This window comes from Aegilops tauschii, chromosome 4 (genome assembly GCF_002575655.3).
Source record: "Aegilops tauschii subsp. strangulata cultivar AL8/78 chromosome 4, Aet v6.0, whole genome shotgun sequence".
In the NCBI taxonomy this organism is placed as follows: Eukaryota; Viridiplantae; Streptophyta; class Magnoliopsida; order Poales; family Poaceae; genus Aegilops; species Aegilops tauschii.
In genome coordinates this window covers 209132970-209277148 of record NC_053038.3, presented here as the reverse complement: position 1 = coordinate 209277148, position 144179 = coordinate 209132970, and the positions used below count along the sequence as shown (strand labels likewise).

Here is a 144179-nt window from a genome sequence, read left to right as displayed (position 1 = left end):
TAGCCAGAGCCACGGACCAGTATGTAAAGGATATACGGGTAAGAAAATCTGATAATTATGTATATCAGTAGCCCCTGAGACTTGAAACAGTTGACACAACTGATTTAAGGATCATCATTTGTGTAGGTTCTTACGGAGAAGAATACCCAGTTGTCTCGAGAGCTGGAAGAGTGCAAAGCCCAGCTACGGGCCGCAGTTGCCGCAATGAAGGAGTCCGAGAAGGCCCCCTCTGGTAACACTTGTCTCTATCAAAAATAATGAAATGTACCGGTTAGTATGCGGCATGCATGCAAATCTGACAATAGATTCTGCAGATGATCCCGGAATGAATCCGGAGGTCGTGGGAGGGGATGAGCAACATGCTCAACGACAGTTCAAGGCTGGCGAGCGTGTGCTTAAGCAGGTTAGGTGGGAGAAGAATGATCTCCAAGATGCCAATATCTGGCTGGGCGTTGAACTGAAAGATGTTCGGGCCCAGCTTGCTGACTCCGTAAAGGAGAATAGGAGGCTTCGACGCGGCATTTTTAGTAAGTGCTTGAACGAACCTTTATAGAGTTCGGCGAAGAAACCAGCTAACAGAGTTATATCTGTAGGTATGCTGATGGGTCGTCCCGCAGAGGAAATGCCCGGGTCTGCAGGTGATCTTCTGCCAGAGCTCTCACAACTGCACGAACAAGTTCGGCAGGTGATGCAGGGCATTACCCAAGCCTTGTGGCCATCCGCCTCCCTGCCAGGAGGCATGGGGGAGCTTCTAGAGAAGCTCAAGGGAGCGCGGTGGCGCTTCCAATTATGGAAGATATCAGCCTGCCGACAAGGTGCAAGGGAAGCCTGGGCCATGGTGAAGATGCGATATACCAAGGCTGACCCGAACCACATGGCCGAGGTCGGACCTGTGGGGTCTGATGGGAAAGAGATCCCCGCCAGTTTGGTGTATGACCAGGTAGAATTAGCCGCAAAGTATTCCCAACAGGATTGTAGGCTAGACAGCCTATTGGATGGTATAGAAGAAGAATTTAGTCAGTCTAAGTGACTGTGTACTTCAAGTGACATGTATTGTCCCTAGCCGGATTGTAAATCATTTGTCATGGCGGACCTTTTCGCTTCGACCTCTGGACCCGACAGTCCGGAGTGTATTCGAATACCTGCTCAGTTATGTAAAAACCAGGGTACGCGTGGAAACCAGGCGTAGGGGTCATAAGTGCTTGAACAGACAAGTACCCAACTAGCTATGTTATATTACATGGATAGTAAGAAACATCTTCCAGGGAGAATAGTTCCGTTAAGGGTTCCTTTCCCTGGGTACGCATGCATTAATGTGCATGTCCAAACTGCGAAAAGAGACGCAGGATATAAACATCTGGGGGCATGTATTACAATAAATAAAAGTCATATTTTGTTCACCGACCGAATATTCCCTTAAGAATGCTAGCTTTCGGCTTCACCCAGTCTGAGGTACACATCCGACTGACCCGGCAGTAACAATCGCAGAGGTGCTCCCCTTATGCCCTAGCCGAATTAACGGGAACGTAGGGCATAAACACAAGAGCCAGGCAACCCAGCTTGGCCAAAACATAAGTCATATCGATGCATATAATGGCGAAAAAAGGCACATGTGGAAAAGTAACACATGTGTGGGGCATAGAGCCCGGAAAATAGTTATATTAAGCTTCTGTATAAGAAGCCCCCGGGTATAATTAGCACGGCTAGCGCATCAAGATTGTGTAGTCAAGACACATTTTAGCCTTTTAAGGCCTTGAAGAAAAAGGGAAGAAAGAAAGAAAAGAAAAGACAGATAACGGATATATATAAAATTGACGGAGGTAAGGAGACGAACATAGAGTCCGGCACTAGGCGTAGAACCTTCGGAGTCTGGCTGCGTTCCATGGGTTTGGCTCGAGTCGATTGTCCGACGCATCTCGCAGACGGTACGCTCCCCCGGTCAGAACTTTGTCAATAATGAAGGGACCTTCCCATTTGGGCTTGAGCTTGTTCTTTTTCTTCTCCGGTAGGCGTAGAACGAGTTCGCAACATTATAAGTTTTGGCCCGTACTTCTCTGCTTTGATACCGTCGAGCCTGTTGCTGATAGAATGCGGAACAGGCTTTTGCCACGTCGCGCTCCTCCTCCAGGGCATCCAAACTGTCCTGCCGATCAAGCTCGGCTTCTTTCTCTTCGTACATGCGCACTCGAGGTGAGTCATGAATTATGTCGCAGGGCAGTACCACCTCTGCGCCGTACACCATAAAGAACGGTGTGTATCCGGTAGTGCGATTTGGCGTGGTCCGCAGCCCCCATAGTACGGAGTCGAGCTCCTCTACCCAGTGCGTATCGGATTCCTTCAAGGATCGCACTAATCTGGGTTTAATGCCGCTCATTATAAGACCATTTGCTCACTCGACTTGACCATTAGTTTGCGGGTGATAGACAGAAGCATAATCGAGCTTAATGCCCATGTTGCTGCACCAAATTTTTACCTCGTCGGCTGTAAAGTTCGAGCCGTTATCGGTGATGATGCTGTCGGGGACGCCATAACGGTGTACCACCCCGGATATGAAGTCTATCACTGGTCCGGACTTGGCCGTTTTAACTGGTTTGGCTTCTATCCATTTGGTGAATTTATCCACCATGACCAATAGGTGTTTTTTTTCTTATGGCTTCCCCCTTTAAGGGGTCCGACCATATCAAGCCCCCAGACCGCAAAGGGCCAAGTAATGGGGATTGTTTGGAGAGCGGTAGGTGGCATATGGCTTTGGTTTGCAAAAAGCTGGCAACCGACGCAACGTTGAACGAGGTCCTGTGCGTCTGCTCGGGCCGTCGGCCAGTAGAAACCTGTACAGAAGGCCTTGCTTACAAGGGCCCGAGCTGCAGCATGGTGGCCGCCAAGTCCAGCATGAATTTCTTCCAAAAGTTGCCGTCCTTCCTCTTCAGAGATGCACCTTTGAAGGACTCCGGTAGCGCTTTTCTTATAAAGCTCTCCCTCGTGGACCTTGTAGGCTTTAGACCGCCGCACAATGCAACGTGCCTCGTTTGGGTCCTCAGGTAGTTCCTGCCTAGTTAGGTAGGCCAAGAAGGGTTCTGTCCACGGGGCGATGACAGCCATAATCACGTGGGCCGAAGGTGTTATTTCGGTGGCAGAGCCTCCGATTATGTCAGAGTGTTCGGTATCTGGTGTTGTGGCCAAGTCCGGATTGTTGTTGCCGGTCTCTCCCTCCCATACCACGGATGGCTTAAACAGCCTTTCCAAGAAGATATTGGGTAGGACAGGGTCGCGCTTAGCATCGATGCGGGCGAGGATATCCGCCGCTTGATTGTTTTCTCGGACCACATGGTGGAATTCAAGCCCCTCGAACCGAGCTGACATTTTGAGGACGGCGTTGTGGTAAGCCGCCATTTTTGGGTCCTTGGCGTCAAAGTCTCCATTTATTTGAGATATTGCAAGGTTCGAATCCCCACGCACCTCTAGGCGTTGAATGCCCATGGAGACTGCCATCCGGAGACCATGCAACAGGGCCTCATATTCTGCTGCATTGTTGGAGTCTGTGTATAATATTTGGAGTACGTATTGGACTGTATCTCCGGTGGGGGATGTCAGGACGACGCCTGCCCCCAGACCAGCCAGCATCTTTGAACCGTCAAAGTGCATGATCCAATTGGAGTACGCGTCGTACTCTTTAGGGAGTTCGGCTTCCGTCCATTCAGCGACGAAATCGGCCAGTACTTGCGACTTAATGGCTCATCATGTTTTATATGGTATGTCGAACGGGAGGAGCTCGATAGCCCATTTAGCAATCCGGCCCGTGGCATCGCGGTTATTTATTATGTCGTTGAGCGGTACTTCCGAGGCCACCGTAATTGAATACTCTTGAAAGTAGTGTCGTAATTTCCGGGATGCCATGAAGACCGCGTATGCTATCTTTTGATAATGTGGGTACCGTGATTTGCATGGAGTGAGGACAGTGGATACATAGTATACCGGCTTTTGAAGCGGGAACTTATGTCCGTCGGTCTCTCGTTCGACGACGAGCACCGCGCTTACAACTTGGTGTGTTGCCGCTATATATAACAGCATTGGTTCGCCGACATTTGGCGCGGCCAAGATTGGGTTGGTGGCCAAAACGGCTTTCATTTCTTCCAACCCGGCCATGGCCGCATCCGTCCACTCGAAGTGTTTGGTGCATCGAAGAAGGCGATAAAGGGGTAGTGCCTTTTCTCCTAATCGGGAGATAAAGCGGCTTAAGGCAGCCACGCATCCAGTTAATTTCTGGATTTGCTTGAGGTCTGTTGGGATAGCCAACTGGGACAGAGCTCGTATTTTAGCCGGATTTGCTTCAATTCCTCTACTGGAGACGATGAAGCCCAGGAGCTTTCCGGCGGGCACGCCGAAAACGCATTTTTATGGATTGAGCTTGATGTCGTATGTTCGGAGATTGTCGAACGTGAGCCTCAAGTCGTCTATTAAGGATTTGACGTGTCTGGTTACCACATCGTCTACATATGCCCCCGCTGTTTTGCCGATCTGTGTTTCCAGGCATGTCTGAATCATGCGTTGATAGGTTGCACCGGTGTTTTTGAGCCCGAAAGGCATGGTGTTAAAACAGAAGGGGCCGTATGGAGTGATAAATGCCGTTGCGGCTTGATCGGACTCCGCCATCTTGATTTGATGGTATCCGGAGTATGCGTCGAGGAAACACAATGAGCTGTGTCCTGCGGTAGCGTCGATAATTTGATCGATGCGGGGGAGGGGGAAGGGATCCTTAGGGCAAGCCTTGTTGAGGTCCTTGAAATCGACACATAGGCGCCAGGATTTATCCTTCTTTGGTACCATCACCAGGTTTGCTAGCCAGTCCGGATGTTTTATTTCTCTAGTGAATCCGGCCTCAAGTAACTTGGCTAGCTCCTCTCCCATGGCTTATCACTTAGGTTCAGAGAAACGCCAAAGAGTCTACTTGACCGGCTTGAACCCCTTTAGAATGTTAAGGCTATGCTCGGCCAGCCTGCGTGGGATTCCTGGCATGTCTGAAGGATGCCAGGCGAAGATGTCCCAATTCTCGCGCAAGAACTCCCGTAGTGCGACGTCTACTATGGGGTTTAACTGTGCCCTGATGGATGCTGTTTTTGTAGGGTCCGTTGGGTGGACTTGGAATTTGACTATTTCGTCCGCTGGTTTAAAAGAGGTGGACTTGGGTCTTTTGTACAGTATCACGTTGTCCCTGTCCACTGTGGAGCGCAGCGCGGTTAGTTCTTGGCCGCAAGGGCTTCGGATAACGCCTCGAGGGCTAGTGCGGCGGTTTTATTTTCGGCGCGGAGTGCTATGTCCGGATCACTAGCTAGAGTGATGATTCCATTGGGCCCGGGCATTTTGAGCTTCATGTACCCGTAATAGGGTATAGCTTGGAAGATCGTGAATGCCTCCCGCCCTAGAAGGGCGTGGTATCCGCTACTGAACGGGGCCACTTGGAATGTGATTTCTTCAGACCTATAATTCTCCGGCGTGCCCAATGCCACATCTAGTGTGATTTTTCCTGCACATCGTGCCTCCCGACTAGGGATGATCCCTCTGAAGGTCGTGCTACTTTGCTCAATGCGGCTCCTGTCTATTTCCATTTTTCGAAGAGTCTCCTCATAGATGAGGTTTAATCCACTGCCACCGTCCATGAGCACTTTAGTAAGCCGGAAGCCGTCCACAATTGGACGAAGGACCAAGGCGGCTGGTGCTCGGGCTGTTCGGAATTTAGGTTCGTCACTGGCATTGAAGGTTATAGCCATATTGCTCCATTGATTTATTGCTGCCACATGGCAGACTTCGGCAAGGCTGCGGAGTGCTCGCTTACGCCTATTATTTGAGGCCAAGGTCTCGAAGACTGTCAATATTGTATTGTTATTTTCCACGGGATGGTGCTCTGTTGCATTGTTGATGAGGATATCCTCGCCGCTCTTGGCCACCTGCCGGAGTACCCAACATGCTCTAAGACTATGTGTTGCCATGGTATCCGTTGTACTGTGAATTTTGCATGGCCCATTGATCCATCCCTCCAATACGGTTCCACGCCCTGTGGTGGGCTTTTATTTCTTTGTCATTGGATTGGGTGACTTACGAGAGTACACCCTTTTAGTTTGGACGGGGGGTTTAGTGAGAGCCGGAGGATCCCAGAATTTTGTTTGGGTTTTCCAGGCGCTTTCCATCGCACAGTACTTCTGTACTATGGCTGCCAAGTCAGCGAAGTGTGCTATGTCACGGCGACTTATGGCGTTGAGGATTCCCTTGTCCGTGCAATTTTTCCAAAAGAATGAAATTGCATCTTCCTCGCGATAGTCCTTGACCTTGCTCATTACAAGGAGGAATCTGGCCCAATAGTGATGTACTGTCTCTTGGGGCTCTTGTCTAATGTGGGAAAGATCACTTATATCTGGGTGGGTGGGTAGATTTAAGTCCGAACCCTGACCCGATCTGAGACCCAGGGGCAGAGGAGTTTCTGATCTTAGAAGTTCGGGCTCCGGGATATTGCCCAATAGGTCTGGCCCGCAGTCTGATTCTAGGTTCAAAGCTTGGGCCATGTCCTCCCGTAGACGGGTATCCGGCTCGGAGAGCTCGGGAATCCGGACATAGTTCGTCCTCAAGATAGAGGAAGAATCGCTGCGTTGTTCCTTCACCACCGCTATCTGATGGGTGACCGGCGGAGAGTTAATCTCCCTTTGGTCGGGTTTAAGCCCGATCCGATCATAGTCCGTAGCGACTCCCAAGGCGGCGATGCGATCCAAGAGCTCGTTCAAGGAGGAGAGCTCCATTGGATCCATCTGCTCGGCGAATCCCGAGCCGACGTGGAGGCTGTTTTTGATGACCCGAGAAGTCATCGTCGGCGCAGCGGCCGAACGGGCGGTCATGATGAAGCCGCCTAGTCGGAGAGTTTGGCCTACAGCCAGGGCTCCCCCAGAGGTGATGTTGTCCTTGACAACGAGACGAGCCATCAAGCCTTATGATGACGGCACAGTGGAACTCTCAATGAAAGCACCAATGTCGGTGTCAAAACCGGCGGATCTCGGGTAGGGGGTCCCGAACTGTGTGTCTAAGGCGGATGGTAACAGGAGGCGGGGGACACAATGTTTACCCAGGTTCGGGCCATCTCGGTGGAGGTAATACCCTACTTCCTGCTTGATTGATCTTGATGATATGAGTATTACAAGAGTTGATCTACCACGAGATCATAGAGGCTAAACCCTAGAAGCTAGCCTATGATTATGATTGTTGTTGTCCTACGAACTAAACCCTCTAGTTTATATAGACATCGGACGGGGATAGGGTTACACAGAGTCAGTTACAAGGGAGGAGATCTACATATCCGAATTGCCAAGCTTGCCTTCCACGCAAAGGAGAGTCCCACCCGGACACAAGACGAAGTCTTGAATCTTGTATCTTCATAGCCCAACAGTCCGGCCAAATGATATAGTCCGGCTGTCCGAGGACCGCTAATCCAGGACTCCCTCACGCGCCTTGCGGAGGGTTGGCGGCATCTCAGTGTGGCCGTCAAGCCAGGGCACCGGCACGAGGGAGCTTCGCGGGAGAAATGTGAAGAGGCAGCCCAGAAGTCCAAGGGGCTCCTTGGCGAGGCGATCTAAGACGCGGAGGACGCGGAGAAGGCCTTCATGGAACGTGTTGCGGCTCGCGAGGCCCGTCTCGCCCCTCGTGAGGAGGCACTCTCCAGGCGCGAGAGCATGGTGTCTGTCCTGGAGCTGGACATGCGAACTCGGGAGCGCGAGCTCTCGCTGACGGCCTCCGAGCTGGAGAAAGAGCGCAAACGCCTGGAGAACCTAGAGCGCACCATGGAGGCCGACGAGGCCTCTTGTGCCGCCCGCATAGAGAAGGCCAATGCCAAGCTTGAGAAACGGGAGATGAGATACAAGGTGGAGGCCAACCGGAAGGCCTAAGAGGAGGTCAAGCGAAAGATCCAAGCGCTCAGCGCGACCCACTCCGCGAGCCTAAAGAAGCAGGAGGACCGTTTTGCGAAGAGGCATGGCGAGCTCGAGGCCGAAATCGATAGCCTCAAGCTGTAGCTTGGCGCGATGGAGGCTGAGAGGCAGGGCGCGGTGGAGCTTCAGGCGTCGACCCGCCACGAGCTAGAGGATCTTTAGGCCCAGGTTGGCGACGTCAGCAGCATGGTGGAGAAGGCCCGGGACGAGGCCTCCCGGAAGCGAGGGGAGCAACATCAGTGCTCCAAGATGTTCCGGGAGCTCATGACCCGTGCCCACGAAGTCGTGGCTGCCTTTTCAAATGAGGGGGTGGCAGATCCATGCGAGACTAACGATCCCAGCTACATGGTATACTTCACCAAGCTCGTGGATCGGCTGCGGGCTGGCACCGCCCGGTGGAACGAGCTCCTAGACGGGGAGTGTCGTGATCTCCTGCACCAGGCTTCGACCTATGTCTTTAGCAATCTTCTGCGCGTCAACGCCGACTTTGACTTTGGCAGGGTGGTGCGCCCTGTCCTGGAAGAGCTTCGAGACAGCCTCGCGAGGGATGTGGAGCAGCATCTGGCGACTCTGGTGGAGCATTTCTCGCCCGTAGAGGAGGAGCCCGGCGTAGTCGAGGGCGCTATCGACGCCGACACCCCCGACGCCAGCTCGTATGTTTGAGTCTTTACCTTCCATTCCCTGTAATAGAGTATGAGAGGCCCCGTGGCGTGAAGACATTTTCATTTTGCTGGTACCTTGTTTTTTCCTAACACTCTGAATCATGATCAGAAATCCAATCTAAACCACGAAAAGAATGCAATAAATCAAGAGAGAGAGGGGGGTAAGGGCTCATCGCCATTACCGATGTCCTGGTGCGCTAGTGAATCCGGTGCTCGACACATAGGATCGCCCTGCAGTCCGTTGCTCCGCTGCTCGCTGCTTTCGATGTGAGAGTGAAAGTGCAACTATCCCTGGGTGGTTTTGATAATTATTAACAACATATAGCTCATTGAGCTAATGCTATTTCAAGATGAATATTACAGGAAAGTTCAATGATTGGCATGGCATGGATTAGAAATGTGGACCCCTCAAAATGCTAAGGACAAAAGATTGGCTCAAGCTCTAAAGCTCAAGACTCTACATTTTACTTTTAGTGATCCAAGATCACATTGAGTCCATAGGAAAAGCCAATACTATTAAAAGGGGATGAGGTGTTGCTTAATGGGTTTCTTGCTCAAAATGCTTAGTGATATGCTCCAAAACCCTCAACTACTTTCTCACATCCACACATGTCACAAACCAAAAGTCAAACTCGGCCCCACTGAAACTTTCTATCCGGCGCCACCGAGTTCAGTTGACATAGCCACTGCCACAAACCCTAGTCACTTCGGTTTCACCGATAGGGACCTCGGTCTCACTGAGATGGGATTGCAAACTCTCTGTTTCCCTTCGTAACGTTTCGGTCCAACCGAGATGAGAGATTGGTCCCACCGAGTTCGCAATGCAAACTCTATGTTTCCCCTTCGTAACGTTTCAGTCCAACCGAGATGAGCGAATCGGTCCCACCGAGTTTGCCTGACCAACTCTCTGTTAGCCTGCTACCAAAATCAGTCTCACCGAGTTTGTGTAATCGGTCTCACCGAGATTACGTTATGCCCTAACCCTAATGAAATCGGTCCCACCGAGTTGACATGTCAGTCCCACCGAAAACCCTAATGTTCACATTTTGAACTAAATCGGTCTGACCGAGTTTCATTATTCGGTCCCACCGAGTTTGGCGATTTGTGTGTAACGGTTAGATTTTGTGTGGAGGCTATATATACCCCTCCACCCACTCTTCATTCGTGGAGAGAGCCATCAGAACATGCCTACACTTCCAACATATATTTTCTGAGAGAGAACCACCTACACTTGTGTTGAGGTCAAGATATTCCATTCCAACCACATAAATCTTGATCTCTAGCCTTCCCCAAGTTGCTTTCCACTCAAATCATCTTTCCACCAAATCCAATCCTATGAGAGAGAGTTGAGTGTTGGGGAGACTATCATTTTGAAGCACAAGAGCAAGGAGTTCATCATCAACACACCATCTATTACGTTTTGGAGAGTGGTGTCTCCTAGATTGGTTAGGTGTCACTTGGGAGCCTCCGTCAAGATTGTGGAGTTGAACCAAGGAGTTTGTACGGGCAAGGAGATCGCCTACTTCGTGAAGATCTACCCTAGTGAGGCAAGTTCTTCGTGGGCGACGGCCATGGTGGGATAGACAAGGTTGCTTCTTCGTGGACCCTTCGTGGGTGCAGACCTCCGTGGACTCACGCAATCGTTACCCTTTGTGGGTTGAAGTCTCCATCAACGTGAATGTACGATAGCACCACCTATCGGAACCACAGATAAAAAAAATTCCGTGTCTACATTGCGTTTGCTCTTTCAAACTCCCACCTTTATCTTCATGTGCAATTGTTTTACATTCCGCTGCTATACTCTTAGAATTTCATGTGTAGGTTGATTGCTTGACTTGTGCAAAGTTGATAAAATCTGCCAAGACTTAAAATTGGGAAAAGGCTAGATTTTTATTTGGTCAAGTAGTCTAATCACCCCCCTCTAGACATACTTTCGATCCTACAAGTGGTATCAGAGCTAAGGTCTCCATTTGCCTTGATTTCCATAGCTTTTGGTGATCATAGCCTTGGTTTCACAACCTAGGAGAGTATGGCGTCTAGCGAGGGAAATTACCACCGTAGAGATCCTTACTTTGATGGTACTAATTTTGCTAGTTGGAAGCATAAGATGAAAATGCATATTCTTGGACATAACCCCATCGTTTGGGCTATTGTGTGTATTGGCTTGCAAGGTGAATTCTTTGATGGGAGACAACCATACCGTGAAGCTACCGTGGAAGAGTTGAAGATGCTGCAATACAATGCTCAAGCTTGTGATATTCTCTTCAACGGATTGTGCCCCGAAGAATTCAACAAAATCAGCCGTCTTGAGAATGCAAAGGAAATTTGGGACACTTTGATTGATATGCATGAGGGTACCGACTCCGTCAAGGAATCCAAATTGGATGTGCTTCAAAGTCAGCTTGACAAGTTCAAAATGAAGGATGGTGAAGGTGTCGCTGAAATGTACTCTAGGCTTGCTCTCATCACAAATGAGATTGCCGGCTTAGGAAGTGAAGAAATGACCGATATATTCATCATCAAGAAGATCCTAAGAGCCTTGGATGGAAAATATGATATCGTGTGCACATTGATCCAAATGATGCCCAATTACAAAGATATCAAGCCTACGGAAGTCATTGGAAGAATTGTTGCTCATGAGATGTCACTCGAGGATAAGGAAGAGCTTCACAACAAGTCAAGTGGTGCTTACAAAGCCTCATGTGATGCTCCCACATCTTCAAGTGAGAAACAAACCTTCAATGAAGAATTGAGCCTAATGGTGAAGAACTTCAACAAGTTCTACAAGAGTAGAAGCGAGGAGAGAAGTTCCAAGTCAAGGTCCTACAATGACAAAAGATCTTCAAGTCGTCAACGTAATTGCTACAATTGTGGAAGACCCGGACACTACTCCAATGAGTGTATGGCTCCCTACAAAATAAGAGAAGATTCTCCCAAAAGAAGAAGTAGAAGAGAAGAATCACCACCAAGAGAGAGAAGGAGTAGAGATGATCGTTATGAACGAAGAACCTCTCGGAGAAGCAAGGATTCGGAAAGGAAGGAAAAATCATCAAAGAGCTACACAAAACGAAGACATCAAGCTCATGTTGGTGAATGGGTATCCGGCTCCGACTCCGATAATCACTCCGAAAGAAGTTATCACTCCGACTCCGAATATACTCAAGATGAAGGTGTTGCTGGGCTAGCACTTGTGTCAACCAACTCCTATGACATATTTGAATCACCAAATGAAGGAATTGGAAGATTCTTCATGGCTAAAGGCCCAAAGGTATCACACCCCGAGTACGTTAATTTCAATAGTGATGAAGATGATTTGCTAGGTGATGATGATTTACTTGTTGACAACTCTAGTGATGAAAACTATACAAAACGAATGACAATGATAAGAAGGAGATTGAGCATCTAACTAAAGAACTAAACACTCTTAAGTTAGCTCATGAAACTACCTTGGAAGATCATCGAGAACTTTTAAAGACTCATGAGAAGCTACGCTTTGAAAAGCTCAACCTTGAGCAAGAGCCTGAGTTCTTAAAAGCAATCAATGATGATCTTCGCAAGAAAAGTTCTTCTTACATTGCCAAACGTTTACTCTTGTCTACTTACATGCCACAAGTAAAATCTAGCAACAAGAGTAAGAAAGACTCTTCATCTAGTAGTAACAATAATCATGCTAAATCAAATATTGTTGCTTCTAGTAGTTCTCTTGATTCCACTAATGATTCTCTTAGCCAGTTACACTTGAGTAAGAAAATAGCTTATTGAAGGGAATTATAGAGAAAGGTGTTTACAAGAGCCTTGCCGGAAGTAAGCAATTTGAGGAAATTGTACGCAAGCAAGGAAGGCACCGGAGGAATCAAGGTGTTGGTTTTGAACGAAAGTTCAATGCCAATGGAGTTGAGTGGGAAGAAGATCAATACCCCAAGACAAAGTTTGTTCCTCAACAAGAGAAGTATAATCCTACTTCCTTCCAAGAAACACAAGCTCAAGATGATCTTCCACCACAAGACCACAAGCAAAAAGGCAAGGATAAGCTTCAAGAGGAGATTGACATTTGAAGAAGCTCCCAAGGCCTTGGTCAAGTGGGTTCCCAAGACTACATCAAGTTCTACTTCATCAAGTACAACCACAACTCCAAGGATTCCCATCAAGATGGAGTGGATCCCGAAGAATAAGGACTAGAGAGTTCTTGAGGGTGACTCCGCCAACATATTTCACTCATATAATTTTGGCAAGGACAAGTGCAAACAACTTCCAAATCATGCACTAGTTCAAGGAGTCACAAACCCTCTTGTTGGTAAGACAAGGGACAAGGTAACCTAATGCTTTCATGGACATCATCTATGTGTACATCACTCTATGTCTATGGATATCCTTGTTTGTTCATTGTGGGACTAACCCGTGTAGGTATTGAAAGTACAACTCACTCCAATGGATTGCTCCAAATGATCTACATCAACATTGAGCGTCCACATCTTCAACACCTACATGAAGTCATCATCGACAAAACCCAACGTTAGTTCATCCCTCTTAGGGGGGATATCACATCTAGGGGGAGCTTTACTCTAATCAATTGAGCTAAAGTAACTCTAATGATGTGAAGACAACAATGCTTTATGTAAAAGTGGCAACCCCACTTGTGCTTAAACGATGAGTATGACCTATGATCAAATGTTCTCATTTGACTCCTAAGTCAATATACTCATATATAGATGACCTAGTCATCGCCAATTGCTTGATAGATGCTAGAGTGTTTGTGCATGCTCTGTCACATATTTCATTTGCCATTTTATTGTGTGAGCATGTTGATTGCATATTTTACTCATTCGAGGACATCCATTTGTTGCTTTGATTGTTTGGCTTTTTTTGTTTTGCCAAATGGATGGACAAGAATGCCTAAGAACTCCCTCTAGCTATCTATGCTTTTCTCGTCTCAAACTCTATTCATGCTACATCACAAAGTTTGATCAAGTCAGATTCGAACCACTCTGTGTGAGGAGAACTCGGAGTCCTCGATTCATCATAGACTTAAACTTCCAAAACCTCTTTGTGCATTTCAGTATGACCTAGTCATCCACTTCGGTCACACCGAGTTCACTAAGTTGATCTAGGTTTTCTATCTCGGTGCAAACGATTTGAACCTTTCGGTCACACCGAGTTGCAGTAACCGCTTGCGATTCTGCATCTCGGTGCCACCAAGTTGTTCCACTCGGTCACACCGACAGGGTCGGGATATATATACCGACGGGTTGAATTTTGGAAATTCCGCCAAAACCCTTTGCCCGCGCGTGTGTCCTGCTCTCCCTCCTCGGGTCTTCGGATCGTCTCCTCGCCGCTAGCGACCTCCCGCCACTGGTTTCCATCGCCGTCAACGGAAATCTACTCCGTCGTTGTCGCCGTAGCGAACCTCCGCCGAACTAGGGTATGGGTTCGACTCTGTGTGATATTCCTTTAACTCTGATTCATAGCACATTGCTTTGCCATGATCTTTACCACGTATGCAAATGATCTATCCACTGAAAACATCCCTTAGGTTAGATTTGATTTGAAAATTTAGGGTTAGGTCTCCACCGAACTCATCTCGGACCAACCGAGTTGTAGAAATCGGTCTCACTGATTTGGCTTAGGCCATAGCACATGCATTTTCGGTCTGACCGAAAACTGCACATCGGTGTGACCGAGTTCAATTCTCTGTGAAACCCTAGCAGTCTCGGTGCCACCGAACTGTGACTCGGTCTGACCGAGTTCACATGTTTAGGCTCCAAAAATTGCTTCGGTATCACCGAGTTTATCAAATCAGTAGCTCCAAAATGCTTTCTGTGGAGAACTAAAACTAAGCCTTTAAGTCATCTGTTTTACAAAAACTCTACACTTTGTGATGCTCATCCACTCTACCTCATCTACATCTATTCACAGGGTCTGCTGTCAGTGTGTTTTCCAAGATGTTTGATCAGAGTGACAGTCAGAACAGATCTGAGGAACAAGTGCAACTGAGTGAGGGTTCAGATCCCTCAAGCAGCTATGATGAGAGCAGTAGAAGCACACCTAGTAACTTGCCCAAGGCATCCACTAGATCAAGGAAGAAGAGAACCTCAAACTCTGAGGATGAAGATTATGTGGCTGTTGAGGATGAGGCCACCTCAAAGAAGAAAGTGCTGAAGAAAGAATATGGCACAGCTGCTGCAACTAAGCCAGGCTTGAACAAGAAGGCACCTGCCAGAAGAATCCCAATGTCAAAGCCAAGGAAGGTTGCAACAGGAGAGACAATGAAGTTCACCATATAATCAGATGATGGTGAAGCAGCAGGAGATGATAAGAAAAAGAAAAGGGCAAGAACCACTACTGCAAAAGTTCTTGGAAAGTCAACTATGGTTAGAGAGTCAGAAGAAGAAGAGGAAGAGGATGTTGCACCAGCACCCAAAGCTCAGAAGCTTATGGGAGATGCAATTAAGTCAGGGGCTGCTCCATCTAAGCCCAAGTCTGCTCCCAAAGCTCAAGCTCAGAAACCCCCAAAGCCCAAGAGAAACACTAGAAGTATTCCTGCAGGAGAGAAGAACAAGGCCCCGGTGCCTCAAGCTAAAGAAGAGGATGAAGACCCAAGATTCCAGACCACAATTATGCTCATCCAGTGGCTGAGGACATGCATATCAGAAAGGATGCTGGACTGAGATTGTGGAGACAGTCTTATCCCTATGCTGTGAGGAGGAGGACTGAAGTTGACTACAGGTTTCATACAAAGGAACAACAAGACTTTTATGAGACCATTCTGCTTGACAAGAAGCCAATTGTCTGTGACATGAGATGGGTTGGTTGGGAATACATCAAGGAGAATGGAGATCCCTTCCCAAGAGTTTATGACAGCTTCAAAGCATGTGGAGTTGACAAATTTGTTGGGCAGAAGCTCACAAAATGGAATGATGAGTTGATCATGCAGTTTTACTCCACTACTCACTTTTACCCAGATGGGAAGATCATTTGGATGTCTGAAGGTACAAGGTACCAATCCACTTTTGAAGAATGGGCCAAGCTGATCAATGCCCCAGAGGAACATTGATGTGGAGTGGAACTCCGTACGGACGATCTTTCACGAAAGGAGCGGATCCCAACTAAGGACACGAAGAACACGAGGGAAAACGAGGGAAAACACAAGAGGAAACACGAGAGAATCACTCAACCAACACGAATAGATCACACATGCGCTAGATCGATGAACACAAAGGTGAGATACAAGATCCAAATCCAACAAAGGACGATACAAACGGTAACCGGTTCTTCTCCTAGAGGAGGTCTTGAGGGGGCCACCCAAGAGGGGGTCTTGAATCCAAGGGGATCTTCTCCGAAGAGGGGCCGCGGTCACTCTCGAGGAGATGATCCGTATGGATGAGCAAAAGCTATCCTCACATATGAGCTACTACTTTGCTAACCCTAAAAATGGGGAGGAGAAGGTCTATTTATAGCCCAAGGGGCGAAGGGGTAAGTGAGGGGACGAAACGAGTACACGGGCCTCGGCCCAAGTCACGCACGCAGGCGGTGGCCGGATGATCCAGGAGTTGGTCCGAATTATCCGGGCTTCGGGGGTCCGGATGATCCAGCTCGGCGTCCGGATGGTCCGGCTGTGTCGGAGCAGCTGCGGGAGGTCCGGATGTCCGGGTCCTGGTCCGGACGTCCGGGTGTGGCCGGACGATCCGGGCCTGGGTCCGGATGATCCGGCTTCAGGTTGAAGCTTCGGGTGTCCTCGGGCGTTGTAGCCGGATCGTCCGGGCTGGGGCCGGATCGTCCGGACGGCGGTCCAGATCGTCCGGGCTTCTGCAGACTTTGCCCTTCTTCTTCTCCGTCTTCACGTCCATCTTCCTATTTGGATTCTCCTTGCTCCTTGGCATCTCCATGGCTAACTCCTTGGTACCTGAGTATGCACAATGTCTCCATTTGAGGTAGTAGCCATGTCTCATGTTCATCGAAGTGGAATTGTGAGAGGAGAGATGTCACCTCGGTTTCGAGAGCTCTTGCACGTGATCGAGTCATGGGTCCACTAGGCACTTGGTGAGACGAAGGTAGGTCCATGGGGATGACCTTGGGATGCTCCGCATCATCTCCCCTCCCTTGGGAAAGATCCGACCTCGGATCGAAATCCTCATCACCATGGTACGGGGAGAGATCTTTGACGTTGAAGATGTCGCTCACGGAGTACTTGTCACGTGGGATGTCGATTTTGTATGCATTGTTGTTGTAGCGTGCAAGCACCTTGTATGGTCCATCGGCTCGTGGTAGAAGTTTGGACTTGCGTTCATTGGGGAAGCGTTCCTTGCGAAGGTGTATCCACACAAGATCTCCAATGTTGCATATCATGGGTTGCTTGTGGACGTTGAGCTTGGTCGCGAGTCGTTGTACTTGGCGCTCGATGGTGTGCCTTGTATCTTCATGCATCTTCTTGAGGTGGTTGGCTCGGGCACTCGCGTCCATGTTGATGCGCTCTTGGAGTGGTAGAGGTAGAATGTCCAATGGGGACAACGGGTTGAAACCATAGACAACCTCAAAGGGGGACTTGCCGGTAGTCTTGTGTCTTGCTCGGTTGTAGGCGTACTCGGCGATAGGTAGGCACTCCTCCCACTCTTTGATGTTCTTCTTTATCAACACGCGTAGTAGAGTGGAGAGTGTTCGGTTCGTCACCTCCGTTTGTCCGTCGGTTTGTGGATGATATGCCGTGGAGAATAGTAGCTTGATTCCGAGCTTGGCACATAAGGTCTTCCAAAAGTAACTCAAGAACTTGACGTCGCGGTCCGAGACAATCGTCTTGGGCACTCCATGAAGTCGCAAGATTTCCCTACAAAAGAGATTGGCAACATGTGAAGCATCGTCTATCTTGTTGCAAGGAATGAAATGTGCCATTTTGGAGAATCGGTCCACAACAACAAAAACGAAATCCTTGCCATTTCTAGTTCTAGGCAAACCAAGCACAAAATCCATGCTAATATCTTCCCATGGTTGAAATGGAATGGGAAGAGGCATATATAATCCATGAGATTGAGCTTTAGACTTAGCTTTGTGACATGTAGAGCATCGGTTGGTGAAGCGGTTGACGTCACGAAACATCTTAGGCCAAAAGTAGTTCTTGGAGAGCGTAGCAAGGGTCTTGTCACGTCCAAAATGTCCCATTAGTCCTCCTCCATGAGATTCCTGCAAAAGCAACAAACGAAGAGAAGACTCGGGGATGCAAAGTTTGTTAGCTCTCATAAGATATCCATCTGTGATGTAATAACGTTCCCAAGATGTATGCGTCAAGCATTTGGCGTAAGGAATTGCAAAAGTAGGATCATGCTCATACAAGTCTTTTATGTGCTCAAAGCCAATGACATTCAATTCAAGTTGAGTAACAAGCATGCATATACGGGAAAGTGCATCCGCCACAACATTTTCCTTACCTTTAATATACTTGATGACATAAGAAAAAGACTCAATAAACTCACTCCACTTAGCATGACGCTTGTTCAACTTAGTTTGACCCTTAAGATATTTAAGTGTTTCATGATCGGTGTGGATGATGAATTCATGAGGGCGGAGGTAATGTTCCCATTCACGCAAAACTCGCACTAAAGCATATAGTTCTTTGTCACAGATGGGGTAATTGAGTTGCGCTCCGGAAAGTTTCTCACTAAAATATGCTATGGGGCTCTTCTCTTGCGTTAACACACCTCCTATGCCATTACCACTAGCATCGCAATGAATTTCAAAAGGTTTGTCAAAGTTGGGTAATGCAAGCACGGGAGCATGAGTAAGCAAATTTTTAAGCTCATTGAATGCACTATCTTGAGATGGTCCCCAAACAAAGGGTGCATTCTTCTTGCTCAAAGCATGTAAAGGTGAAGCAATGGTGCTAAAATCCTTCACAAATCTACGGTGGAAACCGGCTAAACCAAGAAAACTACGCACTTGTTGCAAATTGGTTGGTTGGGGCCAAGTTTTAATAGCATTGATCTTAGATTCATCAACATGAACACCCTTAGAAGAGACTACAAAACCCAAGAAAACAAGCTTATCAACACCAAAGAGGCATTTTTCCATATTAGCATAAAGTTGCTCTTTTCGAAGAGTTTGTAGCACGGTGCGAAGGTGGGTGACATGCTCGTTGAGAGATTTGCTAAAAACAAGGATATCATCGAAGTAGACAACAACAAATTCACCAATGTAAGGGCGAAACACATAATGCATGAGACGCATGAAAGTACCGGGTGCTTCCGATAAACCCATAGGCATGACTAACCACTCATACAAACCAAACTTTGTTTTGAAAGCGGTTTTCCATTCATCACCCTCTTGTATGCGGATTTGATAGTAACCACTTTTAAGATCAATTTTGGAAAAGATAGTGGCACCGCTAAGTTCATCAAGCATATCATCAAGGCGTGGAATGGGGTACCTATAGCGAACGGTGATAGCATTGATGGGTCTACAATCGGAACACATGCGAAAGCTACCGTCTCTTTTGGGCACAAGAATGACCGGTACGGCACAAGGACTCAAACTTTCACGCACATGTCCATGGTCGATGAGATGTTTTACTTGCCTTTGAATTGCTTTGGTTTCTTCGGGGTTGACGCGGTATGGGGCCTTGTTAGGTAGAGGTGCTCCGGGGATGAGGTCGATTCAGTGCTCAATGCCTCGTAGTGGAGGTAGACCCGGAGGTAGCTCGTCGGGGAAAACATCTTGGAAGTCCTGCAATAAAGAAGATAACACCAAGGATAGATTGTGAGAGGTGTTAGTTTTTGGTGCCTCGTCCTTGCAAAATAGGACATAGTGTAGGACACTCGATGGGTTCTCAGACACTTCTCTCATCTCACGTTTGGTGGCAAATAGAACTAACTTTTTCTTGTCGCTCATCGTGGAGGCACTCAATTTGGGTTGTGGCGCTCACTCTCTTTTTGGTGGTTCGCTCTCTCACTATTTTCTCCACGATGGGTTGCTTGCTTGTCGGCGATCACTTGGCTTGGAGACATAGGTCATAGCACATACTCCTTTCCTTTCATCTTGAAGCTATAGTGGTTTGTACGCCCATTGTGGATGACACCTCGGTCAAATTGCCATGGCCGTCCAAGAAGGAGGTGGCAAACGGTCATCGGAAGGACATCACACTCCAAAGTGTCTTCGTAAGCTCCGATCTTGAAACAGACTTGTACCCTATGCTCGACTTGGATGGTGCCAGTGTCGCTTAGCCATTGAACATTGTAAGGATGCGGGTGCTTCTTCTTGGTCAATTGGAGTTTGGAGCAAAGTTCTTCACTTGCGTGGTTATGGCAACTCCCTCCATTGATGACGACCTTGACGGACCGTCCATTGATGCCGGCCTTTGTGTGGAAGATATGGCATCTTTGCTCTTCTTCTTATTGATGTTGAAGAGTCAAGACCTTGGAGACAACAAGAGCGGGACTTGAATCTTCATCACAAAAGACTTGATCATCGTCGTCTTTGTTGTTCACTTGGCGGTGCATGGCCACTTGCTCAAGGGCTTCCATTTCTCCTTCACTCATTGAGTCATAGGTTCCGTCATCGTTGAGGATCATGGTGCGCTTGTTTGTGCACTCGAAGGACTTGTGGCCTCGGCCGCCGCATGTGAAGCATTTGAAGGAACTTGTCTTGGTGGTCTCATCGGTTGGAGTAGAGGTTGATGAAGCTCGCGGCTTGAAGTTGCTTGTAGTAGGAGGACGACTTGAGCTTGTCGAAGTTTTCTTGTAACTTGACTTGTCGCCGTTGCTTGTAGATGGCTTGGTTGAGGTAGAAGGTGTTGGAGTCATTGAAGCTTGGGTGTTGGAGAAGCCGTAGGACTTGGATGAGAACTTGGCATACTTGGAGTCGTCTTGGACTTGGCGTTCCGCTTTGGTAGCTTGGTGCACTAGCTCGATGAGGTTCGAGTATGGTTGGAAGTCGGCAATCTTCTTGATAGGGTGATTGAGTCCATTCAAGAAACGTGCCATAGTTTGCTCATCATCTTCTTTGACGTTGGATCTTATCATGGCAATCTCCATTTCCTTGTAGTACTCTTCAACGCTCTTGGTTCCTTGCTTGAGTAGTTGGAGTTTCTTGAAGAGGTCGCGGTTGTAGTAGTTTGGCACGAATCGTGCTCTCATGACATCCTTCATTTGCGCCCAAGTTGTGATGGGTGGGTCACCTCTTTCCTCTCGGCGCTCAATCACTTATTCCCACCAAATGAGGACGTAGTCTTGGAATTCAAGGGATGCCATTGCGATCTTCTTCTCTTCTTCGTAGTTGTGCAAGCGGAAGATTTTGTCAACCTTTAATGCCCATGATATGTACTCTTCGGGGTCATTGCTGCCGGTGAACTTGGGCATGGTGAACTTTAGCTTGCCGTATCGTTGCTCTTCATTGTGTTGGGGTCGGGGATGATGACGCCCATGTCGTTGATGATTGACAAACTCATGTTGCTCTTGGCGAGGAGGGTTGTCGACCTCATGTTGCTCTTGGCGAGGAGGGTTGTCGACCTCATGTTGCTCTTGTCTTGGAGGAGGGCCATTGTCTTCATGCTCTCGATGAACTTGATGCTCTCGTTGAACTTGAGGAGGCGCTTGTCGATCTCGACGAGGGACTTGGCGTTGCACACGTGCTTGATATATCCTTTCGTGAACTTCATCGCGAAGCGCTTCTTGATGCTCACGAGCTTGTCGGTTATGCGTGGCTACGGCTTGACTTGAATCACGAAGGGCACGTTGCGCCTCAAGTGCTTGAGCTTCACGAAGTTGTTGTTCTTGTCGTTGTGCTTCGGCATCTTGTGCATCTTGATGTTGGTGCGCTCGCTCCTCTTGTTCTTGTTGGCGTTGACGTTGTCGTTCTCGTGATTGCGCAAATGTAGCTTGGGCTTGACGTTGTCGATGCTCTTGAGAGTCGGTGTCGTGTAGAGGATTGCGGTTGGCTTGATGATCTTGACGCGCGGCACGACGAAGAGTGTTCGATGTTGGTGTACTTGAACCGGAGATAGTGTCGTCGAAGTGTCGACTTGAGCGGCTCTGTCTTGAAGATGACGAAGTTGTAGAAGAGCGGTTGACCATCATAGTTCGGATATCTTCTTTGAGGGAACTCATGGATGTGTTGAAGTAGTCTCTTGTACGTTGCTCGGATTGTCGTAGGTCGGTGGCGAGATTGTCAATGCGGTCGCCCAAAGCAAGTTGTTCTTGATGCAAAGCTCGGTGTGCGCCAAATAGTTGCGTTTTGGTGACGTAGGATGACATGTCGTCGTCTTGCTCCAATAAGAGTGGGTTGGTAGAAGTACTTGGCCTATCCATCATTCCAAACAAAGATATGTGAGTGGGAGAAAGAGAAGAACCAATACCAAATGTACCTTGACCGATGTTGAAGATGAATCAATGATCACTCCAATGTGTAACAAGGAAATAGCATAATTGGTACCAATTCTTGTCGGTTTCTCACACCTACACAAGTAAAAGCTTATGGTGGAGCTTGGTTAGGACGGTGGCACAATTTTTGATGTGATAGTAAGCAAGATTCAATAATGTTGGAAAAGATTCACAAGTAGTAAATGCAACAAGTAGACCAAAACAAGATATGGTACACGGAAACACAACACACGGAAAGATAAATGGGGACGTGCAACCAAGGATGAGCCAAAATGTGGAATCCACGAAAATGCTCTTGTTGCACAACACTAGAGAGACGCTAGCACGATTGCACAATAGGCGGATACGAACTTGTACACAACCTACTAAGCAAAAATGCAACGACTTCTATCCCAAGTATGCTCTATGTATGATATTCCGAGGATATGATCCAAGATGATCGAGTATGACAATCTTAATGTTGTATGATGCTATTGTTCTTGCTTATAAGCTCTTTGCTTATCTTTCCCGTTTTCTTAAAAGCTCGTTTGGCTCTTTGTTGTTTGAGCTCTTTTCTCATGCAATGATTCACGTACCAATATAGCAATTGTGTATGCGATGACAACTTTGTGACACAAGAGAGGATTCCAAGATATGCAACACGATGATAGTACGTATGCTATGGGAAGTATGATCACTAATGTGCACAAGTCACGTTGCCGGCAATACTCAAAGGCTAGTCTCGATGGGTAGTGATGCAAAAGTAAGTCTATGGGGTTATCAATGCAAATGCAAGAGAGTATGATGATATCACGATACCAAGATGATACAAGGGTGGGGTTGATACCACAAGGGTGTAGTTGTTCATAGTAGTCCTTGGCAAAGATGAGCGGTGGTGTCTTTGATGTCGAACCGTCCCTAAGTAGCCGAAACACGATAGGAAACGGTGAGCCACAACTCAAAATCTCAAAACCAAAGGCGGCAAAAATGTGTCGGAGTTGGTAGCGGTCAAGTGGTGGTATGGTTTGGGTGTACGGAAGGATTTGCGGAAGTTATGTGGTGGTGGTCGAAGTGGGTATGCGGAGGAGTAGGCGGTGGTGTCAAAAACTGCAGAAAATGCAGTTTGGTCACGGGTAGCCGGATGATCCGAGCCAGGAGCCGGATGATCCGGGCGGATCCGGATGATCCGGGTGACAAGCTGGATGATCCGGGTGGGTCAATCTCACTCGGGGATGGCTCGGGATGAACACGAAAACGGCCACAAATTCGAGGATTTCACGGATTTGGGAGGGATTGCGAGGTGGAGATGGTGGGGGAAGGTAAGATCCACTTGCAACACAACAAATTCACGGATCAAAACCAACAAAACATCATCAAAACTCACAAATCACAAAAAAAAATTGGGGCTATTTTTGTGGGAATTTTCAGATTAGGACGAAAAACAACAAAATCAAGCTAGAAAAGAAGAGGGGAGGCTCCGAAATCATGATCAACGTGGCTCCTGATACCAAGATGATGTGGAGTGGAACTCCGTACTGCCGATCTTTCACGAAAGGAGCGGATCCCAACTAAAGACACGAAGAACACGAGGAAAAATGAGGGAAAACACAAGAGGAAACACGAGAGAATCACTCAACCAACACGAATAGATCACACATGCGCTAGATCGATGAACACAAGGGTGAGATACAAGATCCAAATCCAACAAAGGACGATACAAACGATAACCGGTTCTTCTCCTAGAGGAGGTCTTGAGGGGGCCACCCAAGAGGGGGTCTTGAATCCAAGGGGATCTTCTCCGAAGAGGGGTCGCGGTCACTCTCGAGGAGATGATCCCTATGGATGAGCAAAAGCTATCATCACATATGAGCTACTACTTTTCTAACCCTAAAAATGGGGAGGAGAAGGTCTATTTATAGCCCAAGGGGCAAAGGGGTAAGTGAGGGGACGAAACGAGTACACGGGCCTCGGTCCAAGTCACGCACGCAGGCGGTGGCCGGATGATCCGGGCTTCGGGCGTCCAGATGATCCAGGTCGGCGTCCGGATGGTCCGGCTGTGTCGGAGCAGCTGCGGGAGGTCCGGATGTCCGGGTCCTGGTCCGGACGTCCGGGTGTGGCCAGATGATCCGGGCCTGGGTCCGGATGATCCGGCTTCAGGTTGAAGCTTCGGGTGTCCTCGGGCGTTGTAGCCGGATCGTTCGGGTCGGGGTCCGGATCGTCCGGGCTAGGGCCGGATCGTCCGGATGGCGGTCCGGATCGTCCGGGCTTCTGCAGACTTTGCCCTTCTTCTTCTCCGTCTTCACGTCCATCTTCCTCTTTGGATTCTCCTTGCTCCTAGGTGTCTCCATGGCTAACTCCTTGGTACCTGAGTATGCACAATGTCTTCGTTTGAGGTAGTAGCCATGTCTCATGTTCATCGAAGTGGAATTGTGAGGGGAGAGATGTCACCTCGGTTTCGAGAGCACTTGCACGTGATCGAGTCATGGGTCCACTAGGCACTTGGTGAGACGAAGGTAGGTCCATGGGGATGACCTTGGGATGCTCCGCATCAAACATGAAGATGACTTAGATGTGTATGCAACGAAGAAGAAAGACCACAACACTATGGCCAACATGTACAAAGAGATCCCTGATAAAGCTTTGGAGACACACAAGCTTGGGTCCGTACATTATTTATTTTCTGGTTTGCCTACCATCAACACCATTCTAAGACACACATTGATACCAAAGTCAGGAGATCACAAGATGATCAGAGGACATTCCATCAACATGTTGCAAATTTTTTATGTCCCTCAAAAGTTTAAAGTCATGAGCCTGATTGTAGAGACAATCAAGAGGACAGTTGCTGATCAAAAGAGGAGTTGTGGGTATGCTCCACATATTCAGGAGCTCATCAATGCTAAGATGGGCACGGGAATATACTTGTTGGACAAAGAGCACTTACCCTTGCTCCCTGAGTTTGAAGATAATGAAGTTGTCATGAATGAGAATGAACCTTCATCAGCTCAAGCACAAGAGAAGAGAGCAAAAGCTAAAGCAGAGAAAGCTGCCAAGATGCCTAGTGTTGAGGAAGCATCTCAAGTTTTCCTGAAGAGCAAACAAGACTAGTTTGGATATCTGATTCAATCTACTTTGAGGATTGAGAAGGGATTGGCCACCCTGACTCAGAATCAGGAGAGTTTGGAGAGGATCTAGAGACAAAATTTTATGATCTTGATCTGAAGGTAACTGAGATCCAAACTGCAGTTGAGCAGCTCCAGGAGGAAGCAAAAGAGAGGAAAGGGAAGGCAACTACTGATGCTTTTCAGCGAGTGCCTAGAGGTCAGAGGTCTGCTGCAGTACCCATGGCTGACACTAGAGCCACCACATCAGCACCAGCACCCACAGCTTCAGTGCCACCTCCAGCAGCCACTCCACCAGCTCCAACAACATCAACTGATGCCTTCGTCCTTGGAGTTCTCTCTACACCACCTCCCGAAGACCAAGCCTGAGAGACGCATAGCTCTATGCATTTTCAAACTTTTTGGTAACTTGTTGCCAAAGGGGGAGAAATATGTATAGATCATAGGCTTCGAGAGAGAGTGTTTTGTCTTTTATCTCTCTCGCTTTTGGTTAAACTTTATTGTGTGCTTGGTTTCTACTTTATGTCCTTGTGTGAGATACTTGTATGATCATGTGTTTGATCATATGCTACTTTAATGCTTGCTTGGATGATATTTTCCTTTATATCCATATATGATCATTCACTTTGCTTGGTGATGAGTGCATGCTTTTAATTTATATCATTTTGAGCGCTCCACCAAGATGTATGTGACATGGAAGAGTAACCCATGATCCTAATCGATTGTGCATTTGCATTCAAAAACAAATCTTAAATAATGCACAAATTTAGGGGGAGCTGTTGCTTATCACATACTTCTCAAAGCGACGAGGTACTTCAATCTTATTATCATTTGTCGAAGCTTTGATCTATATGTTGTCATCAATTACCAAAAAGGGGGAGATTGAAAGTGCAACTATCCCTGGGTGGTTTTGGTAATTATTAACAACATATAGCTTATTGAGCTAATGCTATTTCAAGATGAATATTTCAGGAAAGTTCAATGATTGGCATGGCATGGATTAGAAATGTGGACCCCTCAAAATGCTAAGGACAAAAGATTGGCTCAAACTCTAAAGCTCAAGGCTCTACTTTCTCACATCCACACATGTTCCAAACCAAAAGTCAAACTCGGCCCCACCAAAACTTTCTATCTGGCGCCACCGAGTTCAGTTGACATAGCCACTGCCACAAACCCTAGTCACTTCGGTTTCACCGATAGGGATCTCGGTCTCACCGAGATGGGATTGCAAACTCTCTGTTTCCCTTCATAACGTTTCGGTCCAACCGAGATGAGCGATCAGTCCCACCGAGTTCGCAATGCAAACTCTCTGTTTCCCCTTCGTAACGTTTTGATCCAACCGAGATGAGCGAATCGGTCCCACCGAGTTTGCCTGACCAACTCTCTGTTAGCCTGTTACCAAAATCGGTCTCACCGAGTTTGTGTAATCGGTCTCACCGAGATTACGTTATGCCCTAACCCTAATGAAATCGGTCCCACCGAGTTGACATGTCGGTCCCACCGAAAACCCTAGCGTTCACATTTTGAACTAAATCGGTCTGGCCGAGTTTCATTATTCGGTCCCACCGAGTTTGGCGATTTGTGTGTAACGGTTAGATTTTGTGTGGAGGCTATATATACCCCTCCACCCACTCTTCATTCGTGGAGAGGGCCATCAGAACATGCCTACACTTCCAACATATATTTTCTGAGAGAGAACCACCTACACTTGTGTTGAGGTCAAGATATTCCATTCCAACCACATAAATCTTGATCTCTAGCCTTCCCCAAGTTGCTTTCCACTCAAATCATCTTTCCACCAAATCCAGTCCTATGAGAGAGAGTTGAGTGTTGGGGAGACTATCATTTTGAAGCACAAGAGCAAGGAGTTCATCATCAACACGCCATCTATTACCTTTTCGAGAGTGGTGTCTCCTAGATTGGTTAGGTGTCACTTGGGAGCCTCCGTCAAGATTGTGGAGTTGAACCAAGGAGTTTGTACGGGCAAGAAGATCGCCTACTTCGTGAAGATCTACCCTAGTGAGGCAAGTTCTTCGTGGGCGACGGCCATGGTGGAATAGACAAGGTTGCTTCTTCGTGGACCCTTCGTGGGTGGAGCCCTCCGTGGACTCACGCAACTGTTACCCTTCGTGGGTTGAAGTCTCCATCAACGTGAATGTACGATAGCACCACCTATCGAAACCACGGATAAAAAAATATCCGTGTCTACATTGCGTTTGCTCCCTCAAACTCCTCCCTTTACCTTCATGTGCAATTGTTTTACATTCCGCTGTTATACTCTTAGAATTGCATGTGTAGGTTGATTGCTTGACTTGTGCAAAGTTGCTAAAATCTGCCAGGACTTAAAGTTGGGAAAAGGCTAGATTTTTATTTGGTCAAAGTCTAATCACCCCCCCCCCCCCCCTCGAGACATACTTCAGATCCTACAAAGGGAAGGCGAGCGTAATTTATGTGGCGGCTTCAGGAAACAACACGACGGCACCAGACCATCTCCACACGTCTAACCGCCCACGCCCACATGCCTTCAGATCCTACAAAGGGAAGGCGAGCGTAATTTATGTGGCGGCTTCAGGAAACAACACGACGCCACCAGACCATCTCCACACGTCCAACCGCCCACGCCCACATGCCTCAGGTTGAATAAACAGCCGATTCGGCCGTTACTCCAAAGCCAAGCAAAAGGCACTTTAAGCTTCTTATGGGTCAGCTTTTGGATCCGACCCAACGGGTCAATTTCTTCCCACGCAGGCCTAGCACAGCTTAATTCGAGCAACCAGCTTTTGGATCTGACCCAACCAACCAAACGGGTCAATTTCTTCCCGCACCGGCCTGACAGAGTTTAATGCGAGCAACCAAACAGACTCCCTTTTAACAATAGAGATGTTTACGAACCAAATGCACACAAATGCAGCCAGTGATACCTACGCACTTGCTGGAAATGCTGAAAAATATGTGTAGTAATTATTTTTGGTCACACAACGTCTTAGTGCTACTCCCTCCGTTCCGAAATAGTTGTCGCTGGGGTTTTTTTCCGACCAGGTGAAAACAAGCAAAAGTACAAAAATACCCCTGATCTGAAAACGAGAGTCGTCGTCTTCCTCTGCCAGGCCGGCCACCTCCTCCTCCGCCCTCCACCTCCTCCAGCTGCTAGTCCGGCCACCTCCTCCTCCGCCCTCCACCTCCTCCTCCTTCGCCAGTCTCTTCCACGTCGTTCTTACCCAATTTGGTCGCCACCGCTCCCAATTTGATCGCCGCCGCCCCAGCCTGGCTGCCGCTGCCGCCGCCGCCGCTCCCAATTTGGTCCTCGCTGCACCAACCTGGTCCTCTCAACCACGCTGCCCAGCCCGGTCCTCGCTACTCCCCCGCCTAGTCCTCGCCAGGTACTCCTCGCTGCTCCCAATTCTTATCAGTTTTCGCCTTACAGTAGAATTGGGAGAATTCATCGAAGCTTTTAGGTACAATAGTCTGTAAAATTGATCAGGAGACACTGGATCAGGAAGAATTTGTTAAGATCAATAATTATAGCAGTCAGAAGAAATTACTGGAGTGTAATGATCAATTGGGAAACCTGTAATGCATGAGAAAATGTTGTTGTTGCTGTCCTCCTGCTGATGTTGTCCAATTATCCAATTTAGAGATGATGATCATTGTTATACACCATTTGTCCAATGGCAAACATGCCTAAAATTTCTGTGAGTCAATGGAAACAAATTCAACACACCATTTGAGATCAATACTTGGATATTTAAAGAACTTTCTAAAAAAACGATGTATCCTGATGAATGAGGTCAATACACCATTTGAGATCAATAAATTTATATGCACTATAAATTCAGTAGCACCCAAAATAATCCTGCAGACCTGTAGGAGTAAGTAATCCTGCAGAACGAAGTACTGAAACACTAGCTGGTGAACTAGTGTACTGAAGGCCTGATTTTATATCTAGTGTAATCCAAAATACACTATATACTGGAGTACTCATTACACTTCTACTCCACACTCAAAATATACTGAATTTAGGAAGCACTAACTGCATTTATATGTACATACAGAATATGGAGTTATATAATTCATCGACACTGATGAAGGAATCGAGTGTGGAAAGAAAGAATTACATCTGCCTTCTGATTTTATGGGAAGAACAAAGAGCTCAAATGAGTTCTTAATGTTATCTTCCCAAGAGTTATCCATGAATACCGGCAGAGGTTAATCCTTCCTTTCCAACTTACTCCTATCTCTTTCCAGCAGTTTGGTCAATCTTTCCATGTGTACACATTAACCTCACGGCAGCATCAACAGAACCTTCTGATTTTATGGGAAGAACAAAGAGCTCAAATGAGTTCTTAATGTTATCTTCCCAAGAGTTATCCATGAATACCGGCAGAGGTTAATCCTTCCTTTCCAACTTACTCCTATCTCTTTCCAGCAGTTTGGTCAATCTTTCCATGTGTACACATTAACCTCACGGCAGCATCAACAGAAATTGCTTACCAATTGACTGAAGCCCTGCGCACTCCCTTACCAGATGATTCATCCACTCACTGCTTGCTTGATCACTGTCCTTGTTGCTCAACAATTGATGAAGGCAGAAATCGTTTCTCCTGCAAGGCGGATAGCTTAAAATAAATGACACAGTTGTTTACTGTAACCCTCTTATTATTTTTGAGAACGTGGAACTCTCTTACACTGAAAGAGTAAAACAAAGTTACTCTGTTTTGTCGATAATTACTACTCCCACACATAAGGATTCTGACTGGTAGTCAGATGCAGGATATGAGCAACCTAATCAACTGGCACATCTAAAAAACTCCTAGGAGTAACTATTGTTTTGCAGGGATCAAACTACAGAATTTGATTATATGGTATGTTTAAACGTAAAGCATACAAAAGGATAGTAAATTCCTTGACATATATGGTCAGTTTAAAAATGTTCACAGCATAAAGCATACTCCAGTAAGAAACTTGACATTAACTTGCTTTTTACTCCTGGGACAAAGTTACTCAAGTTTGCATACTCAAGTTTCTCAACTTTGCATACGACCAACAATACGAATCTACGCTAGCACCTGTAACTTCGTTCAGACATTAACTTGCTTTCTACTCCTGGAACAAACTTGACATTTCTGATTGTGTAATCCAAGAAAATGACATTTCGGATACATGGTGCATATAGATTCAGCAAAGTGTTTTTAAACAGAGCTCAGTACACTAGCTGGATTACACTATCAGCACACTAGCTGGATTCCCAATAAACACACATTCAAGCAGATTTGCTTGTCCTACTCCTGCACATTCAGGCAGATTTGATGTACTCCAACTTACTGCAAGCATTAACTGAAATTTGTGTGCGTAACTGAATTAACTGAATTTAGGAGTATGTCTGAATTTAACTGAATTAACATCTGACTAATTACATCTATCTCTGAAATTAATAACCTACTCCAAACAGAGAGCGGGAGGGTGCACCATGACCTTCAGTTACTCCATGGCTGGCTGGGCAACTCCTCCTCTCCCTGCAGGGGCGGAGCTGGGCCCCGGGCACCCAGGGCCCAGGCCCGGGGCTTGCAAAATTTAACAGGCTACAATTATATAGCTTTTTCTGCAGGCCCGGGGTGCAGCCCAGTAAACGAAAGAAAGCCCAAAGCCTTGATGCCCTGTCCTACCAGAAACGGACGCACGAACGAGGCAAGGCTACCCCACGATCTACTCGCACGCACGAGGCAGAGGAACGTTTTTCTAAAAAATGAGGGAGAGGAATGCAGTGCTGTTGCTGAAAAAAAGGAGACGCAGCGCTCGTGCGGCCGCCGCCGAGTCGCACACACACAGGATCAAATCTCCAGACTCCAGCACTCGCGCCGCCGGCGATGCCTCCGCCCCCCAACCCCCTCCCCACTTTCCCCCTGCTCTCTGGCTCCCGGCCGCCGCCCTTCTGTCCTGTGCGTCGTTCGCCCGGGCGCGCCATCCCTGCTGGTTGCTTCACTGCCAGCTGCAACACCTTGTAATTTCCTTTGATGTTTTCTCTGCTCCCCTGATGCTTTTCACTTGTACCATGTTCTACTTATATCAGCGTATAAACTGGTCCGAACTGATCATATATCTAGTGTATTGTTGAACTCAAATTGATGTAGTTGCTAATTTAATTTCATATTGTAGAAAAATAAGATGAAGACATTTTTTTCACCAGTCTAGGGTATATCACTTATAGGTCTCGCAAAAGGCTTTTACCTTGTCGAAGTGGTAAGTTTTTATATTTATATCGGTGATAATTGTTTCACTTGATGTTTATGCCTTCTCTTACGAAATTTTGCTTTTCATATCTTGAAGGTGTTGGCTCTTCTTCCATCGTTGATGAGGTTATGTGAGGCACAGATGAAGCAAACCATTGATTGGTACACTTTTTCATCATGTACTGTTCTTTGTAGTTTTCAACTATGTTTTTACCCATTTTGTTGTATCATTAAGTTTTGAGTTTAAATTCTAAAATTTTAGTGCAATTGAGCCATATTTTGTATGGGTATCTTTTGAGGTAACTATGTACGTTAAGTTTTTCCTCACGCCAAAAACTATTTTGGGCCCGGGGCTTGCCCCAATCCTGGCTCCGCCACTGTCTCTCTGCATCCGCACCTTGAACTTGAGTTACTTGGTCTTGCAGCTACGTGCGTGAGGCAAGGCAGGAAAGAACATGTCATCTCAGGGAATGGAAGGGAAGGGAAGGGAAGAAAAGAAGAAATCCAAGAGGAGAGGAGAAGGAGGCGGACCTAACACGGGACATGGAGAGGACAACGACGGTGACGCTTCTCCGGTGCTCCAGCGCAGGCGGTGTCCTCCCTCTGCTTCAGTCAGACGCACACCTCCTTCCTCCGCGACCAGACGCACCTCCTGCACCACATCGTCCGTCGAAGCAGCGGCACCGAAGGCAAGCGCGCCAAGGACGACCACGAAGATGAAGACGGCAGCAGCACGATGTTAGCCATGGAGGTGGGATTAGAGGGCCACCGAGGAGCGCGTGGCGGCCATGTGGCGCCGGGTGGAGGAGACGAAGCGCCGGCCCAAGCACTCCTCCTTCCTCCTCAAGGTCGTCGGCGACACCTCGAGGGCAGCTCGGGTAGCGGCCACGGACGAGGGCGCGCGGGCCGCGGCTGCTTCTCGACAGCAGGGAAGAATAGAAACCCGCTGTAGCGGCCACTGACGAGGGCGCGCGGGACAACAGGCCGCGGCTGCTTGTCGACAGCAGCGAAGAATAGAAGCCCGCTGCACCGCCGTCCTTCTCCCGCTGCTCCAGCACGGATCGAGCACCACCGCCCACAGATCGAGCCTTTGACCAAGAGCTAGCAGGCGGGTTGCTAGGGTTAGGGGTACAAATCGGGGCGGTGAGGAGCAAGGCGGCGGTGAGGAGGACACTGACGAGAGGGAGAGGGAGGCGGCGAAGAGATTGAGCGACTGGCCAGCGAGCGAGCGGGTGGGGAGAGAGCGAGTGGCTGTGCAAGAGGGAGGGCAATTTGGGAAAACGAAGATAACTTGTAACGTAACGGAAAATGTACTAAAATCCCCCAACAACAAATAAATCGGAACAAAGGGAGTACAAACAAATGACTGGGCTGGGAGATGAGAATCAGATGCAACGCCCAAGCAGGCACTAATATCCCTTCAACAGTAGGCAGACAACCCAAACCCACAACAGAGTTCATACGTTCATTGTGCTTTATAGGGTTCATGGGAATACAAGAGGCTGTCTCACAAAGTGGCAATCCTTCACAACCTCGCGATGACCGCTTCAACCTCTGCAGGGGTGTAGAGGTGGTAGCTAGGGGAGACCTTCGCAATGTCAACGTTGTTCGGGGTCACCTGTTTCAAAAGAGATTACATATTATTAGGCATCTTTGACACGGTATTTATTGAACCTACGAGTGAGGAATATGGAAAAGGTCGAGATACCCTACCTTTTCTTCCATAACCTGCTTCAGGATAGAAAGGGCTATGGTCTCTGCCTCAGCGATGGTCAGTTCCTGCATCAACATCTCAATTCTTATTATTCTTTTCAAGCACAATTCTGCATGCATGAATTCCGGCAACTACTGAAAGCATGGCTACAACGCGGCACCAAATTTTGTATGTAGGTCTGCGTACTGTGTAGACAGCAAAATTCAAGACTTCTAAGTTGTAGCAGTTCGACTGGTGCATGTCCTTAAACACCACATAAATGGCTTTGATGCCATAGCTAACACTGTTAGCTCAGATTTTTTATCCAGACTTGCTATGCAATTTATGTCTATGACCCATGCAGCAGATTTTCTCCAAACGATATAGTAATTTTTCATGTTGTTAGTGCTCGAACTAAAGTGGTCTGCATGCTTGCACCTAACTTATGGTCTATCCCCTGTTTAGCTTAGTTATGATACCTTGTTGTACTGATCTTGTAATGAGCTATCAGCTCCTTCAGAGCCCGACCCAATTGCCTTGGCATTGCACTGCCAGAAGGTCCCCGACGGGTCTGTGTAGTACCTGTAAGACACAATAATTGATCAATGAGATACTAGTAAAGTTCAATTGGCTCTGTAAGCTGATCATCACAAGGAATTACATGATGCTCGCTTCACAACATAGACAGAGAGAAATACCACACAAAGGAAAGAGCTGTTTCAAGTGCATCATCTAATCAAGTGGTAACAACCTCAGTTAAGATGGAAGACATGATTCTTAGGACTTATCATCAAGCAGGGATATAGTTGCTCATCTGGGGAGAAATAATACATGAATGTATAAGGATAGAAAATATAACATATAAAACCCCGAAGCAATTTTTTGGATAACACACTCCTTGATATGCCAGTTTTCAAATATGAACTCTCCTTGATTATAAGTGAATATCATGTCAACTTACACAGCAGTTGGAATTTCGAAAGTAAAGCAACTATACTAGAAACCTTGGCAGTACAATTTGATTATTTTCATCATATCAACTAAGATTGAGCGAACAGGGGATGATGGAAACGGCCACTAGAACAACTATTGCTGAATTCCTTTTCTCAAATAGTCTCCATAAAATATAGGTGTACAGGAACTAATACCGGTTATAATTCATGTAACTGGAAACAAAAGGTATCATTTTGGCAGCACTGAGGGTGAGGAGTCAGGGATGGCAATTGACGTGACAATCTAGAAAAAGGCAATATTAAACAAAGAAAAGCATTGTTTCTGTTATAGCTAGTTGCTCTGCTTTCCGAACTTCTAGCTGCTATGATAAAGATAATCAAATTTATATTACCACACCTGTTTTTCAATTTGTATAAAAGGTAGAGAGATTGATACATACAAGCTGGTTCTAAAAATTTGTTATTCAATAAGAGTTACTGACAACCCAATGAACTGAGTTAAAGGGATCGATACTTACAAACTGGTTCTAAAAGTTTATTATCAATAAGAGTTACTGACAACCCAGTGAACTGAGTTAAAGGGATCGATACTTACAAGCTGGGTCCATTTTCATCATGACCAGCAATAAGGAGAGAGACTCCAAATGGCCGTGACTGCATAAATAAACAAGTACATCAGAACCTTACTCTATGATATTGGTACGTGTGTAAAATACAGAAAAATGTGAGCAGGTAAATACAGCAAAGTAATTAGTCAAGATTAACAAAATTGCTTTGACTAGTTCATGTGTCTTTGCAAGTACAGGTTAACAAAGTAACTCAAGTCTAGAAGATAATAATCAGCAAAAGCCAAACCAAACACAGGCTGGTTTGGTCTAGATCCACAAACTTTTCATAAATTTTGGCAGTCACCTAAAAAATGGCTATTATGTTAATTATTACACTACAAAAATTTCCACAAAGATGTTCAGCTTCCTCCATAGTTACACTTTTGCTATAATAGGAAGTATGCAGCCATCAAAGTGTGATATACAGCATTCTTTCCTTTAGAAAAAGAAGATGCAACAACAGAAAAATGATTCGGCTAGTAGCTGATCCTGTTTCCCATCTTCTGCAGGTGTGCAATACCTTTTGTCATTGCATTAATAGAAAAAGAGAATGAGACTCACCATTGATTCTTCATCACCTTCACCAAAGCGCAAAGCCAAGTCACAGATAGCTTGTGTGGTAGACTCTACTGTCATTGGCTCCCCATATGAGAACCTATGATTCTGTTCGTGACCATATGAAGTGAAGTTAACAAATAGAGGGCAGGACTTGCATGTACTCCCTCCGTTCCAAAATAGATGACTCAACTTTATACTAACTTTAGTACAAAGTTGGGTCATCTATTTTGGAACGGAGGGAGTATGTAATAATAACCAAATAGCTTGCCTGAGTCTCAACACGAGCATGCTCAACCAGTGTTCTGGCGTCAGCAATAAGGCCACTCATGGCACAGCCGACATGCTCATCAATTTCCATGATTTTCTCCACACTGCTTGGTTCCTGTATAATCATAGCAAAGAAAACTTGAAGGGTTCAACAGTTTGGGCATGGTACAACCTAACATAGGAACTAAAAGTTGAAGGATGATGGAACCTCAAGGAATAAAAGGCAACTAGATAACATCAAATACAGTCAGCATCAGGCAGTTATCTTTTACTGCTAAATATAAGTTTGATGTATATCCTTATTAATTAACACAAACAAGCTATGGGTAAAAAAATGGGCGTTAAGTACTCGTGCATAATCCAAACAAGAAACAGAAAAACACTTGTCTGACAAAGGGGGACAAAACATAATGCAGTGCACAAGATCCATTCAATTATCACATGTCCAGAGAAGTGATAGTTATGTGTTGAGAAAACAAACAGCTACATATTTCTACAGTTGTCCAGTAGTACATTATTTTTCCAGTCTGGTAAGTAGCCATGAAGCAATTTGTCAATATTTGGCAGAATGCATAAATTAGGTTAAACAACACCAGAACCTACCCTGTTAAAGCACTAAGAAATTGGATATACCCTGAAGAACAATATCGACATCTTCAACAGAAAACCCTAATGGACCTATCTAAGAATGTGGACAATTTTGCCCATAAGCGATCATCAACAGTCGTCAGCTGAAGGATATAGTAGTATTTCACAGCAACAATAATATAAATTAATAAGTGGATATGCAGAAATTACCAGCAGCGGTGAGGTGACACGTTTCTCAACAGCCAGTACAACACCATCCTTAGTCATCAAGCCGATTGCGGTGGAGCCCAACTGCAATCCATAGCAGAAGGATCAGCATCATAAGCATGTAGCGAGGGGCACATCAATCTCAGCACCGAAATCCGGAGATCCGCAGTCTCATCCTAAATGTCCAACCTCAGGCCCAACCCCACAAATCTGGCCTCCCCCACCCCCACAATGAATCTCACTCACCTTGATGGCCTCAATGGCGTACTCGACCTGGAACAGCCGCCCCTCCGGGGAGAAGGTGTTGACCCCACGGTCGTACTCCGTCCTGCACACACACGCCGAGAAACCCCATGAGAATCAGCAATCCCGCCGTCGGCGACAGATCCAAGGAATCGATAGCAAAATCCTGAGCTGAGCTTGGAGAGGAAGAAATCGATTACCTCGTGAGAAACATCGTGTCGGCGGATGCGGATCGGAATTCGAAGCACTTTTTCTATTTCTACTACACGGGGTGGGTGCTTGGTGGTGTTTCTTCTTGGGAACCAAGTACGTACTAGTAGAGAGGAGAGGAGACGGCGGCGAGTTTCTTCTTGGGACGGAGTTTTCTTTTCTTGGGGAGGGAGGGAGGACGGACGGACTGTAGTGGCTTTTCCGTCCGAGCCTCCAACTTTGGGCTTAGCTTAGCCAGGCCCAAGCTAGTTCTGGTCCACTAGGCCTGTTGCTCCCTCAACTCTAATACCGAATCAATCAGCCCATCAAAATCTTTAAAACCGGATGAATTTCCCCCTAAGGTGGTTTTGGAATTGATTTTGAGTGGTTTTTACCCTGACCGTGCACTCTCGCTGACTAGACTACCCGCGTGACGCCTCCACCCGCTTATCCTCATCCTCCTCCACCTCCAGCTGCCAGGCCGGGAACAAGAAGAAGATGCCCACATCGGCCATTAGTGGGTCCCACGGCCGGCGCAAGAACTGGAGCTTCTTCGACCTCGGCGAGTACCGGGTGGCCGCTGCGCGCAGCAGCGCCGGGGCGGACGCGGCCACGCAGACCGGCGAGAGACGCGGCCAGCACCGGGGCCCCGAGCCGTCTCCGCATCAAGAGCCTATGACGGAGCTCGGAGCCGACGAGATGTCGCCGTTGTGATCGTCCAGGCAGCCCCGACACGCTAGAGACCCTCATCAAGAACGACCCCCATACCTTTGGCTTGGTTTCTCTAATGAAAATTATCGGAGGGGAAACCCTCTTTTACTCAAAAAAAAAGAACGACCCCCATGTCGCCGTCGCCTCGAACACCGTCGCCGCTCGCGAGTAGGAAGAGGACGCGGGCCTGGCGCAGCAGGCATGATCACGAGCGGCCGGATGTGCGTGTCGGCGGTGCTGATGCAGCTCGTCTCCCGTGGCTCTATCTCCTGCGGGGGCCAAGCAGGATGCCGGTCCGGGCGGTGCGAGGCACACAGAGTGTTTCCCGAGCGGGCGGTTGGACTCAGACCTGAGCAACAACACAACAGCAGACGGCTTCTCGGGGAGCATCGGCGTCGATGTATGCATGGAGCGGTAGTACTTTAGCGGCAGCTTGATGGAGACCAAGAAGGCGGCGAGCAGCGGGCGTGCCGGCCACGGAGGCGGAGGCGAGCTGGGCGCACTGAAGCGATCATCTCCACCCAACTATTATGACGCGAAGTGCACGGTCATAGCAAAGAGAAGTGCACGGTCTGGGTCAAAACCACTCAAAATCAAGTACAAAACCACTTTAGGGGGGAATTGATCCGGTTTTAGAGATTTGAGGGGCTGATTGAGCCGGTATTAGAGTTGATGGGCAAATTGATCCATCAGAGAGGATTTCAGGGGGGGAACGATACTTTCCTCAAATGAAAAAAGTAAGTAGTGGCCCGTTCACATGCCTGAAGAAGATGAAGATCCATCCAATAAAGAAAGCATCTCCCTCTCCGCCTTGGTTGGCTCCCTTCACATTTCCCTCCCAACCGACCATCTCTCTCTCCTCTACTAGGAGTAGTACGTTGCCCATGGCGGCGACGGCGGTGCAGCAGAAGACGGCGACGGTGAAGCAGGAGGAGGGGGAGCACGGTCCCTTCCCCATCGAGCAGCTCCAGGTGCTCTACCAAAACCCTATCCCAATCTTGGTCCCTAAATGTCTTCCTCAAGCTCGAGGCTTTCTTAGGGTTCCGCTCTGCGTATAGGACGATTGCTGAGGGTATGTCTCGATTAGGGGTCGCTATTGGCTTCTTGCGGTGTGGATTTAGATTCTTGCTGGAAGTTCTTGATTCGATTCTCGCCCGTCCCCCACCCCAAATGGCGTGCATTTCTTGGAGTTTCCGTTCCCCTTGCAGGCGAATTGATGTTTCAAAATTGGTGTTGCCACTTGGATTTGAGGGTGTTTCTGCAGATTCTTGATCACAAAAGCCCACCTTCTTTACTCCTTCCTACGGATTTGGCGTCCATTTTTTTGGAGGAGATGACTTGCGTATTCTTGATTAAACTTCTTTATTCATCAAAAGTTGAGGTGGAGGATTCAATATTTAATACAGTAAGTACTACTTCTATGTGTTAAGCTTTAATTTAGGGGTTCTTGCTTCTAAAATCGCTTGGAAAATGTAGCGACATATCACCATCCGATGTCTTCTTTGCTAAATTGCTTTTATGAATTATTATTATTATTATTATTATTATTATTATTATTATTGTTGTTGTTGTTGTTGTTGTTGTTGTTGTCTTGTTGCATGTGTGAATGGACCAAAGACTACAATATTTTCATATGTGCCTAGATTGTTATATTCCAACATGAACAGTGTGAAGAAATGAGTGACTTGTTATCTACATGCATGCCATATCTTGTCAACTGGAAATTTTAGCAACCAGCCACCAAATTGAATGCATGGCTTAATTCTATAATTTCTTCAGAAAACTCTAGTAGTAGAAATAGTTTTTTGTCATGTGTTTGTCAAAGTGGCGTATGTCAAGGCTGTTGTAAGAAGGTTTAGTGGTTTAGGTGTTGGGAATCGTTGCATGGGAAACAAAAAAAATCTATGCACACGCAATGATCTATCCATGGAGATGCATAGCAATGAGGGGGAGAGTGTGTCTACGTACCCTCGTAGACCGTAAGCGAAAGCGCTTCTCAACGCGGTTGATGTAGTCGAACTTCTTCGCGCTTTAATCGATCAAGTACTGAACGCACGACACCTCCGCGTTCTACACACGTTCAGCTCGGTGACGTCCCTCGCCTTCTTGATCTAGCAAGACGTCGAGGTAGTCGTGAGTTCCGTTCGCACGACGACGTGGTGACGGTGATGGAGAAGTGATCCTCGCAGGGCTTTGCCTAAGCACTATGAAAATATGACCGGGGGTGTAAACGCTGGAGGGGGCGCCGCACACGGCTAGGCAATTGTTTGGTCTATGCTAGGGCGCCCCCACATATATATAGGTGGGAGGGGAGGGAGCAGCCAGGAGGGCGCCCCAAGTAGGTTGAATCCTACTTGGGGTCCTCCCCAAGTGGCGCCCCTTCCTTATTTGCCTAAGAAGAAAGGAAAGGGGGAAGAGAGAAGGAAGGGGAGGCCGAATCCTCCCCCCTTTCCTTCTGCACTTGGCCGTCTGCCATGGGGGGCGTGCCAGCCCCTTGTGGGCAGGGGTGCTCCCCTCTTGTGGCCCAATAGGCCCAATACTCTCCCGAGGGTGACCGGTACCCCTCCTGGTACTCCGATTACTATCCAGTTTTCTTCAAAACACTTCCGGTGTCCGAATACCATCGTCCTATATATCAATCTTTACCTCTCAACCATTTCAAGACTCCTCATCATGTTCGTGATCTCATCTGGGACTCCGAACAACATTCGATCACCAAATCAGATAACTCATATAATACTATATCGTCATCGGACGTTAAGCGTGTGGACCCTATGGGTTCGAGAACTATGTATACATTACCGAGACACCTCTCCGGTCAATAACCAATAGCGGAACCTGGATGCCCATATTGGCTCTACATGTTCTATGAAGATCTTCATCGGTCGAACTGTTATGACAACATATGTAATTCCCTTTGTCCATCGGTATGTTACTTGCCCGAGATTCGTTCATCGGTATCTTCATACCTAGTTCAATCTCGTTACCGGCAAATCTCTTTACTCGTTTTGTAATACATCATCTCATGACTAACTCCTTAGTCGTTTGCTTGCAAGCTTATGATGTGTATTACCGAGAGGGCCCAGAGATACCTCTCCGATACTTGGAGTGAAAAATCCTAATCTCGATCTATGCCAATTCAACAAATCACCCAGTTACGTTGTGACGTTTGATAGCACACAAGGCGTTCCTTCGGTATCCGGGAGTTGCATAATCTCATAGTCGAAGGAATATGTATTTGACATGAAGAAAGCAATAACAATAAAACTGAACGATCATAATGCTAAGCTAACAGATGGGTCTTGTCCATCACATCATTCTCCTAATTATGTGATCCCGTTATCAAATGACAACTCATGTCCATGGTTAGGAAACCTTAACCATCTTTTATCAACGAGCTAGTCAAGTAGAGGCTCACTAGGGACACGGTGTTTGTTTATGTATTCACACATGTATTTAGGTTTCCGATCAATACAATTCTAGCATGAATAATAAGCCTTTATCATGAATAAGGAAATATAAAATAACAATTTTATTATTGCCTCTATTGCATATTTCCTTCAGTCTCCCACTTGCACTAGAGTCAACAATCTAGATTACATTGTAATGAATCTAACACCCATGGAGTCTTGGTGCTGATCTTGTTTTGCCCGTGGAAGAGGCTTAGTCAACGGGTCTGCTACATTCAGATCCGTATGTATTTTGCAAATTTCTATGTCTCCCTCCTTGACTTGTTCACGGATGGAGTTGAAGCATCTCTTGATGTGTTTGGTTCTTTTGTGAAATCTGGATTCCTTCGCCAAGGCAATTGCTCCAACATTGTCACAAAAGATTTTCATTGGACCCGATGCACTAGGTATTACACCTAGATTGGATATGAACTCCTTCATCTAGACTCCTTCATTTGTTGTTTCTGAAGCAGCTATGTACTCCGCTTCACAAGTAGATCCCGCCACGACGCTCTGCTTGGAACTGCACCAACTCATAGCTCCACCATTCAATAAAAATATGTATCCGGTTTGTGACTTAGAGTCATCAGGATCAGTGTCAAAGCTAGCATCGACGTAACCATTTACGATGAGGTCTTTGTCACCTCCATAAACGAGAAACATATCCTTGGTCCTTTTCAGGTACTTCAGGATGTTCTTGACCGATGTCCAGTGGTCCACTCCTATATTACTTTGGTACCTCCCTGCCAGACTTATGGCAAGGCACACATTAGGTTTGGTACACAGCATAGCATACATGATAGAACCTATGGCTGAGGCATAGGTAATGACTTTCATTTTCTCCCTATCTTCTGCAGTGGTCAGGCTTTGAGTCTGACTCAACTTCACACCTTGCAACACAGATAAGAACCCTTTCTTTGACTGATCCATTTTGAACTTCTTCAAAACTTTCTCAAGGTATGTGCTTTGTGAAAGTCCTATTAAGCGTCTTGATCTATCTCTACTGATCTTGATGCCCAATATATAAGCAGCTTCACCGAGGTCTTTCATTGAAAAACTCTTATTCAAATATCCTTTTATGCTATCCAGAAATTCTACATCATTTCCAATCAACAATATGTCATCTACATATAATATTAGAAATGCTACAGAGCTCCCACTCAGTTTCTTGTAAATACAGGCTTCACTGAAAGTCTGTATAAAACCATATGCTTTGATCACCTCATCAAAGTGTATATTCCAACTCCGAGATGCTTGCACTAGTCCATAGATGGATCACTGGAGCTTGCATACTTTGTTAGCACCTTTAGGATCGACAAAACCTTCTGGTTTGTAAGTGCATCTAGTGCCACCCCTAGTTGGTTTTGGAGTATTGACGACAAACTTGATTGAGGGACTAATATGTTTGTGAGAATTGCAGGATAACACAGGTAGTAGTCCCTCATTGATTCGATTTACCTACCAGAGATGACCCTTAAAAATGTATGAAGACATTGAAGACAATGGTGGTTCGTGAAGACATTCACGATGAAGATAATGACATGTGAAGACATTCACTTGAAGACTATGGAGTGCGAAGATATAGTTGTTTTGTAGTTTCCTTTTCTTCTTTATTGAGTCATAGGAACCACCGTACTGTTAAGTGGGGTCCAAGTGAACAAAGTCAGATGACTGAAGTGATGCTCAAACAAAATCCTATGTCTTCAAGCGAAGACAGTGAGTCTTATCCAGAGTTGGATGAGTCAGCTTTGGTTGTAGCCCAAGCCAAGCTGGCGCGTGTGTTTGAAATCCGACTATTGGACACATGTCGGTTCCTTAGTGACCCAGGGTCATTTCGGACATATCATGTCAGGTTGCCTCCAGGCTATAAATAGCCCACCCCCTATAGCATAATTCGGTGGCTGCTCAGAGTTAGTGCACGGCTTTTGTCGTTTGACAGCAACCCACCTCCGAAGCCTTTGAGAGAGAGATCCTTGCGAGGACAAAGCCCAAAACACCCAGAGCCAAAGAGTGTTAGGCATCACTGAAGTCTTTATGTCCGCATGACCTGAAGACTTATTACACTTGAGGACCGTGCATCCTCTAGCCGGTTAGGCGTCTCGTTCTGAGCATCAAACAGCCATTGTGGATCGCCAGTGAACGAAGTCTGTGAAGGCTTGGAAGTCTACCTTGAAGACTTACCAGAGTGATTGGGCGAGGACTGGGTGTCCTTAGCTCAAGGGGAATAAGGTGAAGACATGGTCTTCCGAGTTCAATCGCAGCCTCCCTAACCAGACGTACAGTTGTCACAGCAACTGGAACTGGTCTACCAAATCCTTTTCTTCACCAAGCAACTGGTTCTATCCCCTACTTCATTTACATTTCAGTTTGTCTTCGTGAAGTCATTGCTTGCTTGTCTGATCTATTTGACTTCACTGTTTGAAGACTATAACCTGTTTGGCTTCAGACTGTCTTCCATTCTGATCCATACTATCTAGTTGTTGTTAGTCTTCGTACTTTCACTGTACTGCTTACTTGACTATGGCTTGTCTAGTGTAGTTTATCTTCCGCTGCATATCATATAGGCTCATATCAACTGCTTGTCTTCAAAGACCTCGTCTTTCGAAGACTTTCATAAAAATTGCCTATTCACCCCCTTTAGTCGATAACTAATGTTGGGAAACGTAGCATGCAATTTCAAAAAAATTCCTACGCTCACGCAAGATCTATCTAGGAGATGCATAGCAACGAGAGGGGGAGAGTGTGTCCACGTACCCTCGTAGACCGAAAGCGGAAGCGTTTGACAACGCGGTTGATGTAGTCGAACTTCTTCTCGTTCCGACCGATCAAGCACCGAATGTACGGCACCTCCGAGTTCTGCACACGATCAGCTCGATGACGTCCCTTGAACTCTTGACCCAGAAAAGTGTCAAGGGAGAGTTTCGTCAGCACGACGGCGTGGTGACGGTGATGGTGAAGTGGTCCGCGCAGGGCTTCGCCTAAGCACTACGTGAATATGATCGGAGGTGTAAACTGTGGAGGGGGGCGCCGCACACAGCTAACAATATTTGTTGTGTGTTCTAGGTGCCCCCTCCCCACATATATATAGGTGGGAGGGGAGGGGGACAGCCATGGGGCGCCCCAAGTAGGAGGAATCCTACTTGGGGGCCTTGTCCAATTCGCCCCCCTACCATCTTTTCCGGAAAGGGAAAGAAAGGGGAGAGAGGAGGGAAGGAAGGGGGAGGCCGAATTGCCGCCCCTTCCTTCTCTCTTCCCCCTTTCCCTTCCTCTTCCTATTCGGCCAGCAAGGGGGGCGCCGCAGCCCATGCTGGCTGCTACGTTTCCCCTCTTGGCCCAATAGGCCCATATCTTTGCTGGGGGTAGCCCGGAACCCCTTCCGGTGACCCGATACGTACCCGGTACCCCCGGAACATTTCCGGTGTCCAAATACTATCGTCCTATATATGAATCTTTACCTCTCAACCATTTCAAGACTCCTCATCATATCCATGATCTCATCCGGGACTCCGAACAATATTCGGTCACCAAATCACATAACTCATATAATACAAAATCGTCATCGAACGTTAAGCATGCGGACCCTACGGGTTCGAGAAGTATGTAGACATGACCGAGACACTTCTCTGGTCAATAACCAACAGCGGAACCTGGATGCTCATATTGGTTCCCACATATTCTATAAAGATCTTTATGGTCGTACTGTACTGACAACATACGTTATTCCCTTTGTCATCGGTATGTTACTTGCCCGAGATTCGATCGTCGGTATCTTCATACCTAGTTCAATCTCTTTACCGGCAAGTCTCTTTACTCGTTCTGTAATGCATCATCCCGCAACTAACTCATTAGTCACATTGCTTGCAAGGCTTATTATGATGTGCATTACCGAGAGGGCCCAGAGATACCTCTTTGATACTCGGAGTGACAAATCCTAATCTCGATCTATGCCAACCCAACAAACACCTTCGGAGATACCTGTAGAGCATCTTTATAATCACCCAGTTACATTGTGACGTTTGATAGCACACAAGGCATTCCTCCGGTATCCGGGAGTTGCATAATCTCATAGTTAAAGGAATATGTATATGACATGAAGAAAGCTATAGCAATAAAACTAAACGATCATTATGCTAAGCTAACGGATGGGTCTTTTCCATCACATCATTCTCTTAATGATGTGATCCCGTTCATCAAATGAAAACACATGTCTATGGTTAGGAAACTTAACCATCTTTGATTAACGAGCTAGTCTAGTAGAGGCTTACTAGGGACACGGTGTTTTGTCTATGTATCCACACATGTATCAAGTTTCCGGTTAATACAATTCTAGCATGAATAATAAACATTTATCATGATATAAGGAAATATAAAATAACAACTTTATTATTGCCTCTAGGGCATATTTCCTTCAACTAGCACTTTCAATTGGTATCAGAGCAAGGTGCTCCCTTGTTCTGTGTCATTCGATTTAACCACCTGGAGTTTTAGATATGTCGACTGCAGGGATAATCAAAGTCTCCGCTGCATGCCCAGTCTTCGATTGCACTGATTACCCCTACTGGAAGAATAAGATGCACATGCATCTTGAAGCCATTGACATTGACCTCTGGTATGTCGTCAAGACAGGCGTTCCCAAGGTCGGTGACGGTGTCGCCGCTGCTGATGTCAAGAGGTTCGCGCAACTGGACTCAACCGCCAGGAACATCATCTATGGTCACCTGACCAAAGGACAGTATGGCCGTGTGAGTGCACTGGAAACTATGAAGCTAGTCTGGGACTGGCTATCCAAGGTCAACGAAGGCGTCTCTACATAGAGAGACTCATGGATTGATGTTCTTCGCAATCTCTTCAACCGCTTCAAGAGGAACGACAATGAAAATTTCCAGCTCATGTTCGATCGCCTCACTGATATCACAAATGAGCTTCGCGCTCTTGGCGCCACTGAGATCACCAAGCATGAAATCGTGAAGAAGCTTCTGAGATCATTTGACAGCTCATTTGACACCTTGGCCCTGATGATACAAGAACGTCCTGACTTTAGAGATCTTGATCCGTCTGATATACTTGGGAGGCTCAACACCCATGAGTTCCAGCTATCTAAGAAGAGAGACGTCTATGGCCCCAACTATGGCCGAACCCGTGCTTTGAAGGCAAAGGCCGTTTCCTCATCTGAAGAAGAATCTGACTGTAGTTCTGAGTATTCTAAAGACATTGGAAATGAGCTAACAATGCTCGTGAAGAAGTTCCAGAAGTTCTCCAAAAAGAATCGCTTCAGAAAGTCTTCAAGATCCAGCTCGAGAAATGATGAGGCTTCCTCTCGTGAGCACAAGAAGAGAACATGCCACAAATGCAAGAAGCCAGGCCACTACATCTCTGAGTGTCCCCAATGGGACAAGGAAACTAAGAAGAAGAAGAAGAAGAAGAAGAAGAAGAAGAAGAAGAAGAAGAAGAAGAAGAAGAAGAAGAAGAAGAGCAAGGAATATGATTCTGACGACAAGAAGAAGAAGAAGAAATACTCAAAGTCTTCTTCAAAGTCTTCATCAAAGTCATCATCTCATAAGAAGAGATCATCTGGCAAGGATCGTGCGTTCATTGGCAAGGAGATGGATTTAGAGGAGGAGTCTGCTTCTGAGGAGGCGGAGGTGGTGTCGGTGTCAAAACCGGGAGATCTCGGGTAGGGGCTCCCGAACTGTGCGTCTAAGGATCAAAGGTAACAGGAGAGAGGGACACGATGTTTACCCAGGTTCGGGCCCTCTCGATGGAGGTAATACCCTACTTCCTACTTGATTGACTTTGATGAATATAGGGGTTTACAAGAGTTGATCTACCTTGAGATCATAATGGCTAAACCCTAGATGTCTAGCCTGTATGGTTGTGATTGCCTCTATGGACTAACCCCTCCGGTTTATATAGACACCGAAGGGGCCTATGGTTGTACAGAGTCGGTTTACAGAGGAAGGAATCTACAGATCCGAACGCCAAACTTGCCATCCACGCAACGGAGAGTCCCATCTGGACACGAGGGAGGGCCTTTTGTCTTCATATCTTCACGGCCCATCAGTCCGGCCCATCCTGAGTAATCCGGACACCTGAGGACCCCGTAATCCAGGACTCCCTCAGTAGCCCCTGAACCAGTCTTCCGATGACGATGAGTTCGGCACGCAAGTTGTTTTCAGCATCGCAAGGCGGGTTCCTCCTCCGAATACTCCAAAGTAGTCTTCTGAACAAGAGATCTATATCCGGCTCTGTATTACAGGTTAACCCTCAAACAATAAAGGCACAATACTTAAAATAAGATATATCCATCGACAGCTTTTTTCGGTGAAACGTCACTGAGGGAGTCCTGGACTAAGGGGTCCTCGGGCGTCCGGCCTGATATCCATGGGCCGGACTGATGGGCTGTGAAGACATGAAGGCCGAAGACTCTACCCGTGTCCAGATTGGATTCTCCTTAGCGTGGAAGGCAAGCATGGCGATCATCTATGAAGATTCTTTCCTATGTAACCGACTCTATGTAACCCTAGATCCCTCCGGTGTCTATATAAACCGGAGGGCGTAGTCCGGATAGGATATTCATTACCATAGTCATACATGCTAGACTTCTAGGGTTTAGCCATTACGATCTCGTGGTAGATCAACTCTTGTAACACTCATATTCATCAAGATCAATCAAGCAGGAAGTAGGGTATTACCTCCAATAAGAGGGCCTGACCTGGGTAAACATCGTGTCCCCCGTCTCCTGTTACCATCGATCCTAGACGCACAGTTCGGGACCCCCTACCCGAGATCCGCTGGTTTTGACACCGACATTGGTGCTTTCATTGAGAGTTCCACTATGTCGTCGATGAAAGGTTCGATGGCCCCTTCGATCGTCTATAGAGACGCTGTCCAAGGAGAAACCTTCCTCCCCGGACAGATTTTCGTATTCGGCGGCTTCGTACTGCGGGCCAACTCGCTTGGCCATCTGGAGCAGATCGATAGCTACGCCCCTGGCCACCAGGTCAGATTTGGAAGCTTGAACTATGTCGCGGATATCTGTGGAGACTTGATCTTCAACGGATTTGAGACCGCGGCGATCGCCCCCCTCGCTCCGATGGACATGACTTAAATCTATCATCAGACCAGATTCAGGAGATGGTTCCTGCAGCTGCTACGGCCTTAGATCCGGAGTAGATTGCACCATCCGAAGCCACAGAGTCCGCGGTGTTGGAGCCGCGCACAGACTCAACACCAGGCAATATCAGCATCAATGGAATTCCGGACTCGTCTCCGGCTATAAGTCCCGAACCGCGCACGCCCCCAGACACCGAGTTAGATCGGTTATCAATCTTCGAGTTCAGCACCGCAGATATCTTCCAACACTCGCCCTTCGGCGATGTGCTAAATTCACTAAAAAAACCTGTCCCTGGCGGAGGACTTGCGGCCGAATTGTGCCCGGTTCGAGCCAAAGGCTGATAATGGAGAACTTCGCTTCCCACCTGCCACCCACTTCATAGCCACTGTCGAGGACTTAAGCGACATGCCTGCTTATGGCTCCGAAGACATTGATGGTACAGACGACGTTGCCGATAAGGAGCAAGGCCAAGACCCGCCAGTTACCAGGCGTGGGACGGCCACCCCTTCATACGACGTATACATGGTTGGTACACATAAAAAAGCTCGCGACAATGACAAAGGAGATCCAGTTGAGAATAAACCTCCTGAGACACAGTCTAAGTACTGGCGCCCTAAACGCCGCTCCAAGTCACATCGCAGCAACGATGGCACCGGAGGAAAAAGTACTCCGGACCACGCCGAAAACAATGAAGACCCCGCTGGAGCAAGATCCGAACAGGAGGAACAGGAAAGCGGGCAAGCCAGCCCCGATGAACAGGCCCTGCCCAGCGACAATTCAGAGGACGACAACTACCTTCCGCTCTCCGAAGATGAGGTAAGCCTTAGCGACGAAGACTTTATTGTACCCGAAGAACCCCTCGAGCAGGAGCGCTTCAAGCGCAGGCTCATAGCTACTGCAAGGAGCCTGAAAAAGAAGCAGCAGTAGCTTCAAGCTGACCAAGACCTACTCAACGATAGATGGACCCAAGTCCTGGTTGCCGAAGAATATGGCCTTAGTGGCCTAGCCGAAAGCTACCCGAAGCATAGATTGCTACATCAGTTCGATGACGAGGCGTTGGATCCCGTACCATCATCACGCAATGCGGCTGGTCGCCGACAACTCTGTCCGGATAAAGAAGGTACTCAAGCCGAACACCAGACCGCCCCACCTCGCCGTAAAGGCAAGAATAACACAGCTCACGATTGTACAGATGACCTGTAGCGGGACTTGGACAGTAGTGCAGAACACGCAAGACCGATCTACGGATAGCGAAGGCATGCCACGACACGCGACGACAGCTACCTATTCGGACGTGACAAACCGAGCTACGCCCGAGCCGAAAACCGCAAATGGACTCCTTCGGAGTTACGTCGCAGTGTGGCCCAACATAGAGGCACCGCACACCTGCTTTGCTTCACCGATGAAGTAATGGATCATGAATTCCCCGAAGGATTCAAACCCGTCAATATTGAATCATACGACGGAACAACCGATCCCGCGGTATGGATAGAAGATTTTATCCTCCACATCCATATGGCTCGTGGGGACGACCTCCACACCATTAAATACCTCCCACAACTAAAAGGGCCAGCTCGGCACTGGTTAAATAGCCTGCCTGAAAATTCCATAGGCAGCTGGGAGGACTTGGAGGAGGCCTTCCTCAACAACTTCTGAGGAACATATGTCTGGCCACCAGATGCCGATGACCTAAGTCACATTGTCCAGCAGCCCGGAGAGTCAGCCAGGAGGCTCTGGACCCAGTTCTTAGTCAAAAAGAACCAAATCGTCGACTGTCCGGATGCGGAAGCCCTTGCGACTTTCAGACACAGTGTCCGGGACGAATGGCTTGCACGCCACCTCGGTAAAGAAGGACCTAAATCCATGACAGCCCTCACTGCTCTGATGACCCGCTTTTGCGCGGGAGAAGACAGCTGGCTCGCTCGTAGAAGCAGCAGCGCCAGTGACCCGGGCACTTCCGAAATCCGAGACGGCAACGGCAAGCCACGACGAAGCAAACCCAACAGTCGCAATGATAATGAAAGATCACGCGACACGACGGTCAACGCCGGATTTAGCAATCCCAAACCCGGTCAACGGAAGAAGCCATTCAAGGAAACGAGACGAACCATCCAACCTGGACAGGATATTGGACCGACCTTGCCAGATTCACGGCCACCCCGACAAACCAGCTAATCATACTAACAGAAACTGCTGGGTCTTTAAACATGCTGGCAAGCTCAACGCCGAACACAAAGGGAAGAGGCCGACAGGCGATAGGGACGACAGAGAGGTTCACCAACGAAATACCGAGGCCTCAAGCAATTTCCACCCAAGGGTCAACTACTCCCGGAGCGGAAATAACAGTCTGGCTCCCGCCGCCCACCTCGTACACCTACAAAATTTGTGCCGCGCATACACCATTACGCACTCAAGATACCATGGGCATTGCCGGAGGCACACTACGGACAAGCCTGCAAGCATCCCAGTAACATTTTTTATCCATTTTCTTTTTATTTCCTCCTTCACTATCCCTTAGAAACAGGTGACGAACAGGATAAACATCTGAAACTGGCTCTATCGGAGTTCGGATCCGTACGCTCGCCTGAGGGGCTATCTCCGTCAAGGATTCCCCCCGCCGAGGACTGGCGGCGTAGACGTGCGACAAGAGGTCCAAAGTAACTTTTTGCAGACCGCACTCTCTATTTCGAGCCTGTACTATGCCTGTTCCTCCGCCTGCGACCCCGAGCATGTCAAATAGCCGGGAGGATGGCTTTTATATATAATAAATAAATCATTGGCATATCGCTCAGCTCCCAGTATCCGAATTAATCATCCATGTTGTTTCACCACTAAATACGGCTTCCATGGTTGTTTCACAGACATACCTTGGCATAACCTGCCAGGGGCTCGGTATGGGAATAAATGAGTGCCAGCAAAAGCCCGAACAGCTCTACAGCGTACTTCGGCGTCGCAAGTTTGGCCTTATATGCATCAGCTCCGAATCATTGTCTTGGGTCAATAGTTGGGTTGCCCGGCTCCTGTGCTTGCTACCCTACGTTCCGCTCTATCGGCTAGGGTAGTAAAGGGAGAACTACTGCGATTGTGCTTCCGGGTCATCTGGTCAAGTACCTCGGTAGAGAAAGCCGAAAACTGACTGTCATGATGCGGCGAGAGCTGGTCAACCACTTGGTGATTTCTTGGAATCTTTAGCGATTCTCCGTGTCACACGAAGGATCTTTTTCAGATCAAATATGTAAGGCACCATACGCCGCATACATACCAGGGGCTATATCGTAGTCCCACCATATAAGTCCTATGGCTAAGTGAAAGTGTTAATGCCCTATAGTCCGATTGCCTGGTTCGCTGCATTATCACCTCCTTTATGGACCAAGACGTTGGATAAAGAGTGATTAAATGCTTTTCCGAACACCCCCGTACTTCCTACAAGGTGGCTGAAGCCGACGACTGGAAAACTTTCAGATTATATTAAAACGGCCACACAGGAGGAATTCAAGCTTTCAAAGCAAGACATAAAAATGGATTAACTATAAAATTGTCTTTTACAATTACCATACACCTTACTCGAACATTATGTCTTTCGAGCATTGACCCTCTATTAAGCGGTCGGCCTCTAGGAAGTCTTCAAAATAACGCTCCGGTTTAGGACGGTCCTTGCCCTTGGGTGGACCCTTAGCCGCGACATCTATGGCCTTCATCTTTCCCCAGAATGTCTTGACTCGGGCAAAAGCCATCCGTGCACCCTCAATGCACGTTGACCGCTTCACAGCGTCGATACGCGGCACCGCATCAACAAGCCTCTACACCAAACCGAAATAGCTATTCGGAACAGGCTCGGTTGGCCACAATCGGATTATGACATCCTTCATGGCAGCGCCGGATATCCTATGAAGTTCGGCCCATTAGGACATCTGTTCATTGAGTAACAGAGGGCGCTTTGATGCGCCAAACTGCGACCAAAAAAGCTTCTCCATTGCATACCCATCTCGCGCTTGGTAATACTGCGCCGCATCGGAAGAACTCTTCGGCAAGTCCAAGAACTCGTCCGGAGAACTCCATACTTGGTTAAGCTGAGCATAGTTCGGGTCACCGAACTTAGTTTGCAGCAGAAAGGGTTTTCCAGCCGCAATCTCCCTAGCCTGCCGAACCTCCTCATGTGTTGCTTTGGATTCCGATCGCGCTTCCTTCGCCTCTTGTAAGGCCTTTTCCAGCTCAGTCGTTAAGGCTTATTCTCCTTCTCCAGAAATTCACAGCGGCCAGTGGCATTTTCCAGTTCGAGCGCCACCGTGGACATCTTCTCCTCGTCTTGGCGCCGTGCAGCTTGTTCGGCTTTTAGCTCAGCCGATGCCTTTTCGGCAGCAGCATTGCTACGCCGGGCCTGCTCCTTGGCCCAGGCCAGCTCCGCTTGAAGAACTTCAACGGCGGCAGCACCATCTGCAGCCACGCATATTCCAGCATACAGATTTTAGCATCATGCTTATACCACCAAAAATGTATGGGGATGGCCCCAAATACATACCTTGCGACTCGTCAAGACGCATATTGATTAACGCAAGATCATCCCCTGCTACATCAAGCTTCCGCTTCAGCTCGGCAATATCCATAGTCCGGGAAGTAGCTAAGGAGGAAACAGCCTGCGTTCAAATTCATCAGGTCAGTCCTTGAGTAATCCTTTTTGATCCTCCGATTCGCTTCCCAGTGGAAGCCGACCCGAGTCTTAGGGGCTACTACCAATACACAGGTGCATCTTTGCAAATAAAACATAGCTAAAAATATTACATCACAAACCTCGAAGCCTTTTAGCACGCTCATGAAGGCTTCATCCAATCCGCTCTTCGCGGACAAAATCTTCTCAACCACTGTACCCATCAAGGTACGCTGTTCCCCCGAGACAGATGCTTTTCGCAACATGTCCCGCAATATATCCGGAGCCTCCGGGTCTCCGGAAGCCGCTCTAGGAGCACCGCCATCCTTTGAAGGAATCTGTTGACCCGTCTCCAGAATCACTGTCGGCTGCGAGCCAGACAGTCCGGGGCCTTTGTTATCATCAACCCCAGAATCCCGGATGGTCAGAGATCCACCTTTGGGTGCTGCCTCTTTTGTCCCCTGCGTAACTTGTTGAGGGACCCTCCGCGATGACACTTTAGAGTCATCCGCCTTATTGGGCGAAGAGGTTGGAGGAGGCGTCTCGCTCTCCATCTCTGGAAGGAGACTTCCTGAAGAAGAGGATTGCCCAGAAAAACTCTGTGCCGACCTGCAAAAATGCATGAACGCGTTACGTATATCTTCGGTAAACAGCAACGGAGCGGGACGCTATCAAAGTACTCCGGATTCACTTACGGTTTGGCCGAGGGCTTGTCCCCTTGTTGGAGCTGTTCAACAGCATCGCTTTCCAAACCCAAGCCGCTAGACGGTGGCATCTTGCCCCTCTTGGAAGATCGCCCCTCCCAATCTTCGGAGGCGGCCCTTTTCCTCCTGCTTGGAGAAGGGATACTGGGTCCTTTTCCGCCTCTATCTTCAGGCGAGGAAAGATCGATTTCTCCAGACTCAGTGTCCGACTTACCTCCGGAACCAAGGTCATCTTGGGTCTTCTCACTCTCCTCTTCACCCTCCCTTGCCGGCGCCTGGTATGGTGTCGAGGCGAGCATCCTTGTTAGCACAGGAGTAGCTGAGTCTTCGGGAAGGGGAGCCGGACACCTAATCCATTCCACCTTCTTTATCCAACCCTGAAAAGGGATCATTCTGTCAGTATCTTACCACTGGGTATCTAGTTATGAGGTATTTGACAAACGGGTACTTACCGGGGTATCCGGATGGTTATAGTCTAGGCCGACATCTTCGGTGGTGTCCGACCATTGCCTTCGTTTCCCGAAGAATAATCTCCACATTCCTTCGTGCGTAATGCCGAAGAAGTGCTGAAGAGTCCGCGGCTGATACGTCTCCAACGTATCTATAATTTATGAAGTATTCATGCTATTATATTATCCATCTTGGATGTTTATGGGCTTTATTATGCACTTTTATATTATTTTTGGGACTAACCTATTGACCCAGAGCCCAGTGCCAGTTCCTGTTTTTCCCCTTGTTTCAGTGTTTCGAAGAAAAGGAATATCAAACGGAGTCGAAACGGAATGAAACCTTCTGGAGAAGTTATTTTTTGGAAGGAAAGCAACCTGATAGACTTGGAGTGCACGTCAGGAAAGAAACGAGGGAGCCACGAGGTAGGGGGCGCGCCCTCCACCCTCGTGGGACCCTCGTGGCTCCCCTGACGTACTTCTTCCTCCTATATATATCCATATACCCTAAAACGATTGGGGAACAGAATAGATTGGGAGTTCCGCCGCCGCAAGCCTCTGTAGCCACCAAAAACATCTCGGGAGCCCGTTCCGGCACCCTGCCGGAGGGGGGAACCCTCACCGGTGGTCATCTTCATCATCCCGGCGCTCTCCATGACAAGGAGGGAGTAGTTCACCCTCGGGGCTGAGGGTATGTACCTGTAGCTATGTGTTTGATCTCTCGCTCTCGTGTTCTTGATTTGGCACGATCTTGATGTATCGCGAGCTTTGCTATTATAGTTGGATCTTATGTTGCTTCTCCGCCTCTACTCTCTTGTAATGGATTGAGTTTTCCCTTTGAAGTAATCTTATCGGATTGAGTCTTTAATGATTTGAGAACACTTGATGTATGTCTTGCCGTGCGTATCTGTGGTGACAATGGGATATCACGTGATTCACTTGATGTATGTTTTGGTGATCAACTTGCGGGTTCCGCCCATGAACTTATGCATAGGGGTTGGCACATGTTTTCGTCTTGACTCTCTGGTAAAGACTTTGGGGCACTCTTTGAGGTTCTATGTGTTGGTTGAATAGATGAATCTGAGATTGTGTGATGCATATTGTATAATCATACCCACGGATACTTGAGGTGACATTGGAGTATCTAGGTGACATTAGGGTTTTGGTTGATTTGTGTCTTAAGGTGTTATTCTAGTACGAACTCCAGGGCTATTTGTGACACTTATAGGAATAGCCCAACAGATTGATTTTAAAGAATAACTTTGAGGTGGTTTCGTACCCTACCATAATCTCTTCGTTTGTTCTCCGCTATTAGTGACTTTGGAGTGACTCTTTGTTGCATGTTGAGGGATAGTTATATGATCCAATTATGTTATTATTGTTGAGAGAACTTGCACTAGTGAAAGTATGAACCCTAGGCCTTGTTTCAACGCATTGCAATACCGTTTACGCTCACTTTTATCGCTTGTTACCTTGCTGTTTTTATATTTTCAGATTACAAAAACCTATATCTACCATCCATATTGCACTTGTATCACCATCTCTTCGCCGAACTAGTGCACCTATACAATTTACCATTGTATTGGGTGTGTTGGGGACACAAGAGACTCTTTGTTATTTGGTTGCAGGGTTGCTTGAGAGAGACCATCTTCATCCTACGCCTGCCACGGATTGATAAACCTTAGGTCATCCACTTGAGGGAAACTTGCTACTGTCCTACAAACCTCTGCACTTGGAGGCCCAACAACGTCTACAAGAAGAAGGTTGTGTAGTAGACATCAAGCTCTTTTCTGGCGCCGTTGCCGGGGAGGCTAGGTAAGCGGCACTCACACCCCGTCAACTAAGCTCTTTTCTGGCGCCGTTGCCGGGGAGGTGAGTGCTTGAAGTTATATCTTTAGATCTTGCAATCGAATCTTTTAGTTTCTTGTTTTATCACTAGTTTTGTCTAAAAAAACTACAAAAAATGGAATTGAGTTTGCCTCATACGCTTCATCTTTTTAATATCTTTCGTGAGTATGATGGAAAGGAAAATTGCGCCAAAGTGTTAGAAGAAGAATGCATTAAAATGTTTGGCACTAAATCTTTGAATGATGAGCATGATTGCAATGTTGTTAGTATGAATTCCTTGAATATATTCATGATTCTAATGATATGCAAAGCCACAAGCTTGGGGATGCTATGTTTGATGAAGATGATATGTTTAGTCCCCCAAGTTTTGATGAGCAAATTTATTATGATGAAAGCATGCCTCCTATTGATGATGATTATTGTGATGACACGTATTCTATAAAGAATAAAGTTAACCATGAAACTTGTCATCATGATTTTAATTTTCAATTGGATTATGCTTCACATGATAGTTATTTTGTTGAGTTTGCTCCCACTACTATTCATGAGAAGAAATTTGCTTATGTGGAGAGTAGTAAACTTTCTATGCAAGTAGATCATGAAAAGAATGCTTTAGGTGCTGGTTATATTGTTGAATTCATTCATGATGCTACTGAAAATTATTATGAGGGAGGAATATATGCTTGTAGGAATTGCAATAATATCAAGTTTCCTCTCTATGTGCTTAAAGTTTTGAAGTTATGCTTGTTTTGCCTTCCTATGCTAGTTGATTATTGTTCCCATAAGTTGTTTGCTCACAAAATCCCTATGCATAGAAAGTGGGTTAGACTTAAATGTGCTAGTCATATTATTCATGATGCTCTCTTTATGTTTCAACTCTTATCTTTTATGCGAGCATCATTGAAATCATCATGCCTAGCTAGGGGCGTTAAACGTTAGCGCTTGTTGGGAGGCAACCCAATCTTATTTTAGTTTCTTGCTTATTGGTTCTGTTTAGTAATAAATAATCCATCTAGCTTCTGTTTAGATATGGTTTTATGTTTTAATTAGTGTTTGTGCCAAGTTAAACCTATAGGATCTTCTTGGATGATAGTTATTTGATCTTGCTGAAAATTCCAGAAACTTTCTGTTCACGAAAACAATTGTTAAAAATCACCAGAACGTGATAAAATACTGATTCCAATTGCAGCAGATCAATAATCAAATTATCTAGGTCTTCCTATTTTGGTAGAATTGTTTGAGTTCCAGAAGTTTGCGTTAGTTACAGATTACTACAGACTGTTCTGTTTTTGACAGATTCTGTTTTTTCGTGTGTTGTTTGCTTATTTTGATGAATCTATGGCTAGTAAAATAGTTTATAAACCATAGAGAAGTTGGAATACAGTAGATTTAACACCAATACAAATAAAGAATGAGTTCATTACAGTACCTTGAAGTAGTGTTTTGTTTTCTTTCGCTAACGGAGCTCACGAGTTTTCTGTTGAGTTTTGTGTTGTGAAGTTTTCAAGTTTTGGGTAAAGATTCGATGGACTATTGAATAAGGAGTGGCAAGAGCCTAAGCTTGGGGATGCCCAAGGCACCCCAAGGTAATATTCAAGGACAACCAAGAGCCTAAGCTTGGAGATGCCCCGGATGGCATCCCCTCTTTCGTCTTCGTTCATCGGTAACTTTACTTGGAGCTATATTTTTATTCACCACATGATATGTGTTTTGCTTGGAGCGTCATTTTATTTTCTTTAGCTTTGCTTGCTGTTTGAATAAAATACCAAGATCTGAAATTCTTAAATGAGAGAGAGTCTTCACATAGCTACATAATTATTTAACTACTCATTGATCTTCACTTATATCTTTTTGGAGTAGTTTGTCATTTACTCGTGTGCTTCACTTATATCCTATGAGTAAATGGTTGAATGATTTGAATGTCATAAATCTGAAATTATATATGTGTCATATTCCTTTCCCATGGGGAGTAATGCCTTCACATATAAGAAGTAGAGGTGGTAATTTTTTTGAAGGTTATCAAACATTGTATTGGTCACTTGAACAATTCATGAAAGAATATTGAAGGAAGAGAGATTTCACATATAAATATACTATCTTGGAAATCTTCTATGATTGTGAGCCCCATTAATTATTTTCAAACCTGAGCAAATTAGTTGAAGTTGGACAAGGAAGACAACATAAGGAGTTATGCTTGGGTATATTTGTATAGAAGTTATATTATTATGGATCCTCTAACATGTGGTGCTTGCTATTTAGAATCCTTTGCTAGCCAAAATATCTGTACTAAGCAGGAATACTGCTTGTGCATCCAAACTCCTTGAACCAAGTTTCTTCCATGAGTGTCCACCATATCTACCTATATACGGTATTTACCTGCCGTTCCAAGTAAATTTTCATGTGCCAAACTCTAAACCTTTAAATAATAATCTGTTTTGTATGCCCGAATCGCTTATGTAGCGACTACGGGTTAGCAGTATCTTCCATGCTAGGTGGGTTATTCTCACGATGAGTGGACTCCGCTCATCATTCATGAGAAAATGGCTGGTAACTGGGATGCCCAGTCCCATGATCAAAAGATCGAAAACAAATCAAAAATAATTGCAAACAAAACTCCCCCAGGTTTGGTGTTAGTTGGAGGCACCCGTTGTTTCGGGCAAGCCATGGATTGATGATTGTTGGTGGAGGGGGAGTAAAAATCTTTACCTTTCTGTTTGGGAACCGCCTATAATGTATGTAGTATGGAAGATATTGGGAACTCTTGGTCGTTATGTTGACAATGAAAGCATACCTCTCAAAATTATTTTCATCTTTGTTTTTGCTTCGAGCTCTGGCACCTCTGCAAATCCCTGCTTCCCTCTGCGAAGGGCCTATCTTTTACTTTTATGCAAGAGTCAGTAGTATTCCTTCTCATTCCAACCTACTCTTTAGTTGGCAAGCATCATGTGATGGAAAGATCTAAGCATATATGGCCATTCAAATATATTTGATCATGAATTATTATTGTTGACATTACCCTTGAGGTAAAAGGTTGGGAGGCGAAACATTAAGCCCCTATCTTTCTCAGTGTTCGATGGATGCTATTTGTTCTAAAAATATGCTTTGAGTGGTAGCAATCATGGAAGACTAAATGATAGTTGAGTATGTGAAGTTTGCTGAATCAAAGCTCTGACATAGACTCTTCCTGAAAATAAGATGAATTGTAATTGTTTGATGACTGAGAACATAGTTTGTTAGTTTTCAAGAAAGTTTATGATCTATACTTTAACATGTGCATAGTTTGTTACTTGATCATGAAAAGTTCTATGAGTTGAGCTACTGTTATGACATATAATGATGCTAGAAAAGGTGATTGAAATTATCATTGATCAAACTTATGCACCTGCTAGCATTCACACTTCATAAATTCTTTCTTTTATCATTTACCTACTCGAGGACGAGCAGGAATTAAGCTTGGGGATGCTGATACGTCTCCAACATATCTATAATTTATGAAGTATTCATGCTATTATATTATCCATCTTGGATGTTTATGGGCTTTATTATGCACTTTTATATTATTTTTGGGACTAATCTATTGACCCAGAGCCCAGTGCCAGTTCCTGTTTTTCCCTTGTTTCAGTGTTTCGAAGAAAAGGAATATCAAACGGAGTCAAAACGGAATGAAACCTTCTGGAGAAGTTATTTTTGGAAGGAAAGGAACCTGATAGACTTGGAGTGCACGTCAGGAAAGAAACGAGGGAGCCACGAGGTAGGGGGCGCGCCCTCCACCCTCATGGGCCCCTCGTGGCTCCCCTGAAGTACTTCTTCCTCCTATATATATCCATATACCCTAAAACGATCGGGGAACAGAATAGATCAGGAGTTCCGCCGCCGCAAGCCTTTGTAGCCACCAAAAACCTCTCGGGAGCCCGTTTCGGCACCCTGCCGGAGGGGGAACCCTCACCGGTGGCCATCTTCATCATCCCGGCGCTCTCCATGACAAGGAGGGAGTAGTTCACCCTCGGGGCTGAGGGTATGTACCTATAGCTATGTGTTTGATCTCTCTCTCTCTCTCTTGTGTTCTTGACTTGGCACGATCTTGATGTATCGCGAGCTTTGCTATTATAGTTGGATCTTATGTTGCTTCTCCCCCTCTACTCTTTCGTAATGGATTGAGTTTTCCCTTTGAAGTAATCTTATCGGATTGAGTCTTTAATGATTTGAGAACACTTGATGTATGTCTTGCCGTGCGTATCTGTGGTGACAATGGGATATCACGTGATTCATTTGATGTATGTTTTGGTGATCAACTTGCGGGTTCCGCCCATGAACTTATGCATAGGGGTTGGCACATGTTTTCGTCTTGACTCTCCGGTAGAAACTTTGGGGCACTCTTTGAGGTTCTATGTGTTGGTTGAATAGATGAATCTGAGATTGGGTGATGCATATCGTATAATCATACCCACGGATACTTGAGGTGACATTGGGGTATCTAGGTGACATTAGGGTTTTGGTTGATTTGTGTCTTAATGTGTTATTCTAGTACGAACTCTAGGGCTGTTTGTGACACTTATAGGAATAGCCCAACGGATTGATTGGAAATAATAACTTTGAGGTGGTTTCATACCCTACCATAATCTCTTCGTTTGTTCTCCGCTATTAGTGACTTTGGAGTGACTCTTTGTTGCATGTTGAGGGATTGTTATATGATCCAATTATGTTATTATTGTTGAGAGAACTTGCACTAGTGAAAGTATGAACCCTAGGCCTTGTTTCAACGCATTACAATACCATTTACGCTCACTTTTATCGCTTGTTACCTTGCTGTTTTTATATTTTCAGATTACAAAAACCTATATCTACCATCCATATTGCACTTGTATCACCATCTCTTCGTCGAACTAGTGCACCTATACAATTTACCATTGTATTGGGTGTGTTGGGGACACAAGAGACTCTTTGTTATTTGGTTGCAGGGTTGCTTGAGAGAGACCATCTTCATCCTACACCTCCCACGGATTGATAAACCTTAGGTCATCCACTTGAGGGAAACTTGCTACTGTCCTACAAACCTGTGCACTTGGAGGCCCAACAACGTCTACAAGAAGAAGGTTGTGTAGTAGACATCAGCGGCCCTTCTGGATTGAACTCCCACAGACGGAGAGGCCGTCGCTGGCATGGCAGGGTCCGACGAACTAACATTACTTGAACGATATTGACGATATTGATGTTCCTCTCAGTGAGGCTTCGGATGCGACTTTGCAGAGTTCGCACCTCGTCCGCTGATCCCCAGTCAAGCCCCTTATTAATCCACGATGCAAGCTGAATTTGGGGGCTGGATCGAAATGCAGGCACAACCGCCCACTTGGAGTCGCGGGGCTCGGTGATATAGAACCACCCCTGCTGCCATAAATCGGAAGATTTGGCGAAGGATCCTTTCAGGCAAACGGCACTAGCAAGCTTGCTCACTGCGGCACCGCCGCACTCAGCTTGCTCCCCCTCTATCACTTGCGGCTTCACATCGAAGGTCTTGAGCCACAAGCCGAACTGCGGAGGAGTCTGGAGGAAGGCTTCGCACGTGACGGTAAACGCTGAGATAAGAAGAATAGAGTCCGAGGCCAGATCGTGAAAATCTAGCCCGTAATAGAACATGAGCCCTCGGACGAAGGGTTTAAGTGCAAACCCTAACCCGCGGAGGAAGTGGGACACGAACACGACCCTCTCGCCGGATCTGGGGGTGGGAATAACCTGCCCCTCGGCTGGAAGCCGATGGTGGATTTCTGCGGTCAGATACCTTGCCGCCCGAAGCTTTGCAATATCTCCCTCCGTGATAGAAGAAGCTACCCACCGGCCTTGACGGCTGGACCCGGACATGATTGGGGTTTGTGGCGACTGAAACCCGGGTGTTGGAACTCGGGGGAGTAAGGGTTGAGGGTGTAACGCCCTGAATCCGATGCGCCAGGAGTCTTCCTGTTATTCGTCGTCGTTGCCATGTCATTTGCTTGGGTGTTGCATTTTTCCATGTCCTCATATGCATTGCATCCTCATTTTTCCAAAACTTGCATCCGGTCCTTTTCCCCGTTGTCCGTTTCGCGTTCCGACACTCTCACTCACACCCGTTGCACCTCTCAGGCCTCGTTTCGTGAGTGGCATAAAAATGTTCTCGGAATGGGATGAAACTTGGCGTGCGGTGTTGTTTTAGAGTAGGTAGACCGCCTGTCAATTTTCCTTCCATTTGGAGTTCGTTTGACGCCCTAATGGTTAACCGTGTAACCCCGAAACCCCTCTCTCTTTGCAGCCCAGCGCCCCTTCTTAACAGCCCTCTAGCCCATCCAAACCCCCTCCATGCTCTCGGTCGTTGGATCGTGATCGTGTGGGCGAAAACCGCTCCCCATTAGGACTCTCCTAGCTTCCCCTATCTATAAATATGCACCCTCCTTCCAAATTCGCGGTCTCACCCTAGTCCTCTTCCTCCTCGCGTCGCCGGACATGTCCATCCCGTCACCGGACATGTCCACCGCCTCCAGCCACGTCGCCCGGACCAATCCGGTGCAGCCATGTCAGCGCCGCCGCCGCCCGCGCCCAACCGCGCCTCGCCACCTGTCGCCGCCGCCTCCCACCATCGCGCAACCCGTGGGGCCCAGATCCGCCGCCGCCCGGCCCGGTCTCCGCCGCCCGCGCGCCGTCGCCTGCCTGCTCCCGCCGCCCTAGCTCCTCCGCCGCCGGCGCGCGTCCGCGCCCCCGCGCCGCCGCCTAGCCACTGTCGCCGACCCCGGAGCTCGCCGCCGCGCCGCGCGCCCTCCGCCACCGCGCCGCCCCGCGCCTCGCCCGCCGCCCGCGACCTCCGCCGGCCGCCGCCAACCACCGCGCACCGCCCCGCGACCTCCGCCGCCCCTCGTCAACTCCGGCCAGATCCGGTCGAGGAGCGACCGGATCCGGCTCCCCCGCGCTCCGGCGAGCCCCCCCATCGACGCCGGCCACCTCTCCTCCAAGTCCGGCGATGACTCCGGCGAAACCCCGGCGAACCTCGATCCACGTGCCCCGAACCCTAGATCTGTTTCGGGAGGTGATTTTCTACTAAGTCCCCGGATCTGCAATATTTTCATGTCATGTTCATTGCATCATATCGCCATGAAAATTGCCTCGTTTTGCGTGCATGTTATATCCAAAATGTTCATCATGTGTTTTTCTTCAGTTTGTTCCACTGTGACATGTTTTTTTAAGTTCATCTTGATGCCCTAATCATCGTCGCAAAAGTGCTATATGATGTTAACCTGCTGAGACTGTTATAACTTGCTGTTTTGTCAGTTTTGTTGCATTTTGTGTGTGCATCCTTTGAGCATGATGTCTACATGTTTTAGGAGAATATTAATGACATCTTTACAGTGGTGCAATTCATGTATTTTTGTGTGCTTTGTGGTGAGTACAACAAGCTTGTGAATTGGGCTACTTGCTGTTACTGTTTTGTTAGTCTGAATCTGTTATATCATGTTGCTATGCTTACTTGATGCTATAAGTGAATCCATGCATAATATAGAGATGTTCACTAAGGATTTTTTTGATCTACATGTTATGCTCTATCTATTCGTGCCCTTGGTTGCAATTATGGATTGCTGTAGCTTGCTGTTATCATGCTCCAAACTTGCTAAATACTGTTGCTGTCAGCCTGTTAACATTAAGTTCAGTTTTGCCATGTGTTTTTCTAGTGATCCATGCACCCTATGAACTTGTTCCTTCCATTCTTAGCTTCATAATTATGTCTTCTTACTGTTGGTTATATTCACATGCCATGGCATTCTCTGTGGTGAGTTGTACAAGCTCACAAACATGCCTACTTATCATTGTTCCTGCCATGTACTGTTATTTTCACTGTCTGAATCTGTCATATCTTTTGCCATGATTGCATGGATGCTACCTTCTTTTCTGTTGATCTTTGGAATAAGTTTAGTAAGGAAGTTTTGTTAAGTGCTTTTAATACTAGCATTCCATGCTCAAGTTTTCCATGATAGTTTGCTGTAACATCTAGTTTACTAGCTCTAAACATTGCAACCTGATGTTATTTCTGTCATGTCCAGTGATTTTCTGCTGTCTGTGAATCTGTCATTATTTGCAATATTGCCATGTCCTTTTGAGAATGTTGTAGTGGTTTCTGGAGATATCTCAGTGTTCATATTTTGTTAAGCTTGACTTGTACATTACGTCCATGCCTTTTACATTCATGTTGACGTGCTGTAGCATGTTGTTTTGATGCTTGCAAGATGCCTAGTTGCTGTTTTGGACAACTTGTCCTTTAAACTTGTTTTGTGTGTATGTGTTGCTTAGTTTTGCATGTAGTTTCATGTTACCTTGTTGCATCCATGTTTTGAGGTGTGTGCTTGATGTTTGTATGCATTTTGCATCAATGCCATGTTTATCTTGTGTTGCTCATATCTTCTAGGCCGTAGCTCCGAATCTAATGAACTTTATATGTAACTTGACTAGAAACTCGTGTAGATTGTCTTGGTGCTCCTTAACTTGATGTTTAACAACTTCAACTTAATGTTTTGTCCAGAACAGTACGAAATTCTAAATTTGCATATGGGGTCTTTCCGGAATTGTTATATGTTGTATCCGGCCTCATTTGAACTTGCTTTGATGTGTTGCTCCTGTATGCATCATCTCTTGCCATGAGTAGCCTCATATAGCCTTGTCATGCATCATACTTGGTTGAGCATCTTGTCTTGTTTTGTGTTATGTGTTTACCTTGTTGTTTTCTTCTTTCCGGTTGTGCTCCTTCTCGTTAGTTTCTGTTTTCGTTGCGATCGTGAGGATTCGTTCAACTACGCTTGGCTCGTCTACGTGGCTTCGTCTTCTTCATGGACTCGTTCTTCTTCCTAGAGGGATTTCAGGCAAGATGACCGTCACCTTGGATCTCACTACTATCATTGCTATGCTAGTTGTCTCGATGCTATCGCTATGTCGCGCTACCTACCACTTGTTTATCAAGCCTCCCAAATTGCCATGATAGCCTCTAACCTTTTTCACCATTCCTAGCAAACCGTTGTTTGGCTATGTTACCGCCTTGCTCAGCCCCTCTTATAGCGTTGTTAGTTGCAGGTGAAGTTGAAAATTTATCCACGTTGGAACATGTTTATGTTGGGATATCACAATATATCTTATTTTAATTAATGCATCTATATACTTGGTAAATGGTGGAAGACTCGGTCTTATGCCTGGTGTTTTGTTCCACTCTTGCCGCCCTAGTTTCCGTCATACTGGTGTTAGGTTCCTTGATTTTGCGTCCCTAACACAGTGAGGGGTATGGGACCCTCTTGACAGTTCACCTTGAATAAAACTCTTCCAGCAAGGCCCAACATTGCCTTTTCCATTTGCCTAACAACCTACTAACTTTCCCTTGGGTTTTCAAACCCGAGGGTCATCTTTTTTAACCCCCCCCCGGCCAGTGCTCCTCTGAGTGCTGGTCCAAACTAGAGCCCCTTGCAGCGCCACCCCGGGGAAACTCGAGGGCTGGTTTTAGTTGTACGGACTGCTCATCCGGTGTGCCCTGAGAACGAGATATGTGCAGCTCCTATCGGGATTTGTCGGCACATTCGGGTGGTCTTGCTGGTTTTGTTTTACCATTGTCGAAATGTCTTGTGCACCGGGATTCCGAGTCTGATCGGGTGTCCCGCGAGGATTGTCTCCGCGGATCGTGAGCTTATAATGGGCTAAGTTGGGACACTCCTGCAGGGTTTAAACTTTCGAAAGCCGTGCCCGCGGTTATGTGGCAGATGGGAATTTATTAATATCTGGTTGTAGAAGACTCGAAGTTGACTCAATTAAAATACACCAACCACGTTGCGTAACCGTGATGGTCTCTTTTCGGCGGAGTCCGGGAAGTGAACACGGTTTGGGTTATGTTTGAACGTAAGTAGCTCAGGATCACTTCTTGATCATTTCTAGTTTGCGACCGTTTGCGTAGCTTCTCATCTTACTCTTGTATTCGTAAGTTAGCCACCATACATGCTTAGTCACTGCTGCAACCTCACCACTTTACCCCTTTCCTACCCATTAAGCTTTGCTAGTCTTGATACCCATGGTAATGGGATTGCTGAGTCCTCGTGGCTCACAGTTTACTACAACAATAGTTGCAGGCACAGGTTATGCGATGCTCATGACGTGAGAGCGATGCTTGATTGCTTGTTTTGGAGATCTTCTTCTTCTTCTTCGTCGATCTTGGGTTAGGTTCCTGGTCGGCAGCCTGGGCTAGCAGGGTGGATGTCGTTTGAGTTTCTGTTTGTGTTTCATTCGGAGTCGGATGTTGTTCTCATGTATGATGTTGATGTATTCTTGGGGTGTTTTTGCCTTATGTATGTATCCCCAACTATTATGTAATGGTATGATGTAATGATATCCACCTTGCAAAAGCGTTTTAATATGCAGGTCTATCCTTGGTGGGACCTTCGAGTTCCTCTCGGACAGGGTCACATATTGGGCGTGACAGAGGGGGAAGCAAGCGTGAAAGAAAAAGACGGGTTTGCACCCCTATATAAGGACTGCGAATATCAAACGTCTCCTCCTGGGCCTCAAAACTTGCCTATTCCCAAGGAGTTGTACCCAAACGACGGTTGGGTTACCCACGTCCGGGTTGACAAGAATCCCTTAAAAAAGGGAGACACGATCTCCGCTTGGATAAGACAGGCCAATAAAACCACGTCTTGAGACGTTGGACGACGGGCCAGCTAACGGTTCGAAAATAATGGCCGAGTAGGCGTGATGTTATATTACCGAAAGATGTCAGCGGGTTGGACTCGTGAAATATTATACCTCTGCAGTTGTGTATACAAGTCCGGATACAATCATTACTTCTGAAGACTACCTTGGAGTTCGAAAGGGGGAACCCGCCTTGCAATGCCGAAGACAATCTGCACGCCGGACTCCTCGTCATTGAAGCCAGGTTCAGGGGCTACTGAGGGAGTCCTGGAATAAGGGGTCCTCGGGCGTCCGGCCTGTTATCCATGGGCCGGACTGATGGGCTGTGAAGACATGAAGGCCGAAGACTCTACCCGTGTCCGGATTGGATTCTCCATAGCGTGGAAGGCAAGCATGGCGATCATCTATGAAGATTCTTTCCTATGTAACCGACTCTGTGTAACCCTAGATCCCTCCGGTGTCTATATAAATCGGAGGGCGTAGTCAGGATAGGATATTCATTACCATAGTCATACAGGCTAGACTTCTAGGGTTTAGCCATTACAATCTTGTGGTAGATCAACTCTTGTAACACTCATATTCATCAAGATCAATCAAGCAGGAAGTAGGGTATTACCTCCAATAAGAGGGCCCGAACCTGGGTAAACACCGTGTCCCCCGTCTCCTGTTACCATCGATCCTAGACGCACAGTTCGGGACCCCCTACCCGAGATCCGCCGGTTTTGACACCGACAGTCACGCTTAGCTCTGCTATCATTCCGAACCGTTTTTGGGCCTTCTGCCTCGCGTTTCAATACGCAACTCCCATTGACACGTCTTGTCAAAGCAGAGATCGTGTCCCCTTATTACGGGATTATCATCAATATGAGTTTTGGTAATCTAACCGTGTTGTTCGCATGACCCCTTGGGAACAGACGAGTTTTAAGGCTCGAGGGAGGGGGATGCTTGATATTCGCAGTCCATATACGTGGATAGAATCCAACTCTTCCATCCCATGCCTCATTCTCTCTCTGCCTCCCCATCTTCGAGCTCCAGCGCCCAAGTTTCCAAGCTTTCCTCCCCTCCGCAACTCTTCCGACCATGGCCGGCTTTCAAGGCAAGTGGATGGCTTCCTCCGTCACGGAGGAGAACATCAAGGAGCTGCGGGAGGCGCGGTATCTAACCGCGGAAATCAGGCATAGGCTTCCCGATCCGGCGCAGGTCATCCCCACTCCGGGGCCCGGCGAGAGGCTGGTGTTCATCCCCCACTTCCTCTGCGGACTCGGATTCGCCCTCCACCCCTTTGTGAGGGGTCTCATGTTCTACTACGGGCTGGATTTTCACGATCTGGCCCCAAATTCGTTCCTCCACATCTCGGCGTTCATCGTCGTGTGTGAGGCCTTCCTCCGCATCCCCCCACACTTCGGCTTATGGCTCAAGATTTTCAACGTGAAGCCGAAGGTGGTCGATGGGGAACACGCGGACTACGGTGGCGCCATGGTGAGCAAGCTCCCCAAAGTCAATTGGCCAAAGGGAGTCTTTATGGATGATATGTCTCCAACATATCTATAATTTTTTATTGTTCCATGCTATATTATATTCTGTTTTGGATGTTTAATGGGCTTTATTATACACTTCTATATTATTTTTGGGACTAACCTATTAACCGGAGGCCCAGCCCGAATTGCTGTTTTTTTGCCTATTTCAGTGTTTCGAAGGAAAGGAATATCAAACGGAGTCCAAACGGAATGGAACCTTCGGGAACGTGATTTTCTGTACAAACGTGATCCAGAGGACTTGGAGTGGATGTCAAGCAACCGACGAGGAAGCCATGAGGCAGGGGGCGCGCCTACCCCCTGGGCGCGCCCTCCACCCTTGTGGGCCCCTCGTAGCTCCCCTGACTGACCTCCTTCGCCTATATATACTCATATACCCTGGAAACATCAGATACGGAGCAAAAACCCTATTTCCACCGCCGCAACCTTCTATACCCGTGAGATCCCATCTTGGGGCCTTTTCCGGCGCTCCGCCGGAGGGGGCATCGATCACGGAGGGCTTCTACATCAACACCATAGCCTCTCCGATGATGTGTGAGTAGTTTACTTCAGACCTTCGGGTCCATAGTTATTAGCTAGATGGCTTCTTCTCTCTCTTTGGATCTCAATACAAAGTTCTCCTCGATTCTCTTGGAGATCTATTTGATGTAACTCTTCTTTTTACGGTGTGTTTGTTGAGATCCGATGAATTATGGGTTTATGATCAAGAATATCTATGAACAATATTTGAATCTCCTCTGAATTCTTTTATGTATGATTGGTTATCTTTCCAAGTCTCTTCGAATTATCAGTTTGGTTTGGCCCACTAGATTGATCTTTCTTGCAATGGGAGAAGTGCTTAGCTTTGGGTTCAATCTTGCGGTGCTCGATCCCAGTGACAGTAGGGGAAACGACACGTATTGTATTGTTGCCATCGAGGATAAAAAGATGGGGTTTATATCATATTGCATGAGTTTATCCCTCTACATCATGTCATCTTGCTTAAAGAGTTACTCTGTTCTTATGAACTTACTCTAGATGCATGCTGGATAGCGGGTGATGTGTGGAGTAATAGTAGTAGATGCAGGCAGGAGTCAGTTTACTTGTCACGGACGTGATGCCTATGATATGACCCCGTGTAATATAAATACTGAGGTCGTTGTTGTTTCGCTTGAAGTCGGTGTTGTCCAAAAATATGCTACGCATACACCAGAGCGCCCAAGGCCAAGTTATGATAATGAACAAAAATTACTTGTTATTCCTATGAAGCATGCTACACGGGTCAAGCCAGAACGAATGGAAGAGGATAAGAAATTCCACGTAGTTCCAGGAGAAAGTGCATGCACGTACGTATATTTTGGAGAGCGTGGTTTGCATGCTACTAATGCATGTAAAGATTCTAGTTTTTTTGGAGATAGAAGAAACGAAGCATGCATGGTTAATATGGAGGATTTGCTGGCTGCTCGTACAAGGTTGCAAGTACAGAAATTTTATTCAGTTGGAATTAAAGGAGATGGCGCTGCAGGTTACTACTTTGACATGCCACACCCACCTGAAGAGATAGAAAGAATTTGCAGGAGGCTTGTGTTGTGGAGAACTCTATCCTTGTGTGCCTTGGGATGGGGTCCACCACAAAAGGACCAACAAACAGTCCATGTTAATATAGAGATTAACTTGTCAAACTATAAGACAAGTAATCTAATAGATAATTTTAGAGTCCTAGTTTTAGAAGGTACCTTTTCTTTATCTATCTATCTCGTACGTGAGATGGATGGTAGGATGCGATGCTTGTTTCCCAAGCTAGTTAGCTTTTGCAGCTATTATATAAGGCCAAGCCAGTACGATGTAATAGGCGAGGTTATTTTTTATGAAATAGACACGATGTGTTTTTCAGGGTAGACACCCGTATCAAGTTTTGGAGGGACCTTTAGAAAACCTCTGTGTTGCGATTTCTCTTCGTGAAAATTGTTTTGCGCGTGAGTACCTTCGTCAAGATTGGTTTTCTCGTGCTGGGCCGCAAGGTTCAAACCCTCTATTTCGTGTACATCACGTCCGCGGGCGAGAGGTTACTACTGCTACTGGTGGTGTGTCGTGAAAGGTCGGGCCGCAACAACGGATCGGATCTTGCCAACGGGGTTCGGTCTATATCAGGTGGTATTCAGAGCATCAGGTTGTTCACGACACTATGGAGAAGATGGTGAGCACATCGTCATTCAGTAAGTTAAGCTATGGATTTCAATTGGAGGAGGAAGGCCCCTGGGCCGGGCTTTTTCACACCCGTGCGGTGGTGAGAGAGAGATCTTGTGCCATGACGATCGATCACATGAATTTGATCAACGCCGCAAGCATCGAGATGGTGGAAAAGCTGAATATATCAATGACACCACGTCCACAACCATATATGTTTCGTTGGGGTCATGAATATCTCATTGTCACGCACCAAACCAAGGTACCATTTTTGTTGGGAAATTATTTTTGCGAGGTTTTGTGCGATGTGATTCCGGCACCAATGATTTCATGTCACTTGTTATTGGGCGAGCCATGGTACAAAGAGCACGATGTTGCATATGATTGCAAAACACACAGATATATCGTCAAGAGGGGTAAGAAGTGCAGCCTCGTGCCAATGGATGAGGAGCGTTTTATTTCATGGAGGAAAGAACATCTTGAGAAGACAAAAGTGCAAAAAGAAGAAGAAAAGAAGAAAGTCGAAGTTGCTGAAATTTTTTCTGTCATCGCTCAGTCCGCAAACAAACATTTTGTTGCAGAGGATAACTCGAAACCGAGGACGGTTTCGATTCAAGGGGGAGAAGATGATATGAACCTGTGTAATATAAATACTAAGGTCGTTGTTGTTTCGCTTGAAGTCGGTGTTGTCCAAAAATATGCTACGCATACACCAGAGCGCCCAAGGCCAAGTTACGATAATGAACAAAAATTACTTATTATTCCTATGAAGCATGCTACACGGGTCAAGCCAGAACGGATGAAAGAGGATAAGAAATTCTACGTAGTTCCAAGAGAAAGTGCATGCACGTACGTATATTTTGGAGAGCGTGGTTTGCATGCTACTAATGCATGTAAAGATTCCAGTTTTTTGGAGATAGAAGAAACGAAGCATGTATGGTTAATATGGAGGATTTGCTGGCTGCTCGTACAAAGTTGCAAGTACATGAATTTTATTCAGTTGGAATTAAAGGAGATGGCGCTGCAGGTTACTACTTTGACATGCCACGCCCACCTGAAGAGATAGAAAGAATTTGCAGGAGGCTTGTGTTGTGGAGAACTCTATCCTTGTGTGCCTTGGGATGGGTTCCACCACAAACGGACCAACAAACAGTCCATGTTAATATAGAGATCAACTTGTCAAACTATAAGACAAGTAATCTAATAGATAATTATAGAGTCCTAAGTTTAGAAGGTACCTTTTCTTTATCTATCTATCTTGTACATGAGATGGATGGTAGGATGCGATGCTTGTTTCCCAAGCTAGTTAGCTTTTGCAGCTATTATATAAGGCCAAGCCAGTACGATGTAATAGGGGAGGTTATTTTTTATGAAATAGACACGATGTGGTTTTCAGGGTAGACACTTGTATCAAGTTTTGAAGGGACCTTTAGAAAACCTCTTTGTTGCGATTTCTCTTCGTGGAAATTGTTTTGCGCGTGAGTACCTTCGTCAAGATTGGTTTTCTCGTGCTGGGCCGCAAGGTTCAAACCCTCTATTTCGTGTACATCACGTGCGTGGGTGAGAGGTTACCACTGCTGCTGGTGGTGTGTCGTGAAAGATCGGGCCGCAACAACAGATTGAATCTCGCCATCGAGGTTCGGTCTATATTAGCCTATATACATGATCATACCTAGATATTCTCATAACTATGCTCAATTCTGTCAATTGCTCGACAGTAATTCGTCTACCCACCGTAATACTTATGCTATCTTGAGAGAAGCCACTAGTGAAACCTATGGCCCCCGGGTCTATTTTCCATCATATTAATCTCCCGACAACAAGCTATTTCTAGCGCCGTTTATTTTGCTTTCTTTACTTTTACTCTTTATCATAAAAATACCAAAAATATTATCTTATCATCTCTATCAGATCTCACTCTCGTAAGTGACCGTGAAGGGATTGACAACCCCTTTATCGCGTTGGTTGCGAGGTTCTATTTGTTTGTGTAGGTGCGTGGGACTCGAGCATGGTCTCCTACTGGATTGATACCTTGGTTCTCAAAAACTAAGGGAAATACTTACGCTACTTTATTGCATCACCCTTTCCTCTTCAAGGGAAAACCAACGCAATGCTCAAGAGGTAGCAAGAAGGATTTCTGGCGCCGTTGCCGGGGAGTCTACGCACAAGTCAAGACATACCAAGTACCCATCACAAACTCTTATTCCTCGCATTACATTATTTGCCATTTGCCTCTCATTTTCCTCTCCCCCACTTCACCCTTGCCGTTTTATTCGCCCTCTTTTTCTGTTCGCCTCTTTTTCGCTTGCCTCTTGTTTGCTTCTGTGTTGGATTGCTTGCTTGTCACGATGGCTCAAGACAATACTAAATTGTGTGACTTTACCAATACCAACAACAATTATTTTCTTAGCACTCCGATTGCTCCTCTTACCGATGCTGAATCTTGTGAAATTAATGCTGCCTTGCTAAATCTTGTCATGAAAGATCAATTCGCCGGCCTTCATAGTGAAGATGCCGCTACCCATCTAAATAGCTTTGTTGATTTGTGTGATATGCAAAAGAAGAAAGATGTGGACAATGATATTGTTAAATTAAAGGTATTTCCTTTTTCGCTTAGAGATCGTGCTAAAACTTGGTTTTCGTCTTTGCCTAAAAATAGAATTGATTCATGGTGTAACATCCCAAATTTCCAATTTGGAATGTTATACATTAGATCATCATTGCATAGCATATTTTATTGCATTTTGGCAAATCCTCGAAAATCCTAAGCAACTCAAGGACCCTCGGAGAGAGTTGGGGATTTTTCGCGGTTTTCATATTTGATTTTTATCAAATAATGAAACGAGGATTTTTGGTTTTAATTATTTTTCTCTCCGAAAAATATTTCGTATTAAAATAAATGAGAGGAGAAAATATGGCTTCTCCAAAATAATTGAAATATTGGAGGAGAAATATTAAAAATCAAATATTGGATTTTATTCGGATTTTATTTGCAATTTTAATTGCATTAGAAAAATTGCACGTTTTCAAAACTGTATTTTTGGGCGAAGAAAATGTTCATCTCGTTCTAATTATTTTAATTAGACGGTGAAGATTTGTTTTGGCCTTTTTTGGATTTTTTTATTTTTCTATGATTTTTTTTTTAGGTTCGGCAAAATTATTTAAAAAAAAAACTCGCGAAGCGCGCCGACTGGGCCGAAACCCAGCCGACGGCCCAGCCCAGCCCCGCGCCTCGTCTCCCTCCTGGAGACCGAGACGGAGACCGCCGCCGCCCCGAGTCCCGCTCGTCGCCGCCGCCCCTTGCCCCTCCCCCAAGGCAGCACCCCCCTCCTTAAATACTCCCCCCGCCCCTCACCTCACCCTGCCCCGACCCGAAGCCGCCCGCCGCCCTCGCCGCCTCTCCCGAACCCGCCGGAGCCCCGTCCCGACCCCGCCGGAGTTCTGCCGGACCGAGGTAGCCGAAGCCGCCGCCGTGCCGGTTTTTTTAAAACATTTGGTTTTTTTTCCGGAAACCCTAGATTTATTTTTTTATATAGATCGGTTTATTTTTTTTCTTTTTCTTCGGTTTAGTTAGTTAGTGAACGTTCACCGATCCGTTCATTTTAACGAACATGTTCGTCGGTTTGTCGCAGCTAACGAACATCCGTTCGTTTAACTGTTCGTCAGTTTTCTTTTTCGTCGGATTTTCCGCGATTTCCCAGATCGCGATTTCTGATCAGATTTTCGTTCTGGTTTATCTTTTAGCTCGTTTATCGGAATCAGGCGATTCAAGCGCCTAGAGTTTCGTCTCGAAATTATCTTTCCTTTTAACCTATTCAAACAAGTTTTTGCTACTGTAAAATTTGACTTAGATCCAGCTTAGTAAACGAAGCTTGTTTCTTTCGCCGTTTGACTTTCGTTGCTTCGTTTGATTCGATTCTTTTTGCAAACCGGAGTTCTTAAGTTGAACTTTCTGGTTAGATGTTTATTTGAGTTTTACCTGTGCATTAGATGAGTGCTTATTGTATGCTTGTTTGTTTGCGATAGAGTACCCGGAGTGCGTCGCTTGCTACTTCGAATCTCTAAGTTTCACGGATCATCAGCAAGGCAAGTAACACTTTGATCATACCTCTTTTACTACCCAGTTTTATTGCATTAGACCAATCCTCAAAAATTGCATGATTAGGATCTAATTAAATTATGGGTATTGGGAAGTAGATGAGGTAGTACCTATTGCCCTGTTTATTATCAAAATTTGGGAGTTACTTCTACGTTTGCTCATATTGCTATGCTATGCTAGTAGACGTGGATTGGGTTTGAGTGTTACCATGACAGATGTGAGATTGTCAATTAGTGGTTAACCCTAAGGTGGCAACTAAAACTCACATCTGGGTGGATTGAGGTACCTGGGTATTCCAGGATTGCCTGTTTTTCTTTGGACCGCCACCTAGGTTCAAAGGGATCATGAGATTACTCATGCTAGAAACTTCCGTGTGCAGTCGCAAGCTATTATGGGCTCTAGCATAGTTGAGTAGGTTGTGTGAGCTCTTGAAGAGGTAGACTAGCAGATGTAGGTGGTACTGTCTACCCGGAGTAGAGAGTTAACGCTTCTGAAAGACTGTGTCTCGGTCATCCGTTTCTCAAACACCATGAAGTGCAAGAATTTCCAACGGAGGAGATCGAGTCTTGTGGGGAAAAGTGCACAAACCTCTGCAGAGTGTATAAACTAATCATGGTTAGCCGTGTCCCCGGTTATGGACATCTTGAGTATCTAGTACTTGGATTATCATGTGAATCTCATCATGTTACTTTAATTAATTTTGTTGGGTTTGATGATGATACTTAGTTGGGATTGAGGATGCTGTCAACCATTCTCAATGTTTAACAACCACCATGATAGTTAAATAAAATTTATTCCTTTGTAGTAGGGAAAAATTGGCTTTTTGCAAAACTGTAACCATAGAGCCTTCTACCAGCCATATATGCATGTAGTATAGTATTATTATGTTCATTACTCTCTATGTGTTACATTGCCAGCATATTCCATGTGCTGGCCCATTTTCGGGCTGCAACGTTTCATGTTGCAGACTTTTCAGACGACGAGTAAGGTGCCTTAGGTCGTGGTCTTATACTCAGTGATGCCGTTGGAGTTGATGGACTCACTTATCTTCCAAGTCTTCCGCTGTTATCGTATTAGATGGCCTTAAGCCATATTTGTCATACTTATTTCTCTCTTGAGATACTCGTTGTAATAAGTGTGTGATTGCTACTCTGTTATAAATCCTCCATTTGTACTGTGCGTGTCAGCATTACTGATCCAGGGATGACACTGGTGCACAGCAGCACAGACTATTTGTGGTCTGGTCGCTACAAAGGTGGTATCAGAGCACACGCTGACTGTAGGACACGACCACTAAGCTTAAGCCCTAGAACACTTCTCTCTTCTCATTTCTGACCCCTCTCCACTTTCTACTCTTTTAGGAATGGCGGATGCAAGGAGCAAGTTCATGCAACCAGATGAAGATACACCTTTTGGACGACACTTGAAGGAAGTCACTAAGTACCTGAACATAGGAATACCAAGCATCATCGGAACCTACAACGCCACATTACCCGAAGAGGAGAGCTGGAAGATTCAAGTTCAAGTTCTAGGAAGGACGTTTGCGCCTGTCACTGAGCCTATAGAGTTTTCCTTTGATGCACCAACCTGGAGTTTAGGGAAGAGCATGGCAGCCCACATCTCTATGGGACGCATTGGAGAAGTCTACCACAGGGAGCTTAAGGATACTATTTATCAGATTTGTGGACGCCGAGATGAGCAATGGGAGATGATCAGCACCAAGAAGGATGGATCAATTGCAGCTTTCATCCAGGAGCAAAACCAACACATTCGTCGCCAGGAGAACCAGATGTGCGCAGACATGTTAGATCTGAAGAAGGCATTGACCAAGATCACGGAGTTGGATGAAGAACTCAAATATGAGGAGGATATCGCCACGTTGTTGGAGAAGAATGACGACCTGATAAAGAAGATCGGAGTATTCATGGGAGACCCAGCACCAGGAGGAGAAGATGACGATTCTACTTGCCCGGATAACTACATCATCATCGACGACACCGACTCAGACCCCAGTGAAGATGACTTTGTTGATGAAGCTGGAGCAGATATCATGGAGTCTTCGACCGATCAAAATTTCTAGTAGACCACCATAATCAGTAGTAGTATTTCTCCCATGTATATAGTATAGTCCGAGCACTTTGTAACGATAGTTAGATCGATTGTATGCCTTGTTTGATTTGATTGAGTGATATTGATTGTGTTTGTCTCATGAGCATATGGGTAGTGTTTTCTCTCTAGACCTCATTCTATTCTAAATTCTCATCTTTTCTAAACCTATCAGATGCCTCCGAGACGCGATACCGGATTTGTTTTCCCACTGAAGATCACTCAGTTGATTCAGCAGCAGAATGCCCTGATGCAAGTGTTAGTACAGAACCAAGACAACAACAACAACAACAACCCACCACCACCACCTGTTGATCACTTAGCCCGTTTCTTGAGGCTAAATCCGCCGGTGTTTTCCAGCAGCACCGAGCCGATTGTTGCAGATGATTGGCTCCGCAAAGTTGGAAGGGAGTTGACCACTGCAGGATGCACAGATGCGGAGAGAGTGCGTTTTGCCACACATCAGCTTGATGGACCCGCAACATCATGGTGGGAGAATTACACAGCCACACACCCTATTGACACTGTCACATGGGACCAGTTTCAGCAAGCTTTCTGTACTGCCCATGTTTCAGCAGGAGCTATGGCTATGAAGAAGCGTGAGTTTCGCAACCTACGCCAAGGAGGACGCACCGTAGGCCAGTATGTGGAGGACTTTAGTAAGTTAGCACGTTATGCTCCAGATGACGTTGCTACAGATGCAGCCAAGCAGGAGAAGTTTCTCGAAGGACTGAATGATGAGCTGAGCATGCAGTTGATGGTAGCAACCTTCAACAACTACCAGGAGTTGGTAGATAGAGCTCTCATGATTGAAGGGAAGCAGCAGCAGATTGAAAACTGTAAAAGGAAGTATGGACAAGGGAAGTACAATTCTGGAGCTCAGCAGAATCCACGTTTTACCCCAAAATCGGGAGGATAGTTTCAGCATACCCATGGAGGAGGTAGTTCGCACAACCATAATGGCTCCAAGAATGGTAATGGGAATGGAGGAAGCAACGGCCAGAACCGTACCAACCCTTCAACCCCAGCTAAGAGAGACCTGAGCCAAGTCACTTGCTTTAAGTGCCAGAAGACTGGACATTATGCGAATGAATGTCCTGAAGCCCAGAATGGAAATGGCAATGGAAGCTCTGGGAAGAAGCCGAACCCTTTCAACAAAGGACATGTGAACCACGTTAGCGTGGAGGAGGTTGAAGCTCAGCTAGATGCAGTAATAGGTAAGTTTTTGGTTACGTCATTTACTGCACTCGTTCTTTTTGATACTGGTGCATCGCATTCATACATATCAAGGGGTTTTGTGGATAAGTATAAACTGCCAACCCAAGCCCTTAGGTCACCCATGTTAGTAACCTCGCCAGGAGCAGAGTATATGGCTAGTTTATGGTGTGATCGGTTACCATTAAGGATTGGTAACTACGTGTTTCCCTCGGACCTAATAGTACTGAAATCGCAAGGATTGGATGTGATATTAGGCATGGATTGGTTATCGAAGTATGGAGGGAACATTGAGTGCGCCAGTAAGTCGATTTTGCTTACCACCCCAGAAGGGAGAAGGATTAAGTATGTATCCCGACATATGCCGAAGAGGACTCAGGTGAATTCCTTATCAGGAGTTGTACAGGAGGAAGTACCAGTGGTGAAGGATTACCCGGATGTATTTCCAGAAGAGTTGCCAGGCATGCCACCGGATAGAGACATTGAGTTTTTTATTGAACTTTTGCCAGGCACAGGGCCGATATCTAAGAGACCGTACAGGATGCCCGCAAAAGATTTGGAGGAGATTAAGAAGCAGATTAAGGAGTTACTGGATAAAGGCTATATTCGCCCAAGTTCGTCACCTTGGGGATCACCCGTACTTCTAATGGAGAAGAAAGATGGATCGTTGAGGATGGTTGTTGATTATCGTGGATTGAATGAAGTGACCATCAAAAATAAGTACCCACTGCCGATGATCAATGATCTGTTTGACCGATTACAAGGAGCTAAGGTATTTTCCAAGATCGATCTACGATCAGGATACCATCAGTTGAAGATTCGAGAGCAGGATATACCCAAGACGACTTTTACCACCAGGTATGGGCTGTACGAGTATACCGTTATGTCATTTGGTCTGACTAACGCACCTGCCTATTTCATGAACCTGATGAACAAAGTGTTTATGGAGTTTTTGGATAAGTTTGTCGTAGTGTTCATTGATGACATTTTGGTCTACTCAAAGAACGAAGAGGAGCATAAGGAGCATTTGCGTTTGGTACTTGAGAAGGTCAGAGAACATCAGTTATACGCCAAGTTCAGCAAATGTGAGTTTTGGTTGAAGGAAGTTGGATTCCTTGGACATGTTATATCCGGAGAAGGAATAGCAGTAGACCCCGCCAAAGTCGACACTGTGACAAACTGGGAATCACCCACATCAGTTGGAGAGATCCGGAGTTTTCTTGGACTTGCAGGATACTACCAGAGGTTCATTGAGAATTTCTCGAGGATTGCTAAGCCCATGACAGAGCTGTTAAAGAAGGACACCAAATTCAATTGGACTGAGGAATGTGAAGCTAGTTTCCAAGAGTTGAAGAAACGTTTGGTTACATCACCAGTGCTGATTCTGCCAGATCAACGCAAGGATTATGAAGTATATTGCGACGCTTCACGTCGAGGACTTGGAGTAGTGCTAATGCAGGAGGGAAGAGTTGTTTCATATGCTTCACGACAACTTAAACCCCATGAGAAGAATTATGCCACCCATGATTTGGAGTTAGCAGCCGTAGTACATGCGTTGAAGACATGGAGACATTTTCTCATCGGAAATCACTGTGAGGTGTACACGGATCACAAGAGTTTGAAGTACATTTTCACGCAGAAGGAGTTGAATCTCAGGCAAAGGAGATGGTTGGAGCTCATTAAGGAATATGATATGAGATTGCATTATCACCCAGGGAAGGCTAACGTAGTAGCTGATGCGTTGAGCCGCAAGAGCCATGTTAACACCCTCATGACCGGAGAGTTACCGAAATTATTAGCCGAGGATCTTCGCGAGCTATGTTTGGAGATAGTTCCAAGAGGCTATTTAGCAACGTTGGAGATTCAGTCTACCTTGATGGAAAAGATCAGGGAAGCTCAGAGGACAGACAAGGAGATTGCAGAAATAAAGAAAAGGATGAGTAAAGGAAAAGCCAAGGGATTTCGTGAGGATGAGCACGATACCTTATGGTTTGAGGACCGCGTTTATGTGCCCAATGATCCGGAGATCAGGAAGTTGATCTTGCAAGAGGCCCATGATTCACCGTATTCGATTCATCTAGGAAATACCAAGATGTATTTGGATTTGAAGGATACTTTCTGGTGGACCGGAATGAAGAAGGATATTGCGGAGTATGTAGCAGTTTGTGATGTATGTCAGAGAGTGAAGGCAGAGCATCAGAAGCCAGCAGGATTGCTACAGCCATTGCCGATACCCGAATGGAAATGGGATATACTAGGCATGGATTTTATCACGGGACTGCCCAGGACTCGTTCAGGCTATGACTCAATATGGGTTGTAGTCGATCGTTTGACGAAAGTAGCTCATTTCATCCCAGTAAAGACCACTTACACCAGTGCTAAGTTGGCAAAGATATACATGACCAGGATCGTATGTCTGCATGGAGTTCCGAGGACCATTGTATCAGATAGAGGAACCCAGTTTACTTCAAAGTTTTGGAATCAGTTACATGAAACTTTGGGTACCAGGCTAGAGTTCAGTACAGCCTTTCACCCACAGACAGACGGACAGACCGAGAGAGTCAATCAGATTTTGGAGGACATGTTGAGAGCTTGTGCGCTAGATTATGGATCTAGTTGGGACGACAATTTGCCGTATGCAGAATTCTCTTACAACAACAGTTATCAAACCAGTTTGAAGATGGCCCCTTTCGAAGCTTTGTACGGAAGGAGGTGCAGAACACCCTTGTTGTGGAACGAAGTTGGAGACCGCCAGTTGTTTGGACCAGACTTGATTAAGGAATCAGAACAGAAAGTGAAGTTGATTCGTGATAGGCTCAAGGTAGCCCAGTCTAGGCAGAAGAGTTATGCGGATTGTAAACGCAAGGAGACAGTTCACGAAGTCGGAGACAGAGTTTACCTACGAGTATCACCACTTTGAGGAGTGAAGCGCTTTGGAGTTAAGGGAAAGTTAGCGCCACGTTTTGTAGGACCATACAAAGTTTTGGAGCGTATGGGAGAAGTTGCCTACAAGCTGGAATTGCCTGAAGGATTGTCAGGAGTTCATGATGTATTTCACGTTTCCCAGTTGAAGAAGTGCCACGCAGATATGGCTGATATACCACTGAGAGATACGGTGCCATTGGAAGCGATTCAGCTAGATAGTGACTTGACCTATGAGGAGAAACCAGTTAAGATTCTTGAGTATGCCAGCCGAGTCACCCGCAACAAGGTTATCAAGTTTTGCAAAGTTCAGTGGAGTCACCATACCGAGGACGAAGCCACCTGGGAGCGAGAGGAAGATCTACGGAAGGACCACTCTCACCTATTTTCTAGCCAACCCGAATCTCGAGGGCGAGATTCATCTTAAGGGGGTAGGTTTGTAACACCCCAAATTTTCAATTTGGAATGTTATACATTAGATCATCATTGCATAGCATATTTTATTGCATTTTGGCAAATCCTCGAAAATCCTAAGCAACTCAAGGACCCTCGGAGAGAGTTGGGGATTTTTCGCGGTTTTCATATTTGATTTTTGTCAAATAATGAAACGAGGATTTTTGGTTTTAATTTTTTTTGTCTCCGAAAAATATTTCGTATTAAAATAAATGAGAGGAGAAAATATGACTTCTCCAAAATAATTGAAATATTGGAGAAATATTAAAATCAAATATTGGATTTTATTCGGATTTTATTTGCAACTTTAATTGCATTAGAAAAATTGCACGTTTTCAAAACTGTATTTTTGGGCCAAGAAAATGTTCATCTCGTTCTAATTATTTTAATTAGACGGTGAAAATTTGTTTTGGCCTTTTTTGGATTTTTATTTACTTTTCTACGATTTTTTTTAGGTTCGGCGAAATTATTTAAAAAAAAACTCGCGAAGCGCGCCGACTGGGCCGAAACCTAGCCGACGGCCCAGCCCAGCCCCGCGCCTCGTCTCCCTCCTGGAGACCGAGACGGAGAACGCCGCCGCCCCGAGTCCCGCTCGTCGTCGCCGCCCCTTGCCCCTCCCCCAAGGCAGCACCCCCCTCCTTAAATACTCCCCCCCGCCGCCCCTCACCTCACATCGCCCCGACCCGAAGCCGCCCGCCGCCCTCGCCGCCTCTCCCGAACCCGCCGGAGCCCCGTCCCGATCGCGCCGGAGTTCCTCCGGACCGAGGTAGCCGAAGCCGCCCGCCGCCTCTCCCGAACCCGCCGGAGCCCCGTCCCGATCCCGCCGGAGTTCCGCCGGACCGAGGTAGCCGAAGCCGCCGCCGTGCCGGTTTTTTTAAAACCGTTCGGTTTATTTTTTTTCCGAAACCCTAGTTTTTTTTATATAGATCGGTTTATTTTTTTCTTTTTCTTCGGTTTAGTTAGTTAGTGAACGTTCACCGATCCGTTCGTTTTAACGAACGTGTTCGTCGGTTTGTCGCAGCTAACGAACGTCCGTTCATTTAACTGTTCGTCAGTTTTCTTTTTCGTCGGATTTTCCGTGATTTCCCAGATCGCGATTTCTAATCAGATTTTCGTTCTGGTTTATCTTTTAGCTCGTTTATTGGAATCAGGCGATTCAAGCGCCTAGAGTTTCGTCTCGGAATTCTCTTTCCGTTTAACCTATTCAAACAAGTTTTTGCTACTGTAAAATTTGACTTAGATCCAGATTAGTAAACGAAGCTTGTTTCTTTCGCCGTTTGACTTTCGTTGCTTCGTTTGATTCGATTCTTTTTGCAAACCGGAGTTCTTAAGTTGAACTTTCTGGTTAGATCTTTATTTGAGTTTTAACTGTGCATTAGATGAGTCCTTATTGTATGCTTGTTTGTTTGCGATAGAGTACCCGGAGTGCGCCGCTTGCTACTTCGAATCTCTAAGTTTCATGGATCATCAGCAAGGCAAGTAACACTTTGATCATACCTCTTTTACTACCCAGTTTTATTGCATTAGACCAATCCTCAAACATTGCATGATTAGGATCTAATTAAATTATGGGTATTGGGAAGTAGATGAGGTAGTACCTATTGCCCTGTTTATTATCAAAATTTGGGAGTTACTTCTACGTTTGCTCATATTGCTATGCTATGCTAGTAGACGTGGATTGGGTTTGAGTGTTACCATGACAGATGTGAGATTGTTAATTAACGGTTAACCCTAAGGTGGCAACTAAAACTCACATCTGGGTGGATTGAGGTACCTGGGTATTCCAGGATTGCCTGTTTTTCTTTGGACCGCCACCCAGGTTCAAAGGGATCATGAGATTATTCATGCTAGAAACTTCCGTGTGCAGCCGCAAGCTATTATGGGCTCTAGCATAGTTGAGTAGGTTGTGTGAGCTCTTGAAGAGGTAGACTAGCAGATGTAGGTGGTACTGTCTGCCCGGAGTAGAGAGTTAACGCTTCTGAAAGACTGTGTCTCGGTCATCCGTTTCTCAAACACCATGAAGTGCGAGAATTTCCAACGGAGGAGATCGAGTCTTGTGGGGAAAAGTGCACAAACCTCTGCAGAGTGTATAAACTAATCATGGTTAGCCGTGTCCCCGGTTATGGACATCTTGAGTATCTAGTACTTGGATTATCATGTGAATCTCATCATGTTACTTTAATTAATTTTGTTGGGTTTGATGATGATACTTAATTGGGATTGAGGATGCTGTCAACCATTCTCAATGTTTAACAACCACCATGATAGTTAAATAAAATTTATTCCTTTGCAGTAGGGAAAAATTGGCTTTTTGCAAAACTGTAACCATAGAGCCTTCTACCAGCCATATATGCATGTAGTATAGTATTATTATGTTCATTACTCTCTATGTGTTACATTGCCAGCATATTCCATGTGCTGGCCCATTTTCGGGCTGCAACGTTTCATGTTGCAGACTTTTCAGACGACGAGTAAGGTGCCTGAGGTCGTGGCCTTATACTCAGTGATGCCGTTGGAGTTGATGGACTCACTTATCTTCCAAGTCTTCCGCTGTTATCGTATTAGATGGCCTTAAGCCATATTTGTCATACTTATTTCTCTCTTGAGATACTTGTTGTAATAAGTGTGTGATTGCTACTCTGTTATAAATCCTCCATTTGTACTGTGCGTGTCAGCATTACTGATCCAGGGATGACACTGGTGCACGGTAGATCAGACTATTTGAGGTCTGATCGCTACACATGGAATAAATGCAAAGATGCTTTTATCTCTAAGTATTTTCCTCCCGCTAAGATCATCTCTCTTAGAAACGATATTATGAATTTTAAGCAACTTGATCATGAACATGTTGCACAAGCTTGGGAGAGGATGAAATTAATGATACGTAATTGCCCTACTCATGGTTTGAATTTGTGGATGATTATACAAATTTTTTTATGCCGGATTGAATTTTGCTTCTAGAAATCTTTTAGATTCGGCCGCGGGAGGCACGTTTATGGAGATCACTTTAGGAGAAGCTACTAAACTCCTAGATAATATTATGGTTAATTATTCTCAATGGCATACCGAAAGATCTACTAGTAAAAAAGTGCATGTGATAGAAGAAATTAATGTTTTGAGTGGAAAGATGGATGGACTTATGAAATTGTTTGCTAATAAGAGTGTTCCTTCCGATCCTAATGATATGCCTTTGTCTACCTTGATTGAGAATAATAATGAATCTATGGATGTGAATTTTGTTGGTAGGAATAATTTTGGTAACAACACTTATAGAGGAAACTTTAATCCTAGGCCATATCCTAGTAATTCCTCTAATAAATATGGTAATTCCTACAACAATTCTTATGGAAATTTTAATAAGTTTCCCTCTGATTTTGAGACTAGTGTTAAAGAGTTTATGAATTCGCAAAAGAATTTCAATACTTTGCTTGAAGAAAAATTGCTTAAAGTTAGACGAATTGGCTAGGAACGTGGATAGAATTTCTCTTGATGTTGATTCTTTGAAGCTTAGATCTATTCCACCTAAGCATGATATCAATGAGTCTCTCAAAGCTATGAGAATTTCCATTGATGAGTGCAAAGAAAGAACTGCTAGGATGCGTGCTAAGAAAGATTTATAATTTTTATGAGAATAAAGATGAAGATCTAAAAGTTATTGATGTGTTCCCTATTAAATCTTTGTTTTGCAATATGAATCTTCATAATGATGGGAATGGAGATGAGTCAACTTTAGTTAGAAGGCGTCCCAAAAACTCGGAGTTTTTAGATCTTGATGCAAAATTTGGTAAAAGTGGGATTGAAGAGGTCAAAACTTTAGATATCAATGAACCCACTATCTTGGATTTCAAGGAATTTAATTATGATAATTGCTCTTTGATAGATTTTATTTCCTTGTTGCAATCCGTGCTAAATTCTCCTCATGCTTATAGTCAAAATAAAGCTTTTACTAAACATATTGTTGATGCTTTGATGCAATCTTATGAAGAAAAACTTGAGTTGGAAGTTTCTATCCCTAGAAAACTTTATGATGAATGGGAACCTACAATTAAAATTAAAATTAAAGATCATGAATGCTATGCTTTGTGTGATTTGGGCGCTAGTGTTTCCACGATTCCAAAAACTTTGTGTGATTTGCTAGGTTTCCGCGAATTTGATGATTGTTCTCTAAACTTGCACCTTGCGGATTCCACTATTAAGAAACCTATGGGAAGAATTAATGATGTTCTTATTGTTGCAAATAGGAACTATGAGCCCGTATATTTTATTGTTCTTAATATAGATTGCAATCCTTCATGTCCTATTATTCTTGGTAGACCTTTCCTTAGAACGATTGGTGCAATTATTGATATGAAGGAAGGAAATATTAGATTCCAATTTCCATTAAGGAAAGGTATCGAACACTTTCCTAGAAATAAAATAAAATTACCTGATGAATCTATTATGAGAGCCACTTGGATTGCCTACCAAAGATGGCAATACCTAGATCTATCCTTGTTTTTATGCCTAGCTAAAGGCGTTAAACGATAGCGCTTGTTGGGAGGCAACCCAATTTTATTTTAGTTTTTTTGCTTTTTACTTCTGTTTAGGAATAAATCTTTGATCTAGCTTCTGGTTAGATGTGTTTTTATGTTTTAGTTAGTGTTTGTGCCAAGTAAAACCTATAAGATCTTCTTGGATGATAGTTATTTGATCTTGCTGAAAATTCCAGAAACTTTCTGTTCACGAAAACAATTGATAAAAATCACCAGAACGTGATAAAATACTGATTCCAATTGCAGCAGATCAATAAACAAATTACCTAGGTCTTCCTATTTTGGTAGAATTTTTGGAGTTCCATAAGTTTGCGTTAGTTACAGATTACTACAGACTGTTCTGTTTTTGACAGATTCTGTTTTTCGTGTGTTGTTTGCTTATTTTGATGAATCTATGGCTAGTAAAATAGTTTATAAACCATAGAGAAGTTGTAATACAGTAGGTTTAACACCAATATAAATAAAGAATGAGTTCAATACAGTACCTTCAAGTGGTGTTTTCTTTTCTTTTGCTAACAGAGCTCACGAGATTTTCTGTTAAGTTTTGTGTTGTGAAGTTTTCAAGTTTTGGGTAAGGATTTGATGATTATGGAACAAGGAGTGGCAAGAGACTAAGCTTGGGGATACCCAAGGCACCCCAAGGTAAATCTAAGGACACCAAAAAGCCAAAGCTTGGGGATGCCCCGGAAGGCATCCCCTCTTTCGTCTTCGTCCATCGGGAACTTTACTTGGAGCTATATTTTTATTCACCACATGATAAGTGTTTTGCTTGGAGCGTCTTGTATGATTTGAGTCTTTGCTGTTTAGTTTACCACAATCATCCTTTCTGTACACACCTTTTGAGAGAGACACACATGATTCGGAATTTATTAGAATACTCTGTGTGCTTCACTAATATCTTTTGAGCTATATAGTTTTTGCTCTAGTACTTCACTTATATTTTTTTAGAGCACGGCGGTGGTTTGTTTTATAGAAACTATTGTTATCTCATGCTTCACTTATATTATTTTGAGAGTCCTACAAAACAGCATGGCAATTTTCTTTAATTGTGAAATTAGTCCTAATATGATAGGCATCCAAGATTAGTAAAAACTTTCTTATAAGTGCGTTGAATACTAAGAGAAGTTTGATGCTTGATAATTGTTTTGAGATATGAAGATGGTGATATTAGAGTCATGCTAGTTGAGTGGTTATGAATTTGAGAAATACTTGTGTTAAAGTTTGTGATGCCCGTAGCATGCATGTATGGTGAACCGTTATGTGATGAAGTCGGAGCATGATTTATTTATTGATTGTCTTCCTTATGAGTGGCGGTCGGGGACGAGCGATGGTCTTTCCTACCAATCTATCCCTCTAGGAGCATGCGCGTAATACTTTGTTTTGATAACTAATAGATTTTTGCAACAAGTATATGAGTTCTTTTGACTAATGTTGAGTCCATGGATTATATGCACTTTTATCCTTCCACCATTGCTAGCCTCTCTACTACCGCGCACTTTTCGCCGGTATCATACACCCACCATATACCTTCCTCAAAATAGCCACCATACCTACCTATCATGGCATTTCCATAGCCATTCCGAGATATATTGCCATGCAACTTACCACCATTCCGTTTACTATGACACGCTCCATCATTGTCATATTGCTTTGCATGATCATGTAGTTGACACCGTATTTGTGGCAAAGCCACTGTTCATAATTTTCGTACATGTCACTCTTGATTCATTGCATATCCCGGTACACCACCGGAGGCATTCATATAGAGTCATATTTTGTTCTAAGTATTGAGTTGTAATACTTGAGTTGTAAGTAAATAAAAGTGTGATGATCGTCATTATTAGAGCATTGTCCCAAGTGAGGAAAGGATGATGGAGACTATGATTCCCCCATAAGTCGGGATGAGACTCCGGACTGAAAATAAATAAAAAGAGAAAAAAAGAGGCCATAAAAAAGAGAGAAAAGGCCCAACTAAAAAAATGAGAGAAAAGAGAGAAGGGACAATGCTACTATCCTTTTTCCACACTTGTGCTTCAAAGTAGCACCATGATCTTTATGATAGAGAGTCTCTTGATTTGTCACTTTCATATACTAGTGGGAATTTCCATTATAGAACTTGGCTTGTATATTCCAATGATGGGCTTCCTCGAATTGCCCTAGGTCTTCGTGAGCAAGCAAGTTGGATGCACACCCACTTAGTTTTCATTATTGAGCTTTCATACACTTATAGCTCTAGTGCATCCGTTGCATGGCAATCCCTACTCACTCACATTAATATCTATTAATGGGCATCTCCATAGCCCGTTGATACGCCTAGTTGATGTGAGACTATCTTCTCCTTTTTGTCTTCTCCACAACCACCATTCTATTCCACCTATAGTGCTACATCCATGGCTCACGCTCATGTATTGCATGAAGATTGAAAAGTTTGAGAACACCAAAAGTATGAAACAATTGCTTGGCTTGTCATCGGGGTTGTGCATGATTTAAATATTTTGTGTGGTGAAGATAGAGCATAGCCAGACTATATGATTTTGTAGGGATAACTTTCTTTGGCCATGTTATTTTGAGAAGACATGATTGCTTTATTAGTATGCTTGAAGTATTATTACTTTTATGTCAATATTAAACTTTTGTCTTGAATCTTTCGGATCTGAATATTCATACCACAAATAAGAGAATTACATTGAAAATTGTGCTAAGTAGCATTCCACATCTAAAATTCTGTTTTTATCATTTACCTACTCGAGGACGAGCAGGAATTAGCTTGGGGATGCTTGATACGGCTCCAACGTATCTATAATTTTTGATTGTTCCATGCTATATTATATTCTGTTTTGGATGTTTAATGGGCTTGATTATACACATTTATATTATTTTTGGGACTAACCTATTAACCGGAGGCCCAGCCCGAATATCTGTTTTTTTCCTATTTCAGTGCTTCGAAGGAAAGGAATATCAAACGGAGTCCAAACGGAATGAAACCTTCGGGAACGTGATTTTCTGCACAAACGTGATCCAGAGGACTTGGAGTGGACGTCAAGCAACCGATGAGGAAGCCGCGAGGCAGGGGGCGCGCCTACCCCCTGGGCGCGCCCTCCACCCTCATGGGCCCCTCGTAGCTCCCCTAACCGACCTCCTTCGCCTATATATACTCATATACCCTGGAAACATCAGATACGGAGAAAAAACCCTATTTCCACCGCCGCAACCCTCTTTACCCATGAGATCCCATCTTGGGGCCTGTTCCGGCGCTCCGCTGGAGGGGGCATCGATCACGGAGGGCTTCTGCATCAACACCATAGCCTCTCCGATGATGTGTGAGTAGTTTACTTCAGACCTTCGGGTCCGTAGTTATTAGCTAGATGGCTTCTTCTCTCTCTTTGGATCTCAACACAAAGTTCTCCTCGATTCTCTTAGAGATCTATTTGATGCAACTCTTCTTTTTGCGGTGTGTTTGTCGAGATCCGATGAATTGTGGGTTTATGATCAAGATTATCTATGAACAATATTTGAATCTCCTCTGAATTCTTTTATGTATGATTGGTTATCTTTGCAAGTCTCTTCGAATTATCAGTTTGGTTTGGCCTACTAGATTGATCTTTCTTGCAATGGGAGAAGTGCTTAGCTTTGGGTTCAATCTTGCGGTGCTCGATCCCAGTGATAGTAGGGGAAACGACACATATTGTATTGTTGCTATCGAGGATAAAAAGATGGGGTTTATATCATATTGCATGAGTTTATCCCTCTACATCATGTCATCTTGCTTAAAGCGTTACTCTATTCTTATGAACTTAATACTCTAGATGCATGCTGGATAGCGGTCGATGTGTGGAATAATAGTAGTAGATGCAGGCAGGAGTCGGTCTACTTGTCAAGGCCGTGATGCCTATATACATGATCATACCTAGATATTCTCATAACTATGCTCAATTCCATCAATTGCTCGACAGTAATTCGTCTACCCACCGTAATACTTATGCTATCTTGAGAGAAGCCACTAGTGAAACCTATGGCCCCCGGGTCTATTTTCCATCATATTAATCTCCCGACAACAAGCTCTTTATGGCGCCGTTTATTTTGATTTCTTTACTTTTACTCTTTATCATAAAAATACCAAAAATATTATCTTATCATCTCTATCAGATCTCACTCTCGTAAGTGACCGTGAAGGGATTGACAACCCCTTTATCGCGTTGGTTGCGAGGTTCTATTTGTTTGTGTAGGTGCGTGGGACTCGAGCGTGGTCTCCTACTGGATTGATACCTTGGTTCTCAAAAACTGAGGGAAATACTTACGCTACTTTACTGCATCACCCTTTCGTCTTCAAGGGAAAACCAACGCAGTGCTCAAGAGGTAGCAGTGGACACCGTCAAGATATGGCAACATGAATGGTTCTATATCATAGAACCCCACGGTCCTAAGTGGGCAGCCGCTCCAGCCTTCAGATCCGGACCCCCGCTGAGGCTCACATCCTGGACCGACAAGGGTCCAAACTGGGGATCGGTCGATGAGGTGCTGCTGCTACAGGAACGCGTCCAAGGCATGATAGCGAAGGACATTACCCTCGCTGACGTGATCCAAGTGATGATGATCCGTCGAGCACTCCCCTGCCAGCGGCAACCCCTCAAGATGTGGGAGTTCAATTCGGAAGGGCCACGAACCCTACAACGGTTCTACGACACAACACATAAGGGGATCTGGAAGCTGCTTTTTAAGAAGCAGATGTCGTGGCCAAAGTCATCGGATGACACCGGCCTCGACTGCAACCATCCTGCCTCCGAGGTAAATTCTAAAACCTCTGAACACCAATTGGTTCATCCATCCAAAGTAGAAGTACTGAGTAGTCCATCGCCAAGCAGGTCTGGATCAAGAAGGCGGAGCATATCCGGTGTCCGGCTCCGCTCCCCGAAAACCCAGCCAACCCTCTACTAATGAGGATGCTGGTCCCGGTGCCATACCAGGCATCGATAAAGGACAAGAAGAAGAAGAAAGAGAAAGAGGAGGGCACTCCGGACGTAGTGTCCGGAGAAGCTGATGCCCAGTCCTCTCACGAGGGCAACGACGATGACGAGGAGGAGGAGGAAGAAGAAGATCCTCCCCACAAGGGCAAGAAGAGGGCGGCCTCCGAAGACCTGGAGGCCGAAGCATCCAAGAGGGAAAAGATTACCCTCTTCGATGACTCGGAGTCAGACGCCGAGGCCATCCCGAAGCACCCTCGCTGGAACAAGCCCCAAGCCAACTCGTAAGTAGTTCAAGATTTTTCACATACATCCAATCTCTATGAATTGTGAAGACAACTCTAAGTTCTATTTTTTAGTCCGGCCCGCGATCTCCCCCAGCTATCCTCATCCTCGGGGGATCTGCCGCCAGAGATGATGGAGAGCGAGTCGCATCCACTAGTTTCCCCGCCGCCTAGGGCGGACGACGCCGTGGTGTCATCCCATAGGCCCTCCCCGGGCCTTGAAGAGACGTGGGGGGCGACTTGACGGCGCCGGAGGGTAATACCTCAGCTGCCGAAGGACTGGGGGGTACGAACCCACCGGAGACCGGTGACGGGGGCCCTGGTCAATCCAACCCCCAGCCACATACTACTCCGGAGACCCACACGGCTCCGGAGTCTAGTGAGCGACCCCCTGCAGGAGAGGGGGGAGCGGCGACCTCTGCTAATCCAGAGGCGCCGAATACCACGGCAGACGCACTGCGAAGTGCATCTGTCCTGGATGAGCACCGCATCGTGATGGGTACGGTGGCTGAGAAGATTCAGTCCGCCAAGAGCGGGCTCAACGAAGCCTTCTCCAGCCTGCTAGCAGGCTTCGAGGTACGCAATGTAATGTTTTTGATCATTTTTATGAGAAATATGCCTGTATATAGATAGTAGCCCCTGAGACTCTGTTTGGTTCTTTGAAAGAAAAGCGAGCAGAGGATCAATAATCAGTTGTTAGGTGGTAACATACTATTTTATTTGGATTAAAACAGGCCTCTCTGTTAGCAGCAATCGCCCAGACAGCAGAAGTTTCCGAACTCAAACGAAAACTGGAGCGAGCCGATGAGGACCTAGTCCTTGTTAACACGCGGCTCGACCAGGTGCAAGGTATAAGATACATCTTACTTTATGCCTGTTTATGTCCGTGTTCTGTGGAAGTTCAAGAGATGCAATGTGCGTGTTTGTACAGATGGTGCCGCCCCGGTTGAGACCCTCAGGGGTGAGCTTGCCCAAGCCAAGGAGCAAGCGAGGGTAAACAAGGCGGCCGCTGATAAAGCGACCGCGGACTTAACGGCCGAACAGGCCGCTCGGCGCCGTTTTGAGGAACGGGTGACCGAGGTGGAGCAGAAGCTCAAGGACACCGCCCACAAGTGCGAGTCCTTAGAAGAGGAAAATAAGGCGAAGGGGACCGAACTCGCTAAGGCCCTTCAAGAAGCCCAGGAGGCGCGGTCCGAATCCCGTGCAGCGCACGAGGAAATCCGTCAAGACGGATAGATAGCGGCTGGTAAGCCCTCTCTTTTATAGGATAAATTTGGGGATCAGAGGTATGCCTTGCTTAATCGACTGTGGAGTTCTCAAGACGCATCTGCGAATCTGCCGAAGAGTGCTGCGGACGCCGCCCAATTCTTCCGGGCCCGGGAGGGGTACACGATGGAGAAGCTCTTCTGGTTGCAGTTTGTGGGGCAGGAACATCCCGCACTGCTAAATGACCAGATGGCACAATGAGTGGAGCTGCATAAGATGTCCAGCGCGGCCATGGAGGGCGTCATAGTCCGGTTGTGGCCGACCGAAGCCATTCCAGACAGCTACTTCAGCCTTGTGCGACGTCTCATCGATGTGCTTCCCCGAATCAACGCCGTCAAGAGGTGGTCTTGCATAGAAGGAGCGCGAATGGCCTTCGCCCATGTCAAGATGCACTGGGCGAAGATGAAGGCCGAAAAGGTGGCTATTGAGGATATAACCCTTAGAGTCACCCGCCAGGAGGGGCCGGGTTACTCATAATGGTCATCACGCGAAGCCCAGTACCAAGCTTGAAGACGGCGGGTCAATGGTGGGCCTAAGACCCGGAGGTGGCTTAAGGCCCGTAGTGATAAACTGTCGTATGGCAAGACTTGTAGTGTAAGGCAAGAATAGTTGAGAGTCCGAGCCGAACACTCTTATGAGCCGTCCGGGACTCTGAACGCCGCTGGGCGTCAACCTCTCTATATAAAGGGACGACCCGGCGGCGGTTTAGGGACAAGTAAGATCTCGTCGAGAGCCAGGCATAGCAATTAAGCTCCCTGGTCATCGAAACCCTAATCAATACCACCTCAACTGGACGTAGGCTTTTACCTTCACCGTAAGGGGCCGAACCAGTATAACCCTCATGTTCCTTGTCCTGTTTAACCCCTTTAAGCTTCCTAGCTGCGATGGCTCCACGACTAAGTCCTTGCATGAGGACATCTGCCGTGACAATTCCACGACAGTTAGCACCCACCGTGGGGCCAGCGCATGGTGGATTTGAGTTCTTGAAGGGCAGCTTCGAAGGGCTCAAGGGATACGCTATGGGCCGGATGACCAAGAGTCGTCGCGGCAAGCTCTACATCGACGATGCAACCTGGGGCCCCGACGCTGGCTCAATCGAGTACGGGTACCGGGTCCCCTTTGGCGGAATCCACGTCTTCATTGGCAAAATTGGTGAGCCGGGCCCTGAGCCGGAGCGCTGCACCGACCTCATCGAGACGGCTCAGTGTGCACGGCCCGCCCGGGCTCTACCTGCCTTGAAGCATGCTTTCGTGGGGTGTGTCCATGGAAGACTCTCTGAAGGATCTGGATCTGGTGATGAGGCGGCCGCCGGCTCTGACGGCGAGTCGGCTACGGATGAGTCAAACTCGTTATATCAACTCCAGGATGGCAGGCTCAGGGGCTGTTCCGACGGCGACAGTATTCCAGACCCTTTTGAGCCGCCGAGCCGGGTTGGAATCTTCATGGCCGGTGCACAGCCTGTTCAAAACCATGCCGCCGGGTTAGGAAACCCGGTGCCCTCGCCGGCTCAGGTGCTGATGGATCTCACGGACAAGATGACGGCCCTGTTGACCGCTACGGTTGACCCGGCGGATCAAGCTCAGCATGACGCGGGGGTGGCACAGTTAAAGTTAGATCTAGTAAAAGCCAAGGAGGATCTGGCGGCGGAAGGGATCAGGATGGCTGCAGAGAGGGCGGCTCTCGACGCCCAGACTCAGCTGATTCAGGCACAATCTTTCCATCTCACGATGGATCAAAACGCGTCCAATGAGGTCATGAGAAGGAGGCACCACAAGACCCAATCTCGACTCCGTCCGGTTTACGATCCTCGGAACCTCTTCAACACGCCTGGTGCAGGGCCTAGTAACCCGCCAGAGATCATAGCACCCGGGACTGGAACACCAATTCAACCCCAGGTGATGGGGCCTCCCCGGGTGAACCCTGCCCCGCCTCAGTACGTGCCAATACCACCGGGTCATTATGCCAACCCGCTAGAAAACATGGTCCGCGGCGGCACGGCTGGAGGCTCTCCCAATTGATGGTGATTCTCCAACGGCGATTGAAACCCGCCGGGTCAGGGAGCTCCTTCAGACGGCTCTGGCGCAGCAAGAGGCGTACTCTTACAGCCGGGACAGGATCCATTCAACCCCTCGTCCAGGCTGGAGCCCGAGTTATAGCAGACACATGGTTTCAGCGACCGGCTCAAGTAATGTCCGACGCCATGACTTGCCACCTGGCCATGGCCCGGCTCATAACGGAGCCTTTCACGCAACAGACTAAGACAGAGCACGGCAAGAGGTGGAGCAGGTGCCTCAGTTGACGGCTTACCGGACACCCCCGGCTTATCCGACGGCTTCTGTCGACGTGGGTATCCCTACGAGGACCGGAGGTGTCCCTTGTCTAGTGCCGGCTCTCCGCAACGAACGTCTACCCAATGACTTCAAAGGGCCTAGGAAGGTGCCTAATTACACAGCTGATTTACAACCCGGAGCCTGGATCGAGAGCTATGAGATGGCCATGGAATTGCTGGAGGTCAGTGAAGCCGCGATGGCCAAGTACTTCACCATGATGTTAGATGGGACTGCCCGCGCTTGGTTGAAAGGGCTACCACCGAATTCCATTGGGTCTTGGGCTGAGCTGAAAGCCCGGTTCATCCAAAACTTCGAAGATACCTGTAGGCAGTCTATGTCAATTGTGGATTTGACTAACTGTAAACAACAGGAGGGTGAGTCTACGACACATTGGGTTCGCCGGGTCAAAGAGATAATACATTCATCTGATAAGATGGATGCCGGCTCTGCAGTCTTAATGTTGGAACAAAATTGTCGTTTCTTGCCCCTGAAGATGAAACTCGGGCGGCTCAAGCGTGATTGTAATGATATGGGTACGCTGATGGCGGCTCTCGTCAAGTATGCCGACTCTGACAGTACCAAGGACCCCGCGTCGGATGATGAAAGGACAGGGAAGGGAAAGAAGAACGGCAATGGCAAGGGTCCTCAGCATAACCCGGCGAACCGAGGAGGTGGTAAGCGTAAGGCCAACGACAACCTAGAGTTTGTGGCCAACGCCAACTCACAGGGTAATAACCAGCGACGCAAGGGGAGGCCACCTCCCCGAGCCGGCGGGTCAGGCCCGACGCTGGAGCAGCTGTTGAATGAGCCTTGTCCAAGGCATGGCTCTAGGGAGAAGCCAGCTACTCATCTATGGAAGGATTGCGCAATCATGAGGGCCTTTAAGAATTCCAATGCCTTTAATGGCAACAATGGCCCGGGCGGCGGCTCAGGCGCTGGCGGTTTTCATGGCCCGGGCGGCGGCTCAAATCCTAATCCTCAGAACGGTCAAGGGGGCTTAAATCAGCAGTCTGGCCAGGGTCATCAACAGCAGCAGGGGGGTTATCAGACCAATCCAAAGCAGCTTAACGGTGGACAGTATCACGTATTTACCACCAGTCTGTGTAAGCGAGATCAGAAGCTTCATAAGAGGGTTGTGAATGCTGTTGAGCCGGCGGTTCCACGCTATTTAAGATGGTCTGAGCAGCCTATTGTGTGGAGTAGGGAGGATCACCCTCCGCGGGTTGATAATCCGGGTCACTTGGCCCTGGTGGTGGCTCCTCAGGTGGGAGGATATAAGTTCACTAAGGTGCTCATGGATGGAGGCAGCAGCATCAACATCCTCTATTATGAGACTTTCCGTCGTATGGGGTTGATTGATAAGAACCTCAGCCAGTCCAATACTGTTTTCCATGGCGTGGTGCCTGGTAAGTCGGCTTATCCAGTTGGTAAGATCGAATTGGAAGTGGCCTTTGGAGACGAGTACAACTACAGGGTGGAAAAATTGACCTTTGAGGTGGTCAAGATAAGAAGTCCGTATCATGCCATATTTGTGCGGCCGACTTACGCCAAGTTCATTGCTCGGCCGTGTTACGTGTATTTGCAGCTCAAGATGCCGGGTCACAATGGGACCATTACGGTTCATGGCAGCCGGAAGGTGGCCTTGGAGTGTGAGGAAGGCGATGCGGCTTATGCAGAATCTGTTTGTGCAACAGAGGAGTTGAAGTTTTACAAGGACAATGTTGACCCAACAGATATGACCTCTCTGAAAAATCCGACTACGGCGCATGAGCCGGCAATGAAATTTAAGTCGGCTGATGAGACTAAACTTGTTGATTTCGTTCCAGGTGATTCATCACAGCAGTTTAGCATCAGTGCCAATTTGGATCCGAAATAGGAAAGCGCGCTCATCGAGTTCATCCGTGAGAATAGGGACATTTTTGCATGGAAACCTTCTGACATGCCAGGTGTACCTAGAGAACTCGCTGAGCACACTCTCAATGTTGATCCGAAATTTAAGCCGGTCAGGAAATTCCTTCGACGGTTTAATGAAGAGAGGCGGAAAGCCATTGGTGAGGAGGTGGCCCGGCTCTTGGCGGCCGGGTTTATTGTTGAAGTCTTTCACCCAGAGTGGTTAGCTAACCCAGTGCTCGTGCTCAAGAAGAACGGCACCTGGCGGATGTGTGTGGACTACACGAAGTTAAACAAGGCATGTCCGGCTGATCCTTTCGCTCTCCCTCGTATTGATCAAATCATTGATGCCACGGCGGGTTGTGAGCGTTTAAGTTTCTTGGACGCATATTCTGGATACCATTAGATCAAAATGGCAGTTAAGGACCTGGAGAAGATGGCGTTCATCACTCCCTTTGGAGCCTTCTGTTATGTGTCTATGCCTTTTGGACTCAAGAGTGCACAGGCGACTTATCAGCGTTGCGTGCAGAACTGTCTTCATAACCAGATTGGGCACAATGTTCATGCCTATGTGGATGATATTGTGGTTAAGTCCAGGGAGAAGGAAACCTTGATAGATGATCTGAGGGAAACCTTTGATAATCTCTGGGTCTACAAGATGATGCTTAACCCGGCCAAGTGTGTTTTTGGTGTTCTTGCAGGCAAGCTCTTGGGTTTCCTGGTTTCTAACAGAGGCATTGAAGCTAACCCGGAAAAAATCAAGGCAATCACCTCTCTGGCTAAGCCGGCGTGTATAAACGACGTCCAGCGCCTGGCGGGTCGTATCGCTGCTTTGAGCCGGTTTATAAGCCGTTTGGGTGAGAAGGCCATGCCATTGTACCAGTTGATGTGGAAAACTGATGACTTTGTCTGGAATGATGCTGCTAATACTGCTTTTGAGGATTTGAAGAGACAGCTGGCTGAGCCCCCAGTCCTTGCTGCTCTAGTTGATAAGGAGCCCTTATTACTGTATGTAGCTGCTAACACACGAGCCGTCAGCGTGGCTGTGGTGGTGGAGCGCAAGGAAGAGGGTAAAGAGTGTCCGGTTCAGCGGCCGGTTTACTACGTCAGCGAAGTGCTCATAGAGTCCAAACAGCGGTATCCACATTGGCAGAAGCTTGTTTATGGTGTATTCATGGCAAGCCGGAAGCTTAAGCACTATTTTCAGGGTCACCCTATCACTGTGGTTAGTTCTGCCCCCCTTGGAGATATCATCCAAAACAGAGAGGCCACAGGGAGAGTGGCTAAATGGGCTATAGAACTTGGGCCTCATGGTCTAAAATACGTGCCACGCGCTGCTGTTAAATCTCAAGCTTTGGTGGATTTCATCAACGATTGGACAGAGCTACAAGTGCCTGAAGAAAAGCCGAATAATACATATTGGACTATTCACTTTGATGGGTCTAGGCAATTGGAGGGCTCGGGGGCTGGAGTTGTATTGGCTTCCCCTAAAGGTGACAAGTTTCATTATGTGCTACGGTTGATGTTTCCTTGTACTAACAATGCGGCTGAGTATGAGGCCTTGCTCCATGGTCTTCGGATGGCTAAGGAGATGAGCTTGAGCCGGGTAAGATGCTTCGGTGACTCAGACTTAGTGGCTCAACAAGTATCAGGCAAGTGGGACTCCAAGGACCCTCTCATGGCGGCTTATCGCCGTGAAGTTGATGCCATTGCTGGACATTTTCAAGGTTACCAGGTAGAGCACATTGATCGCAGGAAGAACGAGGCGGCTGATGCATTAAGCCGGCTGGGCTCTCAGCGAAAACCGGTGCCGCCTAATACTTTCTTGGACATCCTACATAACCCTTCTGTTAAGGTACCTACAGAGGAAAACTTGGCTGTCCCTGACCCAGAGGCACAGTTGGTGGCGGCTCTCCACATCACCCCGGACTGGACGGTGCCTTACTTGGCTTACATGACCCGGGGAGAGTTGCCTGAGGATGAAACTTTGGCCAGACAAATAACCCGGCGGTCTAAGTCAATGGTTGTTATCAATGGTGAGCTGCATCGCCGTAGTGTTACGGGAGCATTCCAGCGTTGTGTCTCCCCTGAGGAAGGTCAAGAAATCTTGCGTGAGATTCACGAAGGGGATTGTGGCCATCATGCCGGCTCAAAATCCCTTCTGGCCAAAGCTTTTCGTCATGGTTTTTATTGGCTGACGGCTCATGCTGATGCGGAGGACTTGGTCAATAAATGTGATGGTTGCCAGAGGTTCTCGCGACAGGCTCATGTGCCGGCTCAGGAGCTGAGGATGATACCAATCACTTGGCCATTTGCAGTCTGGGGGCTTGATATGGTTGGGCCTTTTAAAAGGTCCAAGGATAAGAAGACTCACCTTTTGGTGGCAGTTGACAAGTTCACAAAGTGGGTTGAGGCAGAGCCCGTTAGCAAGTGTGACGCAGCCACGGCGGTTCAGTTCATGAAAAGGGTGATTTTTCGCTTTGGTTTTCCGCACAGCATTATAACTGACAATGGGACTAATCTGTCTAAAGGCGCCATGGAGGAGTTTTGTCAACGTGAGCATATTCGACTTGACGTTTCCTCAGTGGCTCACCCTCAATCCAATGGTCAAGCTGAGAGGGCTAATCAGGAGATTTTGAAGGGTATCAAGCCCCGGCTTTTGGTCCCTTTGCAACGGACGCCGGGTTGTTGGGTGGAGGAGTTACCCTCCGTGTTATGGAGCATCAATACTACTCCTAACAGGTCTACGGGTTACACGCCTTTCTTCATGGTTTATGGAGCGGAAGCAGTCCTCCCCAGTGACATCCGTCATGACTCGCCTCGAGTGGCGGCTTATGTTGAGGCGGATAATGAACAGGCACGCCAAGATGCTCTTGACTTGTTGGACGAACAACGTGATGTGGCAGCAGCTCGTTCAACGATTTACCAACAAGACCTGCGCCATTGTCACAGTCGCCGGGTCTTCCAGGAAGGTGATCTGGTGCTCTGGCTCATCCAAGATCAAACAGATGCGCACAAGTTATCCCCGCCTTGGGAAGGGCCCTTTGTGGTCAGCAAGAATTTGCACAACGGGTCATACTACCTCATCGACATTCGGGAGCACAAGGATTCACGCAAGTCGGAGGAAGAGACCCGTCGGCCGTGGAACATAGCTCAGCTTCGGCCTTATTACACTTGATCCACCGGCTCTCATAATGTACATATTTCTATAGCCATGTATATATTATGATAAATAATAAAGCAGGACCTCTGTCCTTTTCTCCTCCAAAGGTACATGTGTTATTTCCATTACTACATTACATGATCACTTGGAGGTGAGTCCGGCTTACGATCGTATCCGAATCTGGCCGTTACCAATATGATCACCTGGGGGCTTCCTGTTCAAACATAGGTCGTATTCGAACCAAAGAGAACATAGCTGTCGATACCCATTTGATTGGTACACTGCCGAGCTCATTGGGGAGTTCTCTTTGATCATATTTGAATCATAGCTCAACCCCCTTTGGGAACCGACGTGGATCATATTCGAATCAGCGTCGTTAAACAACTTTTAAGGTCATTTGGGGGCTTCCTGTTCAAACATGGGTCGTATTCGAACAAAAGAGAACATAGCTGTCGGTACCCTCTTGATCGGCATCGCCAAACCCACTGGGGGCTATATGATCGCATTTGAATCTTAGCTTAACCCCTTTGGGACGGGTCTCTGGTCGTATTCGAACTGGAAGCCCCTAAGTTTTGATTTTTTGGATCTGCAACAGGTTCTTCTGATTGTATCAATAGTGTGCACGGCGGTTCTTACTCCGCCGGCTTAACTTTGATTCACAATGTTAGTCACACACAATAAGCATTATCAAAACTGGTAAACCGGAATTGACCAACCTCATTATCCGGGTTACATAAACCGGAAGTATACTTGAAGGCCTGTAAGTATGCTATTATGGTGACTTAGATTCATATTCCGGGTTATATGTATGAGACTATGATTCTCAGTGCGGTAAGCCGCCTAGAGACTTGTGACTTGTTTTTCTATGCAGGATGGTTAAAGACAGCTATTCGAGCTTAAGGAAAATAAATGATCAATTATGACCCGGAGGAATATAAGGAAGCAACTTCAATGGAGTTAAGCATTCAACACGTGCACGATGGCACGACAAAGTTAAAGTGTTGGTCCTACTCTATTACAAGACTCCCCGAGTCCAAAAGGGTGAAGCATTGTTTAACAAGCATAATCATGGGCCGCCTAAAGAGTCAAGATGCTTGTCGGGTCGAAGCTTCCGGATCATCCCTCTCCGCTCCTCCGGCTGTTCCTATGACCTGGAAGGTTGACGATTTCCAGTCAATGCCACTCAAAGCTTCAAATTGAGCCTCCTCGTCAATTAACCCGGCCGGGTCAATTTCTGGGGCAAAGGTGTGCTTACGAGTCGGCGGGACCAAGCTGATGGCTTCATAATGCGGAGTGGGGATCCTCTGATTCTCTGCGTCGTAGCCCGGCTGGTACTTGGTCAGATCGGTGTCATTCCCAATCAGGGTGGCCACCGGGCGCACGATCTTCACACAGGCAGCAAAGTATTTTTGGTCGAAGGGGGTGCCGTCTTCCTTCAGGCTGGGGTATCCAAGTGCAATGTCAGCCGGGTCTAGCTCTGGAAGGAAAGCCTTGGCCCGGCTCAGAGCAGCTATGGCTCCAGCTCTTGCAGAGGCCCGTCGCAGCTCTTGGAAACGCTGAGGAAGAACGGCAAGCCGGCGAAGTACATCCGCCAGGTGAGTCGGAACCTCATTGGACAGGGCCACAACGGCCAAGGCGCGCTGTGACCCGGTGTAGAGTTGTTCCACCAAAGTGTACACGGCCTTCAGCTTGGTCAATACATTTTGGTTTAGGTTGGCGCTTCTGGGACCTGTTTTACAACGTTAGGTAAGCCGCTAGCAATGATGGGAATTGTGAGACGTAGAGAATGTAAACTTGTTGAAAGTCTGCAGAATGACTTACCAAAGATTGCGGCGACCATCTGTGACACATGGCGCTTTAAGCCGGAGAGTTCGGCGGTTCTCTCCGTCAGAGCCTTCTCCGCCTGTTCAGCCCGGCTTACCAGAGCAGCCTTTTCTTCGGCCCAAGTCTTCCTTTCAGCTTCAAACTTCTTCTTCAGCTTCTCTTGAGCAGCAACACTGGATTCAAACTTGGCGTTGGCCTTGCGGGTCTCAGTTTCCTGAGTCTTCAGGCGGTTCTTCAGCTCAGAGATATCAGCCTCAAATTTCTTGCAAGCAGCCTGTACAATTTCCGGGTTATAGTATGAATAATTATTATGCAACTTTAAAGTCCCAAGCACTTTCCAAGCAAAGACACTTGGCACTTGGGGGCTAATGCATGTCGAAAGTTTCTATCTACAAAATTACCGGTTCATGAAAGTAAGCCGGAAGTTAAGTCTACAACATATTTTATCATAAGTAGTAGACTTGGGGGCTAGAGTATGGTAAAGATGACTATGCAGTAAGCAATAGAGTGGTACCTCAAACTTCTGCTATATCTGCTTCACCATGTCAATCTCCAGGTCCCGGCTGCTGTGCACCTGATTGACATAGCCAGAGGTGATATCTCCAATGCTCAGGTTAGCGTAGTTGGTGATGTCCAGCTTGGCCCTGCGGCGCTCTAGCAACTCTTCCTTGGCAGAGCACTTAGCCAGCGCAGTGGGTCTCCCCGGCTCGACAAACTCCGTCCGGGTGATTACCACGTCCGGGTCATCGGCCGGCTGAGCCGGGCTGGAGATGTCCGGGTTGGTGGAAGTCTCCATGGCTGGCTCGTCGGTTGGAGCGGTGGCTTCAGGAGCAGAGGCAGCTGGCGGCTCTTGAGCTGACACCTCCGGCTCAGTCAAGACCGGCTCTTCGACCGGCTTATTCTTCTTCGCTCTCTTACTGAGCTTTGCCTGGGCACTGAAAGGACAAAAGGTTAGTACAAAAGCATGAGTAAAGATAAGCACATCAAGGGATGATCATCATTACCCGGGTACGGTCTTGAAAGCCGGCAGGTTTGATTGCATAGAGTCACCAGAGGAAGGTGAAGTTTCCTGATAATTTGAATCAGAAGAATTGAACGGTTGACGTATAACGCCCGCCAAAGGATGAAAAGGATATAAGTTGGAGATAACCTCGGTCCGGCGCTTCCTTGACGCTTCAGGTAAGCCGGAGGAGAGGTCTGCATCCTTGTTGGTCCGGGTGTGCCACCGGCTCTCATGAATCTGTTGCTTCAAAAGAAATTGAGGATCTTGATAAGCTAAAGGATGTGAAAATCTTACTTTCCGGGTTACTCTTCGGACTTTCAGCCTTGGCAAGGGCTCCGAGTCGGAGGAAAGTGTCATTACCTCTTCAGTCACCGGGTTACTTGCTCCGGTGTCATCCTGCTGATGATCAGTATCAATAAGGTAGATAGGAATAAACAAGAAACAAAACAAGAGCTTACAGGTTCTGGGGTTACCTCTGACTCGGAGCTGTCACTCAGTTGAAGCAGCTCTGAGGCAGTAGGCCTGCTTCCCTTTTTGCGGGGAGCGGCTCTCCTGGCGGCTTTCTTAGCCTTTCTGGTTTTTTAGCCGCCTCATGGTCATACTTGACCTTCCAGAATTTATCATCAGCCTGAAAAATACAACGAAGACTTCTTAAGGTTCAGATGAAAACTATCTAAGGAGAAAATAAGGTGTTCAGATCAGTGGCTTACCGCTGGGGCCGGGTTAGTCTTGCAGAAGGGGCTTAAGCCGGTCCTCCCACAGTCGGCTAAGCTCTCATTCAGGAGAGGCTTGGTCATGTCGTCCACAACGTCCTCAGGAAGATCATTGGGGCTGTGCCGCAGAGGGTCATCCTTCCGGCCCGTGTAAGCACACATTAAGCCGGGGTGCCGGCTTAAGGGGATCACCCGCCAAGAGATCCAGACCCGGACCAGATCAATGCCGTTGAGGCCATTTCCCAGGAGATCCTTAATTTTGTTGATGGTGGGGATCAGAGGTTGACGCTCGGCTTGAGTCAGCTTATCCGGCAGAGAGTGATTTGGCTCCAGACGAAGGGCACGAAAGCTGGGCAGAGGGCTCTCGTCAGCCGGAGAAGTGTCCTGGCAATAAAACCACGTCTGGTTCCAGTCCTTCGGATGGCTTGGCGGCTCAGCATAAGGAAAGAGGCAGTCTCTCCGGCATTGAATAGAGATTCCACCAAGTTCCAGGCTCGGCCCGTTGGCACACTCGTTCTGGCGGTTCAGATAAAAGAGCTCTCTAAAGAGCAGCAGGCTGGGCTCTTCTCCAAGATAGACTTCGCAGAATACTTGGAAGTTGCATATATTTGACACGGAATTGGGTCCTATGTCTTGCGGCCGCAGATCAAAGAAGTTCAACACGTCTCTAAAGAATTTTGAGCCGGGCGGTGCGAAGCCCCGGCTCATGTGGTCAGCAAATATCACCACCTCACCATCTCTTGGTTGAGGTCTCTCCTCCGACGGGTCAGGGGCACGATAAGACATGACTTCCTTCTTGGGCAAGTAACCCGTCTTTACGAAATCAGCTAAGGTATCGTCGGTGACATTGGACCACATCCAGTTGCACGTGATGGGTGCCTTGGGAGCTTTGGGAGGCATTGTGAAAGATGAAGCCTATGACAAAAGGAAAATGTCCGGTTCAATTATAAGCCGGCAGACGTTTACAGTTTAATGCTCAAATGGCGGCTTACGAGAGGGGCCTAATGACATATGGTTAAGTGCATCGGGTTATCTAAGCCGCTGAAGGTATCGAGAGTAATTCAAATTGTCTACAGCTTTATCATAAATGAGCCGGAAAATTTTACGGTGCGTGGCTTCTTTTGAGGCGGAAATGTAAGCCGCCATAGCTCAGTAGATGCAGTTTTTTACTAAGTGTGGTGAAAACAAGTTTCACAGATCGCAGTAATTATTTTGGATCAAAACGGTCGGCTAAAGAGAAAATTTTCTAGACCTAGCACTGACGCAGAAGAAGTTCATGAATTCAGAATGGGACCTTATTTCAAGCAAAGGGGATCTACTAGTGTCAAAATGGATGTGCAACAACTACCGCAGGAGCTCTGTGATACTCTTGGATCGAAACATGCCCATAGTGGCAGAACTACAGAGAACTCGCGAAGAACAGCGAAGAACAGTGGAACCCTAATGCGGATCTACGGTGGAGAGGTACAGGGACTTACAGGTGCGGAGTTAAGGCGGGGGTTCGTCGCGTTTCTCTGGTCACGTCAGGTTGATGCAGCGGCCTGTGTTGGTGAAGATGAGGAAACCCGCGGCGGCGGCGGAGCTCGGGCGGTAGCACAGTGGCGAGAGGAGGAAGAAGATGGAGGCGACGAGTGACTGGAGGCTTATGGGCCGGGCTATTTATAAGGTGAAGCTCATAAGTGGGCACGAGAAACGAGGAGGTCACGGCGTGATTATCTCGCCCCCGAGGCGCCTCGATTTTCGGGATGACCATTAAAGATAAGATCCGTTGGGATTTAATGGAATAAAGAAATGAACTTAATGGAAGATGACGTCATGGCGGGTTATCAGGAATCCAGAAGATGACGTCACGGCGGGTTAAAACCTTCGCACAGATGTAAGCCGGAAAATTTTCTTTCAAGGGGATTGAAGATTGACATGAACCGGTTCAAATCAATCTGGGGCCTAATGTTGAGGATATAACCCTTAGAGTCACCCGCCAAGAGGGGCCGGGTTACTCATAATGGTCATCACGCGAAGCCCAGTACCAAGCTTGAAGACGGCGGGTCAATGGTGGGCCTAAGACCCGGAGGTGGCTTAAGGCCCGTAGAGATAAACTGCCGTATGGCAAGACTTGTAGTGTAAGGCAAGAATAGTTGAGAGTCCGAGCCGGACACTCTTATGAGCCGGCCGGGACTCTGAACGCCGCTGGGCGTCAACCTCTCTATATAAAGGGACGACCCGGCGGCGGTTTAGGGACAAGTAAGATCTCGTCGAGAGCCAGGCATAGCAATTAAGCTCCCTGGTCATCGAAACCCTAATCAATACCACCTCAACTGGACGTAGGCTTTTACCTTCACCATAAGGGGCCGAACCAGTATAACCCTCGTGTTCCTTGTCCCGTTTAACCCCTTTAAGCTTCCTAGCTGCGATGGCTCCACGACTAAGTCCGTGCACGAGGACATCTACCATGACAATTCCACGACAGTGGCAGTTGAGGGTCCGCCCAAAAGCAAGGACCACCGCACACCAGAGCGCTATTTTGAGGATGTACTAAAAGGTGCCCGCCTTGTAGAAGGCCAATGCTCTAAGGATGTAATGTTCGAGTGAACGAGTCCGAACTATCCGGGAGTTTGTATTATGAACTAAGGCTTTTGTAATACATTCATGCCTTTATGAAGAGTTTTATCCTCTTGTGCGTCCGTTTTTACATCTGAGAGTTCCCAGTCATCGGCTTCAACCCCCATGTAGATACTACTGGGGTGTTCGGAATTGCACATGACTACACTTAACCCAACGTCTTGGTCCATGAAGGAGGTGTCAGTGTGGCGAACCAGACAATCAGACTATGTGGTTTTATTGCTCTCATTTAGCCATAGGAGTTTGACGATGGGTCTACAAAGTAGCCCCTGGTATGTACGCGGCTATCCCAATGCGGATGCGTTACATATGTGACCAGAAAACAGTCCTTCGTGTAATACAGAATAAAAAATCGCTAAAGATTTTAGTAAGTCGCCGAGTGGCTGACCGGCTCTCACCGTATCATGAGTTAGTTTCCGGCTTTCTCTACTGAGGTGCTTCACCTGATGAACCAGAAGCACAATCGCAGTAGTTCTCCCTTTACTACCCTAGTCGATCAGGCGGAACATAAGGTAGCAAACACAGGAGCCGGGCAACCCAACTATTGACCAAAGACATGATTCGGAGCCGGTGCATATAGTGCCAAACTCGGGATGCCGAAGTATGCTATAAAGCTGTTCGGGCTTTTGTTTGGGAACACATATGTTGCCATATAGAACCCCTGGCGATTTATGCCAAGTTGTGTGCGTGAGACAGCTGAAGAGACGGAATACAGTATGTGAATAAAGGTGAAATGAGAAGTATGTTCATTGGAATCTGATTGACATGTCGAACGTAATACTGACAGATTGTACCATAATCACCAAGGTCATTTTACATGCCGGGGGTCTAAGACTAAGGGAAAAAGGCTCTATACAGGTTCTTTTAAATAAAGTTTTGGTCTACAAAGTCCTTTGGACCTCCTGCCGCACGTCTATGCTGCTTTCGCCTTAGTGAGAAAGATTCCTTGAGAGGAGTGGTCTTCGTTTATTTGTACGAAACCGGGCTCGGAGAGAGTCCTTTTAAGTCCGTAGGATGAATAGGTTTTGATTCACCTGTGGTAAAAGATAAGAAATAAGTAAAAAGGAGGGGAAGGCCATATAGGGTCGAACCGTACTATAGGCCTGTCCGTATTTTGCCTCCGCTGATGCCCAAGGTACTTTGAGTGCATAATTATGCACGCGCGATACGAATTTCGTTGATGTACGTGGCGATCGACGGAGGTGAAACTGCTAATCCAGCCTTGGAATTGTCGGGCTGCCAACATGCAGAACTGACCGGCCTTGCGTAATAAAGTCCGGTGGCTTAATAGCCAATGAGGTGTGCGGATTGACAGGGCCGCTCTGTACTTCGGCCACGATGGCCGCAGTATGCTCCTCAGTACGGAGGGAGTGTTCCATGTTTCTGTTGATTGTAATGACGCCACGTGGACCGGGCATCTTAAGCTTTAGATAGGCGTAGTGTGGGACCGCGTTAAAGCGGGCGAAAGTGGTTCGTCCGAGCAGTGCGTGATAGCCATTGCGGAAGGGGACGATATCGAAGATCAAGTCTTCGCTTCGGAAGTTGTCCGGTGAACCGAAGACGACTTCCAGCGTGATTGAGCCCGTGCAGCGCGCCTCTACACCAGGTATTACTCCTTTGAAGGTAGTTTTTGTGGGCTTGGTTCTTGACGGATCAATTCCCATTTTGCGGACATTGTCTTGATAAAGTAGATTGAGACTACTGCCGCCGTCCATGAGGACTCGCGTGAGATGGAATCCATCGATGATTGGATCGAGGACCAGAGCTGCCGAACCTCCATGACGGATACTGGTTGGGTGGTCCATTCGATCGAAGGTGATCGGGCAAGCCGACCATGGGTTGAATTTTGGGGCGACCGGCTCTATGGCGTAGACGTCCCTTAATGCGTGCTTGCGCTCCCTCTTAGGGATATGTGTGACATATATCATATTCATTGTTTTTACCTCGGGGGGAAATTGCTTCTGTCCCCCTGTGTTCGGTTGACGAGGCTCTTGGTCATCGTCGTTGCTGGGTGACCCTTTCCCCTTGTGTTCGGTGTTTAGTTTGCCGGCCTATTTAAAGACCCAATAATTTCTATTGGTATGATTGGCGGGTTTATCGGGGGTGCCATGAATCTGGCAAGGCCGGTCAAGTATTCTATCTAAACTGGATGGGCCATCTCTGTTTGCCTTGAATGGCTTCTTCCGTTGACCGGGTTTGGAGCCACTGAATCCGGCGTTGACCGCCATGTCTTGGGTTCCTTCGTTATTGTTTCGACGCTTGTGCTTGTTGCGTCGTGGCTTGCCATTGCCGTCCCTGGATTCGGAGATGCCAGGTTTGCTGGTGCTATTGCTTCTACGAGCAAGCCAGCTATCCTCTCCCGCGCAAAAGCGGGTCATAAGTGCGGTAAGGGCCGCCATGGACTTCGGCTTTTCTTGTCCGAGGTGTCAGGCGAGCCACTCATCTCGGACACTGTGTTTGAAGGCCGTGAGGGCTTCGGCGTCCGGACAATCTACAATCTGGTTCTTTTTTATTAAGAACCTGGTCCAGAGCTGCCGGGCCGATTCTCCGGGTTGCTGGATTATGTGACTAAGATCATCGGTGTCTAGGGGCCGAACATAGGTACCTTGGAAGTTGTCTCTGAATGCGTCCTCCAAGTCTTCCCAACTACCAATAGAGTTTTCTGGTAGGTTGTTCAGCCGGTGCCGTGCTGGCCCCTTGAATTTTAGGGGGAGGTACTTGATGGCATGTAGATCATCACCACGTGCCATGTGAATGTGGAGAAGAAAATCTTCAATGCATACTGCGGGATCTGTTGTGCCATCGTATGATTCAATGTTCACGGGTTTAAACCCTTCTGGGAACTGGTGCTCCATTACCTCATCGGTGAAGCATAGGGGGTGTGCAGCGCCTCTATATCGGGCAACGTCACGGTGCAGTTCGGATGAAGTCCGTATGCGGTTTTCAGGCCTGGTGAGGTTGTGTTTGTCGCGCCAGGCCTGATGACCGTCTTCTCGCGCTTGGGCACGCCCCCTTGATCCGTGGATTGACCTGGTCTAACCAGCTCTATTGTCCAGGTCCTGACATAGGTCATAAGTGTATCCCCGAGCTGTTGTTTCTCTGCTTTACGGCGAGGTGGTGCGGGCTGGTGTTCGGCTTGAGTTGCCATTCTGTCTCAGCCACGTGGTGGTCGGTCAGGTCCGTCAGCCGCGTTACGCGCGGGTGGTATGGGCTCTAGTGCCTCATCGTTAAATTGGGGTAGCAGCTTACACTTCGGTAACTCTTTGTTGGGCGTTCGAGGCTGTATTCTTTGGCTGCCAGGACATTAGTCCATCTGTCGTTGAGCAGATCTTGGTCAGCTTGAAGCTGCTGCTACTTCTTATTTAGGCTTCTTGCAGTGGCTATTAGCCGACGCTTGAAGCGCTCTTGTTCGAGGGGTTCCTCTGGCACGATAAAATCTTCGTCGCCGAGGCTCACATCGTCCTCGGAGAGTGGTAGATAGTTGCTATCCTCTGAGTCTTTGTTCCCTGCTTGCTCATCAGGGTCAACTTGCCCGTCCTCCCGATCATCCTGATCGGATGTTGGTTCGATGGGGTCTTCGTGGTCTTCGGCGTTCTCCGGAGTATCATTGTCTCTGGTGCAGGTATTGCTGTCCTTTCCGCGACGCAATTTAGAGCGGCGCTGCTGATGTCGACGCTTTGGTGGTATCTCAGGAGGTTCGTCCTCGACTTGATCCTTCTCATCATTGCCGTCGCCTTCTTTAGGTGTGTCCACCATGTACACGTCGTATGAGGAAGTGCCCGTCCAGTGTCCGGTGAACGGCGGGTTTTGGGCCTGCTCCTCTCCGGCATCGTCGTCCATACCGTCAATGTCTTCGGAGGCGCAATTGAGCATGTCAGTTAGATGGTCGACAGTGGCTATGAAGTGGGTGGTGGGTGGGAAGTAAAATTCCCTATTTTCAGCCCCTAGTCCGGGCTAGGCGCAATTCGGAAGCGGTTCCTCTGTGATGGCGAAGGATCGCATTAAGTCCAAAGCCTTGCTTAAGAGCGAGGTTTGGACGGGGACAGAAGTTCCCTGGCCGTGCTCGCATGACGCGGACTTCGAGGGTTCGAAGCTAGTGTCCGAAGAAGAGTCCGGCTTTCTGGTGACACTATTCTCTCCGGTTCTCCGGTGTTGGGCTCTATAGCCGCAGAGAGTCCGGCGGGCTCTAGACTCCCGTCTTCGGACCTGATGACGCACTCCGGATCTAAGGCCGGAGCGGTGGTTGGGGCCGCGAACCCTTGGAAGATCAAGTCTCCTCGGATATCAGCGACATAGTTCAGATTTCCAAAACTGATCTGGTGACCAGAGGCGTAGCTGTCGATCTGCTCTAGGTGGCCAACCGAGTTGGCACGCAGTGCAAAGCCGCCGAATACAAAGATCTGACCGGGGAGAAAAATCTCCTTAACGGCAGCATTGTTGTAGATGTTCGATGGAGCCATCGAGCCTTTCGACGACGGCACAGTGGAACTCTCAATGAAAGCACCAATGTTGGTGTCAAAACCGGCAGATCTCGGGTAGGGGGTCCCGAACTGTGCGTCTAAGGATTGAAAGTAATAGGAGACAGGGACACGATGTTTACCCAGGTTCGGGCCCTCGATGGAGGTAATACCCTACTTCCTGCTTGATTGACTTTGATGAATATAGGGGTTTACAAGAGTTGATCTACCTCGATATTGTAATGGCTAAACCCTAGATGTCTATCCTGTATGGTTGTGATTGCCTCTACAGACTAACCCCTCCGATTTATATAGACACCGGAGGGCCCTAGGGTTGTACAGAGTCAGTTTACAGAGAATGGAATCTACAGATCCGAACGCCAAACTTGCCATCCATGCAAAGGAGAGTCCCATCCGGACACGAGGGAGGGCCTTCTGTCTTCATATCTTCACGGCCCATCGGTCCGGCCCATCTTGAGTAATCCGGACACCCGTGGACCCCGTAATCCAGGACTCTGTCAGGTGGAGTCTGAGGAGGAGTCTGATTCAGGCGTGGCAAGCCTGGCTCTAGCTTCGGCTTTCGTCGCCAAGTCCATCTTCAACACTGAAGACAATGGTCACATCACCGACGCTGAAGCCGATGATGAGGATGACTCTGCTCCGACCTACTGCTTCATGGCCCGAGGTGCCAAGGCAAACTCATGCGATGCTTACTTTCAAACATCCAGTGAAGATGACTCTGAGTGTGAATCCAAACCCAGCTATAAGACTCTTGCTAAAATTGCAACTGAACAACAAACTGCTATGGAACATATTCAAAAGTTGCTAGACAAAAGCGATGACCTATTGGACGAGGAAATGAATCGAACTCAGTCCTTAATCGAAGGCATTAAAAATCTTCATGTTAAGTACAAGGAACTTGAAATTCGTCATGAAACACTCTCAACTACTCATGAGAAGCTTTCCTACGATTATCTTCAAAGGAAGCAAGACCTAGAGAAACTGAGAGCGTCTCATGAAGATCTTCAAAAGGAGAACGATTCACTACTCGCTCAATAGATCAGTTCCGCTTAGGAAAACTTTGTGCCACCATGTCTAAAATGTCTTGAGCATGATAATGCCATCTCTGCTGCTGAATGTTCCACTGCCTCTGATGTTGCAATATCTTCAACTACTGATGTGGTAACTAACCCCTCTTCTGAGGATAGCACTACTCTTGCTGATGAGAATGCTAGGTTGAAGACATTGCTTGAAACAGGCATGTACAAAAGCCTCAAAGGGCATCAGACACTATGTGATGTCCTTAAGAAACAGATTCTGAACCGAAACCCTAGGAAAGAGGGTGTTGGGTTCGAGAGGAAAATGAATGTCGATGGTTCCTACTAGAAGCCTGAGCAGTACCCCAAAACTACCTGGGTTGCTGCAAAGGATCCTTCAGTGGACCCATCCACCTTATCTGGCTTCACTTGTGCTAACCCCATTATCATTGATGAATCCTTTGACGCCAACTAAGCTGTTTAAGAATCAGAATGGTGAAGTGTTTGCCAGGTTTATTGGTACTAACTGCTAACTGCAGGAACGGGCCACCCTTGAAGAAGATCTAGGTGCCCAAAAGTTGTCTTGAGAAGCTTCATGTGAATGTCATCATGACACCACCTGGGAAGAAGACAAACCCCAGACCAAAGGCTTCATATGGTCCAAAGGCTTCATACAGACAGAGGACCTCACAAGGTCACCCTAACGCCAATGTTTTGCAGGGAAACCATAATCAGGCTCATGAATATGAGCCTGTTTCTTCAAACCACTATGTTCATAAAACAAATAACTTTTCTGCATATTCTTGTGAGTATTATTCACCTCCTGCAAGACTACTTGCTAGGGCTCTAAAGCCAAAGTTCTCAGATGTTGCACTTAGACTCATTGCTTCTAAGCCACCATTGAAGATGTGGGTGGTTAAGAAGAATTAACTTTCTTTTGCAGGGAAAGGTCTCCAGCCGGAAATCAAAGGCTTCTGGCGCTAATGCTGGGGACCTAAAACATCTTGTGGGATGCAAGATAAAGTTCCAGAATGGTCTTACTATGTATTTCGTCCTAGGGTTTCTTGACAAACATCTTATCTTGCCTAACAAGGATCTGAACTTTGACAGTATGCCTGTTCGTCAAATGTTTGCGCTTCACACTTCTCTTCGTGAAGCCTATCCCCCTAACTGCACTGTAGGGTACGGCTCCGAAGGCTACTAAGTGGATTATGGATAGTGGATGCACTAATCACACGACTAGTGATCGAAGTCTTCTTACGGATTCTACCCTACGTCCTTCTGACAAAAGTCACATCACATTCGCTGACACTGGTAAAAGCAAGGTATTGGGCCTAGGTAGAGTTGCAATCTCAAAGGATCAACACATGGATAAAGTGATGCTTGTTGAATCCCTTGGATCCAACTTAATGTCTATCTCAATGCTTTGTGATCTGAACATGATTGTGATATTTGGAAAATATCGTTGCCTTGTGCTTATGGAATCTGACAAATCTCTAGTCTTCGAAGGGTATCGAAGAGACGATCTGTATATGGTAGATTTCTCCATAGGACCACAGCTTGCCGTATGTCTTCTAGCAAAAGCTTCAGAGTGCTGGCTCTAGCATCGGAGGCTAGGACATGCGGGTATGAGGAACTTGCACACTCTCGTGAAGAAGAAGAATATCATTGACATCGAGGGCATCAAGTTCAAGATGGATCATTTGTGTGGTGCTTATGAAGCCGGGAAGATGAAAAGGGCCAAGCATCCCTCGAAGACAATCATGACTACATCACGCCCCTTCGAGCTGCTTAACATGGACTTATTCGGCCCTACTCATTACTCTACCCTTACTACCACTACACATCTTTATGGCTTCGTCATTGTTGATGACTATTCAAGATACACATGGGTGCACATAATTCTATACAAGACTGAAGTGCAGGATGTCTTCAGACGTTTCGCCAATCGTGCTATGACCAACTATGGCATGAAGATCAAGCACATCAGAAGTGACAATGGCACAGAGTTCAAGAACACCAGCCTTGACACTTATCTTGATACGTTGGGCCTCACGCATGTGTTCTCTGCTCCATACACACCTCAGCAGAACGACATAGTGGAGCGCAAGAACAGAACCCTCATTGAGATGGCACGTACAATGCTTGATGAGTACAAGACGCAAAGGAAGTTATGGCCTGAAGCCATTAATACTGCTTGCCACATCATCAACAGAGTTTATCTTCACAAATTCTTCAAGAAGACATCCTATGAGCTCCTGACTGGTAAGAAGCCAAATGTTAGTTACTTCAAGGTCTTTGGTGCTAGGTGCTGGGTCAAGGATCCACATCACACTTCAAATTTGCACCGAAAGCACATGAAGGTTTTATGCTTGGTTACGGAAAGGATTCGCACACCTATAGAGTCTTCAACCTCTTTCACTATAAAGTGGTTGAAACTGTGGATGTGCGGTTCAATGAAACTAATGGCTCGCAAAGAGAGCACCTGCCAAATGTGCTAGATGAAGCTACACCAAGTGAATCTATCAAGCTAACGGGTATCGGAGAAATCATACCTACCGAGGAACAGGCTGAAGAGGAAATCATCATTTCTACACCTAATCAGCATGAAGACAATGCTTAGCCTGAATCCAATGCTGAAGATGAAGACAATGATCAGCAAGGGCAAAATCTTCGTCCAGTACATCCTCGGGGTTGCAAATGAAGTCCATATTGAGAAGATAATTGACAGTATGAATGCACCTAATCCACTCACTCGCTCAAGAGCAACACAGCTGGCAAACTTCTGTGGGCACTTTGCATTTGTCTCTATATCTAAACCAAAGAAAGTTGATGAAGCCATCATGGAACCTGAATGGATTCAAGCTATGCAAGAAGAGCTTCAACATTTTGAACTGAATAATGTATGGGAGCTAGTCAAGCCTCCTAATCCTCGCAAGCACAACATCATCGGCACCAAATGGATCTATCGCAACAAACAAGATTAGCATGGTCGGGTAGTCAGAAACAAGGCTCGTCTCGTTGCCCAAGGTTACACACAAGTGGAAGGAATTGACTTTGACGAAACCTTTGCTCCTGTGGCTAGGCTTGAAGCAATTCGCATACTGCTAGCCTTTGCCAACCACAACAACATTCTTCTGTACTAAATGGATGTAAAGAGTGCCTTCCTTAACGGCAAAATTGAAGAAGAAGTGTATGTTGCACAACCCCTGGTTTTGAAGATCCAAAGCATCCTGACATGGTCTACAAGCTCAACAAGGCACTGTATGGCCTCAAACAAGCACCTCACACTTGGTATGACACACTCAAAGACTTCCTGAAGAGCAAAGGCTTCAAACCTGGTTCTCTAGATCCCACTCTTTTCATGAAGACATATGATGAAGAACTGTTTGTATGCCAAATCTATGTGGATGACATTATCTTCGGCTGCACTGATAAGAGCTACAGTGATGAGTTTGGCATATTATGCAAGAGCAATATCAGATGTCCATGATGGGTGAGCAGAAGTTCTTCCTTGGTCTTCAAATCCATCAGCAAAGAAATGTCATCTTCATATCACAGGAGAAGTACCTCAAAGATTGTTGGAAATATGCCCTAGAGGCAATAATAAATTAGTTATTATTATATTTCCTTGTTCATGATAATCGTTTATTATCCATGCTAGAATTGTATTGATAGGAAACTCAGATACGTGTGTGGATACATAGACAACACCATGTCCCTAGTAAGCCTCTAGTTGACTAGCTCGTTGATCAATAGATGGTTACGGTTTCCTGACCATGGACATTGGGTGTCGTTGATAACAGGATCACATCATTAGGAGAATGATGTGATGGACAAGACCCAATCCTAAGCCTAGCACAAGATCGTGTAGTTCGTTTGCTAAGAGCTTTTCTAATGTCAAGTATCATTTCCTTAGACCATGAGATTGTGCAACTCCCAGATACCGTAGGAATGCTTTGGGTGTACCAAACGTCACAACGTAACTGGGTGGCTATAAAGGTGCACTACAGGTATCTCCGAAAGTGTCTGTTGGGTTGGCACGAATCGAGACTGGGATTTGTCACTCCGTGTAAACGGAGAGGTATCTCTGGGCCCACTCGGTAGGACATCATCATAATGTGCACAATGTGACCAAGGAGTTGACCACGGGATGATGTGTTACGGAACGAGTAAAGAGACTTGCCGGTAACGAGATTGAACAAGGTATCGGGATACCGACGATCGAATCTCGGGCAAGTAACATACCGATTGACAAAGGGAATTGTATACGGGATTGATTGAATCCTTGACATCGTGGGTCATCCGATGAGATCATCGTGGAACATGTGGGAGCCAACATGGGTATCCAGATCCCGCTGTTGGTTATTGGCCGGAGAACGTCTCGGTCATGTCTGCATGGTTCCCGAACCCGTAGGGTCTACACACTTAAGGTTCGATGACGCTAGGGTTATAGGGAATAGATATACGTGGTTACCGAATGTTGTTCGGAGTCCCGGATGAGATCCCAGATGTCACGAGGAGTTCCGGAATGGACCAGAGGTAAAGATTTATATATGGGAAGTCCCGTTTTGGCCACCGGAAGAGTTTCGGGCGTCACCGGTAATGTACCGGGACCACCGGAGGGTTTCGGGGGTCCACCGGGAGGGGCCACCAGCCCCGGAGGGCCCTATGGGCTGTATGTGGAGAGGGACCAGCCCCTTAGTGGGCTGGGCGCCTTCCCTCCCAGGGCCCATGCGCCTGGGGGTTTGGGGGAACCCTAAGGGGAGGCGCCCCCCTTGCCTTGGGGGGCAAGGCAACCCCCCTGGCCGCCGCCCCCTCCTCAGATTGGATCTGAGGGGGCCGGCCCCCCTCTCCCTTGCCCCTATATATATGTGGGGGTTGGAGGGCAGCACAACCCAAGTTCTGGCGCAGCCCTCCCCTCTTCCATGTCCTCCTCCTCTCCCGCGGTGCTTGGCGAAGCCCTGCAAGATTGCCACGCTCCTCCATCACCACCACGCCGTCGTGCTGCTGCTGGACGGAGTCTTCCCCAACCTCTCCCTCTCTCCTTGCTGGATCAAGGCGTGGGAGACGTCACCGGGCTGCACGTGTGTTGAACGCGGAGGCGCCGTGGTTCGGCGCTTAGATCGGAATCAACCGCGATCTGAATCACTACGAGTACGACTCCTTCATCCGCGTTCTTGCAACGCTTCCGCTTAGCGATCTACAAGGGTATGTAGATGCACTCCCCTTCCCCTCGTTGCTAGATTACTCCATAGATTGATCTTGGTGATGCGTAGAAAATTTTGAATTTCTGCTTCGTTCCCCAACAGAACACAAAGTAGTTGTGGGCGTCGATTTTGTCAATTTACTTGCCGTTACTAGTCTTATCTTGATTCGGCGGCATCGTGGGATGAAGCGGCCCGGACCGACCTTACACGTACTCTTACGTGAGACAGGTTCCACCGACTGACATGCACTAGTTGCATAAGGTGGCTAGCGGGTGTCTGTCTCTCCCACTTTAGTCGGATCGGATTCGATGAAAAGGGTCCTTATGAAGGGTAAATAGAAATTGGCATATCACGTTGTGGCTTTTGCATAGGTAAGAAACGTTCTTGCTAGAATCCCATAGCAGCCACGTAAAACATGCAACAACAATTAGAGGACGTCTAACTTGTTTTTGCAGGGTATGCTATGTGATGTGATATGGCCAAAAGGATGTGATGAATGATATATGTGATGTATGAGATTGATCATGTTCTTGTAATAGGAATCACGACTTGCATGTCGATGAGTATGACAACCGGCAGGAGCCATAGGAGTTGTCTTAATTTATTGTATGACCTGCATGTCAATGAAAACGCCATGTAATTACTTTACTTTATTGCTAACCGTTAGCCATAGTAGTAGAAGTAATAGTTGGCGAGACAACTTCATGAAGACACGATGATGGAGATCATGGTGTCATGCCGGTGACGAAGGTGATCATGCCGCGCCTCGAAGATGGAGATCTAAGGCGCATGATGATATTGGCCATATCACGTCACTTAATGATTTGCATGTGATGTTTATCATGTTTACATCTTATTTGCTTAGAACGACGGTAGCATAAATAAGATGATCCCTCACTAAAATTTCAAGAGACGTGTTCCCCCTAACTGTGCACCGTTGCGAAGGTTCGTTGTTTCGAAGCACCACATGATGATCAGGTGTGATAGATTCTAACATTCGAATACAACGGGTGTTGACGAGCCTAGCATGTACAGACATGGCCTCGGAACACATGCGAAACACTTAGGTTGACTTGACGAGCCTAGCATGTACAGACATGGCCTCGGAACACAAGAGATCGAAAGGTCAAACATGAGTCGTATAGTAGATGCGATCAACATGGAGATGTTCACCGATGATGACTAGTCCGTCTCACATGATGATCGGACACGGCCTAGTTTGACTCGGATCATGTATCACTTAGATGACTAGAGGGATGTCTATCTGAGTGGGAGTTCATTAAATAATCAGATGAACTTCATTATCATGAACATAGTCAAAAGGTTGCAAATTATGTCATAGCTTATGCTTTAGCTCTACTGTTTAAGATATGTTCCTAGAGAAAATTTAGTTGAAAGTTGATAGTAGCAATTATGCGGACTGGGTCCGTAAACTGAGGATTGTCCTCATTGCTGCACAGAAGGCTTATGTCCTTAATGCACCGCTCGGTGTGCTGAACCTCAGCGTCGTCTGTAGATGTTGCGAAACATCTGACATACACGTTTTGATGACTACGTGATAGTTCAGTGCGTAATGCTAACGGTTTAGAACTGTGGCACCAAATACGTTTTTGAAACGTCGCAGAACATATGAGATGTTCCGAAGACTGAAATTGGGATTTCAGACTAGTGCCCACGTCAAGAGGTATGAGACCCCTGACAAGTTTCCTAAGCCTGCAAACTAAGGGAGAAAAGCTCAATCGTTGAGCATGTGCTCAGATTGTCTGAGTACTACAATCGCTTGAATCGAGTGGGAGTTAATCTTCCATATGAGATAGTGATGGTTCTCCATATTCACTACCACCAAGCTATTAGAGCTTCGTGATGAACTATAACATATCAGGGATAGATATGATGATCCTTGAGCTATTCACAATGTTTGACACCGCGAAAGTAGAAATCAAATAGGAGCATCAATTGTTGATGGTGAGTAAAACCACTAGTTTCTAGAAGGGCAAGGGCAAAAGGGATACTTCATGAAACAGCAAATCATTTGCTGCTCTAGTGAAGAATCCCAAGGTTGAACCCAAACCCGAGACTAAGTGCTTCTGTAATGAGGGGAACGGTCACTGAAGCAGAACTACCCTAGATACTTGGTAGATGAGAAGGCAGGCAAGGTCGACAGAAGTATATTGGATATACATTATATGAATGTGTACTTTACTAGTACTCCTAGCAGCACTAGGGTATTAGATACCGGTTCGGTTGCTAAGTGTTAGTAACTCGAAATAAAAGCTGCGGAATAAACGGAGACTAGCTAAAGGTTAGATGACGATATGTGTTGGAAGTGTTTCCAAGGTTGATGTGATCAAGCATCGCATGCTCCCTCTACCATCGAGATTGGTGTTAAACCTAAATAATTGTTATTTGGTGTTTGCGTTGAGCATAAACATGATTGGATTATGTTTATCGCAATACGGTTATTCATTTAAGGAGAATAATGGTTACTCTGTTTATTTGAATAATACCTTCAATGGTCTTGCACCTAAAATGAATCTCGATCGCAGTGATACACATGTTCGTGCCAAAAGATGTAAAATAGTAATGATAGTACCACATACTTGTGGCACTGCCATTTGAGTCATATTGGTATAGAACGCATGAAGAAGCTCCATGCAGATGGATCTTTGGACTCACTCGTTTTGAAAAGATTGAGACATGCGAACCATGTCTATTGGTATATATGCATGAAGAAACTCCATGCAGATGGATCGTTTGGACTCACTTGATTTTGAATCACTTGAGACATGCAAATCATACCACATGGGCAAGATGACTGAAAGGCCTCGTTTTCAGTAAGATGGAACAAGAGAGAAACTTGTTGGAAGTAATACATTTGATGTGTGCAGTCCAATGAGTGCTGAGGCACGCAGTGGATATCGATATGTTCTTACTTCACAGATGATTTGAGTAGATGCTGAGAATATTTACTTGATGAAACACAAGTCTGAATTATTGAAAGGTTCAAGTAATTTCAGAGTGAAGTTGAAGATCGTCGTGACAAGAGGATAAAATGTCTATGATATGATCATAGAGATATCTGAGTTACGAGTTTGGCACACAATTAAGACATTGTGGAAAGTGTGTCACAATTAATACCGCCTGAAACACCACAGTGTGATGGTGTGTCCGAACATCATAACTGCACCCTATTGGATATGGTGCATACCATGATGTCTCTTATCGAATTACCACTATCGTTTATGGGTTAGGCATTAGAGACAACCGCATTCACTTTAAATAGGGCACCACGCAATTCCGTTGAGACGACACCGTTTAGAGAAACCTAAGTTGTCCTTTCTTAAAAGTTTGGGGCTGCGATGCTTATGTGAAAAAGTTTCAGGCTGATAAGCTCGAACCCAAAGCGGATAAATGCATCTTCATAGAATACCCAAAACAGTTGGGTATACCTCCTATTTCAGATCTGGAAGCAAAAGTAATTGCTTATAGAAACGAGTCCTTTCTCGAGGAAAAGTTTCTCTCGAAAGAATTGAGTGGGAGGATGGTGGAGACTTGATAAGGTTATTGAACCGTCACTTCAACTAGTGTGTAGCAGGGCACAGGAAGTTGTTCCTGTGGCACCTACACCAATTGAAGTGGAAGCTTATGATAGTGATCATGAAACTTCGGATCAAGTCACTACCAAACCTCGTAGGTCGACAAGGATATGTACTACTCCTGAGTGGTACGGTAATCCTGTCTTAGATATCATGTTGTTAGACAATACTAAACCTACGAGCTATGGAGAAGCGATGGTGGGCCCATATTCCGACAAATGGTTAGAAGCCATGAAATCCGAGATAGGATCCATGTATTAGAACAAAGCATGGACTTTGGTGAACTTGCCCGATGATCGGCAAGCCATTGAGATAAATGGATCTTTAAGAAGAAGACGGACATGGACGGTAATGTTACCGTCTATGAAGCTCGACTTGTGGCAAAGAGTATTTTCACAAGTTCAAGGAGTTGACTACGATGAGATTTTCTCATCCGTAGCGATGCTTAAGTCCGTCGGAATCATGTTAGCATTAGCTGCAGATGGATGTCAAAACAAGTTTCCTTACCAGTTTTCGTAAGGAAAGGTTGTATGTGATACAATCAGAAAGGTTTTGTCGATCCTAAGGATGCTAAAACGTATGCTAGTCCAGCGATCCTTCCATGGACTAGAGCAAGCATCTCGGAGTTAGAATATACGCTTTGATGGAGTGATCAAAGTTTTTTGGGTTTATACAAAGTTTGTTAGAAACTTGTATTTACAATAAAGTGAGTGGGAGCGCTACAACATTTCTGATAAGTATATGTGAATGACATATTGTTGATCCGAAATGATGTAAAATTTCTAGAAAGCATAAAGGGTTGTTTGAAAGGAGTTTTTCAAAGGAAGACCTGGATAAAGCTGCTTACATATTGGGCATCAAGATCTATAGAGATAGATCAAGACGCCTGATGATACTTTCAAAGAACGCACACCTTGACATGATTTTGAAAGAGTTCAAAATAGATCAGCAAAGGAGTTCTTGGCTGTGTTACAAGGTGTGAGTATTGAGTAAGACTCAAGACCTGACCACAATAGAAGAGAGAGAAAGGACGAAGGTCGTCCCCTATGCTTTAGACGTAGGCTCTACAGTATGCTATGCTGTGTACCGCACATGAAGTGTGCCTTGCCATGAGTTGGTTAAGGGGTACAATAGTGATCCGGGAATGGATCACATGACAGCGGTCGAACTTATCCTTAGTATCTAGGGGACTAAGGAATTTTCTCGATTATGGAGGTGAAAAGGAGTTCGTCGTAAAGGGTTACGTCGATGCGAACTTTGACACTAATCCGGATGACTCTGAGTAGTAAACCGGATTCGTATAGTAGAGCAGTTATTTGAAATGGCTCCAAGTAGCGCGTGGTAGCATCCACAAGATGACATAGATATTCGTAAAGCACACACGGATCTGAAAGGTTCAGACCCGTTGACTAATAACCTCTCTCACAAGCATAACATGATCAAACCAGAACTCACTGAGTGTTAATCACATGGTGATGTGAACTAGATTGTTGACTCTAGTAAACTCTTTGGATGTTGGTCACATGGTGATGTGACCTGTGAGTGTTAATCACATGGTGATGTGAACTATATTATTGACTCTAGTGCAAGTGGGAGACTGTTGGAAATATGCCCTAGAGGCAATAATAAATTAGTTATTATTATATTTCCTTGTTCATGATAATTGTTTATTATCCATGCTAGAATTGTATTGATAGGAAACTCAGATACGTGTGTGGATACATAGACAACACCATGTCCCTAGTAAGCCTCTAGTTGACTAGCTCGTTGATCAATAGATGGTTACGGTTTCCTGACCATGGACATTGGATGTCGTTGATAACGGGATCACATCATTAGGAGAATGATGTGATGGACAAGACCCAATCCTAAGCCTAGCACAAGATCGTGTAGTTCGTTTGCTAAGAGCTTTTCTAATGTCAAGTATCATTTCCTTAGACCATGAGATTGTGCAACTCCCGGATACCGTAGGAATGCTTTGGGTGTACCAAATGTCACAACATAACTGGGTGGCTATAAAGGTGCACTACAGGTATCTCCGAAAGTGTCTGTTGGGTTGGCACGAATCGAGACTGGGATTTGTCACTCCATGTAAACGGAGAGGTATCTTTGGGCCCACTCGGTAGGACATCATCATAATGTGCACAATGTGACCAAGGAGTTGATCACGGGATGATGTGTTATGGAACGAGTAAAGAGACTTGCCGGTAACGAGATTGAACAAGGTATCGGGATACCGACGATCGAATCTCGGGCAAGTAACATACCGATTGACAAAGGGAATTGTATACGGGATTGATTGAATCCTTGACATCATGGTTCATCCGATGAGATCATCGTGGAACATGTGGGAGCCAACATGGGTATCCAGATCCCGCTGTTGGTTATTGGCCGGAGAACGTCTCGGTCATGTCTGCATGGTTCCCGAACCCGTAGGGTCTACACACTTAAGGTTCGATGACGCTAGGGTTATAGGGAATAGATATACGTGGTTACCGAATGTTGTTCGGAGTCCCGGATGAGATCCCGGACGTCACGAGGAGTTCCGGAATGGTCCGGAGGTAAAGATTTATATTTGGGAAGTCCCGTTTTGGCCACCGGAAGAGTTTCGGGCGTCACCGGTAATGTACCGGGACCACCGGAGGGTTCCGGGGGTCCACCGGGAGGGGCCACCAGCCCCGGAGGGCCCTATGGGCTGTATGTGGAGAGGGACCAGCCCCTTAGTGGGCTGGGCGCCTTCCCTCCCAGGGCCCATGCGCCTGGGGGTTTGGGGGAACCCTAAGGGGAGGCGCCCCCCTTGCCTTGGGGGGCAAGGCAACCCCCCTGGCCGCCGCCCCCTCCTCAGATTGGATCTGAGGGGGCTGGCCCCCCTCTCCCTTGCCCCTATATATATGTGGGGGTTGGAGGGCAGCACAACCCAAGTTCTGGCGCAGCCCTCCCCCTCTTCCATGTCCTCCTCCTCTCCCGCGGTGCTTGGCGAAGCCCTGCAAGATTGCCACGCTCCTCCATCACCACCACGCCGTCGTGCTGCTGCTGGACGGAGTCTTCCCCAACCTCTCCCTCTCTCCTTGCTGGATCAAGGCGTGGGAGATGTTACCGGGCTGCACGTGTGTTGAACGCGGAGGCGCCGTGGTTCGACGCTTAGATCGGAATCAACCGCGATCTGAATCGCTACGAGTACGACTCCTTCATCCGCGTTCTTGCAACGCTTCCGCTTAGCGATCTACAAGGGTATGTAGATGCACTCCCCTTCCCCTCGTTGCTAGATTACTCCATAGATTGATCTTGGTGATGCGTAGAAAATTTTGAATTTCTGCTACGTTCCCCAACAAAGATTTCCTGATGAAGTTTGGAATGCAAGACTGCAAAGGGTACACGACGCCAATGCCAACCAAAGACCAATTGGCCCCGACGACAGTGGTAAAGAGTTTGATCAAAAGGTATACCGCTCCATGAATGGTTCTTTACTGTACTTATGTGCATCTAGGCCTGATATAATGCTTAGCGTTTGCATGTGTGCCCGATTCCAAGCGGCACCAAAGGAATTGCATCACCTAGCAGTAAAGCGAATTCTTCGATATTTGGCTCACACCCCAACACTAGGATTATGGTATCCAAAGGTGTCAGAGTTTGATCTAGTTGGATTCTCAGATGCTGATTATGTTGGTGACAAGGTGGATCGCAAGTCCACATTAGGCACATGTCACTTTCTTGGACGATCTCTTGTCTATTGGTCTTCAAAGAAGCAGAACTGTGTATCACTCTCCACTGTTGAATCTGAATACAGTGCTGCTGGAGCTTGCTGCGCTTAGCTTCTCTGGATGAAGCAAACTCTCAAGGACTATGGCATCAACATGAAGCATGTGCCACTCTAGTGCGATAATGAAAGCGTCATCAAGATTGCTCACAATCCTGTTCAGCACTCAAAGACAAAGCGCATTCAAATCCATCATCGTTTTCTCAGGGATCATGTGTTGAAGGAAGACATTGATATCATTCACGTCAACACTGAATAGCAATTGTCAGATATCTTCACAAAGCCCTTGGATGAGAAAAGGTTTTGCAAGCTGCGGTGTGAGCTAAATATCTTAGAATCCTCAAATGTCATGTGAATGGACACACATCCTAACGCTTATGCATGTTAATGACTTAGATGTGCAACACACGAAGTAACGTATATCTTCAATTCATGAAGACTTACCCTCTAAGTGTGAATACATTAATGTGGAATTTGACTTTGGAGCGCCACGATAATTGTGCGCCATGTTTGGGTCTAATATTTCCTATACTGTGGGTAATGCCACCACCACACTTTCTTGAAGTTTTTCATTTGGCGTCTTGGGTGCATTATTTGCTTTGTCTTCAACATTGGTTTGACTTCAAAGTTTATCTTCGCAATGTTGATTTGGTGTGTGTGTGTGTGTGTGTTTGTGTGTGTGTGTGTGTGTGTGTTCTGTCCTCTACAACATTCACTTATAGCTATGTCTTCATATTTGCCATTTTCTGAACTAAGTGAATGTGATCGGACCCTAACCTGTTCTATGCTTATTCCTCAAATTCTCTCTGTCTCTTCATATGCATTCTATTGACACGTGTCAAATATCTTCATCGTGTCCTTGTCAGCTGAAGATACAGAGACACACACACATTTAAAACTTTTTTTAATGCCTTAGCTCTTTTGCTTGAACACCGGAGAAGCCGGAACTTAAAATGAATAATTGTATCGCAATAAATATGATCCAATCATATTCATGCTCAACGCAAACACCAAATAACATTTATTTAGGTCCAACACTAATCCTAAAGGTAGAGGGAGTGCGCGATGGTGATCTTATCAACCTTGGAATCACTTCCAACATACATCGTCACCTCGCCCTTAACTAGTCTCTGTTCATTTTGCAACTCCTGTTTTGAGTTACTAATCTTAGCAACTGAACCGGTATCAAATACCCTGGGGTTACTATGAACACTAGTAAAGTACACATCAATAACATGTATATCAAATATACCTTTGTTCATTTTGCCATCCTTCTTATCCACCATGTATTTGGGGTAGTTCCGCTTCCAGTGACCATTCCCTTTGCAAAGCACTTAGTTTTAGGCTTAGGTCTAGCTTTGCGATTCTTGATGGGAGTGGCAACTTGCTTGTCATTCTTCTTGACGTTCCCTTTTCTTTGCCCTTTATCTTGAAACTAGTGGTCTTGTCAACCATCAACACTTGATGCTCTTTCTAGATTTCTACCTTCACCGATTTCAGCATCGCGAAGAGCTCGGGAATCTTTTCCGCTATCCCTTGCACATTATAGTTCATCACGAAGTTCTAGTAGCTTGGTGATAGTGACTAGAGAACTCTGTCACTATCTTATCTGGAAGATTAACTCCCACTTGATTCAACTGATTGTAGTACCCAGACATTCTGAGCACATGCTCACTAGTTGACCTATTATCCTCCATCTTGTAGGCAAAGTACTTGTCAGAGGTCTCATACCTCTCGACATGGGCATGAGTCTGAAATACCAATTTCAACTCTTGGAACATCTCATATGCTCTGTGGTGTTCAAAACGTTTTTGAAGTCCTGGTTCTAAGCTGTAAAGCATGGCACACTAAACTATCAAGTAGTCATCATATCGAGCTTGCCAAACGTTCATAACGTTTGAATCTGCTCCTGCAATAGGCTGTCACCTAGCGGTGCATCAAGGACATAATTCTTCTGTGCAGCAATGAGGATAATCCTAAGATCACGGACCCAGTCCGCATCATAGCTACTATCATCTTTCAACTTAGTTTTCTCTAGGAACATATCAAAAACATAGGGGAACTACAATGCGAGCTATTGATCTACAACACATATATACAAATACTATCAGGACTAAGTTCATGATAAATTAAGTTCAATTAATCAAATTACTTAAGAACTCCCACTTAGATAGACATCCCTCAAGTCATCTAAATGATACGTGATCCAAATCAACTAAACCATGTTCGATCATCACGTCAGATGGAGTAGTCATCAATGGTGAACATCTCTATGTTGATCATATCTACTATATGATCCACGTTCGACCTTTCGGTGTAGCGACCCGACCTCAGACGGTCAAGTCTCTGTGCTTAAGTGTCATCCCTGGATCGGTATGCTGACACACACAGTACTCGAGGATTTATAACAGAGGTAAATCACATGTATAAAATAACGTAAATACTATTACCTCAATCCAAATAGCGGAAGTAACAACAAGGTTGTGGATTCCCATCAACACCAACGACAAAGTTGAGCGTAGAAATCGTAACCCTAACGTATCACTTACTCATCGTAAGATTCCTGCAACATGAGACGTTGCAGCCATGTAGGTCAGTACATTGAATGTACTGGCGAATTCACACCATACGATAATGATGAACAATAGCTATCACTACATGCATATATGGCTGGTGGAGGCTCTAGGTTTAGTTTTTGCATAAAGCTAATTTTTCCCTACCTCAAAGGAATAAATTTTATTTAACTACACAGTTGTTTGAAAATATTGAGAAGGTATATCCCCAACTCAATCCCAAAATAATAATCCTTAACCCAATCAAATTAATTAAATAGAGTGTTGAGATCAACATGATAATCCAAGAACCAGATACTCAAGATGTCCATAACCGCGGACACGCCTAATCATGATTAGTTTGTACACTCTGCAGAGGTTTGCGCACTTTTCCCCACAAGACTCGATCTCCTCCGTTGGATTTCTCGCACTACATGATGTTTGAGAAACGGATGACCGAGACACAGTCTTTCAGAAACATTAAGTCTTTACTCTGGGTGGACAGTTACACCTACTTTCCCATACATCTGCTAGCCCACCACTAAAAGAGGTCATGCAACATATTCAACTATACTAGAGCCCATAATAGCTTGTGGCTGCACACGTAAGTTTCTAGCATGAATAATCTTATGATCCCTTTGAGCCTGGGTGGCATTCCATAGGGTGATCACACGGGTACTCCGGGATTCCCTTGGGCAAGCACTGGGTTCTCCAGGTGCCCAGACAACCATTGGGTGCTCCAGGGTGCCTCAACCAATCCACCCAGATGTGTATTTAAGTAGCCACCTTAAGTTAACCATTAATTAACAACTCTCACATCTGTCATGGATACACTCAACCAATCCACGTCTACAAGCATAGCATAGCAGTATAAGCATAACGTATAATTAACTCCCAAGGGTTTGATAGAAAGGACAATAGGTTCTACCTCATCAACTACTTCCCAAATACCCACATGTTATCAAGTCCCACTCATGCAATGTGTGAGGGTTGAAACTAATGCGTAAAAACTGGGTAATAAAGAGATATGATCAAAGTGTGAACTTGCCTTGTACTGTTGATGAAGATGATTCACACTCATAACTCCTCATAGTTCTACTCGTCACACTCCGGTCAATCTATCATAAGCAAGCAATAGTAACCACACATAAGCAATCATGCAAAAGAATTGAAGAAAAGATATCAGAAAACCTCGAAAACAAGTAATTAACTCTTACAACAGAAAACAATTTCTAACAGTACCAAAATTAGGTGGATTTGGTCTTATCAGAAAGTGTAGGTCAAGAGCTTTGATTTGCAAAAAGAATCAACCAAATCGGAGTTACGAAACTCAAGTTATGAACAAAAAAAGTTTGAATATGAATCTGAACAAATTTCAAAATTTGAAAGTTGCTAAAAGTTTATTTGATAGATTCACTAGATAGGTGGAATCATGACGAAAATATTGGCGTTGGTTTCGTCTAATTTGGATGAACGAGTAAAAAGTTATGGCTATTTGAAAAATCTAAGCTACGTGAATATATATAAAAAAATACGAAGAAAGATACCTTTATAAGGTAGAGAAAAGACGACTTCAGAGAGAGGAGACGACTTCCAGAATTCCCGCCGGAGAGGAGAAATATATTTTTCTTTGATGAATCTAGTCAAACCAAAATATTAATTTAACCCGAATCGGATGATTTTTTGGAGGCTCTATGGGTCTATATTTATTGATGGAAAAGAGGTTTAGGTGTCAAAGGCTAGCCAGTGTGGGACGTAGACGAACAAATAATACGAAGGGAGTCGCATTAAAAAGCACCACGGGCCGGCCGCGCACACGTTGCCGTTTTTTTCAGCCAAAGGAAAAAAAGGAAAAAAACTGAGAAGGAAATTGCTGGGTGGGCCTGGCCCATGTAGGAGAGAAAAAAGAAAAGATGAGGCGCCCACTGCAACTATGTTGCGCATGTGAGAGACAGTTAGTTCCAGGCGCATGCGCAGTTTTTTTGTTTTTTAAATAGAAACAGGAAAGGGAAAACTGAATAAAGAAAATTAAAAGTAAAATTTTACATAGGCATATTATATATCAGAATTTTCAAAAAAATATTTTCTACAACATGAACATTTTTCTAGCGTCACATAAATTCCACAGAAATTCAAATAAGTCAAACAGTTCTACTGGTGCAATAAAACCTCATAAAGTCATTTTAAAAATACCAAAATAATTTCAAATTTATTTCTCTCCAATTTTCTACTGTAGGGAATCATTTTACCCTAATTTCCATGAATTTTATTTTTGGAGAAAAATAATTTGAATAAAAACTAAATAACTCCAAACTGAAAAATAATTTCAAAGGGACTTTAAATTTGATTCTTTTAACTTCCAACTCATATTTCATATAATTTGAAGAAGTCATTTTATCTTCTCTCATGAAAATCATTGAGTTGCATAAAGTTTCTGAATTTGAAATATTTCCATATGAAATTCAAATATTTTCAAAAACCCTTTTCATTTATTTAAATGGAAGAAGTCATGTCATCTTCTCTCTAGGGTTTTGTATTTGAAAAGAATTTTAATTCACGAAGATCATAAATGCAAAATGAAAGTTTGGGAAAGTCCTTTTATTCCCTCTCATTTAGCTTTCAAAAAGTTTCGAATTTCACTCAATTTCACACAAGCAACCACACGACAATCAAACAAATAATCAAAACTATTTATTTATTATAATTTTCCAAAATTTAGAATTTTGGGATGTTACAAACCTACCACCCTTAAAATGAATCTCGCCCTCTAGTTTTGGAGAGGCTAGAAAGAAATAGGTTAGGTTCGGGGGTCTTCTCAAAATCCATCGATTGTCTCCGGGGTCTCGGGTGCTACCATCCTTAGAAGCATTGTTACGGTTCTATCAAAACTCATATACTCCATCCTTATTCTTGACAGCGTCAGTCTTCTCAGATTCTCAAAAAAAATCCTTCTCTGGGCTCTTTCGGTAGTGGCATAGCCCTTTTTCCTCAATTCTATTGTCTTTTTATCTGGGACTGGGTCTTCTTAGCTGACGGGTCTGGCGCCAATACTAAACAACTATCGATATCTCATGGAGGTCAACAATTTATGGTTTCTCCTGCAGGAAATGGGTCTGGGCTTCATTCTCACCGTATATCCTATGATTGGCAACAACTGCGTTGTACAAGGGAAAAATTGTCATACCATTCTAAGGTTTAAACAAGGTTTTGATCGTCGCCGCTCTACTATGGGTAAGTTACTCAGATTTACCATCCCATATAGCAGAGGCGAATAATAAGAGTAAGTTGGCATGGTGATCAATCCATCCCGCACCCAAATCATTACCTTGTATATGGTTTAGCGAATCTCGCATTCCAACACTCGGTCATCCTCACAAGCATTGCAGAATTTCTCTTGTCGTCGAACCAAGTTCGGATAATCCATTGATTCTGCAAGCTAGACAAACAATCTATCGTTTCTTCACAACTCTCAGGTTTTGCGTTACTCCTATAGGATTGTCTGTCGATAAAGGCATAACTTCTTCCAGGGTTTTTCCTTCAGCAAGAGTGTGCTTGCTTCTTGGCAGGTCCTGGGGCCTGTGGGTTATGGCCCATCTCATCACTTGTAAACCTTGAACTCATCATCGGGGGCAACTGATCATTATTCCCACATCCAGCTTCCTAGCATTCTTAAATCCATCCAATTGTACTGTCTCCCTTCCTTCTATTTGTACCAAACTAAGATGTGATTACTCAACTTATTATGGAGTTACAATTGCTCCATATTACCAACATTATACCTCCTTTATATCCAATAGTACTTCATCCCTTCATATTCTTGGGGTATCCCACATATCGAGACAAAACTCGTACTTACTTTGTCCGAAGTCCACTCCGTGGAATATCATTATCTTTTCCAGGGGTCAAGTGTCCTCACAGGGTACTACCACCCTTGAAATGAACAAATTCATTCTTAGAGCATATTTCTCATATCCTTGAAAATGGTCAAAATCTTCCTTCATAGAGTCACTACTCATAAAATCCAAATCAGTACCAACGATGCTAACTTTATTGATTCTCAAATTATTACAATCTCTGGCACTTCCATTACATGCCTCAACTCAACACCTCAATATAAAAGAATTGTTCCCACTACTACTACTACATTTCTTTTGTTGCAAACTCAACTATTTAGCGCAAGCCTCCTTCTCATTGGGACAATCTCTGGCAAAGTGTCCTGCTCCATTACAACGAAAACATATTACTTCTGACAAGTCTCGAGGTTTCCTTATGACTACATAGCCTCCTTGGGTCCTCGGCTTCCTTTTTGGGCAACTACTGAAGTAGTGCCCTGACTCCTTGCACCTGTAGCAGGTGATATGACTCAGGTCCTTCCTGGAATCCAATCTATTTCTCTTCCTGGAGTTTACCGTTCCAATCAGGGTTTCTATTTCCTGTGGGTCATACTCTACTTCCTTAGTTGGGAATTCTACTAGATTCCCCCTTCAGACAATTCTGTGAGATGTGTCCTTCTTCTCCACATGAATAGCATGGCTTGGTGCAGGGTTTAATTGGGTCTTCTTTGGGTGTGTCCGCCACTTGTTCTTTCATCACGGGTTCATCTAAAATTTCCATGAGGGCTCCTTTCATTGCTTCTTTCTTCTGCCGGTCCATTCTTCATGAAATGCTTTTTCGTCAAACACGGGTTCCTGTAGGTCCATCTTAAAATTCTTGATGTAATACTCCAGATCCTGGCGATACACCAGCTAAGGTTAAAACTGCATCCTATGCTGACAGATGCTCCATCAGCCTTCTACCATCCAATCCTTCCATGCATATGCATTCTTAACTCAGCACGGTGATAATAGCATAAGCGAGCGATAACATCATGGATAGCCGTATTTCTGCCCTTGTCATTACCATGAGCTATCATTCCATAGTTGATATCTCCTGCCTTAGGGTTTTCTTGATAAAACTTTGAGTTTTGCGCTCCATGCTCTGGTCTTTCTCCAACACACCTTGATCTCGGGTATTGACAGCTTCAATAGTCTGACTAATTCCATAAGGGTAGCCTTCCTAGGTCATACCAATCTGGAAATAAAAAGGAGCCTTCAAATTCTCCTAGTCTTCGAAGTCTTCAATCGCTGTAGTTTCCATTATAATAATGCACGGTAAAATCCTCTTCATTCCGAAGTAGTCTTAGTTGTCCGATATCTTGTAGTTCTTGGAGTGGTCTCATCGGTCGAATCTTCATGTGGTCAAAAGGGGAAAGGGGTATATGGTCTCACTAAAGGGAATATTTGAATACGCTCAGAAGAGAAGAGAGGTAAAAAGATCTTTTTGAAAAGAAAGTTGTAGAGAAAAATCTTTTCTATGGGCTTGCTAGTTTCTAGGGGTCACGTCCTACAGTCAACATGTGCTCTGATACCATCTTGTAGCGACCCGACCTCAGACGGTCAAGTCTCTGTGCTTAAGTGTCATCCCTGGATCGGTATGCTGACACACACAGTACTCGAGGATTTATAACAGAGGTAAATCACATGTATAAAATAACGTAAATACTGTTACCTCAATCCAAATAGCGGAAGTAACAACAAGGTTGTGGATTCCCATCAACACCAACGGCAAAGTTGAGTGTAGAAATCATAACCCTAACGTATCACTTACTCATCGTAAGGTTCCTGCAACATGAGACGTTGCAGCCATGTAGGTCAGTACATTCGTAAGATTCTTGTACTGACCTACATGGCTGCAACGTCTCATGTTGCAGGAATCTTACAACGAGTAGGTGATACGTTAGGGTTACGATTTCTACACTCAACTTTGCCGTTGGTGTTGATGGGAATCCACAACCTTGTTGTTACTTCCGCTATTTGGATTGAGGTAATAGTATTTACGTTATTTTATACATGTGATTTACCTCTGTTATAAATCCTAGAGTACTGTGTGTGTCAGCATACCGATCCAGGGATGACACTTAAGCACAGAGACTTGACCGTCTGAGGTCGGGTCGCTACATTCGGTCTCCAGTGTTCCGAGGCCATGTCTGTGCATGCTAGGCTCATCAAGTTTAACCCGAGTATTCCGCATGTGCAAAACTGTCTTGCACCCGTTGTATGTGAACATAGAGCCTATCGCACCCGATCATCACGTGGTGTCTCAGCACGACGAACTATCGCAACGATGCATACTCAGGGAGAACACTTATACCTTGAAATTTTAGTAAGGGGTCATCTTATAATGCTACCGTCATACTAAGCAAAATAAGATGCATAAAAGATAAACATCACATGCAATCAAAATATGTGACATGATATGGCCATCATCATCATCTTGTGCCTTTAATCTCCATCTCCAAAGCACCGTCATGATCTCCATCGTCACCGGCTTGACACCCTGATCTCCATCGTAGCATCGTGGTCGTCTCACTAACTATTGCTTCTACAACTATCGCTAGCACATAGTGATAAAGTAAAGCAATTACATGGCATTTGCATTTCATACAATAAAGCGACAACCATAAGGCTCCTGCCAGTTGCCGATAACTTTACAAAACATGATCATCTCATACAACAACGTATATCACATCATGTCTTAACCATATCACATCACAACATGCCCTGCAAAAACAAGTTATACGTCCTCTACTTTGTTGTTGCAAGTTTTACGTGGCTGCTACGGGCTTCTAGCAAGAACCGTTCTTACCAACGCATCAAAACCACAATGGTGATTTATCAAGTTTGCTGTTTTAACCTTCAACAAGGACCGGCCCCAGTCAAATTCGATTCAACTAAAGTTGGAGAAACAGACACCCGCCAGCCACTTTTATGCAAAACTAGTTGCATGTCTGTCGGTGGAACCGGTCTCATGAACGTGGTCATGTAAGGTTGGTCCGGGCCGCTTCATCCAACAATACTGCCGAATCAAAATAAGACATTGGTGGTAAGCAGTATGACGATTACCGCCCAGAACTCTTTGTGTTCTACTCGTGCATATCATCTATGCATAAGCCTGGCTCTGATGCCATTGTTGGGAAACGTAGCATGCAATTTCAAAAATATTCCCACGCTCACGCAAGATCTATCTAGGAGATGCATAGCAATGAGAGGGGGAGAGTGTATCCACATACCCTCATAGACCGAAAGCGGAAGCGTTTGACAACGTGGTTGATGTAGTCGAACTTCTTCTCGTTCTGACCGATCAAGCACCAAACGTACGGCACCTCCGAGTTCTGCACACGTTCAGCTCGATGACGTCCCTCGAACTCTTGATCCAGAAAAGTGTCGAGGGAGAGTTCCGTAAGCACGATGGCGTGGTGACAGTGATGGTGAAGTGATCCGCGCAGGGCTTCGCCTAAGCACTACGAAGATATGACCGGAGGCGTAAACTGTGGAGGGGGGCGCCGCACACGGCTAACAATTGTTGGTGTGTTTTCTAGCGGTGCCCCCCTCATATATATAGGTTTGAGGGGAGGAGAGGCACCCAAGGGGGCGCCCCAAGTAGGAGGAATCCTACTTGGGCGCCTCCCAATTCGGCCTCCCCCCTTACCATATCCACCGGAGGGGGAAGGAAAGAGGAGGGAGGAGGGAAGGAAGGGGGAGGCCGAATCCCTCCCCTTCCTTCTCCCTTCTCCCCTTTACTTTCCCTCAGGTGCGGCCCATATGGGGGGGCGCAGCAGCCCCTGCTGGCTGCTGCGTTTCCCCTCTTGGCCCATTAGGCCCATATAGTTTGCCGGGGGATGCCCGGAACCCCTTCCGGTGACCCGATACGTACCTGGTACCTTCGGACACTTCCGGTGTCCGAATACTATTGTCCTATATATCAATCTTTACCTCTCGACCATTTCGAGACTCCTCGTCATGTCCGTGATCTCACCCGGGACTCTGAACAACATTCGATCACCAAATCACATAACTCATATAATATAAAATCATCATCGAACGTTAAGCGTGCGGACCCTACGGGTTCGAGAACTATGTAGACATGACCGAGACACCTCTCCGGTCAATATCCAATAGCGGAATCTGGATGCTCATATAGGTTCCTACATATTCTACAAAGATCTTTATCAGTCGAACCGAAATGACAACATACATTATTCCCTTTGTTATCGGTATGTTACTTGCCCGAGATTCGATGGTTGGTATCTGCATACCTAGTTCAATCTCGTTACCGGCAAATCTCTTTACTCGTTCCGTAATACATCATCCCGCAACTAACTCATTAGTCACATTGCTTGCAAGGCTTATTATGATGTGCATTACCGGGAGGGCCCAGAGATACCTCTCCGATACTCGGAGTGTCAAATCCTAATCTCGATCTATGCCAACCGAACAAACACCTTCGGAGATACCTGTAGAGCATCTTTATAATCACCCAGTTACGTTGTGACGTTTGATAGCACACAAGACATTCCTCGGGTATCCGGGAGTTGCATAATCTCATATTCAAAGGAATATGTATATGACAGGAAGAAAGCTATAGCAATAAAACTGAACGATCAATATGCTAAGCTAACGGATGGGTCATGTCCATCACATCGTTCTCCTAATGATGTGATCCCGTTCATCAAATGGCAACACATGTCTATGGTTAGGAAACTTAACCATCTTTGATTAACAAGCTAGTCTAGTAGAGGCTTACTAGGGACACGGTGTTTTGTCTATGTATCCACACATGTATCAAGTTTCCGGTTAATACAATTCTAGCATGAATAATAAACATTTATCATGATATAAGGAAATATAAAATAACAACTTTATTATTGCCTCTAGGGGCATATTTCCTTCAGATCTTGCCCTTGGATCTGTGGTAGAAGGTGTACCCAATTGTTTCCTTAGGGTATCCTATGAAGACACACTTCTCCGATTTGAGTTCGAGCTTATCAGGCTGAAGCCTTTTGACTTAAGTGTTGCAACCCCAAACGTTAAGAAACAATAGCTTTGGTTTCTTGCCAAACCACAGTTCATCTGGTGTCGTCTCAACGGATTTAGACGGTGCCCTATTTAACGTGAATGTAGCTGTCTCTAATGCATAATCCCAAAACGATAGTGGTAAATCAGTAAGAGACATCATAGATCGCACCATATCTAATAAAGTACGGTTACGACGTTCAGACACACCATTACGTTGTGGTGTTCTAGGTGGCGTGAGTTGGGAAACTATTCCACATTGTTTAAATGAAGGCCAAACTCGTAACTCAAATATTAGCCTCCACGATCAAATCGTAGAAACTTTATTTTCTTATTACGATGATTCTCCACTTCACTCTAAAATTCTTTGAACTTTTCAAATGTTTCAGACTTGTGTTTCATGAAGTAGATATACCCATATCTGCTCAAATCATCTGTGAAGGTCAGAAAATAATGATAACCGCCGCATGCCTCAACACTCATTGGACCGCATACATCGGTATGTATTATTTCCAATAAGTCATTGGCTCGCTCCATTGTTCCGGAGAACGGAGTTTTAGTCATCTTGCCCATGAGGCATGGTTCATTAGTATCAAATGATTCCAAAAGCCCATCTGCATGGAGTTTCTTCATGCGCTTTACACCAATATGACCTAAACGGCAATGCCACAAATATGTTGCACTATAATTATCAACTTTTCATCTTTTGGGATCAATATTATGAATATGTGTATCACTACAATCGAGATTCAACAAAAATAGACCACTCTTCAAGGGTGCATGACCATAAAAGATATACTCATATAAATAGAACAACTAATATTCTCTGATTAAAATGAATAACCGTCTCGCACTAAACAAGATCCAGATATAATGTCATGCTCAACGCTGGCACCAAATAACAATTATTCAGGTCTAAAACTAATCCTGAAGGTGGATGTAGAGGTAGAGTGCCGACGGCGATCACATCGACCTTGGAACCATTTCTGACGCGCATCGTCACCTCATCCTTAGCGAATCTTCGTTTAATCCGTAGCTCCTATTTCGAGTTACAAATATGAGCAACCGAACCAATATCAAATACCCAGGTGCTACTACGAGCATTAGTAAGGTACATATTAATAACACGTATATTGAATATACCTTTGTTCACTTTGCCATCCTTCTTATCCGCCAAATACTTGGGGCGTTTCCGCTTCCAGCGACCAGTCCCTTTGCAGTAGAAGCACTCAGTTTCAGGCTTGGGTCCAGCTTTGGGTTTCTTCCCGGGAGTGGCAACTTGCTTGCCATTCTTCTTGAAGTTCCCCTTCTTTCCCTTGCCCTGTTTCTTGAAACTAGTGGTCTTGTTAACCATCAACACTTGATGCTCCTTCTTGATTTCTACCTCCGCAGCTTTGAGCATTGCGAAGAGCTCGGGAATTGTCTTCTCCATCCCTTGCATATTATAGTTCATCACGAAGCCTTTGTAGCTTGGTGGCAGTGATTGAAGAACTCTGTCAATAACACTATCATCTAGAAGATTAACTCCCAGCTGAGTCAAGTGATTATGATACCCAGACATTTTGAGTATGTGTTCACTGACAGAACTATTCTCCTCCATCTTGCAGCTATAGAACTTGTTGGAGACTTCATATCTCTCAACCGGGCATTTGCTTGAAATATTAACTTCAACTCCTGGAACATCTCATATGCTCCATGACATTCAAAATGTCTTTGAAGTCCCGATTCTAAGCCGTAAAGCATGGCACACTGAACTATCGAGTAGTCATCAGATCGAGCTTGCCAGATGTTCAAAACATCAGCATCTGCTCCTGCAGCATGCCTTCCACCTAGCGGTGCATCAAGGACATAATTCTTCTGTGCAGCAATGAGGATAATCCTCAAGTTATGGACCCAGTCCATGTAGTTGCTACCATCATCTTTCAACTTAGCTTTATCTAGGAGCGCATTAAAATTCAGGGGAACGGTAGCACGGGCCAGTGATCTACAACATAGATATGCAAATACTATCAGGACTAAGTTCATGATAAATTAAGTTCAATTAATCAAATTACTTAAGAACTCCCACTTAAATAGACATCCCTCAAGTCATCTAAGTGATACGTGATCCAAATTAACTAACCCATGTCCGATCATCACGTGAGATGGGGTAGTCATCAATGGTGAACAAATCTATGTTGATCATATCCACTATATGATTCACGTTCGACCTTTCGGTCTCCAATGTTCCGAGGCCATGTCTGTACATGCTAGGCTCGTCAAGTTTAACCCAAGTATTCCGCATGTGCAAAACTATCTTGCACCCATTGTATGTGAGCGTAGAGGCTATCACACCCGATCATCACGTGGTGTCTCACCACGACGAACTATAGCAACGGTGCATACTCAGGGAGAACACTTTTACCTTGAAATTTAGTGAAGGGATCATCTTATAATGCTACCGCTGTACTAAGCAAAATAAGATGCATAAAAGATAAACATCACATGCAATCAAAATATGTGACATGGTATGGCCATCATCATCTTGTGCTTTTGATCTCCATATCCAAAGCATCGTCATTATCTCCATCGTTACCGGCTTGACACCTTGATCTCCATCATTGCGTCGTGGTCGTCTCGCCAACTATTAATTCTACAACTATCGCTAACACATAGTGATAAAGTAAAGCAATTACATGGCGTTTGCATTTCATACAATAAAGAGACAACCATAAGGCTCCTGCCGGTTGCCGATAACTTACAGAACATGATCATCTCATACAATAACATATATCACATCATGTCTTAACCATATCACATCACAACATACCCTACAAAAACAAGTTAGACGTCCTCTACTTTGTTGTTGCAAGTTTTTACGTGGCTGCTACGGGCTTCTAGCAAGAACAGTTCTTACCTATGGCAAAAACCACAACAGTGATTCGTCAAGTTTGCTGTTTTAACCTTCTTCAAGGACCGGCCGTAGTCAAATTCGATTTAACTAAAGTAGGAGAAACAGACACCCGCCAGCCACCTTTATGCAAAACTAGTTGCATGTCTGTCGGTGGAACCGGTCTCATGTAAGGTTGGTCCGGGCCACTTCATCCCACAATACCGCCGAGTCAAAATAAGACGTTGGTGGTAAGCAGTATGACTATCAGCGCCCACAACTCTTTGTGTTCTACTCGTGCATATCATCTATGCATAGACCTGGCTCATGATGCCACTGTTGGGAATCGTTGCATGGAAAACAAAAAATTTCTACGCACACGCAATGATATTTCCATAGATATGCATAGCTACAAGGGGGAGAGTGTGTCTACGTACCCTCGTAGACCGTAAGCGGAAGCGTTTCTCAATGCGGTTGATGTAGTCGAACTTCTTCGCGCTTTAACCGATCAAGTACCGAACGCATGGCACCTCCGCATTTTGCACACGTTCAGCTCGGTGACGTTCCTCGCCTTCTTGATCCAGCAAGACGTCGAGGTAGTAGATGAGTTCTGTCAGCACGACGGTGTGGTGACAGTGATCGTGAAGTGATCCTCGCAGGGCTTCGCCTAAGCACTACGAAAATATGACCGGGGGTGTAAATGGTGGAGGGGAGCGCCGCACACGGGTAGGAAATTGTCTGGTGTGTGCTAGGGTGCACCCCCACACATATATATAGGTGGGGGGGAGGGAGCAGCCAAGTAGGGTCCTCTCTAAGTGGTGTCCCGCTTTCCTTATTCGCCGAAGAAGAAAGGAAAGGGGGGAAGAGAGAAGGAAGAGGAGGCCGAATCCTCCCCCTTTCCTTCCCCACTTGGCCGGCTGCCATGGGGAGCGCGCCAGCCCCTTATGGGCTGGTGTGCTCCCCTCTTGTGGCCCAATAGGCCCAATACTCTCCCGGGGGTGACAGGTACCCCTCCCGATACTCCGATGACTATCCAGTTTTCTTCAAAACACTTCCGGTGTCCGAATAGCATCGTCCTATATATCAATCTTTACCTCTCGACCATTTCGATACTCCTCGTCATGTCCGTGATCTCATCCGGGACTCCGAACAACATTCGGTCACCAAATCACATAACTCATATAATACTATATCGTCATCGAACGTTAACCGTGCGGACCCTATGGGCTCGAGAAGTATGTAGACATGACCGAGACACCTCTCCGGTCAATAACCAATAGCGGAACCTGGATGCCCATATTGGCTCCTACATATTCTACGAAGATCTTTATCGGTCGAACCGTTATGACAACATACGTAATTCCCTTTGTCCATCAGTATGTTACTTGCCCGGGATTCGATCGTCAGTATCTTCATACCATACTTCCATCTCGTTACCGGCAAGTCTCTTTACTCGTTCTGTAATACATCATCTCGTGACTAACTCCTTAGTCATTTGCTTGCAAGCTTATGATGTGTATTACCGAGAGGGCCCAAAGATACCTCTCCGATACTCGGAGTGACAAATCCTAATCTCGATCTATGGCAACCCAACAAACACCTTAGGAGATACCTGTAGAGCATATTTATAATCACCCAGTTACATTGTGACGTTTGATAGCACACAGGGCATTCCTTCGGTATCCGGGAGTTGCATAATCTCATAGTCGAAGGAATATGTATTTGACATGAAGAAAGCAATACCAATAAAACTGAACGATCATAATGCTAAGCTAACGGATGGGTCTTGTCCATCACATCATTCTCCTAATGATGTGATCCCGTTATCAAATCACAACTCATGTCCATGGTTAGGAAACCTTAACCATCTTTGATCAACGAGCTAGTCAATTAGAGGCTCCCTAGGGACACGGTGTTTTTTTATGTATTCACACATGTATTTAGGTTTCCGATCAATACAATTTTGGCATGAATAATAAACCTTTATCATGAATAAGGAAATATAAAATAACAACTTTATTATTGCCTCTAGGGCATATTTCCTTCGTTAGGTGCTTTTGATCCTCGTATCTTTATTGCCATGTGACAATCTGTAATTAGTGGTTAACTAGTGCCCATTTATTGTCAACAAATGTTTTCATTAACTCTGTTATTTTCTTGCCAGGGCATCTGGAATAGCTGCATTAGATGTGAAAAGCTCAAAGATGCCGGTCTCTACACAGTATAGTCTGTGGCTTACACTCCAAGGAAAGATCTTTTGCGAATCAAAGGAATCAGTGAGGCCAAAGTTGACAAGATAATTGAGGCAGGCAAGTAATCATGAGACCAGAATTGTATTTTGCATGGAAATTTTATAGCACACTGTAAAATATTTACTGTCTACAAATGTTTGCAACATCCAAGCTTGTTCCACTGGGATTACAAGTGCCAGCCAACTACATGCACAGAGGCTGGAGATCATTCAAGTTACAACTGGATCAAGGGAGCTTGATAAGATTTTGGATGGTAATGTGCTATGAGCTTTATGCTTTTCCCTTTCTCAGCATAATTTGATAAATTACTTGTGATCCATTGAGTATCGGATCTGACCTACCTTCAACAGGGGGGATATTAACAGGATCTATCACAGAGTTATATGGTGAGTTCCGCTCAGGAAAGACTCAGTTGTGCCACACTTTGTGTGTTACATGTCAGGTGAGACTTCGTTTATTGGTTGTTTTTTTGCATTGACACCTGAATCTTGTTGTTAATCTCACATATGTTAAACATGATATATTTCAGCTTCCATTGGACCAAGGTGGTGGTGAAGGAAAGGCTCTCTACATTGACGCAGAGGGGACATTCAGACCTCACAGGCTCCTCCAGATAGCAGACAGGTGACACCTTTGGTCACACTAGTTACTTTGGCTCTTAGCATGAATTTTATTAATAAGCAAGTGACTACTAGATTCTATGTTGGTTTTAACATGAATTTGATTATTAAGCAAGTGAATACTGGATTCTAGGTTGGTTTTAAAATTGATTTGGTTATTAAACAAGTGACTACTGGATTCTAGGTTTGGATTGAACGGTGCTGACGTATTAGAAAATGTGGCTTATGCCAGAGCTTACAATACTGATCATCAATCCAGATTTCTGCTGGAGGCAGCTTCCATGATGATAGAGACGAGGCAAGTTCATTCTTTCAATTTGAGTGTATCTATGAACTTCAATATGATTTTCTTGAGCTAGATAGGTGACCAACAGTAACTTATTGATCATTATTTTTATTTCTCCTTGTGTGTATAAGGGACTGTATGTTGCCGACATAACTAGCCCATCTGTTGTTACTTTTATCAGATTAAAGTGTGTGTGTGTAACCTCTTTGTTGCACTATTGTGAGTTTTCATTCTATAGAAGTGTCATATGAGATTAAAGAATGTATGCAGATGTAATGTTAACATCAGACCACTGTGACTTTTCTCATATGCATTGCTTAAAAAGATCCTTCAACAACAACAAAGTTCGGGTAGGCTAGAATTGAAACCTATTATATCTCAACCAAGTCATGGTTCTGGCATGTGGATAGCCAACTCCCACGCACCCTTTTCCACGGCTAGTTCTTTGGTGATATTCCAGCCCTTCAGATCTCTCTTTACATGCTCCTCCCAAGTCAAGTTTGGTCTTCACCAACCTCTCTTAAGGCTTATTAGCATGCTTTAACTATCCAATATGCACTGGCGCTTTTGGAGGTCTTCGTTGTATAAGCCCAAACCATCTTACAGACGATGTTGGGCAAGCTTCTCTTCAATCGGTGCTACCCTAACTCTATCATATACTCCCTCCATCCGCGAATAAGTGTACATCTAGATTTTGTCTTAAGTCAAGGTTTTAAAACTTTGACCAACTTTCTAGGGAAAAGTAAAAGAATTTATGACACTAAATTAGTATCACTAGATCCGTTTTGAAATGTACTTTGATAATATACGAATTTGATGTCATATATGTTACTACTATTTTCTATAAAGTTGGTCAAAATTATAAAATTTTGACTTAGAACAAAATCTAGATGTACACTTATTCGCGGACAGAGGGAGTATATCATCATTTCAGACCCGATCCTTTCTTGCATGGCCACATATCCATCTTTACATGAGCATCACTCCTATTGGACATGTCGCCTTTTAGTTGGCCAAAATTCACCGCATACAACATCGCAGGTCGAATAGTTCTCCTACAGAACCCGCCTCTTAGGTTTTGTGGCACTCTCTTGTCACTGAGACGCCGGAAGCTTGGCGTCACTTCATCCATCCAGCTTTAATTCGATGGCTCACATCTTAATCGATATCACCATCCTTCTTCAGCATTGATCCCAAATATCGAAAGGTGTCCTTTTGAGGTGACACATGACCTGCCTATCAAGGCTAACTTCTTCCTCGTGCCTAGTAGTACTAGAACAACACCTCATGCACTCGATTCTAGTTCTACTAAGCCTAAAACCTTTGATTCCAAAGTCTGAATCCACATCTCTAACTTTCTATTAACCCTCGTCCGACTATCGTAGACTAGCACCACATCATCTGAAAAGAGCATACACCATGGGACCTCTCCTTGTGGCACCTGCTATTTATTGAATTCTGCTTACACAGCAAGTTTGTTTGCTGCACTGTTTTATAGACTAATAGGCAATGTCTATTATATGTATCCTTTTATATGTATTTACAGACTACTAGTAAGTAGTACTAACTAATTCCTGATATTTGGAAATGACATGTGCAGGTTTGCTCTTATGATTGTTGACAGTGCCACGGCTCTATACAGAACTGATTTCTCAGGTAGAGGGGAACTATCAGCGAGGCAAATGCATATGGCCAAGTTTCCGAGGAGTCTTCAAAAATTAACAGACGAGGTGAGGAGCTCTTTGTTTCTATCTCAGCTGTCCTCAAACTAATAAATACACTGCTAAGTTGTTATCTACAGTAGTGCGGCTTTCTTGAAAAATTACCCTGTTGCTTACATGAGTTGATTAAACCCGATTTAATTGCTTGGTGTAGTTGGGAATTGCTGTGGTTATCACAAATCAGGTAGTGGCACAAGTGGATGGGTCTGCCATGTTTGCGGGGCCACATGTGAAGCCTATCGGTGGGAACATCATGGCGCATGCTTCCACAACCAGGCTTGCTCTTCGCAAGGGAAGAGGCGAAGAGCGAATCTGTAAAGTAATCAACTCCCCTTGCCTAGCTGAAGCCGAACCAAGGTTCCAGTTATCATCCGAAGGCGTTTCAGATGCCAAGGACTGATTGATACCATCTCTGTCTCTGCTCCAGCTCCCTCACATTTGCAAATCTGCTCATCTCCATTCTGTTTTGATGGCTTGGTGGATGCACATTTTTGTTGTGAGCTTGCAGAGTGTCGCTATTGTACAAAACAAGGTTGTCTCTCGTGTGTTGCATGTGATGTAATGTGTAACTCATCATCTTTCAAATATATTGAATGGATGTTGCTTCTTTCTTTTTTTCGAAAACTAGCAAGCTTTATTTATTTGAAATAACCATTACAGCGTTTATGAGAGGACTGGTAAAATTTCATTTAAAGGCTCCTCAAACCAATCAAAAGTCAAAGAAAATCTAGCCAACCTAGCCAAGCTCATGAGCAACTATATGTGCTTTTCTATTACAATGCTTGAACGTAGAAATAGGAAAATCACAAGCAAAATGAAACAGTCATAAAAAAACTTCCGTCGCCGCACCCGCCGATCATCATCCATCCAAGAAGACCTTGTGGCGGCCGTGCCATGACCTGAGAAGGCATGAGCTAACACACGAGCAGCTCAGCCCGGTGTGCAAGGAGATCGTCCCTGGGGATGGCGGGACGGTGTGTTTGGTGTCTCACGGAGGGCCACTTCAAGAAGGTCTGCACTAGCGACATTGTTTGCATCCGTTGTGGGCTGGCGGTTCATGGATCCAAGGAGTGTAAGCGACCTCGGTAGCCTGTCGTCTGAGGATGAACTTGTGTATACCCCCTAGTCGAAAGTTGATTCTTGAACGTCAACGGCTCTCGTCTAGTCCATAAATGTGAAGTGTCATACACTTGACATTTGCACATCACCGCTAGAGAATCACACCACAACATATTATCAAACCTCAACCATTACACAATTTCATAGTACTAGCAACGACATTATTTCTCTTATGTCCTCGAGAACATGGTGGTTTGCTCACAAAACATAATAATGAACATAATAAGTGGGATATGAATATATAAATATTCTGAAAGTATACACCATTCACCAGTAACACACACATCATCAACTACTACACATCAATTAACACTAGAAAATGACCACGGTAACCCACTCATCTATATCAGTTATTCATAGATGGAACGGAGGTGGAGATGGAGATGACGGTTGATGTCTACTACACAACCTTCTTCTTGTAGACGTTGTTGGGCCTCCAAGTGCAGAGGTTTGTAGGACAGTAGCAAATTTCCCTCAAGTGGATGACCTAAGGTTTATCAATCCGTGGGAGGCGTAGGATGA

At 45.9% G+C, this 144179-nt stretch overlaps 1 protein-coding gene, 2 long non-coding RNA genes and 1 pseudogene across 5 annotated transcripts; 2 read left to right on the top strand and 2 right to left on the bottom strand.

Annotated features, from left to right (window-relative positions):
• Positions 1-28000: 28000 nt before the first annotated feature.
• Positions 28001-31615, bottom strand: LOC123493756 (uncharacterized). Of its 3 annotated transcripts, none has more exons than XR_012181821.1 (3): positions 28654-31615; positions 28265-28550; positions 28001-28220 (listed from the first exon to the last, which is right to left on the bottom strand). It is a non-coding gene; the product is annotated as an uncharacterized lncRNA (long non-coding RNA). The 3 variants fall into 3 exon arrangements; XR_006662501.2 differs by having other exon boundaries at positions 28001-28550; positions 28654-29686; positions 30558-30941; XR_006662500.2 differs by having other exon boundaries at positions 28001-28550; positions 28654-30937.
• LOC120962875 (uncharacterized) lies at positions 31410-32785 on the top strand. Its single transcript, XR_005754094.3, has 2 exons — positions 31410-31474; positions 31738-32785. It is a non-coding gene; the product is annotated as an uncharacterized lncRNA (long non-coding RNA).
• Positions 32627-36894, bottom strand: LOC109741020 (proteasome subunit alpha type-5). The gene is made up of 9 exons (XM_020300098.4): positions 36630-36894; positions 36433-36514; positions 36190-36270; positions 35393-35506; positions 35128-35229; positions 34554-34612; positions 33485-33587; positions 33026-33091; positions 32627-32930 (listed from the first exon to the last, which is right to left on the bottom strand). Exons 1-9 carry the CDS (start codon positions 36641-36643, stop codon positions 32838-32840), a joined length of 714 nt encoding a protein of 237 aa, XP_020155687.1. The 5' UTR covers positions 36644-36894; the 3' UTR covers positions 32627-32837.
• Positions 36895-37039: 145 nt separating this feature from the next.
• LOC109761417 (DNA repair protein RAD51 homolog B-like) lies at positions 37040-142938 on the top strand (annotated as a pseudogene).
• Positions 142939-144179: the final 1241 nt, after the last annotated feature.

What these genes read in the sequence shown, in the direction of transcription:
- LOC109741020 (XM_020300098.4), bottom strand. An exon ending in AAGGTGATGAAGAATCAATG is followed by an intron (nt 34,613 to 35,127) that starts GTGAGTCTCATT and finishes TTATTTATGCAG; the next exon opens with TCACGGCCATTTGGAGTCTC. An exon ending in GATGAAAATGGACCCAGCTT is followed by an intron (nt 33,588 to 34,553) that starts GTAAGTATCGAT and finishes TGTGTCTTACAG; the next exon opens with GTACTACACAGACCCGTCGG.